Consider the following 137,549-nt stretch of genomic DNA (forward strand, 5'->3'; position numbering starts at 1 on the left):
TGCTGGCTCCGTGCCCCATGCACACGCCCGAGCGGGGAGCAGCCAGGAAGAGGAGTCAGAAAGCAAAAGCAAGAGGGACAAGGCTGGGCGTGCAGCTGTGGAGCGTGCGGAGTCCAGTAGCGGTGCGCATGCTGCAGGGGGTGTAGCTCAGTGGGAGAGCATTTGACTGCAGATCAAGAGGTCCCTGGTTCAACTCCAGCTGCCAGGGCTATGGCTGCAGCTCCTGGTGCCTGGTCCTCAGGCTGGCCTCTGGGATAGGCTGACGCTGGAGGACGGCTTCACTCTCCCTCTGGCATCGCCATGGCGGGAGGGGAGAAAAGGGAGGGAGCAGTGTGAGGCGTCCAGTGGTGGTGGAGCGGAAATGCGTCAGGTCTACAAGAGGAACGAGAAAGCAGAGAAGCCAAGAGCAGGCGCGGAAGGGGAAAGACTGCAAGGAACCCACGGCCCCCCAGGTGTGAGGGTCTGGAGATGACTGGAGCGGTTGGGAGAGGGGAAAACCTGTGTGCAGGGGGCCAGGAGGAGGAGGCAGAGCGAACGGTGCTGAGAAGAGCGTCTCGGAGAAGCAGCAGTTGATTCAGGTGTATCGGATGGACAGCGCTGTTGCCTTGTGTTAAGAGTGGGAGGTGAGGGGGCACTGGCGTTTTCTCAGGGGTCCTGAGAGGAATGTAACGGAGGGATGCAACATGGCTTGGACACCCCCTCTGCCCCCCTAGATGCCCTGGATCTGGCACTTGGGGCCAGCAGTGCTGGGAAAGCTGAGGCCTGTGCAGGATTTATGTGCCAAGCCTACAGCTGGGAGATCAGTGCTTAATGCCTGGTGGAGTGGGGCTCCACACTGGGGTCCTCACTGCTGCTGGGATGCTTCTGGGGAGAGCAGAGGACACCCTTACTGTAAGGTCAGGAGGAAGGGGAAAGAGAGGGAAAACAGCTGTGGTCTAAGCACTGGGGAGGAGGTGGACTTCTAGAAGGAAATGTCTCTTCAGTGGCCTCTGTGTGGAGATGCAGAGAAGCCTGATGCTCCCTGGGGATGCATCAGAAGCAGGTCTGACCCCAAGCACAGTGTTTGTCTGAGCACGAGACCTCCAGTCTGCTTCCACTGCGCCCCGAGGCATCGGCTACCTCCTTTGCGAGAAGCATGACAGGCTTCTGCAAGGGACTCAGCTGCTCTCCTGCAGAGCCCTCTGACTGCACGGTGCCCCACGGCCCTGGAGAAGGGCTGTGCTTGGGCGCTGCCGGGGAGACGGAGAAAGCCCCTGGCTCGGCCAGGACCACGTGGCTCAGTCCTGCTAGTGGCTGAGCGGCAAGAAGAGGTGTCCGGGAGGTCCCATGGTGTAATGGTGAGCACTCTGGACTCTGAATCCAGCGATCTGAGTTCAAGTCTCAGTGGGACCTCGATCTCAGGCTCCTGCCTCACTGAGGGCTTTCCTCAGCTGTTTGCACGTTTTACACCCTTGCATTGCCTACCTTGCGTAGATTGCTTTACGCACTCCGGCCTTCCTTCCTTCCCCACCCTCCCGCTCTGCTCTTTCGCCATTTCCTGACCACGGGAGCCCACCCTGCACTGGCACTGACACTGGTACTGGTACTGGCAGCGGTGTCCCTTCTCCTGCCCTTTCCCCATCACTCCTCTGTAGCTGTTCTGGGCACTGGCTCCTGGCACTGTCTCTCCTCTCTTGTCCCTGACAGCTGGTTCTGGCAGAGGGACCCGGCAGGGGGGGTCACAGGATCACAGAACAGCTGAGGTGGGAAGGAACCTCTGGAGATCGCCTAGCCCAACCCCCTGCTCAAAGCAGGGTCAAGAAGAGGCCTCTGTTCAGGGCCTTGTGCAGTCGAGTTTTGAAAATCTCCACAGCTGGAGACTCCACAACCTCTCTGGGCTTGCTGTTCACATGTTTGACACCTTCCCCTCACGCCCACACAGTCAGGAAAACAGTTTTCTCTTCCTTCCTTCCCTCCTTCCTTCCCTCCTTCTTTCCTTCTTTTTCTTTCCTGTGTGTTTAAGTGGAATGTCACAGACTTCAGCTTGTGCCCGTTGCCTCTTGCCCTGTCACTGGGCACCACTGAGAAGCGTCTGGCTCTCTCTTCTTTACTCCCTCTTCCCCCACTTCCTCCACCGCCTCAGGTATTTATACGCATTGATAAGATCCCCCCCTTAGCCTTCTCCTCCCCAGGCTAAACAATCCGAGCTCTGTTAGCCTCTCCTGGTATGACAGATGGTGCACGCCCTTAACCGTCTCTGTGGTCTTTCGCTGTGCTCACTCCAGCGTGGCCATGTCTCTCTTGTACCGGGAAGCCCGAAATGGGACACAGCACGCCAAGTGTGGTCTCACCAGTGCTGAGTAGGGGGGAAGGGTCACACCCCCCTCAGCCTGCTGGCAACGCTCTTCCTAACGCAGCCCAGGATGCTGCCGGCCTTCTTTGCTGCAAGGGCACGTTGCTGCCTCAGGTACTGAAGGCCTTCCGGGACACAGCATCTCTCCTCTGAAACAAATGCCCATGAGCTACCAAGCTCCTGGGGAGCCGACAGAGCCCCTAACTGCTGCAACCAGAAACACAATGCCACGTGACGGTACCGTTGGAGTCCTTGTGAGGGCACCTGACATGCAGATTCGCAGGGCTCCTGCAGAGGAAGGAAGGACACTTTGAAGAGCACTTTTCACTTGCTGCCGGGGGCAGCCTGGACCAAGAGAGAAGGCACAAACACAAATGCTCTTGACCCCTCCTCACATGGCATGTGCTGCAGCCCCGTCCTCTGCCACTAGCTCTCTCCGGGTTGTTGCCATCGCACTTGCCCTGAGGGAACAGAACGGGGCATAGCATTGCAGACATGGCCCCAGCAGTGCCAAATGAGGGGAAACAATCTTTTCCGTCGGCTTGCATCAAACAGTTTGGGTTGCAAGTGACCTCTGGAGGTGACCCGTTCCAAGCCCTTTGTTGAACTGCAGGCGGTTCCTGTCAGCGCCTTTCCCCAGCCTGTTGAGATTCCCCCGAGTACCCGCCCTTCCCTCCAGTCTATCAGCTGCTCCCCACAGTCTGGCCTCCTGTACAAACATGCTGAAAGCCCCCTCTGTCCCACTGTCCAGGTCGCCCATAAAGAGAGCAAAGATTTTTGGCACCCGGAGCTTTACCTTTCCTACCACCATTGTGGTATGCCTGGGCAATGAGGCTCTGTTTGTGCTTTCTCGCCTGTCCCTGGTTTCACCTCCCGTGCCCTTCCTGTCCGCTGTGGAGCTCCCTCCGGAGCTCCCTGCTGAGCCAAGCCTGTCGCGTGGACCACCTGCTCATTTCCCTGAGTAGCGGGATGGACTGTGCTCCTGCCTGGGGGAGGTGGTCCTTAAAGACCCACCAGCTCTCTCCAGCTCCTTGGCCTGACAGAGCTGCATCCCATGAGATCCCGCCTAGCAGCTCCCTGAATGCACTGACGTCTGCTCGCCTGCAGCCCAAGCTCTGTGCTCTCTTACTTGCCTTCCTCCCTCCCCTCTGGCTCTTGAGTTTCACAATTTCATGGTCACGCCAGGCAAAACTGCCACTGGTAATCCCACTGTCCCCGGGCAAGCCTTCCTTGTTCATGAGGACCAGGCGCAGCCTCAGCTCTCTTTGGCCCATGCAGGGGGCATGCTAAGAAGTTATCCCTGACTCCCTCCGCAAGCCCCCGGGATTACTCGAGTCCCAACGTGTCACCCTCGCCGCAGAGGCTGGGGAGCTGGAAGTCCCCACGAGGAAAGAGAGTCTGTGACCTGGAAACCACCTTGGGCTGCTGCAGAAGAAGTTGTCCGCTTCTCATCACGAGTGGGTTGTCTGTACCAAAGTCCCACCACAGGGTCCCTTCCCGCTGCACTGAGGGGCAGGGGGACAAGGGCTCGCAGGGCAGAAATGCAGGAGGCTCAGAGGCCTGGAGCCGGCGATGGCAGGAAGAACAGGGCCCAGCCTGCATCAGCCACAGGGGCCCCCAGTGCCGGGCGGGAACACGGCAAAGCTGCAGCAAAGCCAGGAACTGCGGAGCCTGTGGGTGGACTGTGGGACGGGGCCTGGCTGCGAAGGGCCCTGCCCCTGCCTGGTCTGCGCTCGCCCGTGGCTGCCGGCAGCGAAGCCGTGGCTTCCGTGCAGGCTGAGGCAGGTGGTAGGGCCTGTTGCTGAGGGCGAGGGAAGAGGGGGCCGGCGTGCGGGCTGTCGGTTTGTGTCTGTGGCTGCTGGCTCCGTGCCCCATGCACACGCCCGAGCGGGGAGCAGCCAGGAAGAGGAGTCAGAAAGCAAAAGCAAGAGGGACAAGGCTGGGCGTGCAGCTGTGGAGCGTGCGGAGTCCAGTAGCGGTGCGCATGCTGCAGGGGGTGTAGCTCAGTGGGAGAGCATTTGACTGCAGATCAAGAGGTCCCTGGTTCAACTCCAGGTGCCCCCTCCAGTGCTGCTTTTCTTCCTGGAGCTTCTCCTTTGCCTTGGTCTGCCTCCCCATCCCTCAGGGGGAGGGCTGCGGGGGCCAGCCCAGCATGGGCCTGTCGCAGCCTCGCTGTCTCTGGGCTCGCTTCTCTCCTCATGACCCGCCTGGGGTTTCCCCTTTCCTTAAGACACCGCACCTCCCAGTGAGGCCCGGAGCAGCCCTTCTTCCTTCCCAGGGGCTGTGCTGCCACTGCTCTGTTGGGAGCTGCAGGGCACCAGCTGAGAGAAACCCACCGGGAGACCTCCCGCCCTTGTCTAGCACACAGGCCAGGGTCTGTGACACCGTGTCCTGCTTCCACCTCCTCCCCTAAAGAGGAGCAGACTGGCTAAACCCACCCTTTGTCTTCTCATCCTTAAGCACCTGGGAAAGGTGTGTTGTGCCTGCAAGGACTGCGGGAAGTTGCGGGGCAAAGCCAGCAGAGCCCTAGAGGGAGGGTGGGTGTTTTGCTGTGTGACTGGGCTTGACAAGTGCAGCCGTGCAGCCGGAGGGTCCGTACCGTACCGGCAGGGCTGGGCTGGAGCGTGGTCTTTCCGGGCAGCCCAAAAGCAGATGGTGCCCCGTAGTTGGCAGGATTCGAACCTGCGCGGGGAAACCCCAATGGATTTCTAGTCCATCGCCTTCACCACTCGGCCACAACTACCTGCCCCAAAGGGCTCTGCAGCAGTGAGCAGGTGCCCTGTGCTGCGACGTCTGGCTCGCCGGGAGTCTGAGGGCCAGGCTGCGCTGGCGGATGTCCTTTCCACTCTTTGGACACGGCGCGGTTGGGCACCAGAGGCACCTGCAGCCAGGGTCTGAGTGTTATGGAAGTTAGGCCTGTCGGCCACCATAACAGGGCTCGACCCTAGGTTCCCGCAGAGAAGTTCAGAGTGAAATCAAAACAAATCAGATAATTTTAATCACGCGCGTGCTGTAATTACAGCTCGAGCTGGGTGCCTCCGAAGAGGGACCCTAACATAAACAAATCCTGGGTAATTATAGTCTTTTCGACTTCCATTTCCCACCCCTCACGCCATAGACCAATAGTAATTTTTTGGTCTGGGGTCTCCTGCTCCTCATTGGGTCTCATCGTCTTTCTGAGGCAAGCTGTTTTTCTCCTTATTCTTCTTTTTTGCAGTCTCTGATGACGGTTGTACTTCTGTTTTTGTTGGGTCTGGCGGTTGCCTCCCAAGGTCTTATTTTTCCCCATTGTTTTGGCGTCTTCCCTCTTGGAGTCGGTGACACAGGTGCGCAGACTGCGTGTGGCTCCATTATCTTCCCAGCCTGAACGAGCTCTGAGGCACTATTTTTTGTTAAACTAAGTAAAGATTTGTTACTTTTCCCATGCTTGGACTAAGGCTTCAGCAAATCTAGCCACTCATGCTAAGCAAGTTTTATAGAAGTTGTGCTAAGCAGCCATTTCTAGACAGTTTCAATTCACTATTCTTTAACACTGAGAGGCCTTGAGGGGCCTGCTGCCAGGGCTATGGCTGCAGCTCCTGGTGCCTGGTCCTCAGGCTGGCCTCTGGGATAGGCTGACGCTGGAGGACGGCTTCACTCTCCCTCTGGCATCGCCATGGCGGGAGGGGAGAAAAGGGAGGGAGCAGTGTGAGGCGTCCAGTGGTGGTGGAGCGGAAATGCGTCAGGTCTACAAGAGGAACGAGAAAGCAGAGAAGCCAAGAGCAGGCGCGGAAGGGGAAAGACTGCAAGGAACCCACGGCCCCCCAGGTGTGAGGGTCTGGAGATGACTGGAGCGGTTGGGAGAGGGGAAAACCTGTGTGCAGGGGGCCGGGAGGAGGAGGCAGAGCGAACGGTGCTGAGAAGAGCGTCTCGGAGAAGCAGCAGTTGATTCAGGTGTATCGGATGGACAGCGCTGTTGCCTTGTGTTAAGAGTGGGAGGTGAGGGGGCACTGGCGTTTTCTCAGGGGTCCTGAGAGGAATGTAACGGAGGGATGCAACATGGCTTGGACACCCCCTCTGCCCCCCTAGATGCCCTGGATCTGGCACTTGGGGCCAGCAGTGCTGGGAAAGCTGAGGCCTGTGCAGGATTTATGTGCCAAGCCTACAGCTGGGAGATCAGTGCTTAATGCCTGGTGGAGTGGGGCTCCACACTGGGGTCCTCACTGCTGCTGGGATGCTTCTGGGGAGAGCAGAGGACACCCTTACTGTAAGGTCAGGAGGAAGGGGAAAGAGAGGGAAAACAGCTGTGGTCTAAGCACTGGGGAGGAGGTGGACTTCTAGAAGGAAATGTCTCTTCAGTGGCCTCTGTGTGGAGATGCAGAGAAGCCTGATGCTCCCTGGGGATGCATCAGAAGCAGGTCTGACCCCAAGCACAGTGTTTGTCTGAGCACGAGACCTCCAGTCTGCTTCCACTGCGCCCCGAGGCATCGGCTACCTCCTTTGCGAGAAGCATGACAGGCTTCTGCAAGGGACTCAGCTGCTCTCCTGCAGAGCCCTCTGACTGCACGGTGCCCCACGGCCCTGGAGAAGGGCTGTGCTTGGGCGCTGCCGGGGAGACGGAGAAAGCCCCTGGCTCGGCCAGGACCACGTGGCTCAGTCCTGCTAGTGGCTGAGCGGCAAGAAGAGGTGTCCAGGAGGTCCCATGGTGTAATGGTGAGCACTCTGGACTCTGAATCCAGCGATCTGAGTTCAAGTCTCAGTGGGACCTCGATCTCAGGCTCCTGCCTCACTGAGGGCTTTCCTCAGCTGTTTGCACGTTTTACACCCTTGCATTGCCTACCTTGCGTAGATTGCTTTACGCACTCCGGCCTTCCTTCCTTCCCCACCCTCCCGGCCTTCCTTCCTTCCCCACCCTCCCGCTCTGCTCTTTCGCCATTTCCTGACCACGGGAGCCCACCCTGCACTGGCACTGACACTGGTACTGGTACTGGCAGCGGTGTCCCTTCTCCTGCCCTTTCCCCATCACTCCTCTGTAGCTGTTCTGGGCACTGGCTCCTGGCACTGTCTCTCCTCTCTTGTCCCTGACAGCTGGTTCTGGCAGAGGGACCCGGCAGGGGGGGTCACAGGATCACAGAACAGCTGAGGTGGGAAGGAACCTCTGGAGATCGCCTAGCCCAACCCCCTGCTCAAAGCAGGGTCAAGAAGAGGCCTCTGTTCAGGGCCTTGTGCAGTCGAGTTTTGAAAATCTCCACAGCTGGAGACTCCACAACCTCTCTGGGCTTGCTGTTCACATGTTTGACACCTTCCCCTCACGCCCACACAGTCAGGAAAACAGTTTTCTCTTCCTTCCTTCCCTCCTTCCTTCCCTCCTTCTTTCCTTCTTTTTCTTTCCTGTGTGTTTAAGTGGAATGTCACAGACTTCAGCTTGTGCCCGTTGCCTCTTGCCCTGTCACTGGGCACCACTGAGAAGCGTCTGGCTCTCTCTTCTTTACTCCCTCTTCCCCCACTTCCTCCACCGCCTCAGGTATTTATACGCATTGATAAGATCCCCCCCTTAGCCTTCTCCTCCCCAGGCTAAACAATCCGAGCTCTGTTAGCCTCTCCTGGTATGACAGATGGTGCACGCCCTTAACCGTCTCTGTGGTCTTTCGCTGTGCTCACTCCAGCGTGGCCATGTCTCTCTTGTACCGGGAAGCCCGAAATGGGACACAGCACGCCAAGTGTGGTCTCACCAGTGCTGAGTAGGGGGGAAGGGTCACACCTCCCTCAGCCTGCTGGCAACGCTCTTCCTAACGCAGCCCAGGATGCTGCCGGCCTTCTTTGCTGCAAGGGCACGTTGCTGCCTCAGGTACTGAAGGCCTTCCGGGACACAGCATCTCTCCTCTGAAACAAATGCCCATGAGCTACCAAGCTCCTGGGGAGCCGACAGAGCCCCTAACTGCTGCAACCAGAAACACAATGCCACGTGACGGTACCGTTGGAGTCCTTGTGAGGGCACCTGACATGCAGATTCGCAGGGCTCCTGCAGAGGAAGGAAGGACACTTTGAAGAGCACTTTTCACTTGCTGCCGGGGGCAGCCTGGACCAAGAGAGAAGGCACAAACACAAATGCTCTTGACCCCTCCTCACATGGCATGTGCTGCAGCCCCGTCCTCTGCCACTAGCTCTCTCCGGGTTGTTGCCATCGCACTTGCCCTGAGGGAACAGAACGGGGCATAGCATTGCAGACATGGCCCCAGCAGTGCCAAATGAGGGGAAACAATCTTTTCCGTCGGCTTGCATCAAACAGTTTGGGTTGCAAGTGACCTCTGGAGGTGACCCGTTCCAAGCCCTTTGTTGAACTGCAGGCGGTTCCTGTCAGCGCCTTTCCCCAGCCTGTTGAGATTCCCCCGAGTACCCGCCCTTCCCTCCAGTCTATCAGCTGCTCCCCACAGTCTGGCCTCCTGTACAAACATGCTGAAAGCCCCCTCTGTCCCACTGTCCAGGTCGCCCATAAAGAGAGCAAAGATTTTTGGCACCCGGAGCTTTACCTTTCCTACCACCATTGTGGTATGCCTGGGCAATGAGGCTCTGTTTGTGCTTTCTCGCCTGTCCCTGGTTTCACCTCCCGTGCCCTTCCTGTCCGCTGTGGAGCTCCCTCCGGAGCTCCCTGCTGAGCCAAGCCTGTCGCGTGGACCACCTGCTCATTTCCCTGAGTAGCGGGATGGACTGTGCTCCTGCCTGGGGGAGGTGGTCCTTAAAGACCCACCAGCTCTCTCCAGCTCCTTGGCCTGACAGAGCTGCATCCCATGAGATCCCGCCTAGCAGCTCCCTGAATGCACTGACGTCTGCTCGCCTGCAGCCCAAGCTCTGTGCTCTCTTACTTGCCTTCCTCCCTCCCCTCTGGCTCTTGAGTTTCACAATTTCATGGTCACGCCAGGCAAAACTGCCACTGGTAATCCCACTGTCCCCGGGCAAGCCTTCCTTGTTCATGAGGACCAGGCGCAGCCTCAGCTCTCTTTGGCCCATGCAGGGGGCATGCTAAGAAGTTATCCCTGACTCCCTCCGCAAGCCCCCGGGATTACTCGAGTCCCAACGTGTCACCCTCGCCGCAGAGGCTGGGGAGCTGGAAGTCCCCACGAGGAAAGAGAGTCTGTGACCTGGAAACCACCTTGGGCTGCTGCAGAAGAAGTTGTCCGCTTCTCATCACGAGTGGGTTGTCTGTACCAAAGTCCCACCACAGGGTCCCTTCCCGCTGCACTGAGGGGCAGGGGGACAAGGGCTCGCAGGGCAGAAATGCAGGAGGCTCAGAGGCCTGGAGCCGGCGATGGCAGGAAGAACAGGGCCCAGCCTGCATCAGCCACAGGGGCCCCCAGTGCCGGGCGGGAACACGGCAAAGCTGCAGCAAAGCCAGGAACTGCGGAGCCTGTGGGTGGACTGTGGGACGGGGCCTGGCTGCGAAGGGCCCTGCCCCTGCCTGGTCTGCGCTCACCCGTGGCTGCCGGCAGCGAAGCCGTGGCTTCCGTGCAGGCTGAGGCAGGTGGTAGGGCCTGTTGCTGAGGGCGAGGGAAGAGGGGGCCGGTGTGCGGGCTGTCGGTTTGTGTCTGTGGCTGCTGGCTCCGTGCCCCATGCACACGCCCGAGCGGGGAGCAGCCAGGAAGAGGAGTCAGAAAGCAAAAGCAAGAGGGACAAGGCTGGGCGTGCAGCTGTGGAGCGTGCGGAGTCCAGTAGCGGTGCGCATGCTGCAGGGGGTGTAGCTCAGTGGGAGAGCATTTGACTGCAGATCAAGAGGTCCCTGGTTCAACTCCAGGTGCCCCCTCCAGTGCTGCTTTTCTTCCTGGAGCTTCTCCTTTGCCTTGGTCTGCCTCCCCATCCCTCAGGGGGAGGGCTGCGGGGGCCAGCCCAGCATGGGCCTGTCGCAGCCTCGCTGTCTCTGGGCTCGCTTCTCTCCTCATGACCCGCCTGGGGTTTCCCCTTTCCTTAAGACACCGCACCTCCCAGTGAGGCCCGGAGCAGCCCTTCTTCCTTCCCAGGGGCTGTGCTGCCACTGCTCTGTTGGGAGCTGCAGGGCACCAGCTGAGAGAAACCCACCGGGAGACCTCCCGCCCTTGTCTAGCACACAGGCCAGGGTCTGTGACACCGTGTCCTGCTTCCACCTCCTCCCCTAAAGAGGAGCAGACTGGCTAAACCCACCCTTTGTCTTCTCATCCTTAAGCACCTGGGAAAGGTGTGTTGTGCCTGCAAGGACTGCGGGAAGTTGCGGGGCAAAGCCAGCAGAGCCCTAGAGGGAGGGTGGGTGTTTTGCTGTGTGACTGGGCTTGACAAGTGCAGCCGTGCAGCCGGAGGGTCCGTACCGTACCGGCAGGGCTGGGCTGGAGCGTGGTCTTTCCGGGCAGCCCAAAAGCAGATGGTGCCCCGTAGTTGGCAGGATTCGAACCTGCGCGGGGAAACCCCAATGGATTTCTAGTCCATCGCCTTCACCACTCGGCCACAACTACCTGCCCCAAAGGGCTCTGCAGCAGTGAGCAGGTGCCCTGTGCTGCGACGTCTGGCTCGCCGGGAGTCTGAGGGCCAGGCTGCGCTGGCGGATGTCCTTTCCACTCTTTGGACACGGCGCGGTTGGGCACCAGAGGCACCTGCAGCCAGGGTCTGAGTGTTATGGAAGTTAGGCCTGTCGGCCACCATAACAGGGCTCGACCCTAGGTTCCCGCAGAGAAGTTCAGAGTGAAATCAAAACAAATCAGATAATTTTAATCACGCGCGTGCTGTAATTACAGCTCGAGCTGGGTGCCTCCGAAGAGGGACCCTAACATAAACAAATCCTGGGTAATTATAGTCTTTTCGACTTCCATTTCCCACCCCTCACGCCATAGACCAATAGTAATTTTTTGGTCTGGGGTCTCCTGCTCCTCATTGGGTCTCATCGTCTTTCTGAGGCAAGCTGTTTTTCTCCTTATTCTTCTTTTTTGCAGTCTCTGATGACGGTTGTACTTCTGTTTTTGTTGGGTCTGGCGGTTGCCTCCCAAGGTCTTATTTTTCCCCATTGTTTTGGCGTCTTCCCTCTTGGAGTCGGTGACACAGGTGCGCAGACTGCGTGTGGCTCCATTATCTTCCCAGCCTGAACAAGCTCTGAGGCACTATTTTTTGTTAAACTAAGTAAAGATTTGTTACTTTTCCCATGCTTGGACTAAGGCTTCAGCAAATCTAGCCACTCATGCTAAGCAAGTTTTATAGAAGTTGTGCTAAGCAGCCATTTCTAGACAGTTTCAATTCACTATTCTTTAACACTGAGAGGCCTTGAGGGGCCTGCTGCCAGGGCTATGGCTGCAGCTCCTGGTGCCTGGTCCTCAGGCTGGCCTCTGGGATAGGCTGACGCTGGAGGACGGCTTCACTCTCCCTCTGGCATCGCCATGGCGGGAGGGGAGAAAAGGGAGGGAGCAGTGTGAGGCGTCCAGTGGTGGTGGAGCGGAAATGCGTCAGGTCTACAAGAGGAACGAGAAAGCAGAGAAGCCAAGAGCAGGCGCGGAAGGGGAAAGACTGCAAGGAACCCACGGCCCCCCAGGTGTGAGGGTCTGGAGATGACTGGAGCGGTTGGGAGAGGGGAAAACCTGTGTGCAGGGGGCCGGGAGGAGGAGGCAGAGCGAACGGTGCTGAGAAGAGCGTCTCGGAGAAGCAGCAGTTGATTCAGGTGTATCGGATGGACAGCGCTGTTGCCTTGTGTTAAGAGTGGGAGGTGAGGGGGCACTGGCGTTTTCTCAGGGGTCCTGAGAGGAATGTAACGGAGGGATGCAACATGGCTTGGACACCCCCTCTGCCCCCCTAGATGCCCTGGATCTGGCACTTGGGGCCAGCAGTGCTGGGAAAGCTGAGGCCTGTGCAGGATTTATGTGCCAAGCCTACAGCTGGGAGATCAGTGCTTAATGCCTGGTGGAGTGGGGCTCCACACTGGGGTCCTCACTGCTGCTGGGATGCTTCTGGGGAGAGCAGAGGACACCCTTACTGTAAGGTCAGGAGGAAGGGGAAAGAGAGGGAAAACAGCTGTGGTCTAAGCACTGGGGAGGAGGTGGACTTCTAGAAGGAAATGTCTCTTCAGTGGCCTCTGTGTGGAGATGCAGAGAAGCCTGATGCTCCCTGGGGATGCATCAGAAGCAGGTCTGACCCCAAGCACAGTGTTTGTCTGAGCACGAGACCTCCAGTCTGCTTCCACTGCGCCCCGAGGCATCGGCTACCTCCTTTGCGAGAAGCATGACAGGCTTCTGCAAGGGACTCAGCTGCTCTCCTGCAGAGCCCTCTGACTGCACGGTGCCCCACGGCCCTGGAGAAGGGCTGTGCTTGGGCGCTGCCGGGGAGACGGAGAAAGCCCCTGGCTCGGCCAGGACCACGTGGCTCAGTCCTGCTAGTGGCTGAGCGGCAAGAAGAGGTGTCCGGGAGGTCCCATGGTGTAATGGTGAGCACTCTGGACTCTGAATCCAGCGATCTGAGTTCAAGTCTCAGTGGGACCTCGATCTCAGGCTCCTGCCTCACTGAGGGCTTTCCTCAGCTGTTTGCACGTTTTACACCCTTGCATTGCCTACCTTGCGTAGATTGCTTTACGCACTCCGGCCTTCCTTCCTTCCCCACCCTCCCGGCCTTCCTTCCTTCCCCACCCTCCCGCTCTGCTCTTTCGCCATTTCCTGACCACGGGAGCCCACCCTGCACTGGCACTGACACTGGTACTGGTACTGGCAGCGGTGTCCCTTCTCCTGCCCTTTCCCCATCACTCCTCTGTAGCTGTTCTGGGCACTGGCTCCTGGCACTGTCTCTCCTCTCTTGTCCCTGACAGCTGGTTCTGGCAGAGGGACCCGGCAGGGGGGGTCACAGGATCACAGAACAGCTGAGGTGGGAAGGAACCTCTGGAGATCGCCTAGCCCAACCCCCTGCTCAAAGCAGGGTCAAGAAGAGGCCTCTGTTCAGGGCCTTGTGCAGTCGAGTTTTGAAAATCTCCACAGCTGGAGACTCCACAACCTCTCTGGGCTTGCTGTTCACATGTTTGACACCTTCCCCTCACGCCCACACAGTCAGGAAAACAGTTTTCTCTTCCTTCCTTCCCTCCTTCCTTCCCTCCTTCTTTCCTTCTTTTTCTTTCCTGTGTGTTTAAGTGGAATGTCACAGACTTCAGCTTGTGCCCGTTGCCTCTTGCCCTGTCACTGGGCACCACTGAGAAGCGTCTGGCTCTCTCTTCTTTACTCCCTCTTCCCCCACTTCCTCCACCGCCTCAGGTATTTATACGCATTGATAAGATCCCCCCCTTAGCCTTCTCCTCCCCAGGCTAAACAATCCGAGCTCTGTTAGCCTCTCCTGGTATGACAGATGGTGCACGCCCTTAACCGTCTCTGTGGTCTTTCGCTGTGCTCACTCCAGCGTGGCCATGTCTCTCTTGTACCGGGAAGCCCGAAATGGGACACAGCACGCCAAGTGTGGTCTCACCAGTGCTGAGTAGGGGGGAAGGGTCACACCTCCCTCAGCCTGCTGGCAACGCTCTTCCTAACGCAGCCCAGGATGCTGCCGGCCTTCTTTGCTGCAAGGGCACGTTGCTGCCTCAGGTACTGAAGGCCTTCCGGGACACAGCATCTCTCCTCTGAAACAAATGCCCATGAGCTACCAAGCTCCTGGGGAGCCGACAGAGCCCCTAACTGCTGCAACCAGAAACACAATGCCACGTGACGGTACCGTTGGAGTCCTTGTGAGGGCACCTGACATGCAGATGCGCAGGGCTCCTGCAGAGGAAGGAAGGACACTTTGAAGAGCACTTTTCACTTGCTGCCGGGGGCAGCCTGGACCAAGAGAGAAGGCACAAACACAAATGCTCTTGACCCCTCCTCACATGGCATGTGCTGCAGCCCCGTCCTCTGCCACTAGCTCTCTCCGGGTTGTTGCCATCGCACTTGCCCTGAGGGAACAGAACGGGGCATAGCATTGCAGACATGGCCCCAGCAGTGCCAAATGAGGGGAAACAATCTTTTCCGTCGGCTTGCATCAAACAGTTTGGGTTGCAAGTGACCTCTGGAGGTGACCCGTTCCAAGCCCTTTGTTGAACTGCAGGCGGTTCCTGTCAGCGCCTTTCCCCAGCCTGTTGAGATTCCCCCGAGTACCCGCCCTTCCCTCCAGTCTATCAGCTGCTCCCCACAGTCTGGCCTCCTGTACAAACATGCTGAAAGCCCCCTCTGTCCCACTGTCCAGGTCGCCCATAAAGAGAGCAAAGATTTTTGGCACCCGGAGCTTTACCTTTCCTACCACCATTGTGGTATGCCTGGGCAATGAGGCTCTGTTTGTGCTTTCTCGCCTGTCCCTGGTTTCACCTCCCGTGCCCTTCCTGTCCGCTGTGGAGCTCCCTCCGGAGCTCCCTGCTGAGCCAAGCCTGTCGCGTGGACCACCTGCTCATTTCCCTGAGTAGCGGGATGGACTGTGCTCCTGCCTGGGGGAGGTGGTCCTTAAAGACCCACCAGCTCTCTCCAGCTCCTTGGCCTGACAGAGCTGCATCCCATGAGATCCCGCCTAGCAGCTCCCTGAATGCACTGACGTCTGCTCGCCTGCAGCCCAAGCTCTGTGCTCTCTTACTTGCCTTCCTCCCTCCCCTCTGGCTCTTGAGTTTCACAATTTCATGGTCACGCCAGGCAAAACTGCCACTGGTAATCCCACTGTCCCCGGGCAAGCCTTCCTTGTTCATGAGGACCAGGCGCAGCCTCAGCTCTCTTTGGCCCATGCAGGGGGCATGCTAAGAAGTTATCCCTGACTCCCTCCGCAAGCCCCCGGGATTACTCGAGTCCCAACGTGTCACCCTCGCCGCAGAGGCTGGGGAGCTGGAAGTCCCCACGAGGAAAGAGAGTCTGTGACCTGGAAACCACCTTGGGCTGCTGCAGAAGAAGTTGTCCGCTTCTCATCACGAGTGGGTTGTCTGTACCAAAGTCCCACCACAGGGTCCCTTCCCGCTGCACTGAGGGGCAGGGGGACAAGGGCTCGCAGGGCAGAAATGCAGGAGGCTCAGAGGCCTGGAGCCGGCGATGGCAGGAAGAACAGGGCCCAGCCTGCATCAGCCACAGGGGCCCCCAGTGCCGGGCGGGAACACGGCAAAGCTGCAGCAAAGCCAGGAACTGCGGAGCCTGTGGGTGGACTGTGGGACGGGGCCTGGCTGCGAAGGGCCCTGCCCCTGCCTGGTCTGCGCTCGCCCGTGGCTGCCGGCAGCGAAGCCGTGGCTTCCGTGCAGGCTGAGGCAGGTGGTAGGGCCTGTTGCTGAGGGCGAGGGAAGAGGGGGCCGGCGTGCGGGCTGTCGGTTTGTGTCTGTGGCTGCTGGCTCCGTGCCCCATGCACACGCCCGAGCGGGGAGCAGCCAGGAAGAGGAGTCAGAAAGCAAAAGCAAGAGGGACAAGGCTGGGCGTGCAGCTGTGGAGCGTGCGGAGTCCAGTAGCGGTGCGCATGCTGCAGGGGGTGTAGCTCAGTGGGAGAGCATTTGACTGCAGATCAAGAGGTCCCTGGTTCAACTCCAGGTGCCCCCTCCAGTGCTGCTTTTCTTCCTGGAGCTTCTCCTTTGCCTTGGTCTGCCTCCCCATCCCTCAGGGGGAGGGCTGCGGGGGCCAGCCCAGCATGGGCCTGTCGCAGCCTCGCTGTCTCTGGGCTCGCTTCTCTCCTCATGACCCGCCTGGGGTTTCCCCTTTCCTTAAGACACCGCACCTCCCAGTGAGGCCCGGAGCAGCCCTTCTTCCTTCCCAGGGGCTGTGCTGCCACTGCTCTGTTGGGAGCTGCAGGGCACCAGCTGAGAGAAACCCACCGGGAGACCTCCCGCCCTTGTCTAGCACACAGGCCAGGGTCTGTGACACCGTGTCCTGCTTCCACCTCCTCCCCTAAAGAGGAGCAGACTGGCTAAACCCACCCTTTGTCTTCTCATCCTTAAGCACCTGGGAAAGGTGTGTTGTGCCTGCAAGGACTGCGGGAAGTTGCGGGGCAAAGCCAGCAGAGCCCTAGAGGGAGGGTGGGTGTTTTGCTGTGTGACTGGGCTTGACAAGTGCAGCCGTGCAGCCGGAGGGTCCGTACCGTACCGGCAGGGCTGGGCTGGAGCGTGGTCTTTCCAGGCAGCCCAAAAGCAGATGGTGCCCCGTAGTTGGCAGGATTCGAACCTGCGCGGGGAAACCCCAATGGATTTCTAGTCCATCGCCTTCACCACTCGGCCACAACTACCTGCCCCAAAGGGCTCTGCAGCAGTGAGCAGGTGCCCTGTGCTGCGACGTCTGGCTCGCCGGGAGTCTGAGGGCCAGGCTGCGCTGGCGGATGTCCTTTCCACTCTTTGGACACGGCGCGGTTGGGCACCAGAGGCACCTGCAGCCAGGGTCTGAGTGTTATGGAAGTTAGGCCTGTCGGCCACCATAACAGGGCTCGACCCTAGGTTCCCGCAGAGAAGTTCAGAGTGAAATCAAAACAAATCAGATAATTTTAATCACGCGCGTGCTGTAATTACAGCTCGAGCTGGGTGCCTCCGAAGAGGGACCCTAACATAAACAAATCCTGGGTAATTATAGTCTTTTCGACTTCCATTTCCCACCCCTCACGCCATAGACCAATAGTAATTTTTTGGTCTGGGGTCTCCTGCTCCTCATTGGGTCTCATCGTCTTTCTGAGGCAAGCTGTTTTTCTCCTTATTCTTCTTTTTTGCAGTCTCTGATGACGGTTGTACTTCTGTTTTTGTTGGGTCTGGCGGTTGCCTCCCAAGGTCTTATTTTTCCCCATTGTTTTGGCGTCTTCCCTCTTGGAGTCGGTGACACAGGTGCGCAGACTGCGTGTGGCTCCATTATCTTCCCAGCCTGAACGAGCTCTGAGGCACTATTTTTTGTTAAACTAAGTAAAGATTTGTTACTTTTCCCATGCTTGGACTAAGGCTTCAGCAAATCTAGCCACTCATGCTAAGCAAGTTTTATAGAAGTTGTGCTAAGCAGCCATTTCTAGACAGTTTCAATTCACTATTCTTTAACACTGAGAGGCCTTGAGGGGCCTGCTGCCAGGGCTATGGCTGCAGCTCCTGGTGCCTGGTCCTCAGGCTGGCCTCTGGGATAGGCTGACGCTGGAGGACGGCTTCACTCTCCCTCTGGCATCGCCATGGCGGGAGGGGAGAAAAGGGAGGGAGCAGTGTGAGGCGTCCAGTGGTGGTGGAGCGGAAATGCGTCAGGTCTACAAGAGGAACGAGAAAGCAGAGAAGCCAAGAGCAGGCGCGGAAGGGGAAAGACTGCAAGGAACCCACGGCCCCCCAGGTGTGAGGGTCTGGAGATGACTGGAGCGGTTGGGAGAGGGGAAAACCTGTGTGCAGGGGGCCGGGAGGAGGAGGCAGAGCGAACGGTGCTGAGAAGAGCGTCTCGGAGAAGCAGCAGTTGATTCAGGTGTATCGGATGGACAGCGCTGTTGCCTTGTGTTAAGAGTGGGAGGTGAGGGGGCACTGGCGTTTTCTCAGGGGTCCTGAGAGGAATGTAACGGAGGGATGCAACATGGCTTGGACACCCCCTCTGCCCCCCTAGATGCCCTGGATCTGGCACTTGGGGCCAGCAGTGCTGGGAAAGCTGAGGCCTGTGCAGGATTTATGTGCCAAGCCTACAGCTGGGAGATCAGTGCTTAATGCCTGGTGGAGTGGGGCTCCACACTGGGGTCCTCACTGCTGCTGGGATGCTTCTGGGGAGAGCAGAGGACACCCTTACTGTAAGGTCAGGAGGAAGGGGAAAGAGAGGGAAAACAGCTGTGGTCTAAGCACTGGGGAGGAGGTGGACTTCTAGAAGGAAATGTCTCTTCAGTGGCCTCTGTGTGGAGACGCAGAGAAGCCTGATGCTCCCTGGGGATGCATCAGAAGCAGGTCTGACCCCAAGCACAGTGTTTGTCTGAGCACGAGACCTCCAGTCTGCTTCCACTGCGCCCCGAGGCATCGGCTACCTCCTTTGCGAGAAGCATGACAGGCTTCTGCAAGGGACTCAGCTGCTCTCCTGCAGAGCCCTCTGACTGCACGGTGCCCCACGGCCCTGGAGAAGGGCTGTGCTTGGGCGCTGCCGGGGAGACGGAGAAAGCCCCTGGCTCGGCCAGGACCACGTGGCTCAGTCCTGCTAGTGGCTGAGCGGCAAGAAGAGGTGTCCGGGAGGTCCCATGGTGTAATGGTGAGCACTCTGGACTCTGAATCCAGCGATCTGAGTTCAAGTCTCAGTGGGACCTCGATCTCAGGCTCCTGCCTCACTGAGGGCTTTCCTCAGCTGTTTGCACGTTTTACACCCTTGCATTGCCTACCTTGCGTAGATTGCTTTACGCACTCCGGCCTTCCTTCCTTCCCCACCCTCCCGCTCTGCTCTTTCGCCATTTCCTGACCACGGGAGCCCACCCTGCACTGGCACTGACACTGGTACTGGTACTGGCAGCGGTGTCCCTTCTCCTGCCCTTTCCCCATCACTCCTCTGTAGCTGTTCTGGGCACTGGCTCCTGGCACTGTCTCTCCTCTCTTGTCCCTGACAGCTGGTTCTGGCAGAGGGACCCGGCAGGGGGGGTCACAGGATCACAGAACAGCTGAGGTGGGAAGGAACCTCTGGAGATCGCCTAGCCCAACCCCCTGCTCAAAGCAGGGTCAAGAAGAGGCCTCTGTTCAGGGCCTTGTGCAGTCGAGTTTTGAAAATCTCCACAGCTGGAGACTCCACAACCTCTCTGGGCTTGCTGTTCACATGTTTGACACCTTCCCCTCACGCCCACACAGTCAGGAAAGCAGTTTTCTCTTCCTTCCTTCCCTCCTTCCTTCCCTCCTTCTTTCCTTCTTTTTCTTTCCTGTGTGTTTAAGTGGAATGTCACAGACTTCAGCTTGTGCCCGTTGCCTCTTGCCCTGTCACTGGGCACCACTGAGAAGCGTCTGGCTCTCTCTTCTTTACTCCCTCTTCCCCCACTTCCTCCACCGCCTCAGGTATTTATACGCATTGATAAGATCCCCCCCTTAGCCTTCTCCTCCCCAGGCTAAACAATCCGAGCTCTGTTAGCCTCTCCTGGTATGACAGATGGTGCACGCCCTTAACCGTCTCTGTGGTCTTTCGCTGTGCTCACTCCAGCGTGGCCATGTCTCTCTTGTACCGGGAAGCCCGAAATGGGACACAGCACGCCAAGTGTGGTCTCACCAGTGCTGAGTAGGGGGGAAGGGTCACACCTCCCTCAGCCTGCTGGCAACGCTCTTCCTAACGCAGCCCAGGATGCTGCCGGCCTTCTTTGCTGCAAGGGCACGTTGCTGCCTCAGGTACTGAAGGCCTTCCGGGACACAGCATCTCTCCTCTGAAACAAATGCCCATGAGCTACCAAGCTCCTGGGGAGCCGACAGAGCCCCTAACTGCTGCAACCAGAAACACAATGCCACGTGATGGCACCAGTGGAGTCCTTGTGAGGGCACCTGGCATGCAGATGCGCAGGGCTCCTGCAGAGGAAGGAAGGACACTTTGAAGAGCACTTTTCACTTGCTGCCGGGGGCAGCCTGGACCAAGAGAGAAGGCACAAACACAAATGCTCTTGACCCCTCCTCACATGGCATGTGCTGCAGCCCCGTTGCTCTGCCTGGTCCTCTGCCACTAGCTCTCTCCGGGTTGTTGCCATCGCACTTGCCCTGAGGGAACAGAACGGGGCATAGCATTGCAGACATGGCCCCAGCAGTGCCAAATGAGGGGAAACAATCTTTTCCGTCGGCTTGCATCAAACAGTTTGGGTTGCAAGTGACCTCTGGAGGTGACCCGTTCCAAGCCCTTTGTTGAACTGCAGGCGGTTCCTGTCAGCGCCTTTCCCCAGCCTGTTGAGATTCCCCCGAGTACCCGCCCTTCCCTCCAGTCTATCAGCTGCTCCCCACAGTCTGGCCTCCTGTACAAACATGCTGAAAGCCCCCTCTGTCCCACTGTCCAGGTCGCCCATAAAGAGAGCAAAGATTTTTGGCACCCGGAGCTTTACCTTTCCTACCACCATTGTGGTATGCCTGGGCAATGAGGCTCTGTTTGTGCTTTCTCGCCTGTCCCTGGTTTCACCTCCCGTGCCCTTCCTGTCCGCTGTGGAGCTCCCTCCGGAGCTCCCTGCTGAGCCAAGCCTGTCGCGTGGACCACCTGCTCATTTCCCTGAGTAGCGGGATGGACTGTGCTCCTGCCTGGGGGAGGTGGTCCTTAAAGACCCACCAGCTCTCTCCAGCTCCTTGGCCTGACAGAGCTGCATCCCATGAGATCCCGCCTAGCAGCTCCCTGAATGCACTGACGTCTGCTCGCCTGCAGCCCAAGCTCTGTGCTCTCTTACTTGCCTTCCTCCCTCCCCTCTGGCTCTTGAGTTTCACAATTTCATGGTCACGCCAGGCAAAACTGCCACTGGTAATCCCACTGTCCCCGGGCAAGCCTTCCTTGTTCATGAGGACCAGGCGCAGCCTCAGCTCTCTTTGGCCCATGCAGGGGGCATGCTAAGAAGTTATCCCTGACTCCCTCCGCAAGCCCCCGGGATTACTCGAGTCCCAACGTGTCACCCTCGCCGCAGAGGCTGGGGAGCTGGAAGTCCCCACGAGGAAAGAGAGTCTGTGACCTGGAAACCACCTTGGGCTGCTGCAGAAGAAGTTGTCCGCTTCTCATCACGAGTGGGTTGTCTGTACCAAAGTCCCACCACAGGGTCCCTTCCCGCTGCACTGAGGGGCAGGGGGACAAGGGCTCGCAGGGCAGAAATGCAGGAGGCTCAGAGGCCTGGAGCCGGCGATGGCAGGAAGAACAGGGCCCAGCCTGCATCAGCCACAGGGGCCCCCAGTGCCGGGCGGGAACACGGCAAAGCTGCAGCAAAGCCAGGAACTGCGGAGCCTGTGGGTGGACTGTGGGACGGGGCCTGGCTGCGAAGGGCCCTGCCCCTGCCTGGTCTGCGCTCGCCCGTGGCTGCCGGCAGCGAAGCCGTGGCTTCCGTGCAGGCTGAGGCAGGTGGTAGGGCCTGTTGCTGAGGGCGAGGGAAGAGGGGGCCGGCGTGCGGGCTGTCGGTTTGTGTCTGTGGCTGCTGGCTCCGTGCCCCATGCACACGCCCGAGCGGGGAGCAGCCAGGAAGAGGAGTCAGAAAGCAAAAGCAAGAGGGACAAGGCTGGGCGTGCAGCTGTGGAGCGTGCGGAGTCCAGTAGCGGTGCGCATGCTGCAGGGGGTGTAGCTCAGTGGGAGAGCATTTGACTGCAGATCAAGAGGTCCCTGGTTCAACTCCAGGTGCCCCCTCCAGTGCTGCTTTTCTTCCTGGAGCTTCTCCTTTGCCTTGGTCTGCCTCCCCATCCCTCAGGGGGAGGGCTGCGGGGGCCAGCCCAGCATGGGCCTGTCGCAGCCTCGCTGTCTCTGGGCTCGCTTCTCTCCTCATGACCCGCCTGGGGTTTCCCCTTTCCTTAAGACACCGCACCTCCCAGTGAGGCCCGGAGCAGCCCTTCTTCCTTCCCAGGGGCTGTGCTGCCACTGCTCTGTTGGGAGCTGCAGGGCACCAGCTGAGAGAAACCCACCGGGAGACCTCCCGCCCTTGTCTAGCACACAGGCCAGGGTCTGTGACACCGTGTCCTGCTTCCACCTCCTCCCCTAAAGAGGAGCAGACTGGCTAAACCCACCCTTTGTCTTCTCATCCTTAAGCACCTGGGAAAGGTGTGTTGTGCCTGCAAGGACTGCGGGAAGTTGCGGGGCAAAGCCAGCAGAGCCCTAGAGGGAGGGTGGGTGTTTTGCTGTGTGACTGGGCTTGACAAGTGCAGCCGTGCAGCCGGAGGGTCCGTACCGTACCGGCAGGGCTGGGCTGGAGCGTGGTCTTTCCAGGCAGCCCAAAAGCAGATGGTGCCCCGTAGTTGGCAGGATTCGAACCTGCGCGGGGAAACCCCAATGGATTTCTAGTCCATCGCCTTCACCACTCGGCCACAACTACCTGCCCCAAAGGGCTCTGCAGCAGTGAGCAGGTGCCCTGTGCTGCGACGTCTGGCTCGCCGGGAGTCTGAGGGCCAGGCTGCGCTGGCGGATGTCCTTTCCACTCTTTGGACACGGCGCGGTTGGGCACCAGAGGCACCTGCAGCCAGGGTCTGAGTGTTATGGAAGTTAGGCCTGTCGGCCACCATAACAGGGCTCGACCCTAGGTTCCCGCAGAGAAGTTCAGAGTGAAATCAAAACAAATCAGATAATTTTAATCACGCGCGTGCTGTAATTACAGCTCGAGCTGGGTGCCTCCGAAGAGGGACCCTAACATAAACAAATCCTGGGTAATTATAGTCTTTTCGACTTCCATTTCCCACCCCTCACGCCATAGACCAATAGTAATTTTTTGGTCTGGGGTCTCCTGCTCCTCATTGGGTCTCATCGTCTTTCTGAGGCAAGCTGTTTTTCTCCTTATTCTTCTTTTTTGCAGTCTCTGATGACGGTTGTACTTCTGTTTTTGTTGGGTCTGGCGGTTGCCTCCCAAGGTCTTATTTTTCCCCATTGTTTTGGCGTCTTCCCTCTTGGAGTCGGTGACACAGGTGCGCAGACTGCGTGTGGCTCCATTATCTTCCCAGCCTGAACAAGCTCTGAGGCACTATTTTTTGTTAAACTAAGTAAAGATTTGTTACTTTTCCCATGCTTGGACTAAGGCTTCAGCAAATCTAGCCACTCATGCTAAGCAAGTTTTATAGAAGTTGTGCTAAGCAGCCATTTCTAGACAGTTTCAATTCACTATTCTTTAACACTGAGAGGCCTTGAGGGGCCTGCTGCCAGGGCTATGGCTGCAGCTCCTGGTGCCTGGTCCTCAGGCTGGCCTCTGGGATAGGCTGACGCTGGAGGACGGCTTCACTCTCCCTCTGGCATCGCCATGGCGGGAGGGGAGAAAAGGGAGGGAGCAGTGTGAGGCGTCCAGTGGTGGTGGAGCGGAAATGCGTCAGGTCTACAAGAGGAACGAGAAAGCAGAGAAGCCAAGAGCAGGCGCGGAAGGGGAAAGACTGCAAGGAACCCACGGCCCCCCAGGTGTGAGGGTCTGGAGATGACTGGAGCGGTTGGGAGAGGGGAAAACCTGTGTGCAGGGGGCCGGGAGGAGGAGGCAGAGCGAACGGTGCTGAGAAGAGCGTCTCGGAGAAGCAGCAGTTGATTCAGGTGTATCGGATGGACAGCGCTGTTGCCTTGTGTTAAGAGTGGGAGGTGAGGGGGCACTGGCGTTTTCTCAGGGGTCCTGAGAGGAATGTAACGGAGGGATGCAACATGGCTTGGACACCCCCTCTGCCCCCCTAGATGCCCTGGATCTGGCACTTGGGGCCAGCAGTGCTGGGAAAGCTGAGGCCTGTGCAGGATTTATGTGCCAAGCCTACAGCTGGGAGATCAGTGCTTAATGCCTGGTGGAGTGGGGCTCCACACTGGGGTCCTCACTGCTGCTGGGATGCTTCTGGGGAGAGCAGAGGACACCCTTACTGTAAGGTCAGGAGGAAGGGGAAAGAGAGGGAAAACAGCTGTGGTCTAAGCACTGGGGAGGAGGTGGACTTCTAGAAGGAAATGTCTCTTCAGTGGCCTCTGTGTGGAGACGCAGAGAAGCCTGATGCTCCCTGGGGATGCATCAGAAGCAGGTCTGACCCCAAGCACAGTGTTTGTCTGAGCACGAGACCTCCAGTCTGCTTCCACTGCGCCCCGAGGCATCGGCTACCTCCTTTGCGAGAAGCATGACAGGCTTCTGCAAGGGACTCAGCTGCTCTCCTGCAGAGCCCTCTGACTGCACGGTGCCCCACGGCCCTGGAGAAGGGCTGTGCTTGGGCGCTGCCGGGGAGACGGAGAAAGCCCCTGGCTCGGCCAGGACCACGTGGCTCAGTCCTGCTAGTGGCTGAGCGGCAAGAAGAGGTGTCCGGGAGGTCCCATGGTGTAATGGTGAGCACTCTGGACTCTGAATCCAGCGATCTGAGTTCAAGTCTCAGTGGGACCTCGATCTCAGGCTCCTGCCTCACTGAGGGCTTTCCTCAGCTGTTTGCACGTTTTACACCCTTGCATTGCCTACCTTGCGTAGATTGCTTTACGCACTCCGGCCTTCCTTCCTTCCCCACCCTCCCGCTCTGCTCTTTCGCCATTTCCTGACCACGGGAGCCCACCCTGCACTGGCACTGACACTGGTACTGGTACTGGCAGCGGTGTCCCTTCTCCTGCCCTTTCCCCATCACTCCTCTGTAGCTGTTCTGGGCACTGGCTCCTGGCACTGTCTCTCCTCTCTTGTCCCTGACAGCTGGTTCTGGCAGAGGGACCCGGCAGGGGGGGTCACAGGATCACAGAACAGCTGAGGTGGGAAGGAACCTCTGGAGATCGCCTAGCCCAACCCCCTGCTCAAAGCAGGGTCAAGAAGAGGCCTCTGTTCAGGGCCTTGTGCAGTCGAGTTTTGAAAATCTCCACAGCTGGAGACTCCACAACCTCTCTGGGCTTGCTGTTCACATGTTTGACACCTTCCCCTCACGCCCACACAGTCAGGAAAGCAGTTTTCTCTTCCTTCCTTCCCTCCTTCCTTCCCTCCTTCTTTCCTTCTTTTTCTTTCCTGTGTGTTTAAGTGGAATGTCACAGACTTCAGCTTGTGCCCGTTGCCTCTTGCCCTGTCACTGGGCACCACTGAGAAGCGTCTGGCTCTCTCTTCTTTACTCCCTCTTCCCCCACTTCCTCCACCGCCTCAGGTATTTATACGCATTGATAAGATCCCCCCCTTAGCCTTCTCCTCCCCAGGCTAAACAATCCGAGCTCTGTTAGCCTCTCCTGGTATGACAGATGGTGCACGCCCTTAACCGTCTCTGTGGTCTTTCGCTGTGCTCACTCCAGCGTGGCCATGTCTCTCTTGTACCGGGAAGCCCGAAATGGGACACAGCACGCCAAGTGTGGTCTCACCAGTGCTGAGTAGGGGGGAAGGGTCACACCTCCCTCAGCCTGCTGGCAACGCTCTTCCTAACGCAGCCCAGGATGCTGCCGGCCTTCTTTGCTGCAAGGGCACGTTGCTGCCTCAGGTACTGAAGGCCTTCCGGGACACAGCATCTCTCCTCTGAAACAAATGCCCATGAGCTACCAAGCTCCTGGGGAGCCGACAGAGCCCCTAACTGCTGCAACCAGAAACACAATGCCACGTGATGGCACCAGTGGAGTCCTTGTGAGGGCACCTGGCATGCAGATGCGCAGGGCTCCTGCAGAGGAAGGAAGGACACTTTGAAGAGCACTTTTCACTTGCTGCCGGGGGCAGCCTGGACCAAGAGAGAAGGCACAAACACAAATGCTCTTGACCCCTCCTCACATGGCATGTGCTGCAGCCCCGTTGCTCTGCCTGGTCCTCTGCCACTAGCTCTCTCCGGGTTGTTGCCATCGCACTTGCCCTGAGGGAACAGAACGGGGCATAGCATTGCAGACATGGCCCCAGCAGTGCCAAATGAGGGGAAACAATCTTTTCCGTCGGCTTGCATCAAACAGTTTGGGTTGCAAGTGACCTCTGGAGGTGACCCGTTCCAAGCCCTTTGTTGAACTGCAGGCGGTTCCTGTCAGCGCCTTTCCCCAGCCTGTTGAGATTCCCCCGAGTACCCGCCCTTCCCTCCAGTCTATCAGCTGCTCCCCACAGTCTGGCCTCCTGTACAAACATGCTGAAAGCCCCCTCTGTCCCACTGTCCAGGTCGCCCATAAAGAGAGCAAAGATTTTTGGCACCCGGAGCTTTACCTTTCCTACCACCATTGTGGTATGCCTGGGCAATGAGGCTCTGTTTGTGCTTTCTCGCCTGTCCCTGGTTTCACCTCCCGTGCCCTTCCTGTCCGCTGTGGAGCTCCCTCCGGAGCTCCCTGCTGAGCCAAGCCTGTCGCGTGGACCACCTGCTCATTTCCCTGAGTAGCGGGATGGACTGTGCTCCTGCCTGGGGGAGGTGGTCCTTAAAGACCCACCAGCTCTCTCCAGCTCCTTGGCCTGACAGAGCTGCATCCCATGAGATCCCGCCTAGCAGCTCCCTGAATGCACTGACGTCTGCTCGCCTGCAGCCCAAGCTCTGTGCTCTCTTACTTGCCTTCCTCCCTCCCCTCTGGCTCTTGAGTTTCACAATTTCATGGTCACGCCAGGCAAAACTGCCACTGGTAATCCCACTGTCCCCGGGCAAGCCTTCCTTGTTCATGAGGACCAGGCGCAGCCTCAGCTCTCTTTGGCCCATGCAGGGGGCATGCTAAGAAGTTATCCCTGACTCCCTCCGCAAGCCCCCGGGATTACTCGAGTCCCAACGTGTCACCCTCGCCGCAGAGGCTGGGGAGCTGGAAGTCCCCACGAGGAAAGAGAGTCTGTGACCTGGAAACCACCTTGGGCTGCTGCAGAAGAAGTTGTCCGCTTCTCATCACGAGTGGGTTGTCTGTACCAAAGTCCCACCACAGGGTCCCTTCCCGCTGCACTGAGGGGCAGGGGGACAAGGGCTCGCAGGGCAGAAATGCAGGAGGCTCAGAGGCCTGGAGCCGGCGATGGCAGGAAGAACAGGGCCCAGCCTGCATCAGCCACAGGGGCCCCCAGTGCCGGGCGGGAACACGGCAAAGCTGCAGCAAAGCCAGGAACTGCGGAGCCTGTGGGTGGACTGTGGGACGGGGCCTGGCTGCGAAGGGCCCTGCCCCTGCCTGGTCTGCGCTCGCCCGTGGCTGCCGGCAGCGAAGCCGTGGCTTCCGTGCAGGCTGAGGCAGGTGGTAGGGCCTGTTGCTGAGGGCGAGGGAAGAGGGGGCCGGCGTGCGGGCTGTCGGTTTGTGTCTGTGGCTGCTGGCTCCGTGCCCCATGCACACGCCCGAGCGGGGAGCAGCCAGGAAGAGGAGTCAGAAAGCAAAAGCAAGAGGGACAAGGCTGGGCGTGCAGCTGTGGAGCGTGCGGAGTCCAGTAGCGGTGCGCATGCTGCAGGGGGTGTAGCTCAGTGGGAGAGCATTTGACTGCAGATCAAGAGGTCCCTGGTTCAACTCCAGGTGCCCCCTCCAGTGCTGCTTTTCTTCCTGGAGCTTCTCCTTTGCCTTGGTCTGCCTCCCCATCCCTCAGGGGGAGGGCTGCGGGGGCCAGCCCAGCATGGGCCTGTCGCAGCCTCGCTGTCTCTGGGCTCGCTTCTCTCCTCATGACCCGCCTGGGGTTTCCCCTTTCCTTAAGACACCGCACCTCCCAGTGAGGCCCGGAGCAGCCCTTCTTCCTTCCCAGGGGCTGTGCTGCCACTGCTCTGTTGGGAGCTGCAGGGCACCAGCTGAGAGAAACCCACCGGGAGACCTCCCGCCCTTGTCTAGCACACAGGCCAGGGTCTGTGACACCGTGTCCTGCTTCCACCTCCTCCCCTAAAGAGGAGCAGACTGGCTAAACCCACCCTTTGTCTTCTCATCCTTAAGCACCTGGGAAAGGTGTGTTGTGCCTGCAAGGACTGCGGGAAGTTGCGGGGCAAAGCCAGCAGAGCCCTAGAGGGAGGGTGGGTGTTTTGCTGTGTGACTGGGCTTGACAAGTGCAGCCGTGCAGCCGGAGGGTCCGTACCGTACCGGCAGGGCTGGGCTGGAGCGTGGTCTTTCCAGGCAGCCCAAAAGCAGATGGTGCCCCGTAGTTGGCAGGATTCGAACCTGCGCGGGGAAACCCCAATGGATTTCTAGTCCATCGCCTTCACCACTCGGCCACAACTACCTGCCCCAAAGGGCTCTGCAGCAGTGAGCAGGTGCCCTGTGCTGCGACGTCTGGCTCGCCGGGAGTCTGAGGGCCAGGCTGCGCTGGCGGATGTCCTTTCCACTCTTTGGACACGGCGCGGTTGGGCACCAGAGGCACCTGCAGCCAGGGTCTGAGTGTTATGGAAGTTAGGCCTGTCGGCCACCATAACAGGGCTCGACCCTAGGTTCCCGCAGAGAAGTTCAGAGTGAAATCAAAACAAATCAGATAATTTTAATCACGCGCGTGCTGTAATTACAGCTCGAGCTGGGTGCCTCCGAAGAGGGACCCTAACATAAACAAATCCTGGGTAATTATAGTCTTTTCGACTTCCATTTCCCACCCCTCACGCCATAGACCAATAGTAATTTTTTGGTCTGGGGTCTCCTGCTCCTCATTGGGTCTCATCGTCTTTCTGAGGCAAGCTGTTTTTCTCCTTATTCTTCTTTTTTGCAGTCTCTGATGACGGTTGTACTTCTGTTTTTGTTGGGTCTGGCGGTTGCCTCCCAAGGTCTTATTTTTCCCCATTGTTTTGGCGTCTTCCCTCTTGGAGTCGGTGACACAGGTGCGCAGACTGCGTGTGGCTCCATTATCTTCCCAGCCTGAACAAGCTCTGAGGCACTATTTTTTGTTAAACTAAGTAAAGATTTGTTACTTTTCCCATGCTTGGACTAAGGCTTCAGCAAATCTAGCCACTCATGCTAAGCAAGTTTTATAGAAGTTGTGCTAAGCAGCCATTTCTAGACAGTTTCAATTCACTATTCTTTAACACTGAGAGGCCTTGAGGGGCCTGCTGCCAGGGCTATGGCTGCAGCTCCTGGTGCCTGGTCCTCAGGCTGGCCTCTGGGATAGGCTGACGCTGGAGGACGGCTTCACTCTCCCTCTGGCATCGCCATGGCGGGAGGGGAGAAAAGGGAGGGAGCAGTGTGAGGCGTCCAGTGGTGGTGGAGCGGAAATGCGTCAGGTCTACAAGAGGAACGAGAAAGCAGAGAAGCCAAGAGCAGGCGCGGAAGGGGAAAGACTGCAAGGAACCCACGGCCCCCCAGGTGTGAGGGTCTGGAGATGACTGGAGCGGTTGGGAGAGGGGAAAACCTGTGTGCAGGGGGCCGGGAGGAGGAGGCAGAGCGAACGGTGCTGAGAAGAGCGTCTCGGAGAAGCAGCAGTTGATTCAGGTGTATCGGATGGACAGCGCTGTTGCCTTGTGTTAAGAGTGGGAGGTGAGGGGGCACTGGCGTTTTCTCAGGGGTCCTGAGAGGAATGTAACGGAGGGATGCAACATGGCTTGGACACCCCCTCTGCCCCCCTAGATGCCCTGGATCTGGCACTTGGGGCCAGCAGTGCTGGGAAAGCTGAGGCCTGTGCAGGATTTATGTGCCAAGCCTACAGCTGGGAGATCAGTGCTTAATGCCTGGTGGAGTGGGGCTCCACACTGGGGTCCTCACTGCTGCTGGGATGCTTCTGGGGAGAGCAGAGGACACCCTTACTGTAAGGTCAGGAGGAAGGGGAAAGAGAGGGAAAACAGCTGTGGTCTAAGCACTGGGGAGGAGGTGGACTTCTAGAAGGAAATGTCTCTTCAGTGGCCTCTGTGTGGAGACGCAGAGAAGCCTGATGCTCCCTGGGGATGCATCAGAAGCAGGTCTGACCCCAAGCACAGTGTTTGTCTGAGCACGAGACCTCCAGTCTGCTTCCACTGCGCCCCGAGGCATCGGCTACCTCCTTTGCGAGAAGCATGACAGGCTTCTGCAAGGGACTCAGCTGCTCTCCTGCAGAGCCCTCTGACTGCACGGTGCCCCACGGCCCTGGAGAAGGGCTGTGCTTGGGCGCTGCCGGGGAGACGGAGAAAGCCCCTGGCTCGGCCAGGACCACGTGGCTCAGTCCTGCTAGTGGCTGAGCGGCAAGAAGAGGTGTCCGGGAGGTCCCATGGTGTAATGGTGAGCACTCTGGACTCTGAATCCAGCGATCTGAGTTCAAGTCTCAGTGGGACCTCGATCTCAGGCTCCTGCCTCACTGAGGGCTTTCCTCAGCTGTTTGCACGTTTTACACCCTTGCATTGCCTACCTTGCGTAGATTGCTTTACGCACTCCGGCCTTCCTTCCTTCCCCACCCTCCCGCTCTGCTCTTTCGCCATTTCCTGACCACGGGAGCCCACCCTGCACTGGCACTGACACTGGTACTGGTACTGGCAGCGGTGTCCCTTCTCCTGCCCTTTCCCCATCACTCCTCTGTAGCTGTTCTGGGCACTGGCTCCTGGCACTGTCTCTCCTCTCTTGTCCCTGACAGCTGGTTCTGGCAGAGGGACCCGGCAGGGGGGGTCACAGGATCACAGAACAGCTGAGGTGGGAAGGAACCTCTGGAGATCGCCTAGCCCAACCCCCTGCTCAAAGCAGGGTCAAGAAGAGGCCTCTGTTCAGGGCCTTGTGCAGTCGAGTTTTGAAAATCTCCACAGCTGGAGACTCCACAACCTCTCTGGGCTTGCTGTTCACATGTTTGACACCTTCCCCTCACGCCCACACAGTCAGGAAAGCAGTTTTCTCTTCCTTCCTTCCCTCCTTCCTTCCCTCCTTCTTTCCTTCTTTTTCTTTCCTGTGTGTTTAAGTGGAATGTCACAGACTTCAGCTTGTGCCCGTTGCCTCTTGCCCTGTCACTGGGCACCACTGAGAAGCGTCTGGCTCTCTCTTCTTTACTCCCTCTTCCCCCACTTCCTCCACCGCCTCAGGTATTTATACGCATTGATAAGATCCCCCCCTTAGCCTTCTCCTCCCCAGGCTAAACAATCCGAGCTCTGTTAGCCTCTCCTGGTATGACAGATGGTGCACGCCCTTAACCGTCTCTGTGGTCTTTCGCTGTGCTCACTCCAGCGTGGCCATGTCTCTCTTGTACCGGGAAGCCCGAAATGGGACACAGCATGCCAAGTGTGGTCTCACCAGTGCTGAGTAGGGGGGAAGGGTCACACCTCCCTCAGCCTGCTGGCAACGCTCTTCCTAACGCAGCCCAGGATGCTGCCGGCCTTCTTTGCTGCAAGGGCACGTTGCTGCCTCAGGTACTGAAGGCCTTCCGGGACACAGCATCTCTCCTCTGAAACAAATGCCCATGAGCTACCAAGCTCCTGGGGAGCCGACAGAGCCCCTAACTGCTGCAACCAGAAACACAATGCCACGTGATGGCACCAGTGGAGTCCTTGTGAGGGCACCTGGCATGCAGATGCGCAGGGCTCCTGCAGAGGAAGGAAGGACACTTTGAAGAGCACTTTTCACTTGCTGCCGGGGGCAGCCTGGACCAAGAGAGAAGGCACAAACACAAATGCTCTTGACCCCTCCTCACATGGCATGTGCTGCAGCCCCGTTGCTCTGCCTGGTCCTCTGCCACTAGCTCTCTCCGGGTTGTTGCCATCGCACTTGCCCTGAGGGAACAGAACGGGGCATAGCATTGCAGACATGGCCCCAGCAGTGCCAAATGAGGGGAAACAATCTTTTCCGTCGGCTTGCATCAAACAGTTTGGGTTGCAAGTGACCTCTGGAGGTGACCCGTTCCAAGCCCTTTGTTGAACTGCAGGCGGTTCCTGTCAGCACCTTTCCCCAGCCTGTTGAGATTCCCCCGAGTACCCGCCCTTCCCTCCAGTCTATCAGCTGCTCCCCACAGTCTGGCCTCCTGTACAAACATGCTGAAAGCCCCCTCTGTCCCACTGTCCAGGTCGCCCATAAAGAGAGCAAAGATTTTTGGCACCCGGAGCTTTACCTTTCCTACCACCATTGTGGTATGCCTGGGCAATGAGGCTCTGTTTGTGCTTTCTCGCCTGTCCCTGGTTTCACCTCCCGTGCCCTTCCTGTCCGCTGTGGAGCTCCCTCCGGAGCTCCCTGCTGAGCCAAGCCTGTCGCGTGGACCACCTGCTCATTTCCCTGAGTAGCGGGATGGACTGTGCTCCTGCCTGGGGGAGGTGGTCCTTAAAGACCCACCAGCTCTCTCCAGCTCCTTGGCCTGACAGAGCTGCATCCCATGAGATCCCGCCTAGCAGCTCCCTGAATGCACTGACGTCTGCTCGCCTGCAGCCCAAGCTCTGTGCTCTCTTACTTGCCTTCCTCCCTCCCCTCTGGCTCTTGAGTTTCACAATTTCATGGTCACGCCAGGCAAAACTGCCACTGGTAATCCCACTGTCCCCGGGCAAGCCTTCCTTGTTCATGAGGACCAGGCGCAGCCTCAGCTCTCTTTGGCCCATGCAGGGGGCATGCTAAGAAGTTATCCCTGACTCCCTCCGCAAGCCCCCGGGATTACTCGAGTCCCAACGTGTCACCCTCGCCGCAGAGGCTGGGGAGCTGGAAGTCCCCACGAGGAAAGAGAGTCTGTGACCTGGAAACCACCTTGGGCTGCTGCAGAAGAAGTTGTCCGCTTCTCATCACGAGTGGGTTGTCTGTACCAAAGTCCCACCACAGGGTCCCTTCCCGCTGCACTGAGGGGCAGGGGGACAAGGGCTCGCAGGGCAGAAATGCAGGAGGCTCAGAGGCCTGGAGCCGGCGATGGCAGGAAGAACAGGGCCCAGCCTGCATCAGCCACAGGGGCCCCCAGTGCCGGGCGGGAACACGGCAAAGCTGCAGCAAAGCCAGGAACTGCGGAGCCTGTGGGTGGACTGTGGGACGGGGCCTGGCTGCGAAGGGCCCTGCCCCTGCCTGGTCTGCGCTCGCCCGTGGCTGCCGGCAGCGAAGCCGTGGCTTCCGTGCAGGCTGAGGCAGGTGGTAGGGCCTGTTGCTGAGGGCGAGGGAAGAGGGGGCCGGCGTGCGGGCTGTCGGTTTGTGTCTGTGGCTGCTGGCTCCGTGCCCCATGCACACGCCCGAGCGGGGAGCAGCCAGGAAGAGGAGTCAGAAAGCAAAAGCAAGAGGGACAAGGCTGGGCGTGCAGCTGTGGAGCGTGCGGAGTCCAGTAGCGGTGCGCATGCTGCAGGGGGTGTAGCTCAGTGGGAGAGCATTTGACTGCAGATCAAGAGGTCCCTGGTTCAACTCCAGGTGCCCCCTCCAGTGCTGCTTTTCTTCCTGGAGCTTCTCCTTTGCCTTGGTCTGCCTCCCCATCCCTCAGGGGGAGGGCTGCGGGGGCCAGCCCAGCATGGGCCTGTCGCAGCCTCGCTGTCTCTGGGCTCGCTTCTCTCCTCATGACCCGCCTGGGGTTTCCCCTTTCCTTAAGACACCGCACCTCCCAGTGAGGCCCGGAGCAGCCCTTCTTCCTTCCCAGGGGCTGTGCTGCCACTGCTCTGTTGGGAGCTGCAGGGCACCAGCTGAGAGAAACCCACCGGGAGACCTCCCGCCCTTGTCTAGCACACAGGCCAGGGTCTGTGACACCGTGTCCTGCTTCCACCTCCTCCCCTAAAGAGGAGCAGACTGGCTAAACCCACCCTTTGTCTTCTCATCCTTAAGCACCTGGGAAAGGTGTGTTGTGCCTGCAAGGACTGCGGGAAGTTGCGGGGCAAAGCCAGCAGAGCCCTAGAGGGAGGGTGGGTGTTTTGCTGTGTGACTGGGCTTGACAAGTGCAGCCGTGCAGCCGGAGGGTCCGTACCGTACCGGCAGGGCTGGGCTGGAGCGTGGTCTTTCCGGGCAGCCCAAAAGCAGATGGTGCCCCGTAGTTGGCAGGATTCGAACCTGCGCGGGGAAACCCCAATGGATTTCTAGTCCATCGCCTTCACCACTCGGCCACAACTACCTGCCCCAAAGGGCTCTGCAGCAGTGAGCAGGTGCCCTGTGCTGCGACGTCTGGCTCGCCGGGAGTCTGAGGGCCAGGCTGCGCTGGCGGATGTCCTTTCCACTCTTTGGACACGGCGCGGTTGGGCACCAGAGGCACCTGCAGCCAGGGTCTGAGTGTTATGGAAGTTAGGCCTGTCGGCCACCATAACAGGGCTCGACCCTAGGTTCCCGCAGAGAAGTTCAGAGTGAAATCAAAACAAATCAGATAATTTTAATCACGCGCGTGCTGTAATTACAGCTCGAGCTGGGTGCCTCCGAAGAGGGACCCTAACATAAACAAATCCTGGGTAATTATAGTCTTTTCGACTTCCATTTCCCACCCCTCACGCCATAGACCAATAGTAATTTTTTGGTCTGGGGTCTCCTGCTCCTCATTGGGTCTCATCGTCTTTCTGAGGCAAGCTGTTTTTCTCCTTATTCTTCTTTTTTGCAGTCTCTGATGACGGTTGTACTTCTGTTTTTGTTGGGTCTGGCGGTTGCCTCCCAAGGTCTTATTTTTCCCCATTGTTTTGGCGTCTTCCCTCTTGGAGTCGGTGACACAGGTGCGCAGACTGCGTGTGGCTCCATTATCTTCCCAGCCTGAACAAGCTCTGAGGCACTATTTTTTGTTAAACTAAGTAAAGATTTGTTACTTTTCCCATGCTTGGACTAAGGCTTCAGCAAATCTAGCCACTCATGCTAAGCAAGTTTTATAGAAGTTGTGCTAAGCAGCCATTTCTAGACAGTTTCAATTCACTATTCTTTAACACTGAGAGGCCTTGAGGGGCCTGCTGCCAGGGCTATGGCTGCAGCTCCTGGTGCCTGGTCCTCAGGCTGGCCTCTGGGATAGGCTGACGCTGGAGGACGGCTTCACTCTCCCTCTGGCATCGCCATGGCGGGAGGGGAGAAAAGGGAGGGAGCAGTGTGAGGCGTCCAGTGGTGGTGGAGCGGAAATGCGTCAGGTCTACAAGAGGAACGAGAAAGCAGAGAAGCCAAGAGCAGGCGCGGAAGGGGAAAGACTGCAAGGAACCCACGGCCCCCCAGGTGTGAGGGTCTGGAGATGACTGGAGCGGTTGGGAGAGGGGAAAACCTGTGTGCAGGGGGCCGGGAGGAGGAGGCAGAGCGAACGGTGCTGAGAAGAGCGTCTCGGAGAAGCAGCAGTTGATTCAGGTGTATCGGATGGACAGCGCTGTTGCCTTGTGTTAAGAGTGGGAGGTGAGGGGGCACTGGCGTTTTCTCAGGGGTCCTGAGAGGAATGTAACGGAGGGATGCAACATGGCTTGGACACCCCCTCTGCCCCCCTAGATGCCCTGGATCTGGCACTTGGGGCCAGCAGTGCTGGGAAAGCTGAGGCCTGTGCAGGATTTATGTGCCAAGCCTACAGCTGGGAGATCAGTGCTTAATGCCTGGTGGAGTGGGGCTCCACACTGGGGTCCTCACTGCTGCTGGGATGCTTCTGGGGAGAGCAGAGGACACCCTTACTGTAAGGTCAGGAGGAAGGGGAAAGAGAGGGAAAACAGCTGTGGTCTAAGCACTGGGGAGGAGGTGGACTTCTAGAAGGAAATGTCTCTTCAGTGGCCTCTGTGTGGAGATGCAGAGAAGCCTGATGCTCCCTGGGGATGCATCAGAAGCAGGTCTGACCCCAAGCACAGTGTTTGTCTGAGCACGAGACCTCCAGTCTGCTTCCACTGCGCCCCGAGGCATCGGCTACCTCCTTTGCGAGAAGCATGACAGGCTTCTGCAAGGGACTCAGCTGCTCTCCTGCAGAGCCCTCTGACTGCACGGTGCCCCACGGCCCTGGAGAAGGGCTGTGCTTGGGCGCTGCCGGGGAGACGGAGAAAGCCCCTGGCTCGGCCAGGACCACGTGGCTCAGTCCTGCTAGTGGCTGAGCGGCAAGAAGAGGTGTCCGGGAGGTCCCATGGTGTAATGGTGAGCACTCTGGACTCTGAATCCAGCGATCTGAGTTCAAGTCTCAGTGGGACCTCGATCTCAGGCTCCTGCCTCACTGAGGGCTTTCCTCAGCTGTTTGCACGTTTTACACCCTTGCATTGCCTACCTTGCGTAGATTGCTTTACGCACTCCGGCCTTCCTTCCTTCCCCACCCTCCCGCTCTGCTCTTTCGCCATTTCCTGACCACGGGAGCCCACCCTGCACTGGCACTGACACTGGTACTGGTACTGGCAGCGGTGTCCCTTCTCCTGCCCTTTCCCCATCACTCCTCTGTAGCTGTTCTGGGCACTGGCTCCTGGCACTGTCTCTCCTCTCTTGTCCCTGACAGCTGGTTCTGGCAGAGGGACCCGGCAGGGGGGGTCACAGGATCACAGAACAGCTGAGGTGGGAAGGAACCTCTGGAGATCGCCTAGCCCAACCCCCTGCTCAAAGCAGGGTCAAGAAGAGGCCTCTGTTCAGGGCCTTGTGCAGTCGAGTTTTGAAAATCTCCACAGCTGGAGACTCCACAACCTCTCTGGGCTTGCTGTTCACATGTTTGACACCTTCCCCTCACGCCCACACAGTCAGGAAAACAGTTTTCTCTTCCTTCCTTCCCTCCTTCCTTCCCTCCTTCTTTCCTTCTTTTTCTTTCCTGTGTGTTTAAGTGGAATGTCACAGACTTCAGCTTGTGCCCGTTGCCTCTTGCCCTGTCACTGGGCACCACTGAGAAGCGTCTGGCTCTCTCTTCTTTACTCCCTCTTCCCCCACTTCCTCCACCGCCTCAGGTATTTATACGCATTGATAAGATCCCCCCCTTAGCCTTCTCCTCCCCAGGCTAAACAATCCGAGCTCTGTTAGCCTCTCCTGGTATGACAGATGGTGCACGCCCTTAACCGTCTCTGTGGTCTTTCGCTGTGCTCACTCCAGCGTGGCCATGTCTCTCTTGTACCGGGAAGCCCGAAATGGGACACAGCACGCCAAGTGTGGTCTCACCAGTGCTGAGTAGGGGGGAAGGGTCACACCTCCCTCAGCCTGCTGGCAACGCTCTTCCTAACGCAGCCCAGGATGCTGCCGGCCTTCTTTGCTGCAAGGGCACGTTGCTGCCTCAGGTACTGAAGGCCTTCCGGGACACAGCATCTCTCCTCTGAAACAAATGCCCATGAGCTACCAAGCTCCTGGGGAGCCGACAGAGCCCCTAACTGCTGCAACCAGAAACACAATGCCACGTGATGGCACCAGTGGAGTCCTTGTGAGGGCACCTGGCATGCAGATGCGCAGGGCTCCTGCAGAGGAAGGAAGGACACTTTGAAGAGCACTTTTCACTTGCTGCCGGGGGCAGCCTGGACCAAGAGAGAAGGCACAAACACAAATGCTCTTGACCCCTCCTCACATGGCATGTGCTGCAGCCCCGTTGCTCTGCCTGGTCCTCTGCCACTAGCTCTCTCCGGGTTGTTGCCATCGCACTTGCCCTGAGGGAACAGAACGGGGCATAGCATTGCAGACATGGCCCCAGCAGTGCCAAATGAGGGGAAACAATCTTTTCCGTCGGCTTGCATCAAACAGTTTGGGTTGCAAGTGACCTCTGGAGGTGACCCGTTCCAAGCCCTTTGTTGAACTGCAGGCGGTTCCTGTCAGCGCCTTTCCCCAGCCTGTTGAGATTCCCCCGAGTACCCGCCCTTCCCTCCAGTCTATCAGCTGCTCCCCACAGTCTGGCCTCCTGTACAAACATGCTGAAAGCCCCCTCTGTCCCACTGTCCAGGTCGCCCATAAAGAGAGCAAAGATTTTTGGCACCCGGAGCTTTACCTTTCCTACCACCATTGTGGTATGCCTGGGCAATGAGGCTCTGTTTGTGCTTTCTCGCCTGTCCCTGGTTTCACCTCCCGTGCCCTTCCTGTCCGCTGTGGAGCTCCCTCCGGAGCTCCCTGCTGAGCCAAGCCTGTCGCGTGGACCACCTGCTCATTTCCCTGAGTAGCGGGATGGACTGTGCTCCTGCCTGGGGGAGGTGGTCCTTAAAGACCCACCAGCTCTCTCCAGCTCCTTGGCCTGACAGAGCTGCATCCCATGAGATCCCGCCTAGCAGCTCCCTGAATGCACTGACGTCTGCTCGCCTGCAGCCCAAGCTCTGTGCTCTCTTACTTGCCTTCCTCCCTCCCCTCTGGCTCTTGAGTTTCACAATTTCATGGTCACGCCAGGCAAAACTGCCACTGGTAATCCCACTGTCCCCGGGCAAGCCTTCCTTGTTCATGAGGACCAGGCGCAGCCTCAGCTCTCTTTGGCCCATGCAGGGGGCATGCTAAGAAGTTATCCCTGACTCCCTCCGCAAGCCCCCGGGATTACTCGAGTCCCAACGTGTCACCCTCGCCGCAGAGGCTGGGGAGCTGGAAGTCCCCACGAGGAAAGAGAGTCTGTGACCTGGAAACCACCTTGGGCTGCTGCAGAAGAAGTTGTCCGCTTCTCATCACGAGTGGGTTGTCTGTACCAAAGTCCCACCACAGGGTCCCTTCCCGCTGCACTGAGGGGCAGGGGGACAAGGGCTCGCAGGGCAGAAATGCAGGAGGCTCAGAGGCCTGGAGCCGGCGATGGCAGGAAGAACAGGGCCCAGCCTGCATCAGCCACAGGGGCCCCCAGTGCCGGGCGGGAACACGGCAAAGCTGCAGCAAAGCCAGGAACTGCGGAGCCTGTGGGTGGACTGTGGGACGGGGCCTGGCTGCGAAGGGCCCTGCCCCTGCCTGGTCTGCGCTCGCCCGTGGCTGCCGGCAGCGAAGCCGTGGCTTCCGTGCAGGCTGAGGCAGGTGGTAGGGCCTGTTGCTGAGGGCGAGGGAAGAGGGGGCCGGCGTGCGGGCTGTCGGTTTGTGTCTGTGGCTGCTGGCTCCGTGCCCCATGCACACGCCCGAGCGGGGAGCAGCCAGGAAGAGGAGTCAGAAAGCAAAAGCAAGAGGGACAAGGCTGGGCGTGCAGCTGTGGAGCGTGCGGAGTCCAGTAGCGGTGCGCATGCTGCAGGGGGTGTAGCTCAGTGGGAGAGCATTTGACTGCAGATCAAGAGGTCCCTGGTTCAACTCCAGGTGCCCCCTCCAGTGCTGCTTTTCTTCCTGGAGCTTCTCCTTTGCCTTGGTCTGCCTCCCCATCCCTCAGGGGGAGGGCTGCGGGGGCCAGCCCAGCATGGGCCTGTCGCAGCCTCGCTGTCTCTGGGCTCGCTTCTCTCCTCATGACCCGCCTGGGGTTTCCCCTTTCCTTAAGACACCGCACCTCCCAGTGAGGCCCGGAGCAGCCCTTCTTCCTTCCCAGGGGCTGTGCTGCCACTGCTCTGTTGGGAGCTGCAGGGCACCAGCTGAGAGAAACCCACCGGGAGACCTCCCGCCCTTGTCTAGCACACAGGCCAGGGTCTGTGACACCGTGTCCTGCTTCCACCTCCTCCCCTAAAGAGGAGCAGACTGGCTAAACCCACCCTTTGTCTTCTCATCCTTAAGCACCTGGGAAAGGTGTGTTGTGCCTGCAAGGACTGCGGGAAGTTGCGGGGCAAAGCCAGCAGAGCCCTAGAGGGAGGGTGGGTGTTTTGCTGTGTGACTGGGCTTGACAAGTGCAGCCGTGCAGCCGGAGGGTCCGTACCGTACCGGCAGGGCTGGGCTGGAGCGTGGTCTTTCCGGGCAGCCCAAAAGCAGATGGTGCCCCGTAGTTGGCAGGATTCGAACCTGCGCGGGGAAACCCCAATGGATTTCTAGTCCATCGCCTTCACCACTCGGCCACAACTACCTGCCCCAAAGGGCTCTGCAGCAGTGAGCAGGTGCCCTGTGCTGCGACGTCTGGCTCGCCGGGAGTCTGAGGGCCAGGCTGCGCTGGCGGATGTCCTTTCCACTCTTTGGACACGGCGCGGTTGGGCACCAGAGGCACCTGCAGCCAGGGTCTGAGTGTTATGGAAGTTAGGCCTGTCGGCCACCATAACAGGGCTCGACCCTAGGTTCCCGCAGAGAAGTTCAGAGTGAAATCAAAACAAATCAGATAATTTTAATCACGCGCGTGCTGTAATTACAGCTCGAGCTGGGTGCCTCCGAAGAGGGACCCTAACATAAACAAATCCTGGGTAATTATAGTCTTTTCGACTTCCATTTCCCACCCCTCACGCCATAGACCAATAGTAATTTTTTGGTCTGGGGTCTCCTGCTCCTCATTGGGTCTCATCGTCTTTCTGAGGCAAGCTGTTTTTCTCCTTATTCTTCTTTTTTGCAGTCTCTGATGACGGTTGTACTTCTGTTTTTGTTGGGTCTGGCGGTTGCCTCCCAAGGTCTTATTTTTCCCCATTGTTTTGGCGTCTTCCCTCTTGGAGTCGGTGACACAGGTGCGCAGACTGCGTGTGGCTCCATTATCTTCCCAGCCTGAACGAGCTCTGAGGCACTATTTTTTGTTAAACTAAGTAAAGATTTGTTACTTTTCCCATGCTTGGACTAAGGCTTCAGCAAATCTAGCCACTCATGCTAAGCAAGTTTTATAGAAGTTGTGCTAAGCAGCCATTTCTAGACAGTTTCAATTCACTATTCTTTAACACTGAGAGGCCTTGAGGGGCCTGCTGCCAGGGCTATGGCTGCAGCTCCTGGTGCCTGGTCCTCAGGCTGGCCTCTGGGATAGGCTGACGCTGGAGGACGGCTTCACTCTCCCTCTGGCATCGCCATGGCGGGAGGGGAGAAAAGGGAGGGAGCAGTGTGAGGCGTCCAGTGGTGGTGGAGCGGAAATGCGTCAGGTCTACAAGAGGAACGAGAAAGCAGAGAAGCCAAGAGCAGGCGCGGAAGGGGAAAGACTGCAAGGAACCCACGGCCCCCCAGGTGTGAGGGTCTGGAGATGACTGGAGCGGTTGGGAGAGGGGAAAACCTGTGTGCAGGGGGCCGGGAGGAGGAGGCAGAGCGAACGGTGCTGAGAAGAGCGTCTCGGAGAAGCAGCAGTTGATTCAGGTGTATCGGATGGACAGCGCTGTTGCCTTGTGTTAAGAGTGGGAGGTGAGGGGGCACTGGCGTTTTCTCAGGGGTCCTGAGAGGAATGTAACGGAGGGATGCAACATGGCTTGGACACCCCCTCTGCCCCCCTAGATGCCCTGGATCTGGCACTTGGGGCCAGCAGTGCTGGGAAAGCTGAGGCCTGTGCAGGATTTATGTGCCAAGCCTACAGCTGGGAGATCAGTGCTTAATGCCTGGTGGAGTGGGGCTCCACACTGGGGTCCTCACTGCTGCTGGGATGCTTCTGGGGAGAGCAGAGGACACCCTTACTGTAAGGTCAGGAGGAAGGGGAAAGAGAGGGAAAACAGCTGTGGTCTAAGCACTGGGGAGGAGGTGGACTTCTAGAAGGAAATGTCTCTTCAGTGGCCTCTGTGTGGAGACGCAGAGAAGCCTGATGCTCCCTGGGGATGCATCAGAAGCAGGTCTGACCCCAAGCACAGTGTTTGTCTGAGCACGAGACCTCCAGTCTGCTTCCACTGCGCCCCGAGGCATCGGCTACCTCCTTTGCGAGAAGCATGACAGGCTTCTGCAAGGGACTCAGCTGCTCTCCTGCAGAGCCCTCTGACTGCACGGTGCCCCACGGCCCTGGAGAAGGGCTGTGCTTGGGCGCTGCCGGGGAGACGGAGAAAGCCCCTGGCTCGGCCAGGACCACGTGGCTCAGTCCTGCTAGTGGCTGAGCGGCAAGAAGAGGTGTCCGGGAGGTCCCATGGTGTAATGGTGAGCACTCTGGACTCTGAATCCAGCGATCTGAGTTCAAGTCTCAGTGGGACCTCGATCTCAGGCTCCTGCCTCACTGAGGGCTTTCCTCAGCTGTTTGCACGTTTTACACCCTTGCATTGCCTACCTTGCGTAGATTGCTTTACGCACTCCGGCCTTCCTTCCTTCCCCACCCTCCCGCTCTGCTCTTTCGCCATTTCCTGACCACGGGAGCCCACCCTGCACTGGCACTGACACTGGTACTGGTACTGGCAGCGGTGTCCCTTCTCCTGCCCTTTCCCCATCACTCCTCTGTAGCTGTTCTGGGCACTGGCTCCTGGCACTGTCTCTCCTCTCTTGTCCCTGACAGCTGGTTCTGGCAGAGGGACCCGGCAGGGGGGGTCACAGGATCACAGAACAGCTGAGGTGGGAAGGAACCTCTGGAGATCGCCTAGCCCAACCCCCTGCTCAAAGCAGGGTCAAGAAGAGGCCTCTGTTCAGGGCCTTGTGCAGTCGAGTTTTGAAAATCTCCACAGCTGGAGACTCCACAACCTCTCTGGGCTTGCTGTTCACATGTTTGACACCTTCCCCTCACGCCCACACAGTCAGGAAAACAGTTTTCTCTTCCTTCCTTCCCTCCTTCCTTCCCTCCTTCTTTCCTTCTTTTTCTTTCCTGTGTGTTTAAGTGGAATGTCACAGACTTCAGCTTGTGCCCGTTGCCTCTTGCCCTGTCACTGGGCACCACTGAGAAGCGTCTGGCTCTCTCTTCTTTACTCCCTCTTCCCCCACTTCCTCCACCGCCTCAGGTATTTATACGCATTGATAAGATCCCCCCCTTAGCCTTCTCCTCCCCAGGCTAAACAATCCGAGCTCTGTTAGCCTCTCCTGGTATGACAGATGGTGCACGCCCTTAACCGTCTCTGTGGTCTTTCGCTGTGCTCACTCCAGCGTGGCCATGTCTCTCTTGTACCGGGAAGCCCGAAATGGGACACAGCACGCCAAGTGTGGTCTCACCAGTGCTGAGTAGGGGGGAAGGGTCACACCTCCCTCAGCCTGCTGGCAACGCTCTTCCTAACGCAGCCCAGGATGCTGCCGGCCTTCTTTGCTGCAAGGGCACGTTGCTGCCTCAGGTACTGAAGGCCTTCCGGGACACAGCATCTCTCCTCTGAAACAAATGCCCATGAGCTACCAAGCTCCTGGGGAGCCGACAGAGCCCCTAACTGCTGCAACCAGAAACACAATGCCACGTGACGGTACCGTTGGAGTCCTTGTGAGGGCACCTGACATGCAGATGCGCAGGGCTCCTGCAGAGGAAGGAAGGACACTTTGAAGAGCACTTTTCACTTGCTGCCGGGGGCAGCCTGGACCAAGAGAGAAGGCACAAACACAAATGCTCTTGACCCCTCCTCACATGGCATGTGCTGCAGCCCCGTCCTCTGCCACTAGCTCTCTCCGGGTTGTTGCCATCGCACTTGCCCTGAGGGAACAGAACGGGGCATAGCATTGCAGACATGGCCCCAGCAGTGCCAAATGAGGGGAAACAATCTTTTCCGTCGGCTTGCATCAAACAGTTTGGGTTGCAAGTGACCTCTGGAGGTGACCCGTTCCAAGCCCTTTGTTGAACTGCAGGCGGTTCCTGTCAGCGCCTTTCCCCAGCCTGTTGAGATTCCCCCGAGTACCCGCCCTTCCCTCCAGTCTATCAGCTGCTCCCCACAGTCTGGCCTCCTGTACAAACATGCTGAAAGCCCCCTCTGTCCCACTGTCCAGGTCGCCCATAAAGAGAGCAAAGATTTTTGGCACCCGGAGCTTTACCTTTCCTACCACCATTGTGGTATGCCTGGGCAATGAGGCTCTGTTTGTGCTTTCTCGCCTGTCCCTGGTTTCACCTCCCGTGCCCTTCCTGTCCGCTGTGGAGCTCCCTCCGGAGCTCCCTGCTGAGCCAAGCCTGTCGCGTGGACCACCTGCTCATTTCCCTGAGTAGCGGGATGGACTGTGCTCCTGCCTGGGGGAGGTGGTCCTTAAAGACCCACCAGCTCTCTCCAGCTCCTTGGCCTGACAGAGCTGCATCCCATGAGATCCCGCCTAGCAGCTCCCTGAATGCACTGACGTCTGCTCGCCTGCAGCCCAAGCTCTGTGCTCTCTTACTTGCCTTCCTCCCTCCCCTCTGGCTCTTGAGTTTCACAATTTCATGGTCACGCCAGGCAAAACTGCCACTGGTAATCCCACTGTCCCCGGGCAAGCCTTCCTTGTTCATGAGGACCAGGCGCAGCCTCAGCTCTCTTTGGCCCATGCAGGGGGCATGCTAAGAAGTTATCCCTGACTCCCTCCGCAAGCCCCCGGGATTACTCGAGTCCCAACGTGTCACCCTCGCCGCAGAGGCTGGGGAGCTGGAAGTCCCCACGAGGAAAGAGAGTCTGTGACCTGGAAACCACCTTGGGCTGCTGCAGAAGAAGTTGTCCGCTTCTCATCACGAGTGGGTTGTCTGTACCAAAGTCCCACCACAGGGTCCCTTCCCGCTGCACTGAGGGGCAGGGGGACAAGGGCTCGCAGGGCAGAAATGCAGGAGGCTCAGAGGCCTGGAGCCGGCGATGGCAGGAAGAACAGGGCCCAGCCTGCATCAGCCACAGGGGCCCCCAGTGCCGGGCGGGAACACGGCAAAGCTGCAGCAAAGCCAGGAACTGCGGAGCCTGTGGGTGGACTGTGGGACGGGGCCTGGCTGCGAAGGGCCCTGCCCCTGCCTGGTCTGCGCTCGCCCGTGGCTGCCGGCAGCGAAGCCGTGGCTTCCGTGCAGGCTGAGGCAGGTGGTAGGGCCTGTTGCTGAGGGCGAGGGAAGAGGGGGCCGGCGTGCGGGCTGTCGGTTTGTGTCTGTGGCTGCTGGCTCCGTGCCCCATGCACACGCCCGAGCGGGGAGCAGCCAGGAAGAGGAGTCAGAAAGCAAAAGCAAGAGGGACAAGGCTGGGCGTGCAGCTGTGGAGCGTGCGGAGTCCAGTAGCGGTGCGCATGCTGCAGGGGGTGTAGCTCAGTGGGAGAGCATTTGACTGCAGATCAAGAGGTCCCTGGTTCAACTCCAGGTGCCCCCTCCAGTGCTGCTTTTCTTCCTGGAGCTTCTCCTTTGCCTTGGTCTGCCTCCCCATCCCTCAGGGGGAGGGCTGCGGGGGCCAGCCCAGCATGGGCCTGTCGCAGCCTCGCTGTCTCTGGGCTCGCTTCTCTCCTCATGACCCGCCTGGGGTTTCCCCTTTCCTTAAGACACCGCACCTCCCAGTGAGGCCCGGAGCAGCCCTTCTTCCTTCCCAGGGACTGTGCTGCCACTGCTCTGTTGGGAGCTGCAGGGCACCAGCTGAGAGAAACCCACCGGGAGACCTCCCGCCCTTGTCTAGCACACAGGCCAGGGTCTGTGACACCGTGTCCTGCTTCCACCTCCTCCCCTAAAGAGGAGCAGACTGGCTAAACCCACCCTTTGTCTTCTCATCCTTAAGCACCTGGGAAAGGTGTGTTGTGCCTGCAAGGACTGCGGGAAGTTGCGGGGCAAAGCCAGCAGAGCCCTAGAGGGAGGGTGGGTGTTTTGCTGTGTGACTGGGCTTGACAAGTGCAGCCGTGCAGCCGGAGGGTCCGTACCGTACCGGCAGGGCTGGGCTGGAGCGTGGTCTTTCCAGGCAGCCCAAAAGCAGATGGTGCCCCGTAGTTGGCAGGATTCGAACCTGCGCGGGGAAACCCCAATGGATTTCTAGTCCATCGCCTTCACCACTCGGCCACAACTACCTGCCCCAAAGGGCTCTGCAGCAGTGAGCAGGTGCCCTGTGCTGCGACGTCTGGCTCGCCGGGAGTCTGAGGGCCAGGCTGCGCTGGCGGATGTCCTTTCCACTCTTTGGACACGGCGCGGTTGGGCACCAGAGGCACCTGCAGCCAGGGTCTGAGTGTTATGGAAGTTAGGCCTGTCGGCCACCATAACAGGGCTCGACCCTAGGTTCCCGCAGAGAAGTTCAGAGTGAAATCAAAACAAATCAGATAATTTTAATCACGCGCGTGCTGTAATTACAGCTCGAGCTGGGTGCCTCCGAAGAGGGACCCTAACATAAACAAATCCTGGGTAATTATAGTCTTTTCGACTTCCATTTCCCACCCCTCACGCCATAGACCAATAGTAATTTTTTGGTCTGGGGTCTCCTGCTCCTCATTGGGTCTCATCGTCTTTCTGAGGCAAGCTGTTTTTCTCCTTATTCTTCTTTTTTGCAGTCTCTGATGACGGTTGTACTTCTGTTTTTGTTGGGTCTGGCGGTTGCCTCCCAAGGTCTTATTTTTCCCCATTGTTTTGGCGTCTTCCCTCTTGGAGTCGGTGACACAGGTGCGCAGACTGCGTGTGGCTCCATTATCTTCCCAGCCTGAACGAGCTCTGAGGCACTATTTTTTGTTAAACTAAGTAAAGATTTGTTACTTTTCCCATGCTTGGACTAAGGCTTCAGCAAATCTAGCCACTCATGCTAAGCAAGTTTTATAGAAGTTGTGCTAAGCAGCCATTTCTAGACAGTTTCAATTCACTATTCTTTAACACTGAGAGGCCTTGAGGGGCCTGCTGCCAGGGCTATGGCTGCAGCTCCTGGTGCCTGGTCCTCAGGCTGGCCTCTGGGATAGGCTGACGCTGGAGGACGGCTTCACTCTCCCTCTGGCATCGCCATGGCGGGAGGGGAGAAAAGGGAGGGAGCAGTGTGAGGCGTCCAGTGGTGGTGGAGCGGAAATGCGTCAGGTCTACAAGAGGAACGAGAAAGCAGAGAAGCCAAGAGCAGGCGCGGAAGGGGAAAGACTGCAAGGAACCCACGGCCCCCCAGGTGTGAGGGTCTGGAGATGACTGGAGCGGTTGGGAGAGGGGAAAACCTGTGTGCAGGGGGCCGGGAGGAGGAGGCAGAGCGAACGGTGCTGAGAAGAGCGTCTCGGAGAAGCAGCAGTTGATTCAGGTGTATCGGATGGACAGCGCTGTTGCCTTGTGTTAAGAGTGGGAGGTGAGGGGGCACTGGCGTTTTCTCAGGGGTCCTGAGAGGAATGTAACGGAGGGATGCAACATGGCTTGGACACCCCCTCTGCCCCCCTAGATGCCCTGGATCTGGCACTTGGGGCCAGCAGTGCTGGGAAAGCTGAGGCCTGTGCAGGATTTATGTGCCAAGCCTACAGCTGGGAGATCAGTGCTTAATGCCTGGTGGAGTGGGGCTCCACACTGGGGTCCTCACTGCTGCTGGGATGCTTCTGGGGAGAGCAGAGGACACCCTTACTGTAAGGTCAGGAGGAAGGGGAAAGAGAAGGAAAACAGCTGTGGTCTAAGCACTGGGGAGGAGGTGGACTTCTAGAAGGAAATGTCTCTTCAGTGGCCTCTGTGTGGAGATGCAGAGAAGCCTGATGCTCCCTGGGGATGCATCAGAAGCAGGTCTGACCCCAAGCACAGTGTTTGTCTGAGCACGAGACCTCCAGTCTGCTTCCACTGCGCCCCGAGGCATCGGCTACCTCCTTTGCGAGAAGCATGACAGGCTTCTGCAAGGGACTCAGCTGCTCTCCTGCAGAGCCCTCTGACTGCACGGTGCCCCACGGCCCTGGAGAAGGGCTGTGCTTGGGCGCTGCCGGGGAGACGGAGAAAGCCCCTGGCTCGGCCAGGACCACATGGCTCAGTCCTGCTAGTGGCTGAGCGGCAAGAAGAGGTGTCCGGGAGGTCCCATGGTGTAATGGTGAGCACTCTGGACTCTGAATCCAGCGATCTGAGTTCAAGTCTCAGTGGGACCTCGATCTCAGGCTCCTGCCTCACTGAGGGCTTTCCTCAGCTGTTTGCACGTTTTACACCCTTGCATTGCCTACCTTGCGTAGATTGCTTTACGCACTCCGGCCTTCCTTCCTTCCCCACCCTCCCGCTCTGCTCTTTCGCCATTTCCTGACCACGGGAGCCCACCCTGCACTGGCACTGACACTGGTACTGGTACTGGCAGCGGTGTCCCTTCTCCTGCCCTTTCCCCATCACTCCTCTGTAGCTGTTCTGGGCACTGGCTCCTGGCACTGTCTCTCCTCTCTTGTCCCTGACAGCTGGTTCTGGCAGAGGGACCCGGCAGGGGGGGTCACAGGATCACAGAACAGCTGAGGTGGGAAGGAACCTCTGGAGATCGCCTAGCCCAACCCCCTGCTCAAAGCAGGGTCAAGAAGAGGCCTCTGTTCAGGGCCTTGTGCAGTCGAGTTTTGAAAATCTCCACAGCTGGAGACTCCACAACCTCTCTGGGCTTGCTGTTCACATGTTTGACACCTTCCCCTCACGCCCACACAGTCAGGAAAACAGTTTTCTCTTCCTTCCTTCCCTCCTTCCTTCCCTCCTTCTTTCCTTCTTTTTCTTTCCTGTGTGTTTAAGTGGAATGTCACAGACTTCAGCTTGTGCCCGTTGCCTCTTGCCCTGTCACTGGGCACCACTGAGAAGCGTCTGGCTCTCTCTTCTTTACTCCCTCTTCCCCCACTTCCTCCACCGCCTCAGGTATTTATACGCATTGATAAGATCCCCCCCTTAGCCTTCTCCTCCCCAGGCTAAACAATCCGAGCTCTGTTAGCCTCTCCTGGTATGACAGATGGTGCACGCCCTTAACCGTCTCTGTGGTCTTTCGCTGTGCTCACTCCAGCGTGGCCATGTCTCTCTTGTACCGGGAAGCCCGAAATGGGACACAGCATGCCAAGTGTGGTCTCACCAGTGCTGAGTAGGGGGGAAGGGTCACACCTCCCTCAGCCTGCTGGCAACGCTCTTCCTAACGCAGCCCAGGATGCTGCCGGCCTTCTTTGCTGCAAGGGCACGTTGCTGCCTCAGGTACTGAAGGCCTTCCGGGACACAGCATCTCTCCTCTGAAACAAATGCCCATGAGCTACCAAGCTCCTGGGGAGCCGACAGAGCCCCTAACTGCTGCAACCAGAAACACAATGCCACGTGATGGCACCAGTGGAGTCCTTGTGAGGGCACCTGGCATGCAGATGCGCAGGGCTCCTGCAGAGGAAGGAAGGACACTTTGAAGAGCACTTTTCACTTGCTGCCGGGGGCAGCCTGGACCAAGAGAGAAGGCACAAACACAAATGCTCTTGACCCCTCCTCACATGGCATGTGCTGCAGCCCCGTTGCTCTGCCTGGTCCTCTGCCACTAGCTCTCTCCGGGTTGTTGCCATCGCACTTGCCCTGAGGGAACAGAACGGGGCATAGCATTGCAGACATGGCCCCAGCAGTGCCAAATGAGGGGAAACAATCTTTTCCGTCGGCTTGCATCAAACAGTTTGGGTTGCAAGTGACCTCTGGAGGTGACCCGTTCCAAGCCCTTTGTTGAACTGCAGGCGGTTCCTGTCAGCGCCTTTCCCCAGCCTGTTGAGATTCCCCCGAGTACCCGCCCTTCCCTCCAGTCTATCAGCTGCTCCCCACAGTCTGGCCTCCTGTACAAACATGCTGAAAGCCCCCTCTGTCCCACTGTCCAGGTCGCCCATAAAGAGAGCAAAGATTTTTGGCACCCGGAGCTTTACCTTTCCTACCACCATTGTGGTATGCCTGGGCAATGAGGCTCTGTTTGTGCTTTCTCGCCTGTCCCTGGTTTCACCTCCCGTGCCCTTCCTGTCCGCTGTGGAGCTCCCTCCGGAGCTCCCTGCTGAGCCAAGCCTGTCGCGTGGACCACCTGCTCATTTCCCTGAGTAGCGGGATGGACTGTGCTCCTGCCTGGGGGAGGTGGTCCTTAAAGACCCACCAGCTCTCTCCAGCTCCTTGGCCTGACAGAGCTGCATCCCATGAGATCCCGCCTAGCAGCTCCCTGAATGCACTGACGTCTGCTCGCCTGCAGCCCAAGCTCTGTGCTCTCTTACTTGCCTTCCTCCCTCCCCTCTGGCTCTTGAGTTTCACAATTTCATGGTCACGCCAGGCAAAACTGCCACTGGTAATCCCACTGTCCCCGGGCAAGCCTTCCTTGTTCATGAGGACCAGGCGCAGCCTCAGCTCTCTTTGGCCCATGCAGGGGGCATGCTAAGAAGTTATCCCTGACTCCCTCCGCAAGCCCCCGGGATTACTCGAGTCCCAACGTGTCACCCTCGCCGCAGAGGCTGGGGAGCTGGAAGTCCCCACGAGGAAAGAGAGTCTGTGACCTGGAAACCACCTTGGGCTGCTGCAGAAGAAGTTGTCCGCTTCTCATCACGAGTGGGTTGTCTGTACCAAAGTCCCACCACAGGGTCCCTTCCCGCTGCACTGAGGGGCAGGGGGACAAGGGCTCGCAGGGCAGAAATGCAGGAGGCTCAGAGGCCTGGAGCCGGCGATGGCAGGAAGAACAGGGCCCAGCCTGCATCAGCCACAGGGGCCCCCAGTGCCGGGCGGGAACACGGCAAAGCTGCAGCAAAGCCAGGAACTGCGGAGCCTGTGGGTGGACTGTGGGACGGGGCCTGGCTGCGAAGGGCCCTGCCCCTGCCTGGTCTGCGCTCGCCCGTGGCTGCCGGCAGCGAAGCCGTGGCTTCCGTGCAGGCTGAGGCAGGTGGTAGGGCCTGTTGCTGAGGGCGAGGGAAGAGGGGGCCGGCGTGCGGGCTGTCGGTTTGTGTCTGTGGCTGCTGGCTCCGTGCCCCATGCACACGCCCGAGCGGGGAGCAGCCAGGAAGAGGAGTCAGAAAGCAAAAGCAAGAGGGACAAGGCTGGGCGTGCAGCTGTGGAGCGTGCGGAGTCCAGTAGCGGTGCGCATGCTGCAGGGGGTGTAGCTCAGTGGGAGAGCATTTGACTGCAGATCAAGAGGTCCCTGGTTCAACTCCAGGTGCCCCCTCCAGTGCTGCTTTTCTTCCTGGAGCTTCTCCTTTGCCTTGGTCTGCCTCCCCATCCCTCAGGGGGAGGGCTGCGGGGGCCAGCCCAGCATGGGCCTGTCGCAGCCTCGCTGTCTCTGGGCTCGCTTCTCTCCTCATGACCCGCCTGGGGTTTCCCCTTTCCTTAAGACACCGCACCTCCCAGTGAGGCCCGGAGCAGCCCTTCTTCCTTCCCAGGGGCTGTGCTGCCACTGCTCTGTTGGGAGCTGCAGGGCACCAGCTGAGAGAAACCCACCGGGAGACCTCCCGCCCTTGTCTAGCACACAGGCCAGGGTCTGTGACACCGTGTCCTGCTTCCACCTCCTCCCCTAAAGAGGAGCAGACTGGCTAAACCCACCCTTTGTCTTCTCATCCTTAAGCACCTGGGAAAGGTGTGTTGTGCCTGCAAGGACTGCGGGAAGTTGCGGGGCAAAGCCAGCAGAGCCCTAGAGGGAGGGTGGGTGTTTTGCTGTGTGACTGGGCTTGACAAGTGCAGCCGTGCAGCCGGAGGGTCCGTACCGTACCGGCAGGGCTGGGCTGGAGCGTGGTCTTTCCAGGCAGCCCAAAAGCAGATGGTGCCCCGTAGTTGGCAGGATTCGAACCTGCGCGGGGAAACCCCAATGGATTTCTAGTCCATCGCCTTCACCACTCGGCCACAACTACCTGCCCCAAAGGGCTCTGCAGCAGTGAGCAGGTGCCCTGTGCTGCGACGTCTGGCTCGCCGGGAGTCTGAGGGCCAGGCTGCGCTGGCGGATGTCCTTTCCACTCTTTGGACACGGCGCGGTTGGGCACCAGAGGCACCTGCAGCCAGGGTCTGAGTGTTATGGAAGTTAGGCCTGTCGGCCACCATAACAGGGCTCGACCCTAGGTTCCCGCAGAGAAGTTCAGAGTGAAATCAAAACAAATCAGATAATTTTAATCACGCGCGTGCTGTAATTACAGCTCGAGCTGGGTGCCTCCGAAGAGGGACCCTAACATAAACAAATCCTGGGTAATTATAGTCTTTTCGACTTCCATTTCCCACCCCTCACGCCATAGACCAATAGTAATTTTTTGGTCTGGGGTCTCCTGCTCCTCATTGGGTCTCATCGTCTTTCTGAGGCAAGCTGTTTTTCTCCTTATTCTTCTTTTTTGCAGTCTCTGATGACGGTTGTACTTCTGTTTTTGTTGGGTCTGGCGGTTGCCTCCCAAGGTCTTATTTTTCCCCATTGTTTTGGCGTCTTCCCTCTTGGAGTCGGTGACACAGGTGCGCAGACTGCGTGTGGCTCCATTATCTTCCCAGCCTGAACGAGCTCTGAGGCACTATTTTTTGTTAAACTAAGTAAAGATTTGTTACTTTTCCCATGCTTGGACTAAGGCTTCAGCAAATCTAGCCACTCATGCTAAGCAAGTTTTATAGAAGTTGTGCTAAGCAGCCATTTCTAGACAGTTTCAATTCACTATTCTTTAACACTGAGAGGCCTTGAGGGGCCTGCTGCCAGGGCTATGGCTGCAGCTCCTGGTGCCTGGTCCTCAGGCTGGCCTCTGGGATAGGCTGACGCTGGAGGACGGCTTCACTCTCCCTCTGGCATCGCCATGGCGGGAGGGGAGAAAAGGGAGGGAGCAGTGTGAGGCGTCCAGTGGTGGTGGAGCGGAAATGCGTCAGGTCTACAAGAGGAACGAGAAAGCAGAGAAGCCAAGAGCAGGCGCGGAAGGGGAAAGACTGCAAGGAACCCACGGCCCCCCAGGTGTGAGGGTCTGGAGATGACTGGAGCGGTTGGGAGAGGGGAAAACCTGTGTGCAGGGGGCCAGGAGGAGGAGGCAGAGCGAACGGTGCTGAGAAGAGCGTCTCGGAGAAGCAGCAGTTGATTCAGGTGTATCGGATGGACAGCGCTGTTGCCTTGTGTTAAGAGTGGGAGGTGAGGGGGCACTGGCGTTTTCTCAGGGGTCCTGAGAGGAATGTAACGGAGGGATGCAACATGGCTTGGACACCCCCTCTGCCCCCCTAGATGCCCTGGATCTGGCACTTGGGGCCAGCAGTGCTGGGAAAGCTGAGGCCTGTGCAGGATTTATGTGCCAAGCCTACAGCTGGGAGATCAGTGCTTAATGCCTGGTGGAGTGGGGCTCCACACTGGGGTCCTCACTGCTGCTGGGATGCTTCTGGGGAGAGCAGAGGACACCCTTACTGTAAGGTCAGGAGGAAGGGGAAAGAGAGGGAAAACAGCTGTGGTCTAAGCACTGGGGAGGAGGTGGACTTCTAGAAGGAAATGTCTCTTCAGTGGCCTCTGTGTGGAGATGCAGAGAAGCCTGATGCTCCCTGGGGATGCATCAGAAGCAGGTCTGACCCCAAGCACAGTGTTTGTCTGAGCACGAGACCTCCAGTCTGCTTCCACTGCGCCCCGAGGCATCGGCTACCTCCTTTGCGAGAAGCATGACAGGCTTCTGCAAGGGACTCAGCTGCTCTCCTGCAGAGCCCTCTGACTGCACGGTGCCCCACGGCCCTGGAGAAGGGCTGTGCTTGGGCGCTGCCGGGGAGACGGAGAAAGCCCCTGGCTCGGCCAGGACCACGTGGCTCAGTCCTGCTAGTGGCTGAGCGGCAAGAAGAGGTGTCCGGGAGGTCCCATGGTGTAATGGTGAGCACTCTGGACTCTGAATCCAGCGATCTGAGTTCAAGTCTCAGTGGGACCTCGATCTCAGGCTCCTGCCTCACTGAGGGCTTTCCTCAGCTGTTTGCACGTTTTACACCCTTGCATTGCCTACCTTGCGTAGATTGCTTTACGCACTCCGGCCTTCCTTCCTTCCCCACCCTCCCGGCCTTCCTTCCTTCCCCACCCTCCCGCTCTGCTCTTTCGCCATTTCCTGACCACGGGAGCCCACCCTGCACTGGCACTGACACTGGTACTGGTACTGGCAGCGGTGTCCCTTCTCCTGCCCTTTCCCCATCACTCCTCTGTAGCTGTTCTGGGCACTGGCTCCTGGCACTGTCTCTCCTCTCTTGTCCCTGACAGCTGGTTCTGGCAGAGGGACCCGGCAGGGGGGGGTCACAGGATCACAGAACAGCTGAGGTGGGAAGGAACCTCTGGAGATCGCCTAGCCCAACCCCCTGCTCAAAGCAGGGTCAAGAAGAGGCCTCTGTTCAGGGCCTTGTGCAGTCGAGTTTTGAAAATCTCCACAGCTGGAGACTCCACAACCTCTCTGGGCTTGCTGTTCACATGTTTGACACCTTCCCCTCACGCCCACACAGTCAGGAAAACAGTTTTCTCTTCCTTCCTTCCCTCCTTCCTTCCCTCCTTCTTTCCTTCTTTTTCTTTCCTGTGTGTTTAAGTGGAATGTCACAGACTTCAGCTTGTGCCCGTTGCCTCTTGCCCTGTCACTGGGCACCACTGAGAAGCGTCTGGCTCTCTCTTCTTTACTCCCTCTTCCCCCACTTCCTCCACCGCCTCAGGTATTTATACGCATTGATAAGATCCCCCCCTTAGCCTTCTCCTCCCCAGGCTAAACAATCCGAGCTCTGTTAGCCTCTCCTGGTATGACAGATGGTGCACGCCCTTAACCGTCTCTGTGGTCTTTCGCTGTGCTCACTCCAGCGTGGCCATGTCTCTCTTGTACCGGGAAGCCCGAAATGGGACATAGCAGGCATCACCATGGCGGGAGGGGAGAAAAGGGAGGGAGCAGTGTGAGGCGTCCAGTGGTGGTGGAGCGGAATTGCGTCATGTCTACAAGAGGAATGAGAAAGCAGAGAAGCCAAAAGCAGGCGCGGAAGGGGAAAGACTGCAAGGAATCCATGGCCTCCCAGGTGTGAGGGTTGGAGATGACAAGGAAGAAGCTGGAGCGCTTGGGAGAGCGGAAAACCTGTGTGCAGGGGGCCAGATTGAGGATGCTGGGTTCAGTCTCCCCATGGACATTTCTGTGGCTTGCAGGAAGGAAGCGGGAGGGAGCTTTGAGGAGACAGCCAGTGATGACAGTGGTGGCCCTGCCTGCCCCTCTGAGTTATCTTCCCTTTACCCCTGCTAATGCTGCAGGAAGACGGCTGGGCCTCTGACTCGGACTTTGCCTGAAGGTCAGCTGGCTGAACAGCACATGGTAAACTGCTGGACACGATATGGTACATTGCTGGCCACAATGGATGCCTTTGTGAGAAGTGAGGAAAGCTACAGATTGCACCGCAAGCGATGGCTGGGGTTCACAGGTGGTTATGTTAAGTGAGAAGCAGCCAAATTTCACAGATAAATAGAGGGTTAATGATGGGCATTTTGGGGGATGGTGAGGAATCAAAGTCATGCAAGGCTGGCCGTTCTAGGGTAACCTAGCTTCTCCCACAGAGGCTCTTTTGGGTTTGTGAAAATGTGTCTATCACAGTTCCTGCAGCAAGTCCAGTGAATGGCTGCTAAGATGATTAAGATGTCTCCTGGAGTATCTCTTCTGTGAGGAAAGGCTGAGATGGCTGGGATTGTTCAGCCTGGAGAAGGGACGACTGAGAGGGGGTCTTATCAATATGTATAAATATCTGAAGGGAGGGTGTAAAGAAGATGAAGCCAGACTCTTTTCAGTGGTGCCCGGTGACAGGAGAAGAGGCAATGGGCCCAAACTGAAACACAGGAAGTTCCCTCAGAACTTAAGGAAAAACAATGTTACTGTGAGAGTGGCTGAGCACTGGAAGAGGTTGTCCAGAGAGGTGGTTGAATCTCCATCTTTGGAGATCTTCAAAAGCTGTCCAGACAGGGTCCTGGCCAGCCTGCTCTAGGTGATCCTGCTTGAGCAGGGGGAGGGTTAGACTACATGATCTCTAAAGGACTTTTCCAACTCAAACATTCTGTGATTCTGTGAGGACCTGGAATTCAGTGCTTTCAACAGCGAAAGGATGGAAAGCCAATTTATGTGACAAAATTGGATGTAAATCTCAGTTTAACTCCCTTTGCTGCTTGATCACCCATCTCTCAGGAGGGGTCTCTGTGAAGCTCATGTGTTGACCATGTGCCTCTTCTATGATTTCAAATTAGAGAGTACCTGCAATGCAACAAGGACCAGGTCTCTTGGGTTGGTAAAGAAATATCAAATATTTCAGTTCCTCCCTGAATCTGTAGACAGAGCACAGAGAGAAGAAGACTGCCAAGGTAGGTAAGAAATTTCTTGTCTTGACTATATTTTTTTGCCATTTTGACTGAATTATCCCTAAAAATCTGAGTTCAACTGAGTCTGATCAGTTTCTTCTGTTTCTTGAACTTGAATATCACCACCTTTAAATTTACAGCTTAGCACAGTAATTTATAATTCAGCATCAGTGACTATGAACCAAAGCTAATGTCAAAGTTCCCTTCAGAAAGCATTATTAAAGTCTGTTTAATCACAATTCAATATAATAAATTTCAGCGGTGTCTGAGAACTTGTGATATGTATCAGAGCAGTGAAGTCCCTTAATGAGAAGCCTTTCTGTGTGTGAGTTAATATCAGATAGGAGGATGCACAGATATATGGGCTGCTGGACAGATTGGGTGGGTTTTATCTCCATTGTTTATCGAGACATCTCAGATATCAGCACTTGAAACAGACATCTCAATAATGACTGAGGTGCCTAAGCACAGCTGTATAGTACCAATTAGATACCACGGACTATCCAGCATATCCATGCAAGGCTCACACATATGACACAGGACCTATAGGAATCATTTGTCCTCCTTGCATGGCAGCTAGAGGCCAGGGTGTGTACTGTCAGTCATCTAAAATGCGGTAGATGCCTTGCTTTAGGCTCCAGAACTGGCTGTCCAAAGTGTGTGTAGGTGACTGTTACCCACAGATAGCTATTTTTGACTTAAGAAATGCACCATACTGTTCCATTGTAGCCGTAACTGTTTCTTTATTGTTCCAAGATGAAATCCTCTGAAGAAGCAACGGCCAGAAATAAAACTTCTGTGATCGTGTTTGTTATCCTGGGTTTTTCTCATCGCCCAGATGTGAAAGCCTTTTTTTTCATCCTGTTTCTATGTATTTACATCATCACAGTGCTGGGAAACCTAATCATTCTCCTTGTCATTAACATGGATCCTGCCCTCCACACCCCCATGTACTTCTTCCTCAGGAACCTGTCATTTCTGGAGATCTGCTACACCTCTGTCACCCTGCCCAGGGTGCTGGTCAACCTTCTCTCCAGTGATACGTCCATCTCTTTCGCAGGTTGTGCTTTGCAGATGTATTTCTTTCTGTTCTTTGGGGCAACTGAGTGCTGCCTCTTAGCTGCTATGGCATATGATCGCTACAGAGCTATATGTAACCCTCTGCATTACATGGATATCATGAATAAGAAGGTATGCACGCAGCTGGCTGCTTCCTCATGGATATGTGGCAACCTTGTGGCCCTTGGGCACACTATCTTTATCTTCTCTTTGCCCTTCTGTGGCTCCAATGTGATCAACCATTTCTTCTGTGAGATCCAGCCAGTGCTGATGCTGGTGTGTGGGGACACTTACTGGAATGAGCTCCAGATAATTCTGGCTGCTGCCTTTGTCATCCTGATGCCCTTCCTGCTCATCTTGGTGTCTTACAGCCTCATCATTTCCTCCATCCTCAAAATCAGGTCTGCCAAAGGGAGGTACAAAGCATTCTCCACTTGCTCGTCACATCTCATTGTAGTGACAATATTCTATGGGACAGCTGTATTCATCTATATACGTCCCAAATCCAGCTATTATCTGGATGTAGACAAGGTGCTCTCTCTGTTCTATTCTGTGGTGACTCCCATATTGAACCCTATTATCTACAGCCTTAGGAACAGGGAGGTGAAAGGGGCACTCTCTAAAATGAGAATGAAGCTACTGCACCCCAACTTTTAGGTCAGTTCCTTTCAGCTGAACAACCATCCGCAAATATCTGACTTCAAAAGAGGCACTGGCACATTGCCAGAGGGATATAGGAAAGATCAGTGATCAAGATTTAGGATAAGATAGGATCCATCTCACCTGCATTCAAAAAAAGCAAGCCTCTAAGGAAAGGCATATGGTAGCATTTGACATACCTGGCCTCTAGCTTCCATTTCAAAATATGTGAATCTCAGTTTGGTCCTAAGTTACAGCTGCCAGTCCCATGTGAACATCTTGAATAGAATGGGATGTCTCATGTGATACCAGGCATGTACCTTTAGGCATGTGAATTACTCCCTTAATGTCTATAAGATGAGTTAATATGACTGGCTCGATTCTGTTGACAGTACCTAAGAAGCTGTTGCTACCTAAAATCCCCTGGGATATTTCAGCCATCAGCATGGACTTGGAGATATGATACAGGACATACAAAAGACCTGCTCCCTTCTGCAGCAATGGCTGGGGAGTGGGCAGGGTGCCAGGGGACAGCTCCAATAGCATGGACACCTACTATTAGGTACATGGGATGGGCCAGAGTCAGTGGAGACTATGGAATGATACATGTGATCCAATGCATGCCTTTATAAGGGGATGAATCACTCTCTGGACTCCAGTGACTCACTGTTGAGCTGCTCTCAGATAGACACCCAGTGTCATTTGAAATGTCCTAGGGTACTGGAACTGAACTTCTGGTTATAATTTAGAAGGTCATGGAAATCCCATAGTGTCATTTATGGGATATCATAGATGTCCATGTCGTCTCTGGCAGATCAATGAGGAAGTCCTGGACATCCTTGGGAATCTCAAATGGCACTAAACACACATGTTCAAGTGAAGGAATAAAGCCCTAAATCTCTGCTGACTGTAATGGGAGTTTAGACATCTAACTTACCTGGGGACGCCTAGATAAATGTGTTTGAAAAAGGAATCCAAGTCCACCTGTGCATCATAGAGACTCGTATCCAGATGAAATGAACGTCACCCAAATGTCAGGGAGATTAAACCCACCTTCAGTCCATCCTCTGATGTAGCAAGACAAGATTTCATACCAACATATTACACCTGAGAAATCTTACTTTTGAGTGATAGCTCCTCTATCAACATAGCTTTTTTTTTTCAAAATCAGTGTGTGACATAACCAGAGAGCGCATTGACCTTCACTGAAAAATGCTCCTAACTTTGTAGTGAGATAGTCACCATGCCTTGTGTTGGCATTGCATTTTAAGACTACTCTAAGTGACAAAGAGGTGGAAAGAGCAAAGAAAACATTTTCTCTCTGTTTTATACAGTTGTGGACAAGATTTTGTGACTATTGAGTCAATATAAGCCTGATTCACCCTGTATGGAAAAATGCAGAAGAATGTCGAGGAGATAGGTGATGGAAGCTAGCCTGTTCCATGGAGGCTAGACTGTTCCATGGGAAAAGGAGCATCAACAGGGCATGTTGACCCATAGTCACATGGTTGAAACTGTGCCAGTGTGTTGGGGACCAAGATTGAATGATGCTGTGTAAGACAGCAGAGAATCTCTAAGGCAGAAAGTAATGATCTGGTAACTATGATTTGTGGCCAGAATGTGTGCATGTGAGTTGCCAGTGATCATGTGCCTTCCTGCCTACGTGTCAGCAGTTGCGGTGGGCCTGTCCTGCTGGACTGTCCTGCCCGCCTGCTAGGCATCAGAAGACATCTTCTACCTATCACAAGATGCCACAACGCCAAGGAGATACTTGGAGGAGTGGCTGAGCTTGATGGCTATATAACCAGCCATTGTGTTTTCAATAAGGGCTTTTTTGCACTATCCTTCTTGAGGTCCATGTCGTCGTATGCCACACCAGTGTGGCGCTGCACCTGGGCTTTAAATCGAGAACAATGATGAGCTCAATATGGTTACTGCACGTGTATAGTACATAAAAGCTTCAGCTAGTGCCCCCCTGGCGTTCCTTGCCCTGGACTGATGCTCAGCAGTGCCAGTGATTCTCCCAATTCATTATTGCCTCAATCGGAATAACACTGGGGAACCCCTGCTCAGATGCAGAGGTAATAAATGCTCCATATCAACCATAGTGTGCCTTGTGTTTGTGTATCTCTCCCTGCCGGGAGTCTAGGCAGTGTCCCCACCTCACCCTTACAATTGGTGTAGTCAGCAGGAAACACAAATGACAATGCCATGGCCAAGGAGAGTGAATGGGGAAGGCAAGAGCCAAGGAAGGACTGCTTACCTGCATCTACCAGGATGGCCCCAGACTGAGTGGTGGGGGCCAGTAGCTGCATTGCTTGCCACTCTGGCAGTCCCTGAGGACTGGCCAGAGTTGGCACAGGGAGAAAATGTTACCCTGAAGGCAGTTGGATCCCCTTTACAGGTTATGCCCTTCTGCTCTGCTTCAGAAGCAGCTCGGAGGCTAGCTGGATGATTAGGGCGGGTACTCTTGACAGGCATTCAAGCCTTAGATAATGAGGTATCATCTTCGCAGCAATGAGTAAAAGATCTGGAGAAGGAGACTGGAGATTTGCATGATGTGAAGGCAGTAGCATAGGAGTTGATTACAACCCAAACTGAAGAGAGTCAGGAATTAACCCATAGAGTAGAGCAATTAGCTTTACGAATGGCTAATAAACACTGTATAAACGCTATGGTAAAGCCCCAGCTACAGTTGTACAGGTGAGAGCAGTAATACACAGACCTTCCTGGGACCCAGAGGAGGGGGATGGTAATATCTGGAGTACTTCATCTGACCCGGAGGTTGAATTTGGATTAGAAGGAGAACCGGTTACTCCCCAGGTCTGACCTTTTGTGCAGTTGAAGGGGGAGAGGCAAGCAGATGGGAATACAGTGGAGCAATCTAGGATGCATACCTCAAAGGAATTGCATGAATTTTTAACTACTTTCCAGCAGCAGCCCGGGGAGTCTTTGTTAGCCTGGTTAGTGAGAGCATGGGATGCAGGCGCCGGATCGCTTACTCTCATAAGAGAGGAGCTGAGTTTAATGAGGCCCTTATCAACTGATATTCAAATACAGTATTATCTTACCCAATTAACTTCTGCACAGGATGGGGCAGGAAATGTTGTTGTAGCTCCAACATTATATCAATGGTTGTGCGCCTCTGTGGTAGGTGCTTACCCGTCCACCGGTGAGTTAGCCACTGCAGTGGGAGTGTGGCGTACTTTTGAGGAAGGGAGCAATTTGTTGCAGCAGTTAGGGGTAGCAATTGGATTAGCAGATGGAGATGGACCAGATGGTGTGGAAACAATGCAGCAGATGAAAATCCAATTATTAAAGGGGTGGGCTGTAAACCCTGAGAAGGTATAGGGGCCGGACATCAGTGTGCAATTCTTAGGGATATTCTGGAGCGGGCAGATGAAAGCTGTCTCTGAGAAAGTGTACAATACTACTCAACAGTACCCTGCTCCCACTGCTGTAAAACAACTACAAGCTTTTGGGGGCTTTTTGGGGTTCTGGTGGACCTTTGTACCCCACTTAGCATATTTAATGCAGCCACTACAGCGTTTGACCAAAAAAAGTAGCTGGTGGCGATGGACTAAAGAACAGCAACAAGCCTTTGACCTAGGCAAGGAGGCGGTGGTCCAACATTCTGAACTAGTGATTCCATATGAGGGACAACCTTTCAAGCTGAAGGTAACAGTTATGGGGGATACGATGTCTTGGGGGTTGTGGCAGCAATGTGCCCACACAAGATGGGAACCTATAGGTTTCTGGTCCTGTTCCCTGCAAAGGGCCACAGCAAATTATACACCTGGAAAAACAGCTTTTGGCTATGGTGTGGGCTTTTCAGGATACCGAACGAGTTACAGGATGTGACCCAGTGACTGTACACACCCCGATCCCCTTTCAGGCATGGGTGATGGATGATACAGTCAGGGCCTATGTGGGAGTGGCCCAAGCTGCAACTCAGTGGAAATGGGAACACTATCTACAAGCCCAGTTTAAGGAGGGGAGAAAGAACATGAGTACCCTGCATGCAACCTTGTTAGGGGAAGTATGTTTTGAGCACATGCCTCTATTATCTGAGCCAGAGGGGCTGCCCCCCTTGCTCCCCCAATAGAGCCATTGCCTGTCCAAGAGGCCCCTCCTTTTGAGACCTTCTCTCCTGAGCGAGTACAAGCCAAACCAACCATAGCAATCCCTGATCCAATATCTGTAATGGAAGAGGGGATTGTCCCCTGCATACTTGCCTCTGAGAAGGTAGAATTCTATACATCTGAGCAACTTACAATTACTGAATGAAGAGTTGTAAGCTTACATTTAAGACTTGACTGCCCTTCACGGTGTGTATGTCTGTTTACACCTTTAATACCTGTTCAAATAGTCCTATTCTTATTGACTTCTTCCCAAGATTTATCTTACCAGGTATCAGTATCCACGCCAGTGAATGTCTCACAGGGAGCACCAATACTGCAAGGAATTCTGATCCACAGTGCCAGAGTGCCTCAAGTTCAGCAAACACCCTCAATACACTCTTTAGCCAGTATGTGGATACTAACTCCTCAACAGGATAAATGGCCTGGCACTGTTTTAGCAGATGGTCCAGAAGCCACTGCTCTAGTTCTTCCTGATGGTGATATCATGCCTTTCTGTCTTCCTATCAAAAGGTTATCACACTAGCATCTGTAAGCTGCTGTTGGAATGTTGCCTCTTGCTGACCACAACAGATGCCATTGATCTACAAGACCATCCAGCTTCCCGTGTAAATACATGGATTTGGCTCACACAAAGATCAGCTAACCTCTCTGATTTCTGTATTGCAGGAGGATGATCAGTGGATGATGTCTTAACTATGTGATACATACGTGTACCAGCTCCACGCGCGTTATTGCAGAGTTACACTTTCCTAAAAAGATTTGACATTTCTGTTACTCCCATGAATTTATACAATTTGGGTATTGTTTGCCAAAAGCTGACACCTTGGGCTTACTCTTTTAATATAGCTAACATATCTAAAGCAGATACTTGCTTTCGCTTTGTAACTAGCGCCTCTGTTCTGCAGAATGTAACCGATGCACAGTTAATTTGTAATGACACTATGACTATTACCTATGCATCTGCTCACCTTATGCTACCGTTAGGATAGTTCCTCCTGCATGGTTCTACAGCATATACATATATGCTGGCCAGTGCCACAGGTGGCCCATACACTGTAGGTATTGTTACTTTAAGTACCCCTTCCTTTATGACAGAGTGGTGAAGGACCCTGTGGCATATCCTAGATACCACTTGTAACCCCCATATAAGTTTATTTTCCCATGCAGAAGCCTTAGGCCTATTGTTGAGCCCAGCTGGGATCCTGGGGGTGGTGGCGCATAACTGTAAACAATTAGAGCCTGTTGCCTGTGCGTTAGCTCAAAGCTTAAATTGGACATCTAGAGCCATTGCCTCTTTAAATAAAGAGTTGGGAGCAGTATAGCAAGGAACACTGCAAAACCATCTAGGGATTGACTGTCTCCTACTGTGATATAACCACGGACATCATGACTTTGCCAGGATGTGCTGTTTTAACATCACTGATGAATTGGCATCTATTGAGAATGATATCAGCTGCTTACAAGACATTATCTAACATATCCGGCAGAACAACGGAGATGCCTGGCTGGCTAATTGGTTTGGCTCCCTAACAGGATGGCTGGGCCACCTCATACAAGGATAACTCTTGTTTATCTTTTGCTTTGTAGTATGTTATGTTTTGATTTCATTACTTTGTAAACTCCCTGTTGAGGAGATAGGTGATGGAAGCTAGCCAGATGGTTCCATGGGAAAAGGAGCATCAAGAGGGCATGTTGACCCACAGTCACGTGGTTAAGCCTGTGCTAGCATGGTACTGCACTTGGGCTTTCAATAAAGAATAACGATGAGTTCAATATGCTTACTGCGCATGTGTATAGTACATAAAAATTTCATCTAGTGTCCCCCCGCGTTCCTCACCCTGGACCGACACTCAGCAGTGCCAGGGATTCTCCCACTTCATTATTGCCTCTATTGGGATAATGCTGGGGAACCCCTGCTCACTCTGTATTGACTATAGTGTGCCTTGTGTTTGTGTTTCTGTTCCTGCTGGGAGTCTAGGCAGTGCCCCCGCCTCACCCTTAGAACCCTTTGCAGATTAAATCACAGTAGTAACTAATATTATCCTCGAATATTTTTCCAGCTATGAATGACAGATTCTTTCTCCAAATGTGAAATCTTGCAAGGTCATGTGATAATCTGAAGACCAGGTTTCACCACAGCTGTCTGTCTGCTTTACACCGTATTACACAAACACATTCAGTGTTTTAACTCTGAAGGCAAAATTTGTCTCTCCTGCTGGCAATATTTACAAAATGGATGTCTAATGCTAAGTCACTGAGGGCTTCTTCTTTAATTAGGCGTACACATCTAAGGTGTGATTCAACTCATGCTAACATAGCCATCAGGTGAATCACACTCGTGAAGTTTCTCTTTCTCACTTTTGACTACTGAAGGGCAATCTTAGATGTAGAAGTCTATGTTGTAGATGCCTAAAGCTAGGACATAAGAGTAGCAGTCTTAAACTCTAGTACTTTAACACTAATAATATCTGTTGTTTACTGTGGAAAGCAGTCTACAAATCTGCATCAAATGCAGCAGTTTAGGTTAGCACAGCTGCAACATTCACATCAGAATCCAGTCTCATGGAATTACTTTGCGTTTCATTTATTTTCAGAACCTGAGACAGTTATGTACAAAGTGGAGCGTAGAATTTCATATGTGTACACACACACACACACATATGCATGCCATCATTCCTTGCAATGAAGATGGGCTTCTTCTCAGACATCTTTGGGCCTGTAGTAGTTGGACTCAAAGTCTAACTTAATTTTCAAACTCATTTTCTGGTCAATCGAGAGAGAGGTGGGAACCTCTGAGTGAAGTTTTATCCCAGTCTTTTAAGCATCTTGAAATGAGATAACTGGCAATAATCTGGACACATCCATTTCCCTCTATTTTGAGCACAAAGGCTGAATCTTGGACTAAAAAATGATGGATGGCCACATTATTGATGTCACAGACATAGCCTTTTGGCCTACATAAAATAATGCACTGTTGTCAGTTCTTACCTTGAATCAGTCTATGTTAGGCAATTTATGGTGTTTTGCGTTTTAAGTGTCTTTCAGTGACATGAAGATAAATATTTCAAAGAACAGCCCAAGACAGTCGAGCTTACAGAATGCACGTTAAGTAATGGTTCCACTGAAATCATGGTATGGCCAGCAAAAATGAAAGAATGAGCAACAAAAGTACCTAAGTGTTAAACAATGCTTTCCTTTCATTTCACTTGGATTTTGCCTTTACCTCTGAAAGGAGCTGTCTCTAGAAAACACACTGTTTCACTGAGAGAAATACGTGGGCTCTCCTGAGTGGCCAGTGAGATCTGGTCCCTTATGATCAATTACTAGAATCAGTAACCTGTTGAGATAAACAGCACACTTTGATAATTCTTGTGCATAGCAGTTCTCTCTAAAGTTGCCCAGCTGGAGAACAAGGGTGCAGGACAGTAGCAAAGAGCAGAAAATGAGGATCAGACACTTAGCTCTGTAGAATTTATAAAGGTAACCTCATTACAAACTCCTTGTTTTTCTCCTTTTGCCAAGAGAGGCACAATCCAGTCTTCATAAAACCCATCAAAAACTCAGAATAGAAGTGTTATGGATAATTTTATACTGCTCTGTCATCTCATAGTTCAGGCAGGCATCCCAGCCCAAATATGAAGATTGTCAACTTTGACTATGTATTTGCATTTTCTCTTGCCCTCAGCTAGACTAAACCAGCTTGTTGTCCAGGAATGAAAGCTTAGGCTTGATCTGGGATTCACTCACACTCGAGCTCTCTTACAATAGCCAGGGTGGACACACCTGCCCCAAGGCAGTCTGATCTCAGGACTGAAGCACAGGCTCAGACATGGACAAAAACAATTGATGCAGACAGTTTTCTGCTCTGTCAGTGAAAGTGGCCTTCATCTGGTTTAAAGTAGACACGTCCAGTGCAGCTGAACTCATTGCACTAGGCTCGCTGGATAGGCAACAGAGACCAAGCCAAACACCGAGTCATGGAATCATGGAATAACTTTTGCATTTTATGCCTTTGCATTGCTGTTCGGTAGATTATTTTATGTGCTTAAAGTGACCTTCCTACACTGCCCTCCCTCTCTGTTCTTTTGCCATTACTGATCACAGGAGCGCATCCAGACTGGGACTGACATCAGTATCCCTTCCCCTGCCCTCTCCCCATCACCCTCCCCGCCCCCCCCCCCCCCCCCAAGCTTTTAATAGCACTGGTTCCCTGCACCTTCCCTCCTTCCTTGGCCATTATGGTTGGCTCAGGGCTGAAGAAACCAGTGGTGGGTTACAGAACATGGGACACCAAGTGGTCTGGAACTGATCTACATGCCCTGCTGCTGGATTTTCCTTCCGTGACAACTCATGGAGCATCTCTGCAGTCCCACTCAGCCCTGCTCTGCAGAAGGGCATCCTGGCAGCCATAGCACCAGTGGAGCCTCAGGTCTCTCCTACTGTCTGAAATCCTATCCCACGGACATGCAAACCCAGGCCCCACAGGTTTCCATATACTCTGGACAGTTCAGCACCAGTCTTTCTTGGTGTCTCAGCACAAGCCAGGCTCACAGCTGAGTCAACACTGCTGCAGCAGCAAGCCTAGCACAGCTCTGGTATATAGCCTCTCCAGAAAGGTGTTGTGCACATGAAACAAACTCTTCTGCCACTCTAGCACCTCCATCTAGCCCTACTTTCTTGTATTCCTCTCTCCTTCCCTTCCCCCCAGTGTCTTCTGGAAAAGAACTTCAGAGTTTCCCCTTCAGTCTGTTTCTTTTCCTTGTCTGGAGAGGGGAGCAGGAGCCGTCTGTGCTTTGAGGCCTCAGCCACCAGGTTAATGCCAGGAAAGCCTCCAGTCTGTCCCTTAGCCCTATCCCCTGACATGGCTCCTAGCTCTGACTGGGGTTATTCACTTTTGGGACCTATAGTCCATTGAGAGAGTCTTAAAGCAAAGGCTAACAATCCCTCACCACTGCTAGGTCTGCAGGAAGACAGATGGGCTGCTGGCTAGGACCTGACCTGATGTTAAGCTAAGTGAACAGGACATAGAAAACCTCCAGACCTGATACAAGATATTGATGGACACAACAGATACCAGTGTGAGAAGTGACAAAATTTACAGACAGCAGAGTGAGAAATGACTAGGGTCTAAAGGTGGTTAAGGGGAGTTATCTCACAGGTAACTGAAGAAGAGTATTTGGGACCTTTTGGGGAATAGAGTCTTTCAAGGCCAGCAGGGCCTAGGTAACCATATCAACAATTCCATATATTGCCAAGATTACCTAGAGAATAGTATGAGAAATAGTTAAGCTGGAAAAAACTAAGCCTAACCTCATACCAATGGGGAAAAAGTAATTGAGATGGATTGTTTATTTAGGAGGATTCTGGGATGGAGAAAGGGAGGGTCAAAGACAGAGAAAAGAACGATCAAGAAATGGCTGTAAAGCTGCTTCTTTGACAAGGATGAGTGGTGAAAAGGGTGGCAGGTATGGTGCTTTCCCAGACTAAGAGGGGAACACTGTGATGGGGCAAATCAGCCATCCTGATATGACTGTGTTGGTGTTTGTTCTAGGCCTGATGGCAATGACATATTCCCTTGACTTCCTAACAGCCATGAGGACAGAGGTTTAATTTGTGCACCTGTAAAATGAAGTTACAAAAGAACACTGAGATCTTTAGCAGAGATCATGGAAACCAGATCCCCTTTCAGACTCCGTGGGAGCAGGAGCCAGGAGGTAGGAATGGTAGGTTCCCATTCTGACAGCACCTTCCCTGGCTGAAGGAGGGTTGTTAGACACATGCACACTCTAAGGGGACAGCTATGGATGGGACAGTGGGGAAGAGGCCAGCCACAGGGGCTCTCCAGCACACTGTACGTTCTCGGGCCACCTGTTGCTTTCTGCACAGAAACATCTCATTGGACCCTTCTTTGTCCCACAGCTGGAACAGGCAGAGCCCCCTCCTTTGTCTCTTGTCCTGAATCTATGCATTTTATTTTGCAGTGTCTGACTCTATACAAAGTGCAAATGATCATCCTTCTTCTCAGAGTGTGTGTGTGGGATCATAGCACAGTCTCTCCCATCCCTGGGACCATGTCTCCTTTGGATACAGGAGAGGAAGAAGTCCCACCAACCCCAGAGCCAGTTCAGGAAGCCGATCTGACCTCAGGCTGGAGGCCTAAGAATACACACTCCCTTTGCCCCTTCTCCACAAGCTGTAACATGCAGGAAACTGTGAACTTTTCAGTGGGGCCAGGAGGCTCTGGGGACAGGCTGTAAAGCACAGCGCCCAGCTTCAGAAGGATTTCCAGGAGAGGAGACCAAGCTTTAGGGTCTTCACCTCCACTCAGAGCAAGAAAAGTCAGAGGGAAATTTGTCAGGAGTGGAATTTGCATGATTTCAGTGCAGAAAAATCATTGAGGAGGATAGAGAAATAGGATCTTGATGCTTCTGAGGAGATCCTGAAGTCACTTCCTGACATGTCCTGGTACCAGTGTCCAGCTGCCAAGGCCTCTAGTCTACCGTAATTCCCTCTGCCAGGCAGGTGGCAAGTTGGGTTCAACAAGATAGGAAAGGAAGTATTATCTCCTCAGCCCCACTGCCAGCAGCATGGTGTCCTGGATATGCTCAGATCACCAGTCTTTGGGGGGGCAGCAAAATGCCCTCCCCACTGGTACCACAGAGGTGCCCACACGGGGCCTCTCAAGATATAGAACTCCAAAAGGCATCCATTCCAGAGGCGTTAATGACAGATGAATACCCATCCTTCATGGAAGGGTATATTTTACATTTAAATTAAAAAGGCTTTAGCTTTCAGTCATTGTTTCCTAGTCTGCTTTTCTTTTGCTGAGGGTGCACTCTGTCCCACCATCCAGGTCATTGACGGATGAGGTGAACAGGACTGGACCCAGTATTGAACCCTGGGATACACCACTAGCTACAGGCCTCCAACTAGACTTTGCACTATTGAGCACAACTCTCTGAGCTCTGCCATATTCAGACAGTTCTCAACCCACCTCACTGTCTGCTCATCTAGCCCGTACTTCCTCAGCTTGACTATGAGGATGTTACGGGAGACAGTGTTGAAAGCCTTGCTGAAGTCAAGGCAGACAACATCCACTGCTCTCCCCTCATCTACCCAGCCATTCATGTCACCATAGCAGTTTATCAGGTTGGCTAAGCATGATTTCCCCTTGGTGAATTCATGCTGACTACTCCTGATCATCTTCTTGTTCTTTCTGTGCCTGGAAATGGTATCCAGGATGAGCTGTTCCATCACCTTCCCAGGGACTGAGGTAAGGCTGACTGGCCTGTAGTTTCCTGGGTTCTCCCTCTTGATCTTTTTCAAGACTGAGGTGATATGTGCTTTCTTCCAGTCCTCTGGAAAGGACATTCATGTATTTGCTCCTCCAGGTTCTTCTGTATAGTTCATCTGGAAAGTTTTCAAAGAGACAGACATTAAGAATGAAAGTGATTAGTTCAAGAAAGAAAGTTTCAGAATGCATAGAAATACCCACACTGACTACTCCAGGCTTCTCAGACTATAACTAGTAATCCAACCTCCCAAATTACTGCCACTTCAGAAGGATGAAGTAAGGGCAGTTAAATGCCACTCTTGTGGCAGAAGTTACAGACAGTTAAATTACATGGTAAGAATGTTGCTACAAGTGTATAAAGTTAATTAAGTGAAAGTCCAAATTCAACCCATCTCATTTCAAATATCTAACCTTTGAGAGATCAAAGAAGTGAAGAAAGGGAGGGTGGCTAGAACTTTGATTTTGACATAACTCTGCTTTGACTGAATTTTTTTATGCAACCGATGTGCAGAAAAATACTGTGGCGGACAGATGAATGAATTTTTTTGCCTTAAACATTTCTTGGTGCATGGGGTACAGGCAAGCCACATCCCCAAACAAGCCATCTGTCCCTGGCGGAAACAGGACTGGGCTGCTGCGATCCCTGAGATGGTCTCCCTGCGACCACCCAGGACACACCGAGCCTGCACTGAACGAGACCACAATCAAGCAGAAACTTTGGGATCTGGACTGTAAATTATTGTCCGTTTTTAGCACAGCTTCTATAAAACTTGCTTGGCATGAGTGGCTAAATTTGCTGAAGCCTTAGGCCGCACTCCCTAGTTCAGTGAGAAAGGGCCCCAGAGCTGGTGCAGGTGGGAAAGACAAGGGGGTTACCAGCAGTTTGCATTCCTGTGCACTGCTGAAATAGTGCTAATTGCTGGAGTTACCATCTCTTTGTCAGGACCTTGAGAGCTAATGGCTGGACCCAAGAACGGAGACACACCTGTCAGCAGACACGGCAACAGTAAACGGCCTACCTAGGGACAGTGATGAGACCCAATAAGGAGCAGGAGACTCCAGACCCAAATATTACTATTGGTCTGAACTACCACGTGAGGGGTGGGAAACTTGATTTGAAAAAGCTATAATTGCCGAGGGATTTCTTTGTTTGGGGCCCTCGCCCCTCGTCCCTCGTCCCAGGCACCAGCTTGAGCTGTGGTTCAAACGGAGTCAGTGGAACATCATTGGCCTTGGAGTGGTGGTAGCTAGCTTCCTCTCTCCTTTTCCAACTTCCTCTATCTTTTCCCCTTACCCTTGTTCTGTTCCCCTCTTCCCTTCGCCTCCCCTTCGTCTCCCCCCCACACCTTTTCTCCCCACTTCGTGGAAAATAAAGTTAAAAGGTTGTACGATATTTGACCGGTTTTAGCGTCTTAATCTCATCCTTGGGATCGTAACGAAACCCTCCTGATATTGGATCAGGACAAATACACTGTCCCAAATTAATTTCAAAGAAAAATCTCAAAAGTAGGATGGCCAGCCTTCAAACATCAAGAACAGTAAATGGAAAGTGATTATCATCAGCAGTATGATTTAATCACTATCTTCAGCATCATTTAATCTTCACAGAGGCATCTAGAATATTTTTATCTCATTATTTTCTTATGTGTTAATTTGCATGGATAAAGATAAGCAGGATTATGATTTTTTATTTTATCTATTTTACTTCAATATAAAATATGAAAATAGGTTATCTGCCTTAATATTTCCTCTAAGCAGCATATTTTCCAAAAGCTTTCTCTGTGGTTTCCATTACCTCTTTATTTCTCAGAGCATAAATGAGGGGATTGATGAGAAGATCTAAGACAGTGTAGATGGAGAATACTTTCTTAGATCCTTCAGATTTTTAGTTGTGGGGACATACGTACAACAGTTATGGACCCATGTGTCCAAGTGTCACCATTGTAGGGAACGGCGATCGGAAGATCTCGCGATGGCATGGAAAGAGGAAGGAAGAGGAAGGATATGACGCAGAGATAGCAGTATGCTTGTAGGTATATAAGCGAATGCATACGTACAATAAACGCCATTTGTAGCATCCTCATATTGGTGTCAGTGCTCATTGGCCCGGAGGCAGGAGGAGCCTCTGTGCCGTCTCAGATGGACGGGAGATTGTCGCATTTAAAGGCGACAAGTGGTGACCCCGACGTGATAGCTGAGACGGCGGACCGCAGGCGGTCGAGAGGATCCGGATCATGGACGCGGTAGTTAAGGTTGTACGCGTGGGTGCCCGGGAATGGGTGCTCTCTATGAGAGCGGATGCAGTTGCGAACTGCGTCGGGCGGCTCCTGAAAGATGGAGCGATAGTTAGACCAGGGGACATTTTTTCCCCTTCTAACTGGGAGAAATGCACTCGAGCGCTCGCTCAGAGAGCTATGGCCACTAAGAAGGCTGCAGAGCTTAAGACATGGGGAGACATAACGATCATTTTACAAAGGACTAGGGAGGAGCTTGAGACCTGGCAGGCTGCCCGCGCGGCGCTGCACATGTCCGCGGAAATGGCGACACAGACAGCAGCGAACGCAGAGGAGCGAACGGAGGTGATAGAGGGAGAGACGATAGTAGGGGATGAAGTGAGAACGGAGAGTGTGGAAACAGACATAAAGGAGGAGGCGGTTTATCAAGAACCAGAGCGGGGAGAGGGGGAGGCAGAAACTCCAGAGGCTTACCCAATAATGCCCTCTTCTCCGCCACCGCCGCGGTACCCGTGGAAAGAGATGAGGGCGATGGAAGGGGGAGAATCAGGAGACCTTTGTGGAGACCGAGATATGAGAAAGCCAGTGGCGGGTAGAGGAAAAGAAAACAAGGTGAATGTGAAAGAGGCAGAAGAAAAGGAAAGACCGCTTATAGTGGATGATCCCCGAGACTGGCTGCCGGGAGCTATGATTCGGGTGCAGTGGGAAGATGAAAGAAAGGGAAAAAGCAGGGGAGAGACCGAGGGTGCCGCGCCCGGGGAAAGATGGCGCTGGCCGAGAGAGGAGTGGGCGTCGACCAGCATTGCGGAAGGAGGAGACTGAAGACTCAGGCACAGACTCTGACTCCTTAGAAGGAATAACGACGAAGATGCAGCAACTAGGGCGGAGTTCCCCCGCCGCAGTCAGAGGCGGAAAAAAAAAAAAAAAAAAAAAGGGGAGGAAAGTCACAAGAGATATGGAGCAGATGTTTATGCTGTTTACAGCTCTGGAAGAGGAAGTAGCTAAACAAAGAGGGCTATTAGAGGCAGCAGCTAAACAAAGAGGGCCATCAGAGACAGCAGGTTCCGCCCAAGCGGGAGGGGGAAAAGAAATTACCTAAGCCCGTAAGTTTCTCACTGAACATCTGGGAGTTGTTTTTCTCGTTCCAAGGACAGCTTCTCACCACATTGCATGCCCTCTAGTAACCTTACCCATAGGCCGCAAAACCTACTTTCACACTCTTGCTGTTAGCATTAGGGCTGGATTGCTCACGTCCGTTTTCCTCTAGAAGATCCTCCACAAATATGACAGGACATTCTTTTAAAACATAGAAATAAGCGTTGTCCCCAAAAATACACATCAGTATCTCATAATCTTATTCAAACCAAGAATGCTAGTCAAAGACAGGATGCCACTGTTTTAGGCATTAGATATATACGGTATTAGACAGTCATGCTATAAAAAAGCAGCCCTTACCACATAGGTCCTAACAGTGGGGAATTAAGCTAGTGCACGGTATTGCCTATAATAGCACAGGTCAGGCCATTGTCGAGCGAGCAAACTGCACTTTAAAGCAAAGGATCGAGATTCTTGGGGAGGGGGAAGGATATACACAAAGAATCCCCGCGCACAAACAATCAGAAATAATTATGCGGGCCTTATTCGGTCTGAACCAGTTCACCGGGGGGAGGAGAACAAGACGCCAGTGGAAAAGCATTGGGCGGTCCGAGCGATGCACGAGGGACCAGACGTAAAGGTCTGAATCCCGGAAAAAGGGGAATGGGAAGAGGGGTGGCAGCTGGTAACCCAAGGACGAGGGTATGCAGCGGTCAGGCAGGGAGAAGTGGTAAGATGGGTCCCTGCAAAGTGGGTGCGCCCAGACCTCAGGGCAAGGACAAGACAGGAAGCAGAGAGTCAGGTGAATTAATGAATGTCTGAGCTTTATTGCAGGGGAGGACCACCCTGAATGGCCGATGATCCCTCCTAGCAGCAAAGACAGCAGACAGGAGAAGAAGAACAGATGAGAAAAGGCGCGTGAAACCACAAGAAGAACGCGTAACCAGAAAACCCGAGAAGATGGCAGGGGGAGCAACCCAAGTAGCTCTCCTCGTAGTGATGCTGGGACTGGGACTCCAAGGGGTGAAAGGCGAACCAACGTTAGCGAAATGGGGTAGTAACAATCTATGGCTTACCTGGGCAAACCGGACAGGAAATAAGCAATTTGCCTGATGCTGGCGGGTGCGGGGCAGCCTTTTAAGACATGCTTAATAGGGGTCCCATTGAATTTGACCGTAGACCTACCAAAGCTGAGAGAGCATTGCACAAACACAAGCAATATTAGTAACTGCTTGAACACGCTGAATGCATCATTGCCCTGGGACCCGCAAGAGCTTGACCTTCTGGGTTTGGTAGTGGTAATTGGCTTGGGCTAGGACCATGGGCCAGGCAATTACTAATAGAAGGGTTGCGCCTGCTGCTGATGCTCGTGCTAGGCATATTAGCATGTAGGCTAGTGTTTAGATGCTTGGTAAGACAACTGCTAGAAAAGGGGTGGTCCCGCCCACACCCACATTATGAACGCTTAACCCGCGACACGGCAATTTAAAGCAAATAGCATAGCCAAAGCATGGGGAGGGGGAGATGTAGGGAACGGCGATCGGAAGATCTCGCGATGGCATGGAAAGAGGAAGGAAGAGGAAGGATATGACGCAGAGATAGCAGTATGCTTGTAGGTATATAAGCGAATGCATACATACAATAAACGCCATTTGTAGCATCCTCATATTGGTGTCAGTGCTCATTGGCCCGGAGGCAGGAGGAGCCTCCGTGCCGTCTCAGACGGACGGGAGATTGTCGCATTTAAAGGCGACACACCATGATGGGGTGAGAAAGAGAATGAGAGAGATGAAAAAGGGGAGAAGCATAGAAAGAATGTATCACATATCAGTAGCAATTGTTTTCCACGAGAAACCTGAAATAACAGACATAATGTCTTGGAGTGCATAGGTGCAAGGCCGTGTGAACAAAATCAAAAGAACAGCAGTATAAGGAGTACCAGGGTAGAGGCTGACCCCTGCAGCCTTTGTGTGTGGGGGGGTGTAGGTGGACCGTAACATAGTTTCTAGTGAAAGGCAGACTGCAGTGCTATGAGTGAAAGGAGTCAGAAGGCAAACAGAGCTCTCAGCATTACAGAAATTAAGGAAGGCTTCAGTAAAAGCCATTTACTCTGGACCCTCCTGCTAGACGGAGAAAAGTTCTGCTGTTCATAAGCACTGAATAGCACAGAGGCTTGCATATTGCTAGATATGGTCATATGAGCATATGATGCCACTGCCAGGGGAGAGCATGCTTTAGATACTAGCCAAACAAAAAAGTGATATACACCCACCAAAAGAAACAATTTTGTCACCAGCATCAAGGTAGGTGGTGTTCTTGGCAGGATGTTATGTGGGTGCCTATAAAGGCTTTGTTCTCCTGTCTTTGCTGATCTGCTTCCATGTACTTTGTGTGTGCATGTGCGTGTGTGTGCGTGCACGTGTGTGCAGGTATGGCTGTACTCAGGCTTGCCACTGGACTTGGGAACAGGAAAAAGCTTCAGCCTTACATCTAGTGGACTGGAAGAGGATTAATCCCTTGGTTCTTGTAGTCTACCAGCCTCTGTATCTAGGTAGCTCAGCCAGCTAGATATAGATTGATTATTCCTGTACCTCCAAAAGGATATTGAGGATTTAAAGTAATCACGTGCAATTGTAATAAGGTTTAAGTTATAAAAAGGTGTCAGGAATATGAGTGCATTGATAGGCCTTAACTGTACTGCCCAGGCTCACCTGGGACCCCCACTCATGCACCCTCAGCCATTTGGTCCAGGACCTCCATTTAAGCTTGGACTTGGACACTCAGTCCTTACCTGAGCTGTATTGTAGGTGCACCTTTTCTTTGGCCTTGTTTCTGGTCTTGTGTACTGGCTGGCCCTTGACTTACACTGCAGGTAGTTTGCTTCTGGCTCTGTCTCCCAGATGCACCTTAGACTGATTTTACAACCCTGTCTCCAATCCTGTCTCTGACCTTGTGTCTTGCTGCTCCTGAATGGACTCCCTCAATAGACCACAGATCTGATTTGTTACATCACTTTGGGACAGTCAGTGGGTCCTGTTATCAGCAGCCAGCTCTGCCCACCCTGCTCAAGTGCTGTGGGACTGTGCCCTTGTTGGTGAGGGCACTGCTTCTGTTCATGCTGTGGTTGCTCTCTGTTCCCTGCTCGTTCTCCCTGGTGGAACAGCACTACTCTTGCTGCTCCCTGACATAAGAAAACTCAAAGTACTATTAAGTCACATTAACTTTAAGGCCACTCCTTTAGAAAAACATGAGCTGAGAGTTTGGGACTGATTTCTGGCCATGCTACTACCTGGCTGGGTGACCCTGACTTTTTCTGTGCCTCATGTTTATCCCTCCCACTCTCTCTGCTTTCCTTATTTTGATGGTAGCACTCTGGTGCAGGGATTACTGCTGATCCTGTCCCATGCAGACCCTCACGCAGTGGTTCCTCTATCTGATAGATAGATAGATGGATAGATGGATGGATGCATGCATGCATGCATGCATTGATAGAGAAAAGGCACTTTTTCTCAGCTAGCTAAGAAGGAGATGGAGAAAATTAGAAAAAATTGCTCCCTGTCAACACAGGACAACACAGATCCCTGAAGTATCAGGGGGCATCTAAATGGCCAGAAATGCTAGTAGAAACTAAGGTTTGCGGGGAGGCCCTCATGGCAGTTAATTAAAGAACCCTCCCCCAAAACCACATCTCCATTCTCTTGTCCCTGGATCTTGGTTTGCCCTACCTAAGAAACCCAAATGTGCCTCTCTCACCACAGGGTGGTGGATAACTCATGGGCCCACCCAGTCATGGACCTGCCTTCCCCATCCTGCTAGGCCTGAGCAGACTCTGTTAAGTCCTAGTGGTATAGCCTGGATCTGGGACAGGTTGTGGAGGGCAGCAAGAGTTCTGGGAAAACCACAATTAGACAGGGAGGACAAGACAGGAGAGGGGAAGGGAAAGGAGAGGCGAGGCGAGGCGAGGCAAGGCGGGGAGAGGAGAGGAGAGGGAGAATGTAAGAAACTAAACAATAACCCATTATCTTGTCTCCTGGAAAATGCTCATTATTTCCTAGTCCAAAACACTGACTCTTTCATACACAAGAGACACATATCCCAGTGGTAGCCAGAAAATATTTAGGCTCCAAAATTAAGAAAAAGAATTTAGAGTTAAGAATATGAAAAGAGATGAGCAGCAAGGGAAGAACTATATAATTGACTCTTCTTCAGTTGATCACCAGCAACAAAGAGCAGCACTCTTTTTTTTTTTTTCCCTCAGGTCAACTCTACTGCATGTTTTTTACATGTAATATTTGACTTAAAGATGAAGAAACTGAAAGGAAGTATGAAGAAGAATAGAGATGCAGATTATAGAAGAGAGAGAGAACCTTAAGAATTTTTAATGCTATATCTTTGGAAATATTGTCTTATATTTTCTGTCTAACAATTCTATTAATACAAGCAATAATCAAGAAGAAAGATCTCTATCGTTGTAACAAATACCATGAACCTATCTCCCTTGTTATCCGTCTGCGTACCTACCAGTGCATCTATCTATCTATTGGTTTTAACTTGTTCCTGATTTTTATGTTAGAGGTAGGTCAGTCCACTGTTATTTTGCTCTTCTCTATGGGTTTTTGAGTATATGTGTATACACATTAGTTTATCATTATGACATTGTCTACTAACTCACTCATTCAGCACATTTTAGTGCATATTTCTGGGGGCAGCATACAAGAATTTCAAACAGATAATGACATCTTAAGAAAAGAAGCAACGTTTTTTCCTTTGGTGAGTGCATAATTTCCAAGCCAAACAACCTACTGGATGTATGTTTTGCACACATCATGAATTAGTAAGGATTTTCAGGCAGTACAGAATCATGCCTGTGAATGTATACAGAAAAAGCTAGTGTAAGCCAGCTTTTGCCCTGTACACTTAACCAAACCTTTTTCTATTTAGCTCTGTAGAAGTTTCAAATGAAGATGCACAGCCTTGCTTGTGTTCCAGAGCATCTCAGCAGCACACAACTGCTACTGCTACCAGTGAAAAATGAATTAATAAAAAACATGGATTATTTTCATTTTTGTGATACTTTCATTTGTTGAAGTTGCCCTGGATAGTTTCTTTCAATTTAATAGACTGATGTTGCTTCTCTTTTGTACAAAATACCAAAATCAAGCCCTTAAAATTGTAGTTAAAAGAGAACCTTCATGAACTTGTGCTAAAATTCAAAAATATGTGTGGAATCAATTACATCTAATGTTAGTTTTCTATTCATCAGCTGTTCACATTCATCACAGAGGCTGTTTGTATAGCCAAAGGAAACAGCTTGGCCATTCCAGGAGCGACTCAGAATACGCATCTGAGACAGGTAGAAAGAATCTGCTATTCATGGTGCTAGTCTCAGCTGATTATCTTATCTGCTTTCTGCTACAGCTAAGCTCTGGGTTCCTTTCGTGGATAAAAATAAAAACTGCAATGGTACTGTGATTCTGGTTCATGTTAGATTACTATATAAACATGAGAAGAATATAAATGTAAGAAAAACACTATAAAATTCACTATAACCCTAGTGAATAACACTATAAAATTTCTTACTTTTAGGCTTAAAAGTACATTCTGCGGTGACTAGTGTCATCAATACTGTAAAAGACTAAATGGGTAAGAGACTTTCCACCCTTAATGTTTTGCAAGATTAATTGCACTCCACCCACACATGCATCAAAACTAGAATGGATGAGCAAAATATAGTTTTAATTTGACATTTGCACATATTTAAAGTAACCTCTAGAATAGCTGCTGTTTTTTTTCCCCTCCACAAAACTAGTTTACATTGATTTAAATGAGTAGTACAGTTTATGGAAGTGGTGATAAAATCTTCTCCACTGCAACTTTCTTTTACACATCAGAAATTCTCTTTACTGTCAAAGGAGAAGGGGAAAAAAAATTACCGGAAGACTACTCATTGCTAATAGCTTAAATGTCATCTTCTAGAGATTTCTGTTTTCCTTTTTCTTAATTAAATATCAGGAGAATCTAGGCAACCAGCCTGGATTTCTGTGACTTTTAGATAAATCAAATAGGGAAAAAGTGACCCAACTGTTGATGTCTAAGAACCTGTAGATAACAAAAATTTTCTGAAAAGTCATGAGTTTCCTATTTGCAAACTCAGTTGGAAGAACTGAAGATGTAGGTAATGATTTAAACAAACAAACAAAATTCATTGCTGTGCTTTAGGATATTGTGTCACGGTATGGAGGTCTTTGAACTTTTCATAGTGTCATAATAGCTCTGGGATCAAGTTGAAATTCACTTCTAATCTCTGGGAGTGTCCATGCACATGGTTTGACTCTGCCCAAACTCAGGAGTGAGCCAGATTCCTCTTGAGAGAGGAAACTCATGCCATGGGTGGGTGTGTAAGAAACGGAAACTGGTTCATACTGCAGATCTGCTTCTTGAGATGTTGAAGTTTCAACTGTATGGAGACACTTGGTTCCGAGAACTAGAATACAAACTCTAGCAAAGCTACCAGAGGGAAGGTGAACATGGTCTCTCATTCCTCGGCCAAGATCACTTGCTAGACTGCATTCTGAGCTGCCAACATTTACATAGGTGAGATGCGTCATATCTCTGTGCATCTTCTGAGATCTTTGCTCTGTTTTGCAACTAACAACCACGCAGATGGGGAGAGTTTTATATTTTGCATTACTAGTTTTCCTACTCAATCCCCTCTGATGTATTGGAGAGTGTAATAGGGAACTTAGCTTAGAAAAGAATATTTTTATAGCAAATATTCACTGGAAGTTCTCTGCTTTACAATATAGTCCTCTATGATTTGGTCAACCCCCTTGGCAGAACACATCAGAGTTTCCTTCTCCAAAATTCCACTTACTATGGTTTGGAGTCAAGGCCTCAAACAAGTCCGTGTCCACCTGCCTGGGACACTGAGCCTGTGGGGCTATTCTTCAGTGAGGAAACCCTAGTTTCTGGCCCAGAGTCAAACTAGAAACACATACGTCAGACTTCCTGAGAACTGGAGGAAATTTGTGCTGAATGTATAGCTTGGGATTAAAGTCCTGGAGAAGGAAGCACAGATTGGTCCAACTGAAATTGCTGTCATCCTCCTGTGTTTGCTGATGGGCACTTCTGAGATTTAAGCCTTGTTGTCAGGAGGAGGATGTATCTTAGAGAAGTCAGAGGATTTTAAAGATTTCTTCTCAGGCTTGGCTCTTAGGGCCTCTCCCTTGTGCAGAATTTGTAAGGCACAGGTAAGACAACCTGAAGAACAGGAGTAGAAAGTGCTTGTGGAGCTCCATGGTAAGGAAATGCCACGACAAACATGTTTGGAATCTATTGGAATCCCTGCTTCTCAGCCAACACTGAAATCAACTGCCCCCACCTCCCCATCATTGAATATGACACAAAATTGACATTTTGCCTTTCTCTGTTACCTGGGAGTCATCTAGTGCAATTTTAATGCAGTCCTGATTCCACTTGCTAACATGAAGATTTTATTCTCCTCTCACAGGTCACATACTGTGAATGGAAAACCAAACGACTGCAAGTGAGTTTGTTCTCTTGGGACTTACACGTGACCCACACCTTCAAAGGTTCCTGTTCCTTGGGTTTTTAGTTATTTACTTCATTACTCTGTTTGGAAATATGGTGATCATGATTGTGATAAGTACTGATTCCCACCTTCACTCCCCTATGTACTTCTTTCTCTTTCACTTAGCCCTCATTGACATCTGTTATGCCACCACCATTGTCCCTAAGATGCTGGTGAATTTTCTAGTGAAGCATAAAACCATTGGTTTCAGTGGCTGTATTACCCAGATGTCCTTCATCCTTCTCTCAGCTGGTAGTGAAATTTTCATGCTCTCAGCAATGGCATATGACCGATACGTTGCCATCTGTAAGCCACTGCACTACCAAGCAGCTATGAGTAAAGTCTTCTGTAGCCAGCTGGTGGGGGGCGCATGGGTGATGGGGATCTTACACTCCATTATAAACACAGTGCCTATGTTAAATGTGCAGTTCTGCAAGTACACAGAAATCAAGCATTTCAGTTGTGAGCTGCCACCTCTCTTAACTGCTGCCTGCAGTGAGACCTTCCTCAATAAACTGGTTCTTCTGTCTTCTGCTGTGATCTTCGGGTCAAGCTCCTTCCTGCTCACACTCATCTCCTACATCTATATCATCTCTACTATCTTGAAGATACAGTCCTCAAAGGGGAAGCAGAAAGCTTTCTCCACTTGCAGTTCACACCTCATGGTAGTGGCTTTGCTGTACACAACTGCTCTGTTTCAGTACACAAAACCCAGCTCAGTCTCGTCCGTCATTCTAGATCAAATGTTCTCCTTCCAGTACAGTATTTTAACCCCCATGTTAAATCCCATTATCTACAGCCTGAAAAATAAAGATGTGAAAACAGCTTTGGGCAGAATATCAGGGAAAATTCAAGTTTCACAATTAGTGTAACCACCTCTAAGGTATATATTTGAAACAAATGCAATTTGAAATATGGAACTATTAAAAAAAGAAACCAGTCCTATAAACAGTGATTGTGCAATTCAGCAAGTAAATTTTGTGCAACTCTTGTTTTATCGCTTCATGCTTTTATTCTCCTGTTGTCCTTAGTGCATTACTACTGTTTTGCTATTGGGATCTTTCTGGAGTAAAGCCAGATGAAACCTGTGCTTAGATTAGTCCAGAAGCTGCTACATTAGGTTTGTTCTGGGTTTCACACTCTGGGTCCCCCAGAAGGTGTCCATATCCAGGCGCCTTTTATCTTCATGTGGCTTTATGCTACACCTTTTTCTGTACAATGTTGTCCCTTAAAATTGCAAGATGAAAGCAGAAATGTGGAGGGCTGCTAGTGAGGCCGCAGGTAAGTATTTTATGTGTCTTGTGCAGAATGCTGGAGAGTCCTGCAGGGAAGTAGGTACAAAGTGCAATGGTCCTTCAAATCATGGTGCAGTGTTGATGTAGCCAGCCAAGAACAGCGTGAATGTGAGCTATGGTGTGACAAATTCTCTAGGGAACAGGAATCACTCCTTGGAGTCGATTACAAAAACAAAATGTTGCATGAAATAAAGTGATATTATGTCTTAGTGTGGTATTTCCTCCTCTCAAGCAACATTCTTGAGAACCTTTGTATTCCAGGCACCCAGTTGAAGAGAGGGAGGTAGAACTCTGGACTTTGCACAGGATCCCATATATAGAGTAAGGGGCTTGACCTGTTTGCTGTGATCATAGATATTTCTTCTAGGATGCAATAAACTTAATGAAAGATGCTTTTAATTTAATGAAAATAAGATGATTAATTTAAGAGACCTGGAACAGGTTGTTTGAAGAGGTTTTGAAATCTTCTTTGGAAATCAAAACTCTACAAGACAAGGTTCTGACAAACTTGAACTAACTTGGAAACTGGTCCTGCTTTGAATCAGGTGCTGTCAAGGGGTTGGATCACATGGCCTCCAGATGTCCTTTTCCAGCCTAAGTGATTCTATGGTTCTATAATCCTGTAGGAAAACACTTTCAAAGTGTTGCTCAGGCTCCTGTTCGGTACCTGTTGTTCTTTATTAGTTATGAATAATGCTTGCCAGTGAACGTATTTTGACTGTTAATTAGTTTGGGAAATAAAACACCTTGTCCTAGTTTAGTGTATGACTCTCATGCACACTTTGACTGGAGTGTTTGTTGTTTGATGAGAAGTATTTTACTCTTCCAAGGTAATAAGAGTTACATCCCTAGCTTTATGTATTGTTCATGTACTGAAAACATTTAAAACAAATCATAACTTTTCTTACCTCTCTTTTCCTTTTCCTCCATCTCATAAATAACTTCAGAAAGAACTGGAAAATTATGCAAATGACTCATTGAATACAACTTATTTGACCAAAATGTGTTAGCTTCCTTTACAGTTAGGTAGGATCAAATCAAAGTAGATAAGGGCACAATCTGCCTTATTCTAAAGTAGCTATTTAATAAAATCTTCATACGTTCCTCTCACAAAAGGGAGCATAAAATCCATTTCAGTGAAAACTGATTGCAACAGGAACAGGTAAAATTAAAATCTGAAATTCATTTCTACTCTTCTATGATGACAGAAAAGCAGAGGTGAACAAGTTCATCTTTCCCATCTTGAACAGTCTTCACTGACAACTACAAGTCTTCTTCACGCTCTTCATGCCACTATACTTATCCAGCCTGCTGGGCAATGCAGTCATCCTGTTTGTGAGGATACACAAACCCCAGGTTCACATGCCTGGGAACTTTCTCCTCTCTAGCTTTTCCTACCTGGATATATTCTGCTCCACAGTTACTGCATCTGAGATGCTTGGGGCTTCCTCTCAAAGTATCAGAATTTCTTTTATGCTGCCTGCCTGGTCCAGCTTGACTTCTTCCACTTCCTGGGAAGTACTGCAATCATTACATGGCCAGAAAAGCAGAGGTGAACAAGTTCATCTTTCCCATCTTGAACAGTCTTCACTGACAACTACAAGTCTTCTTCACGCTCTTCATGCCACTATACTTATCCAGCCTGCTGGGCAATGCAGTCATCCTGTTTGTGAGGATACACAAACCCCAGGTTCACATGCCTGGGAACTTTCTCCTCTCTAGCTTTTCCTACCTGGATATATTCTGCTCCACAGTTACTGCATCTGAGATGCTTGGGGCTTCCTCTCAAAGTATCAGAATTTCTTTTATGCTGCCTGCCTGGTCCAGCTTGACTTCTTCCACTTCCTGGGAAGTACTGCAATCATTACATGGCCATTTGTACTTATTTGCTCTGTATTTTAGTAAGCAGCCCATATGGCTTTCCACAGCTGGCAGCTAGTCAGTTGAGCCGTTGGCTTCATGCATGTTCTGAAGCTCACAGTAATGACCTTCTGGCTGCACCTCTGTGGCCCCAGCCACATCCACCACTTTTACAACATCAAGGCCTCATTGAGACTACCCTGAAAAAGCAATAGATGAGTCTGAACCTCCTCAATAGCATCACTGGGTCCTTTCATCTTCACACTTACTCCTACACCTACACATAGTGTCATCATATTTGCCCTGACCCTTCTCCTGCCAGTCACACCCTGAAAAACAATGAGATAAAATCTGCCATGAAGAAACTCATTGGCAGGAAAATGCGCCTTCAAAGAGCTTGAATAAAGCTAAAGTAATCTCCTTTTCCATTGCAAAGAAAAACTAATGCCATGCCTTACAGGGAATGGGAACTTTGCCCAGTAGTTCCTGGAGGAAGGGGATATGTGTCTACAATGTAGATGTCTGAATATGAGTTAGTCATATTTCTTCCCATGCTGTTTCAGTCCCAAATCCCTGAAGTAATGTGAGGATTGTGTCAGACCATATCAGTCACTGTACCCAAGATATGGTCTGGCTTAATTTCCAGACAGCAGGACATCTCCTGCATTGGCTGCTTGGTCCATCTCCACTTATTCTGCTTCCTGGGTAGCACAGAGGCCATGCTGTTAGCTGCCATGGCCTATAATTGATACCTGACCATTTGCAGCCATCTGCATTTTATGCAGAGGTATGGACCTCATGGCTGTATTTCTGTGGCACCACTTCTTCTGTGACATCAAACCCCTGCTGAGTCTGGCCTGCAGCAGCACCCACCTTTAAGCATCCTTAACCTTGCCGCTGGAAACATTGCATTGGTGAACATCATAATCACATTCCTTTCTTACTTGTACAGCATCATCTTCCTTCTTAAGAAAGTCTGATCAAGCAGAAGCAGAAGCAAAGCCCTTACCACTTGCAACTTCCACATCACTGTGGTATCTTTTGTCTCCATGCCAGTCCTTGGTAACCACAGGCCTGGCTCCTCTGTAATATCTCTTCAAAAAGACATGATTCCCACACTCATGTACAGTGTAGTCACTCTTGTCATAAATCCTTTGAACCCTGAGAATAAGGAGCTGAAATGTACCTGAAAAAAAGAATTAGTAGAAAACTCCTCCATTTAAGATGATGAAGAAAATCATCTCTCAACCACCCAATTATGATTCCATTATTTAAATCTTGCTAGACTAATACAGTTGTTTTATGCGCCTAGGAGCCTCTCCCATCCTCCTTATTTCCTACCCTGAATGCTCAGATGTGACAATTATATGTGTCTTGCTACAGTGCTTGGATTTAGTTCAGCTTTCAGTTTTCTGTGGGATAATTGCACCAACTTCTGTAGGTATTTAAAGTCAAGCTACTGGTTTATATGTAGAACAATAACACCATTTTTATATTCCTTGATGGATTATATTTTAGTTTTAATTCTAATGCAGCGTTCAGGAATGGTAGAAGGCCATTATTAACCCAGTTAAACAAATAAATCTACACAACTGAAGCATACATAGAGTATTTAACTGACATTTAAATACTGTGGAAATATATGAATTTTCCAATGGATGTGAGCAGGGACAGACTTGCTAGAAATTTTAATTATGCTTTTCCATGCCAACCCCCCAAATCTGTATACATCTGGAGGAGGTCAGCAAACCTGAAGAGAAGTGAAAGCAGAAAGGGTAGCGTGGGAGTCTCTGGGAGGCAGCATAATGGGGGAAGCTCTTACATTTTCCCTGTGAAAACTTGGAGCTCATCTTAGAAGCCTGTTCACAAATGCAGATAGCATGGGAAACAAACAGGTAGAAAGAGAAGTCTGTGCACAGCTGCAGAGTTATGATCTCATTGGGATTACCGATGAGTTATAGGAGAGCTTGTATGACTCAGTGCTGCAATGGAAGCATATAAGCTCTTCAGGAAAGATGGGCAAGGAAGACAAGAAGGACTGCGCTCTGTGCAGAGGAGTGTCTTGAGTGCAGAGAGCTTTGACTTGGAATAGATGGTGAGCCAACCAAGAGCTTATGGAAAGGACAAACCAACATGGTTGACCTTGTGGTACAACAAATCATATGATCAAGGAGAGGAAGTAGATGAAGTCTTCTTTACAGAGCTGGAGGAAGACTCATAGTTGTAGGCCCTGACATACTCATGGGGGATTTTAACCACCCTGATATCTGCTGGAAGAGCAATAGGGATGGGCATAAGCAATGCAAGAGATTTCTGGAGTTCATTGAAGATAATTTCCTGACGCAGCTGATTGATGAGCCGACCGGAGAATATGCTCTGCTAGACCCTTCTCACAAACAAGGAAGAACTTGTTGGGAATGTGAAGGTAGGTGGTAGCTTTTCATGCAGTGACCTTGGAGGGTGTTAAAATTCTGAGAGGAGTAAATAAGATAAACAGTAGAATCGTAACCCTAGACTGCAAGAGAATAGATTTCTGCATGTTCAGGGATATTCTTGGCTGTCAGAGAGCTGCTATCTTATGGGAGACTGCTTTGAAGGGCTAATGGGCCCAGGACAGCTGGTTGAACTTCAAAGACAACCTTCTCAGAGCACAAGGAAGGTATATCTGAGATGCAGATAGTCAAGCAGGTGTAGCAGGAGCCCAACATGTTTGAATAGGGAAGCTGGGCCTATTGCTCAATGGGGAGGAGGACCTAGTGACAAGGAACAAGGAAAAGGCTGAGGTATTCAAATGCCTTTTTTGCCTCAATTTTCACTGCTCAGGTTTGCCACAGCTGTCTCTAGTCCCTGAGCCCAGTAACAGAATCTGTGGAAGTGAAGCAATATCCACAATGGAGGAAGATATAGTTAGGGCACTGTCAAGCCAATTGTATGTACACAAGTAAGTCCATGGGACCAGATGGGAAGCATCGGAGGATGTTGAGGGAGCTGGCCAATGTCATTGCAAGACTGTCATCTTTGAAAGGTCATGACAACTGTAGGAGGTTCCCAATGACTTGAAAAGGGAAAACATCACATCCATTTTCAATAAAGAGAACCCTGGTAACTACAGGCCAGCCAGGATAACCTCAGTCCCTGGGAAGGTTACAGAGCATATTCTTCTGGAAGGCATGTCTAGGACAGAAGGCATGGGAAGGACAGAAGATGACCGGAGACAGCCAGCATGGATTTGACAAAGGCAAACTGTGCCTGACAAACTTGATTGTTGCCTATGATGAGACCACCATTTCTGTGGACAACGGAACCTTGATTATCCAAACTTAAGCAATGTCTCTGCCTTGTCTCTGATGGCATCCCTATAGCCAAATTGGTGAGATATGGAATGGATAGTTGGATGACAAACTGAGTGAAATAGTTTGGACCTGTAGTGAGAACACCTGTGGAAGATCTGGTGAGGAGTCAGGGGACGGCAGAATACGTGATAGCAGCCTCAGAGTGTGCTCTCTACACACTGACTGAAACCCGTCAAGGCCAGACATGCATATTCTGTTTTGTCAACAATGTCTAGCTGCTTTGCATCCAGTAGCTACCCAAGGTTAGCACAGCTGGGATAAGGAAATAGTTCTAGTAGATAGAAGGAGCCCTTAGGATACAACAGAGTGAATCCTGCCTGGGCATCCGACTCATGCGCCTAGCAGCCTCCCATCAGTGATCCCTCTGTGCAGTTCCCAGGGCTCCCTGCACAGCCTGGAGTGTAAGTCCTTTATTAAATCTACCCTGTTTAACCCCCCATGAACCTTGAGTGTCTCTCTACGCCAGTATCCAACCCTCCCCTTTCCTGCCTTGTGGTCACAGGATCATTGGGCGCAAAGAGTGCTGATTTGTGGTACAAAGTCCAACTAGTGTTAGAAAGGGCCCTATGTGTTGGTGGACAACAGGTCATCACTTGTGAGACCACATCTGGAGTACTGTGCCCCACTTTGGGCTGCCCAGTACAAGGGGCACTTTGATGTGGGAGCAAATCCAGCAGAAACCTCCCAGGTGGTTGGGGTCTGACACATATGCTATAGGAGGACAGGCTGAGAAAGCTTTATTTCTTCAGCTTGGAGAAGTGATGACAAAACATCTAGTTGCTGTCTTCATCTAACTAATAAAAGGGTTTTTAAAGAAGATGAAGCCAGGCTTTTTTGAAATTGTACAGTGAAAGAACAAAAGGCAGAAAGTTGGAACACGGGAAATTCTTGTAAGAGCCCTGAGAGCATGCCCTCACCACCCCAGGCTCCTCCCCCACTGGACATTTAGCTGCCTGGGCCCAGGGGCAACTTAGCAAAAGTACAGCTGAGGTCTGCCCCCTTCTATCTGGTGACCTTAGAGCTCTTCCAGACAACTCTGCAGGCAGAGCTCAGCAAGAGTTGACCACCCTCCGCATGGCAGCTGCTTAAGCTGAGTCTCTAGTGGTTGGCCTCCATCTCAGCTACAGCACCCACTGCCTGGCAGCCATGCCTGCACCTGGCCATGGGCCCCACTGACCCAGCCTGGGACCCTGACCTACAGACTGACTTCCTGATCTGATCTTGGACTTGCATCATCACCATGGACTTGTCTGGTGATCTGAACTCTTGGTTGAACCTGGCTGCCCTCCCTGGGCCTGCACTGCTCACTCACTCAGATACAGTGGGTCAGGGCCCTGGCTGGCTAGGTCCCTGCCCTGCCAGCTGTGTTATTGCACTTAGTTTCTGGCTCCCCCATCTGTTATGGAGCACCTGGCCCTCAGTGCTCCCTGACAGTTCCAATATAAAGTATGGTTTGGGGTTTTTCTTTGCACCCTGCAGGTGGTTAAACATGGAAATAAGGGTCAGGAGAGATTGTGGGCTATCTGACTGTGCATACAAGGCTGAGCATAGGCTTCTGTGGGAGCTCCCACTGCTGCTGTCAGTGCAGACCCCTCCGTAGCACAGGCATTGTTAAAAAGCATGTGTGTGTGGTGTTTTCCAAGCTGCTTAACTCTACGTACAAATGAAAAAGAAAGATGGTTTGCTGCCTTGTCCCAGCTGGAGCAACCAGTCTGTGTCTTGCAATGGATTTCCCTCCAGGAAAGAGGAAGAGCTGCTCAACCCCGTGAGCTATTCGACAGGCATTTGTATGGCCACTGTGGCAAACATAGCTTTGTCTGGATCACCTCTCCTTTCAGCTAGGATGCTCAGGAGCAAGAAGTGCAAGCCAGGTCCTGGACAGGGGAATTGGGATCTCTGGGTGCTATAGGGCCCTCCCTCAGGGACCCCCACCAAGGTAAGTATTGCCACAAGGCCAACACTGAACAGCCCAGGGACTGGCTGAAGCCCAGAGGGGAGAAATAACATTCTCCAGATTTGGCTGCCAGCAGTGTGCTGGAGCTGGGAGAGAACCAGGTGTTCAGGCTTCCAGTCAGCCCCTCCCCCACTCTATCCCACAGACTCCTGCCCTTCCCCTTCCCACTCAAACCTGAAAGGAAGGAGAGAGTCTTTGTGCACCAGCCCCTACACTACCCTGCTGCTCAGCCCCACTGACCCAGGGCTGTGGGCACAGCAGGTGCAGATGTGGGCTGGGCACTGTGCTTTGTGGGGAATATGGGAGTGTATGCTGTGCTGTATTTGGGCACGTGTGTGGAGCAGGGGTGTGTGCAGTGTCAATGGTGTGAACAGGTCTCTTATTCCCATTTGTACTCACAGCTATTAAGGGGGATCTTTGGCCACACCATCCTGCATACTTCTGCAATATGCACATTTAATGGTAAGTTCTCTTGTTTCAAACCAGCTGCAGGAGGTTTCTTGCAGACTAAGCCACTTGCATCAGCTCTGTGAGTTCTGAGTTGATTCAATCACATCCACATGTCTGAAGATGAGCACTCAAAGGGTGAAACAAGACAAGGGAAGAGAAGATGAAAAAAGAAGAATCAGAGATTGTAAACGCAACAGCTCATGAAATTACTGTCAGTCTGTCTCATTCACTGACATAAATAAGTGCAATGTCTAACGAACATGAGCAGCATTATTGTGTTAAGGGTAGACTACATAAACTGGGGCTGCTGGCTATACGGCAGAGGAAAATACAAGTTACCCTTTTACCCACCCTGAGATCTGCCCTGTGGTAAGTTTTCATCACTTCTGCAGCACCTTTGCTAAGGCAGGCTGAAAGAATACAAAAAGACAGATGCCCATACCCTCTATTAGAACTGCTCTGGCTTTCAGGATCAAGGTGCTCTGAAAGACAGGAAATAAACTCTGCTGCTTCATCTGGCTTTTCACAGCCAATGGACAAGCTGCATCAATCTCCTAGCAAACATCAGCAAGTTGTACAGTCTGTTGCAGCAAGTGTTTCCCATAAATGCCTGGCCTGTTGCTTTCTTGGCTCTATTGATAGCAGATCTGCCCTTCTCAAGCAACACCGTCCACAGCACAAGACAGGAGCACAGCTCCCCTCACCTTGCTCAGTGTGCTTTCAATAGGACCAGCAAGAGAAGGACCAGAGTAACATTTTGCCTCTGGTCTCCTGTGGGATCTTGCCAAATCCTTTCTTTCCTTCCACAAGTGGCATTAAACTCACCCACAGACAGTCTTGCTTGTCAGGCCTCTTTCAAGAGGACACTGAAAACCTGCAGAGCAGCTGCCAACAGAAAGTACCCACGACAACCCCCATAAAAGCTGCATTTCATTTACCAAGGGAAGGTGTTAATCACCAGGACTTTCACACAGCATCTGCTCTAAAACTGACTGATGGCACTCTAATTTCTGAGGTCTGACAAGGCTTCCTCATCATAACTTGAGGAAAATTCCCCCCAAAAGGCAATACAGTACCTGCTGTCATTCTTCCCACTGAGATCAGACTCTTGCTGTGCTGAGAAGCACATTCATTCTTCAGAGATGCCAACACACAGTGCTCCCAAACGTCCACATATGACTCTGCAGTGACTGACCAAACATGTCGCAGGTTGTTTACACATGGCAGAGAGAGAGCACAGGTGGCAAAATATAAGCAACTAAACCTTGTGTTCAGTAACTGTAGAGGGTCAACTTCAGCTACAGGAATCTGGTGCCACTAACAGACTAGAGAACACCATAAGCACAGGCTGCTGCAAGAAGAGCCTCTTGAAAGGGATCTTAAACTCATGACTGCAATTTCTCTACCACTTTCTCTGAAGCTGTATGTTTGGTATTTGTTGTCATGGCCTACAGTAAATTTCTCTTAGAAAAGCCCTATCTGTTCTGGTTGGAAGTGTTCCAAAAAAGGTCAGATCGTTTTTTTTTTACTGAAAGAGTATAAGTTTGAAGAAATTCTTATGTAAATGTTATCTAATATCAGCTGCCTTCTTATGCTAAGTATCTGCCTTCTTATGTGAGCTGTCCCTAACTTTTGGGGCGTTTCCTGTGTGGGCTGCTGGCAGCAAGACATAACACCACAATGCCCAGCTGATGCAACATCGATTCAGAAAATTTACTTACCTATTTACTTTATTTTGCCTATTTACTGCATGCTGTTGCCAATTATTCTATGCCCACATCCTCCACACACATGTTATCACAGGGGAGCCATCCAGCCCATTCACTAGGTCCCCCCCACCATTGGGGGCAAGGGGCAGTGGTGCTGGCAGTGGGGCTGCTTTCCTTCAAGGAGCTCCAAAAGGTTCTAATAGGGCTGTGACCACGGGACAAAGTGATATGTAAAAGAGGGGGAAACTGAACTGCAAGCCAGACTTCCCAGACTGCACCAGACTAGTTTAGTCTGGCTGACTTAGTGGGGTTTCTTTGGATGCAGGAAACTTTTTCAAGCAGTGTGTCTAAGATCCATTTTAATGTGTTTCTCTGGACTGCTGCTCCCACTGCAGCCCCCCAGATGCTGCTCAGAGCTGTGTTTTAGAACTCCTAGGAAAATTTTGGCCAGATTGCTTGTGTCCTTGCAAGGCATCCTTCCCAATGTTCTCTTCAGTTCTGAAAACTGTCTTTAAGAGTGGCTTTGAGAGAGACTGTCACCATATATCACACAGTGCCCTTTTTTTGCTCCATGACACTTGCTTTTGCCTGAGACCTGTGACCCTGTAAGAAGCCTGAAGGATGTTTCCAGAGCAACTCTGTAAGTTTGAGCTATTTTGCTTTTCAAGTGCCTTGAAAGCTGACCACTTGCCATTGTTATTTTCATACTCGTAGATCAGGATGAAGAGTTGCTAAATTCCATCTCTGCTGGTTTCACCAACTGAGCTGCCTTTGCCTGAGTCCTTCCATGTGTCTAAAATTGTCAGTCCATAAAATAAAAGAATTCTTGTTCTTCTTGATGGTTAGAGGATTAGCTAGGTTGTTCCGCATTTGGGAAAGAAGTAGAATTCTAAGTTGAGGGAATGCTTCTCACTGTGATTCAGACATAAGGCCCTTCTGTCTTCAGTTACATAATCTCTCCTCCCACACAATCCTCCCATTAGAAAATGGTGCTAATAATTACTTGCAGGACTTTCTCCAGTTCCTAAGTTTCATTGGTTAAGTGTAGGTAATGCCTAGGCAGAAGCTAACCTTCTTTTGGGGTAGTAAAAAGTACCTAATGTGTGTTTAGCTGCACTGTGAGCATTGTGAAGATAGGGCTGGTGTGAGCAGTGCCATCAGTAATCTCTGAGCTCCTGGGTCTGTGTGCTGTAGAAATGCCCTCCTGTCGAAACAGCAGAGATGTTGTGAGATTTTCCTGCAACGTATGACCTAGATCTCCATCTTTCATGTGTCACATTTAGGACTGTAACACATCAGAGGTCTTTGATTTTGCTGTCCAAGTATACTTTCATTGGAGAATGGATGCAAAGGTTCTTTGAAGGGAAAAAAGGAAATATTGCCCCCCCCCCCCCCAAAAAAATGGTATGAGGTACATGTACAGAAATGTGTCCTTTTCAGAGAAGATGAGGCAGAACAGAGAGGCAAGAGATGGCCTGATCAGCCTTTGTGAGGCCACTTCATCTCTGCTTCCTCGAGGCTGGAACTGAACTGGGATAGGGCTGTGAATGGATGTTCCAAGTCCAAGTCCATGTTCCAAGACCTTGGAGGAATAGATCTGAATTCAAGGATGGACAACTGGCATTTCTGTGTTCTTGGGCCCTTGGGGGTCTGCCGGCTGCTGCTATGTCTGGTCCTGTGCCCTCTGTGTTCCTGATTCACAGCTGCATGTTGTCTGGCAATCCTGTGCGAGGTGCAGGGTCATGCCTTCAGTTTCTGAAGCTCTTGATGCTTCCCTGAGTCTTTGAGATTGTACTGACTCTTTTTAGGAAGTCATCTTCTCACTCCTTAATGGCTTTCTGTTGAACCTCAGCCTTCATGGCATCTTCTCATCCCAAGCAGTAATTGATTCCAATCCCTCAAAGAGATGGATAGTTAATCAAAGCAGTCAGAGCCATTTCTCCACTTTGTGCCTGTCTGGAGCCTTACAGACAGCTGAGACACCACGTCACAAGACATTTGGTCTCTTGGGGTGATGAGTGGTTCTGAGACACCTGTCCTTGGTCAGCTGTGGAGGTGGAGGCTCCAAAGATGCTGGTCCCTTGCGAATATAATCTCAGAATAACAGATCTATTGAGCTGCAATGTGGAGGGACAACACCCTTCTCAATGCAGGGCCCAGTAGATGCAGTTGCTCCAGGCTTTGTCCAGCCAAGTTTTGAACATCCCCAAAGATGGAGAGCCTAGAACTTCTCCACACCTTGGTGCCACAGTTTGGCCACCCTCATGGTGAAAAAGGTTTGTTCTTACCATCTTATTATAATTTCCCATGCTCCAAGGTGCCCCTGTTTCCTCTCATGTTACCTTACACCTCCAAGAAGAGTCTGTCTCTGTCTTCTCTATGCCCTCCATAAGGTAGCTGTGCATGGTGGGAAGATCCCCCTTGGCCCTCTCTTGTCTAGACTGAACAAACCCAGCTCTCCCAGCCTCTCCTTATATGTCACATGCTCCAGTCCTCTACCATCTTGGTGGCCTGCATGTCAGTGCCTTTCTGGAACCGGGGAGCCAAGACAGGACCTAGTATCCTGATGTGGTCTCACTTGTGCCAGAAAGAGTGGCAGAATGTCTCTGGTGGCTCAGTTGTCTGTGCTCTTGTGAATAGATAGATTATAGAGGGCAGGCATTTGACCCTGGCTGTCACGACTATCTAAGGCCAGCAGAACTGATAATAACCCACAAGTTCTTTTCTTACAGATTTCTCCACTCAGGTAGGTTCCCAGTCTGGTCCTGGAGACCCTGTGGATGGAAGGAAGATGACAAAGTGTGTCCCTGTAGCTGTCAATACCTTTGTCAACATTGTGACCCCTCTGTGACAGCAGTTGCAAGTGAATGAGATGAAGTTACATATGGATGCAAAGACTTCGATAAATGCACCTGGCTTCCAGGGGTGACTTGGGGTGTGAGTTTTCCTCATGGTACCTCTGCCCTCCTTCACATTCCTTGTCCCACAAATGCTGTTACTGCTGGCCCACTCAGCTAATGCTGTTGTGCCCCTTCCTTTCTTAGAGGATAGCAGTGCCCTGTAAGAGGAGTTAAAGACCCTTATAATAAACTACATCATCTCTTAAATGCCTTTGTCTAAGTTTCCCAAAGCCTCCTTATTTTGAATTAAAGAAGTCTTACAGCACTTGGGCTTCTCACTTTGTGAGGGATAAAGATGTTGCCCTTAGCACCCAGACATCAGTCAATGTATCACAAGTCCAGGTATGGAATCCAGGCTCCCTGCTCCAGAGCCTATACTACCAGAAGAGCTGGCATTTCACCAGACTTCCAGTCTGGGGCTGTCTCATTGCCTGGGACTCATTTCAAAACCTCAGCACCATTTTTCCCTTCATGGATCATGGATCCTTTTTTTCCAACTAAGGAAAGAAAAGAGACAGAGGTTACTTTGGGCTCAGGATTCTTGCAGGACTCTCAAATGTTTCTAAGTTGTGTCTATAACTTTTGCATTAATTAAAAAAAATCCCCTAACCCCCATCCCTACCTAGATGTTCATGGAGGGGGGGAGGGGGGAGGTAGGCAGCAGCCTACTCTGCCCACAGGGTGCAGCATCCTGTCCCTCTAAAAGCATCAGCATCACCTAAGGATCGAGCTCTGACCCTGGTCTTGTGCTGAGCATTTCCACACGCCTTTGGAGCCCAGGCTAACTTGGCCAACTTCTGGTGTTACCACAAGAGCTTCTCTGTGTGTCTGGGATGAGGAACCAAGGAAAGGCCATGAGCAGAGCACTGCCTGGGGAGCGTGCAGATATTGAGCGTCCTATGTCCATCTCTGCTTTCTGGCACTTGGTTGTATCTAGCAGAATGGCCAACTCTGTGGGGCAAAGAAGGTGTGTTTGTACACTGTCTGGCACAGCAGAGGTCTGGCATCAGGTCAATGCCCATTGCAGTGCTGAGTTGAGGCGACAATATCAGAAAACCTTTCCAGTGAAGCTTCTCTATCTGACTGAGAGACTATCAGGAAAAACTGAAAGAGCAAGGAAAGCATCTTAAGGGGCAGTTAGAAAAACACTGAATCCCTACTAACACTAGTGTTCCCTTATACCCTTTGCTCCCCAAAGAATCACTACAGAAAGAGGAAGATACTGGTGGAGGATATTCAGAATTCCTTTGCCCTCCCCCTGTAATATGGGAGCTGCTACATTGCCATTGTAACGCAAAGCCTGGGTGCCAGGGGCAGGCTGTGGCCAAAGCAAATTAAGAATGTTATTCTGATGGAGCAAAAGCAGGAAAAGAATAAGTGTTTGATGGTCTTTTACAAGAGAAACAAAAAGGAAAAGGTTGCATTTTCCAGTAGCAACAGCTAGGGCTGCTGTGAGGACAGACTGCTTTAGTATGTGCTGCTGCTGCCTCACAGCTCCAGCTACCGTGGGTGTCTGGTTAGCTACAAGGAGACTGGACAGGGATACCAAACACTCTTCAGGCAGAGCTATCAATCAGAGGTAGTTTTGGGAAACGAGCAGAAGGTTTTAAGAAATGATAAAACACTGGAGTTAGTCCAGGCTGTAATATTTACTAACTGCAACAGGCCATAAGCAGCCTGGGCTATAGTATCTGCTAGTAATGATGTGTAGCAGTGGGACTGACAAAGCATGATAGGGATGAAGCACTGTGTTAGAGGGGTACTAGGAGTCCTAGGCCTGGTGTAAACCTTGCAGATGGAGAATCAGGGAGTAAAGAGGGTAGCATCTTTTTTCTGGCTTCTTTAACATGCTTTCCAGGCAAGTTTAGAAGTAAAGAAAAGAGCCACGCGCAAAAGTATATCTGTCTTTTATCAGAGGTAAAGCAGCTAGATCAAAAAGTTCAAGCAGCACCAAGCTCAAAACATATTAACATAAAAGAAGCAGTTTACATTTAGTGTTAGTATTGTTAAATTTAGTACTGTGTTCTCAAGTAATTATATGGTAATATATGCATGAAAGAAATAAAGAAAAAAAGGATTGGAACAGAGGAATGCTAACCAAGTGCTGTCAATACCTGAAAAGCTGAAAAAAACTGGATTAAGAAAGTGTATATGAAAGTTTGAGGAGGGCATAATAAATGATAAAATATTCCAATTGACTTGGGATGGAGTTCATTTTGAAAGGCAACAGTTACACAGTAATGTGTGATTCTAATTGGTGTGCTAACACCAACATTCTGAACACCAGTATTTCACAAAAGGTAAAATGAGAGAGAGAGAGAGAGAGAGAGAGAGAGAGAGAGAGAGAGAGAGAGAGATTATAGTAAAGCTTATGCATTATTGTAATGAGTGCTCATTTAAATTAAATTAAGAAGTTCATCTGTTACAGAGAAAAGATAGAACCAATGAATAATAAACATGGACAGGGTATCAGTGACCAGTCGTTTAAGAATATTAGCTAACGAATTGGATAAAATGTGGTAGCAATTTATTAGATCTTTAACATCACAAGAAAGCTCTGCAAATATAAGTGTTCTGTATTGAGTGCGATCATTTTCTGTCTTATCAGACTTCAGCTAAGCCACACTTGCTTCTGAGAAATTTTTCATCACTTCCCTTTCCACTGTGGGTCGTTATTAAAGATGCCCATGGGGAAATGGGGCTTGTATGTCAGTATTATCCTGATGTGGTGCTTCCAAAAACAAAAGTATCACTTGATCAAAGCCTCTTAGCCTGTCTTCCTTCCTATTTTGTACTAAAAATAAGTCACGAGGCTGTCTGCTTATAGCATAGCAACAACTTCTGCAGTAGCAAACTGAAATATTGTAAATATAAGGTTGTGGCTTCACTGTGAGATTAGAGAGGTGCTCGGGTGCTGGGATGGAGAAAGTTGGCTATAGGACATCTTGATACACTGATAGTAAAGGAAACATGGACAATTAATGCCTGGGTAAACTTAAGTATGGTGGAAGAAAGCTTTTTCAATGTAGTTGAGAGCTAGCTAAGAATTAGAGTTGTACCAAAAGACTTCAATGCTGTGCAGAAAGGTGTCAAGGTTCTCAGGCTTCCTTTGCTCCTCATGTAGTATATAGAACCAGGTAAAGTAGATTGGAAGGAAAAGTAGCTTTTAATTGAATTGAGAATGAAAAATTAATATAATATAATGCTCCTTTATATTAAAAGTTGCTGCCAATTTATTCATTTTTAATGCATTAGCCAGGGTGTTAAATTCAGGTGCTTCAGTAATGAAGAAGGGAAGGGAGGTAACATTGCTTTTAAAAACTTTTCAGTGGTGAATAAGAGAATATGCTGTGACTGTTCCCTTGAGGTAGGAGAGCTGTAAGTAGGCTTTTTGTCAGTCTGAGGATCGGGGATTTTGGCCATTCTTGACAGAATGCCAACTGTAATTGTTCTACACATCTTTTGTACAAAAATGGTTGGTGTTTTTTCACCTGAAGCAGGAGCAGACTTCTTACTCCTAGAGTAACCCTCTGCTGATCTTACAGCAGGTCACAGCTGGAGCTGTCTGAATTTATCTGCAAATCAAGGGCAATGCTACTGAACAAGCAGTTTCCTTAGTGGGATTAGGAGGGAGGAAGTGGAGCCCTAAGCCTTGTGGTGCCAAACTGCCAATATTGTAGAACTGTGATCTAAGGATTATGCTGTTCTGCTTCATATTGTGTTTAATACGCTGACACACTATGGAAGAGTGTGCAACTATCCTGTTTTTCTCCCATGTGGAGTTCAGGTGTGTTCATACTTTTTCACTTTAGGTGTTGTGACAGAGTTCAGAAGATGAGGGCTACATTTCAGGAACTGACAGCAATTTACAAGGAAATCCAACAGACAAGGTCTAGAATTGAGCAGTTGAATGAGAGTGCTGAAAAAGAAACACATACTTTAACAACAATTCATGTTAAATTGTAGATCTTTACCCAGTGCAAAGTTTCTCAGCTATTATATTCTAGATGTGGTAGGTCACTATTCTGTGAAACAAAATGTAATGTTTTTTTGGAGTAAGTGAATGCACTTTTCAGCTCAGTAACATGTCATGCCCTCTAACAGTTTCCAGTGTAGAGACCATGAAAGTCTAGCTGCTAATGTAGCTGGTCTTTCCAAAAGAGAAAGAAGCTAGGTACATGGAAGGCACAGAAGCATTCTTCATGGATTTCATATACTTAACCACATACGGAATAATCAGAGATATCCCAGCTATTGTGCCTTGAAGGTGGAACAATCTCTCTTTCCCTGCTGTGTGGTGAAGTGTTATGTTCTCTATATACAGGTGTGGAGATAGTGTGGAAACAGCGTCTCTAAGTGTCAGGCTGGTCTTTGTGTTTTGGCTTAGCTTCTCTTTTTTTGCTCCACTCCCTAGCTGTAAGAATGGGCTGGTTCTCATTGGCAGTACTTGCTAATGAACTTGAGGATGCCTTTATAAAACTGTGATCAGTTGATTGTAAATCTGTACATGCCTAAACTCTGAGGCCATTATTTTGGGAGTTTTGGTGATGCCATAGGAATTGCCAATAAACTTGCATGAGTTGGCTTTCTCTGAATAAAGTAGCAGTGTCTGTTTTCTTGTAAAGAACTGGTTGGGGGTAGTGCTCAACTGCTCTAATAGCCTAGAAGTTAGAGCAGCTCTCAGGAAAAGTTCCAGAAAGGTTCTCATACATATTGCAAGGGATTGCTCCAGCTACCTAGTTATTTTGGTGGGCAGTTGTTACCTCCCTTAAGTCCAACTCCTCCCCCTTTAGATTGGAGTCTTCAAGATCTAGCTGGTCAAGAGGGGAATACTGCTTATTGATTAAACAACACACTTTTTAAAAAAACTAATAATATAGTAATTGGCTAATAAACACATCACTATTATTAGTAACATTATTACACAATTACATCACTGCAAGTAGAAGGGAGTTACAATTCTGTTGCTTGTTATTAGTATTGATACACAGCTATACTACGATAAAAACTTGTAAGTGTTATTAATTTGCAATTCCGTTACCTTTCCTCATGCACTTAGTATTAAGGTACAGGTCTGGATGCCATCTCCATGCATGTGAAGGGTAAGAAGGTGATCAGGAGTGGTCAGCATGGATTCACCAAGGGGAAATCATGCTTAAGCAGTCTGATAGCCTTCTGTGATGGAATGACTACCTATGGAGATGAGGGGATATCAAGGGATATTGTCTACTGTAACTTCAGTAAGGCTTTTGACACTGTCTCCCATAACATTCTCATAGGCAAGCTGAGGAAGTATGGGCTAGATGAGCAGACAGTGAGGTGGCTTGAGAACTGGCTGAATGGCAGAGCTCAGAGGGTTGTGATCAGCAGTGCAGAATATGGTTGGAGGCCTGTAGCTAGCGGTGTCCCCCAGGGGTCTGAGTGACCTCCTCCAAGGGTATACAGACCACTCTGGATATTCATGAACTCTATCCCTCCCAGCTAGAATTCATCACAATCTCCAAGATATCAGAGTGCATAAGATGTCCATTTGGGCATGTAGACCTATTCTCTTTTTCCATATTAAGCAAACGTACAAAAGGATAAAGAATAGCACTAATTGCATTCCTATTAACACAACAATAAGTTGTAGCATTAATGTCATGCAGCAGTAGCTCTTGGTGACCATCCCATGAATATGTCATACCAGTGATGTAGAGTTAATTGTTCACTCTCCGGCCCTAATTTCAAAAGGTTTGTATTTTTCTAAAATATCATCAGTCTTGCAGTTTGTTGTCAGCTCTCCAGCTTTTCAATTTCTTTATGAGTGTTGTCATGCTGCTGGAATACATCATCCCATCAAGTCCAGTCAATTTCCAGACTGATGTCATTATTCCATTTAACCTTAAAAGGATTCTGTTTTAGTGAAAGCATAGTCTGTGGGGCAATTGAGTATACAACATTACCCATGGTTACAAGCATGATGCTACATCTCTATTCTTCTAGTGGAGACACAGAAGTTGTGTTATGCTCCCATATTGCTTCTGCTGGTGAGACAACAACATATACCTCACACTGTTATCAAATGCCATTGGAGTTTCCATGCTGGCTTGTTTCCACTAACGTGTGGTTATACCTTCTTGTGGTCCGCAAGGTTCTATAGATGGCACAGAGCTAGTACATGTAGGGGTGTGTGGAATGTGAGAGCACCTGCTTCGTTAAGGATATCTGATCAAGGACCTTTTCAGTGCAAAAAGGGATAATAAGTAAAGGGCAAAGCCATAAATGAAACACATAGAGACACAAACCTGACAGACAAGGGGTAACGGAGACAATGACAAAGACCAAAAGTCTCCACTCACAAATTCATGGGCCGTTAAGAAACTAAAAGCATAGTTTTGGAGAGGGCCAACCTGGACTTTCTAACTGGTAAGAAGGGAGAAATAAGAAATGAGGATATTGGATATCCAAGGAATGACTTTGGGACTATGCAAAGCTTACTAAGGAATGTTTGGGGAAGGAGGTCAGGGAGGAGCAAAGAAAGAAATAGAGAGGAGGGGATAAAAAGGGGCTGGTCACATGTAAGCAGTTGCCAGTCAGTACACTTGTTTGACAGCCTTGTGCCAGATCACTGCAGTCTATCCTATCTTCTTATTAAAACTTTTCTTATCTTTTCATGTGATCTCAATCTCTGTCTCATGTGTAGTAGGGTCTAGGTGCCAACAACTGGGGAGAAAAGAGTAAGTGAATTTGGACGAGCAACTTGAGTCAGACCTCGGACAATGGTAAAACCCATGCCTGTGGTTCCAGCAACTGAGGTGAGTGAGGGGGTCCTAGCATCAGTAGCTGGCAGGACCATGGGGTTATGGGACTGTGTGTCAGGAGTGCTAGCTACTGGGGGGACAGACGTGAGTGAATTTGAGGCCCGTAACTGGAGTCAGACCTTGGGTGATGGTGGCCCCCATGTCTGTGGTGCCAGCACAGGAGCAAGTGATGGTCCTAGCATCAGCTACTGGAAGAGGACTGCAATCAGGCCTCATGTGTCCTATGTGACAGCTTTTGTTCTGGGCAGTGCATGAAAGTGAATGGAGGGTCTCAGCATCAGCATCTGGAGCTGGAAACACAGGTCATAGTGCCCATTTGCCTGGACAACAGCTGCTGGGAGAGGATGGGCGGGGGCAGAATATTTGCATTTTGCCCTAAGTCAGCATGAGTGGGTATGTGTATATTTAATTTGCTAGAAAACTTCAAGCTGGGCTAGCCCATGAGTAGGAGGTCTGTATAGCAGGTAAGGGGGACCAGGGTGTGGGCAGGGATATCACACAGAGGGAGGGCCCAGACTGATACGTGAGGGATCTGCAAGTGTAGGGATGCTTGTGAGATGAGTGTTTGAGTGCATGCATCTTTTCACTACCTAGCAGCAAGTTGGACTAGCCAGAAAGTAAGAAGCTCACATAGCAGGCAAGAGGGCTCCATGCTGATACTTGAGGGATCTCCAAATGTACATGTGCTTGTGAACTACAGAGTGAGGGCATGTGTGCTTTCACAAGTGAACTTCAGTCCTTTTTAACTGGAAAGGAGGAACTTCACTGTCTTTACTTATGTTTTTATGTGATTTCTGATGGTGTTTTATGTGGGTTTTGTTAAAGACAGCGCTGTGCCAGCAGCAATCTATGTAGCCTCCGTGGGTGTGTGCATGTGTGTGTCTCTGGGATACACACTCAGCCTTACTATTGGCGGAACTTGTAAATGGGAGAGCAGCAGCTGTGTTGTGTCCACTGTCCTGAGACGGAGAGACCTCTGGGTCCTCAGGCTCACTGGGCTGGGCTCCAGTAGGAGGGCAGGGAGAATCCCCGGTTCCCGGAGCCTACCAGAGGTGGCAGCCCTCATAACATGCTTTAACAGTACACAAGTACTGTTTAGTTGTCCATTCCTGACAATGGTTGGTTAGACTTCAGGTCTTGTTATATGCACATATTCTCCTTGTAATCCAGGTTCCCACAATCCTATACCCAAAACTAAGTTTTATATCCAATTGTTCATGATCTTCTTTTAATACATCTCCAAACCACCAACCTGTCATTGCACTTCCATCCACTTCCCACGATGAAAATTGCTACCATCCATCTGTTAGTCCTAGCAATATAGAATCTCTCTGTTGTATTCCTCATGAAAATGGAATTAATCTATTATAAAAAGCATCTAACCACTGATTTAGTTTCAGTTGCTAACAGTTGAGCTTGAGGACAGTAAATAGCCAGAGATGCTGTTTGATTTAGTCCCTTAAACTTATTTTTATTAATTTGGCAGTTTTTTCACCACATACCATATTTTATTATCTCAGATGGTTATCATTTCCACTGTATCAGGTAATAATCAAAGGTTTGTAAATGATTTATTTTGTACACGATTCAAAATTCACGCTAGATTACTTAGTTTAGTTGTGTGTGTGTGTAGTTCAGTTGTGTATTCAGTATCAAATGAATTGAAGATTGCAGTTCCTGTACCTACTGCACATTCTACAATTGTGCTGCCAATTTTTGAGCATATCTGTATGCCTTTGCACAAGTGTTTCCCAGTGCAGAGATTTTAGTGAAGCAGGGAAAGTAAAGACTTAATGTCCTATACAGGTTTTGGCAGCATATGGGGACAGACCTTGTGGGTTTGCCTTAAATTATCTGATGGTAAGTATGTAAACATTTCTCAGGTGAGCAAGGAAATCTCTCTGCTCCTTCCCCAGGCTAGGCTATCTCCATGCCTGTGGCCTAATAAAAGACCAGCCAGCCCCAGCCCTCCCTTCCTGAGTGTCTGAGGGAGACCTGTCACAGCCCTCTCCTTTATTCCTTCTTCCTTTAACACTCCCTTCAGGGGACATGATGGTGCAGTTCCCCACTGCCAGCACTTGTAGCCCAGTGTCCCCATCTGGAAACATGGCAGAGGGCAGGGAACTCACAGTGCAGGGGGTGAGCCCCAACTTGGGGAGCCCTCTCGGGGCTCTTCTGCACCATGGCCTCCCTGGGGAGGGTAGGGACATGGCACACAGCTCCCTTGGGGCAGGGCAGGGACCCAGCACATGCCCCCCCACCCCGGGCACAGCAGGTCAGGGCCCCAACACACAGCTTCCCCAGGGCAGGGCAGGAACCCTGACACAGTGCTCCCCCAGAGCACAGACCTAGCATACTGCTCCCCAGGGACAGGGACTCAGCACAGAGACCAGCTCCCCTGGTGCATGAACCCAGTATGTGGCTTCTCTGGGGTGAGGACTGAGCACACAGCTCCTGTAGGGCAGGGCAGGGCAAGGACCCCTAGCGCATGGCTCCCCCATCTCTTGGGTCCCCTGTGAGGCTGAGCCTCCCCTCCCACCCAACAGACCCTCCTTCCACAGTAAGAGATGAGAAATTATAATTATAAGTTGTAACAAAAACAAAACCAAGTTCCCTTCTGCCCCATCTAAGTAAATATTTGGGGGAAGGACCCAAGTTTCCAAGTTAACCCCTTCCCCCCAACACAAGAGGAGCAATTACAGGAATTTTGGTCCCCAGGGATGGACTTGTGTCAAACTCCCTCAGGGTGAAGCCAGGTTTCTGGGCTCCCGCAGTGGACCCTGATGGCCCAATCTGCGGGATGCCAGGTGATCACTTGGTCGGGGAGGCTTTTAGGGATTCCGGAGCCGTTGCCAGGTGGCCCTGGGAGAAAGAAAGAGGAGTCAAGAAAGAGGAGGAGGAGGAGGAAGACCCCTGTCTCCTCATCCATGCGAGGGGGGGAGAAGGATACCCTGGGGTCTCCAGGCAGCCAGAAGGAAACTAGGGGGTCCAGAGGCAACTGGTAGGGTCCCAAAAGGGGCTTGAGGGGCAACTGGATGATCTATGGGGCAACTGGGAGGTCCTGGAGAGTAGTATGGTGTCTGGGGGTTCTTGGGACAACTGGGTAAACTGGGAGCAACCAGAAGGTCCCAAAGAGTGTCCAAGGGGCAATGAGAGGATTCTGGGGGCACTAAGGAAATTTGGTGGGTCTGAGGGGGCTATTGAGTGGTTCAGCGGGAGGAGAGACGATTTGTGGTGGTCCTGGGTGCAAGTGTGTGTGTGGGGGTGTCTCAAAATGAGCTGGGGGAGCATGGGAGTCCCGGGGTGTTGGGAGGTCCCAGGTGTTTATGTCCTCCCTGGACCCCTGGATCTCCTTGGGGGTTTGTAGGAAATCCAGGTGGGTCTGTGGAGGCCCCCAGATGCCTGGGTTCTGGGGGCTTGTAGTTCCTGAGGATTTGGGTGTCCCAGGCCAAGGAGACTTACACCAGCAGCAGGATGAGCCCCATCAAGCCGAGTGCCAGCCCCAGCCTCAGCAGCATTCTGGGGTGCGGGGGTGTCCTGCTGTGAGGCCAGCGCAGCACAGCCCTGAACTGGGCCTGAAGTCGCCGCTCTGCCTCCACGGTGCCTATCGACACTGCAAGGGTCCAGGTGCCTGGGGGCATACCCTACCTCCCCCCAGGGACCCAGGTGTCCAAAGGCTCCTCTTCCACTCCACCAACCTCATTGCTTCCACAAGGCCCCAGGTGTCCCGGTACCTCTGCTCCATCCTATACACCCCACCGCTGCACAGGGAGCCAGGCATGAGGGAGCCCTTGCTCCACTCCACCTCCCCACCATGGACTCAAGTGTCCTGGCAACCTGCTTGCACCCCCGCCACGTACCTTCCTGGACCTCCGCATCCAAGGGCTCAGCTCCACCCTGCACCCTCCCCCCCCCCATTGCCCCCAGCAGACCCAGGAGTCTGGGCACACCATTGAGGAAGAAGTACTTGCGGGCCAGGGTCTCAGCGTGGGCCCCCAGGCTACAGGCGATGGTTCCCAGAGGGGGGTCCTGGAGGATAAGGGTGGGGGGTCCCCCCATCCCTCCCTGCAGTTCTTCAAACAGCGCCAGGTCCTGTGTGCGCAGCTGGGCCATGGGGGGACATGTTGGCATGTCTGGTCCAGGCATGTGATTGCATACTCACATCCTCTGCTCACACATGTACACGCAAAAACAGTTGTGCCCTGCACACCTTGTGCCCTCTGCACACAAATGTGCATGTACGCCCATGTCCCACATGTGTGCACTCAGGTCAAATCTGCACACACACATGCATGACCTGCCTCTTGCTTGCATGTACCCTTCATGTGGGTATGCCTTTGCTCAAGCCCTGTGCATGCTCGCACTCATGCTACTTATAGCATAGACAGTCCTCATGCCAAGCACACAAACGTGCACAAACACATGCAGACCTTGCTGCCCAGTCCTGTCGTGCACACCCATGCATGCCCAGACACTCTTTGCATGTACATGTGCAACTCACATCCTTGGCGAACATCCAGGTGATGGGCAGGTCTGGGGGGGTGGCAAAGGGCACAACACAGTGCAGCATGACAGCTTCACCCTCGCGGGCCCACACGTCCTGTACTAGGGACACAGGCAGATGCATGCTCACACATGCTTGTGCACTCACAGGCAGCTGTGTATATGCACATGCACTCCTGGTAGGCATGGGCAGGCATATGTACTCTTACATGCTCATGCACTCAGGCTAGGGCAGACAGGCATGCCCACATGCAAGGAGGGTTGTGCCCAGCACCTTCGCTGTGCCCAGCTTTGGAGTGACACTTGGCCCAGCCTTGCCTGGATGCCTGGGTCACCTGTAGCCCCCTTACCTGGGCAGTCCAGGGGGAACTGGCAGTCCACAAGGCGGCAGGTTGCACACTGGAAGATGCGGGCGGCCAGCTGGTACCCTGGAAGGGAGAGGTTTGGAAGTCCTGGGAATGCAGGAGGCATGCTGCGGGACAGGGGGACAGGTGATCGAGGGATGGGCACTCACCACAGGGTGGGACACAGGCTGGAGCTGGTGCGGGAGGAGAGAACCAACATTAGATTGGGGGTCACTGGGGTTTCACATTTTTGTGATGCACTGTCAGGGCTCAGCCCTTGTCCATCCTGGGGATGGAGGGCGGTCTATGGAGTGAGGAACTTCAGGGTGGGGCATCCCAGGTGGGCATCCCCACTAGCCCTGTACCTTCCTCCAGCTGTCTCAGCTTCTTCCAAATTCCATCAACAGCCTCCTGCAGAGACACCTCGAAGAGCTCTGAGAGGGTCCAAAGTATAAAGGTGAAAGCGTGCCCCCCCCACCCATAAATTCTCATACACCCCTCAGACCCTATAGACCCCCCCTATACAAATCATCTGGACCCCATGTACCCACTCTGGAGTACCATCTATCCCCAAATACTCCTTCAGATCCCCCAGACCCCATAAAACCCCAGAGGCATAACCCTCCAGGAGCTCCCAAATACCCTCTTGTAGCCCCCAGACCCTGATGGGCTCCCCCTAGACGTCCATTCAAGGCCTCCATGTCCCATTCCATGTCTGTCCTACGTCCCATGTCCCATCCCTCACCCCCCCCATGCATGTTGCACCTCCCCATGTGACACATGTCCCCTGCTCACCTGTGCCCCTCTGAACCTCCAACAAGCGTAGGGCATCCATGACAATCTCCCGAAGAGCCTCACGCTGCCCTGACCCTGGGACCAGCACAAGGGCACTTGGATTAGTATAGTGTCAAGTTTAGGGGGTTCCAGTAAGGGCTGGGGCATCCCTGGGGTCCCAATCAGGGTTTAGAGGTCCTGGGGAGGGTTGGGGATCCCTGGGGGGTCCCTCAGGTCACAGTCAGGGCTGGGGGGTCCCTGGAGGCCCTCAGAGTCCCCAGTCAGGGTTGGAGGGTCCCCAGAGTCCCAGTCAGATTTGGGGTCCCTGGGGATCCCTGGGGTCCAGATCAAGGTTGGGGAGGAGGTCCCAGGAAGGGTTGAAGGACCCCTGGTGAGATCCCTGGGGATCCAGGTTAGGACAAGGGGACCTGGGCATGGCAGTGGATTCTTGGGGTCCTGGTCTGTGTGGAGTCCCCAGGATCCTCACTCAGGAGAGAGGTCCCTAGATGCCCAGAGTTTTGGGCAGTGTCAGGGGGTGCCTGGTCAGGGTGGGGGTCCCTGGTTGGGTAGGGACCCTGGTTGGGACCCTCTATAGCCCTCTAGGGAGTCCTGCTCAGAGCAAGGGTCCCGTTCAAGGTCATGGGTACCCAGTTGGGGTGGGGGTCCTGGACAGGATGGGGGTCCATGGGCAAGGCAGGGTTCACCATCAAGACCAGGTCCCACTACTTACCCACAGTGACAGCGGCAAGGGGTGCAGCAGCCTGGACGAGGGCTTTGAGGCAGCGCTGGTGTTGGGAGGCCCCAGGGAGGGCCCCAGTTACATCACGGCAGAGCCGGGCCCACTGCAGGGGAGGGCCAAAGCAGAGCAGGCAGGGGGGCACCCCAGGGAGCCAGGGGGCCAAGACTACCCACCGCCACCACCCAGGCCCCTCCACCCAGATACCTAAGTCTCTGGGGAACCAGAGGGCCAGCATCAGTATAAGGGACACCCATTGCCACCCCATGGCCCCACTCCACAGCACCTGGACACCTGGGTCACAGGGACCAGTGGGGTTCCAAGGCGGGGCTCGGATGCCTGGATCCCTGAGAAACAATGGGGTTCTGGGTCCACTGTGGGGGGGGATCAGGGGCACCTGGACACCTCAGTACCCTGGGGTGTGTGGAGTGGAGACAGGGCTCCAGATCCCACAGTCCCCTCATCTAGTCTCCCCAGCCCTCTGCTTTCAGCCCCTGCCAATCACATTACTTAGCGTCCCCAAATCCCCTTTATTTGAATCCCTTGTCCCCTTCCTTGCACTCCCTCACAATCCTGTCCATTCAACACTCCCAATCCAGTCCCTTGCAGGGACTCCCATGCACCTCAGTGTTTTCCCTGCAGGATCAAGCAGGGGCTCTGGGTGCCATATAGGCCCCCATGGTCACTCTATGGATAGGATGGGAATTCTGGATGCTGTACAGGTATCTTAGGGTCACCCTATGGACTAGTCAAGGGTCATTTGGTCAGGAGCCATAAAGACTGCCAGGGTCACACTGGAATGTGAGAGCATCTATTTCATTGCAGTTATCAGATCAAGGAACTTCTCAGTGCAAAGGGAGTCATAACTAACAGGAAAAGCACTAAATAAAACAGAGAGGCAAAAAACTAATAGACAAGCAATAAGAGAGACAACAGAACAGGAATCTCCAGTACCTAATTGATGGGCAACTAAGAAACTACAGGCATGGCTTTGGAACTACGAGGCCAGCCTGGACTTTGTAACTGATAAGAAAGGGAGAAACAAGACTTGAGGATTTTGGATATCCAAGGGGTGCCTTTAGGACTATGCACAGTTTACCAAGAAATGTTTAGGGAAGGGGGTTAGGGAGGAACAAAGAGAGGAATAGAGAGGAGACAGTATAAAAATGGCTGGTCACATCTAAGTAGCTGCCAGGCAGTGTGCTTGAATGACTCAGCCCTGTGCCAGATCACCAGAGTCTATCCTATCCTCCTATTGAATTCTTTTCCAATTATCTTTCTGGGTAGTCTCACTCTCAACCTCTTGTGCAAGTGCAGTAAGGTCAAGGTGCCAGCAATTGGGGAGACAAGAATGAGATGAATTTGGACCAGATCAAGCGAGACCTTGGCATTGGTGGCCCCCATGTCTGGTGCCAGTAACTGGGGTGAGTGAGAGTCCCAGCATCAGCCACTGGTGTGGAACCAGTCATAGGCCCGTGAGCCCTACATGACAGCTACTGGTGAGGCTGGGGTGAGAGGAGCAAGGGTGCTGCCACCAACAGTTGGAGCTGGGAAGCAAGGGTTATAGAGCCTGTGTGCCTGGGTAACAGCTGCTCGTGGAACCAGAGTATTGGCATTTTCCTCTAAACTGCTGTGCATTGGTACACATATGTGTAATTTGCTAGAAAACCTCAAGCTGGAGCAGCCAATAAGAAAGAAGCTCACATAGTAGGCAAGGGAGCTCAGGATCCAGGCACGGTTATCAGATGGATGGAGGAGCCATGCTGATACTCAGGAGAACTAGAGAGTGCGGGCATGTGTGCTTTCACGAGTGAACTTCAATCCTTATTAACTGGCCAGGAGGAAGGAGACTTGGCTATCTTTACTTATGTTTTATGTGACTTCTGATGGTGTTTTATGGGGGGGGGTTGTTAAAGATAGTGCCTTACCTGCAGCAGTCTGTGTAGCTGGCCGTGTTAGGGTCCTCTGTGTGTGTGCATGTACATGCATGTGTATCTCTGAGATAAATGCTCAGCCTCTCTACTGGTTAAACCTGCAAACAGGAGAGCAAGAGCAGATCTCCCGCATCCTGGGATGGAAAGAACTCTGGATCTTCAGGCTCACTGGGCTGGACTCCAGCATCAGGGCAGGGGGAAACCCCACATTCGTGAGCCTGCCAGATATGATGGACCTCATAGTGCCCCTTAACAGTGCAGATCTTTGTGAAATCATTTCTCTCTCTGCAGCTGATAGGCCAGAATGGGTTCACGACTCTGGTGTTCGTTGTGAGGCAAGCATCAGGCACAGGGCCAGCGAAATGTCTGTGAAGTCATTTCTATCTGAGCAGATGACAGACCAGCTGCAGGAACATGGCTGTGATATTAATTGTGAGGTCACTCCTATTTCTGAAGATGATAGGCCAGAAAAAGGCTTATGGCTTCAATGTTGACTGCGTGGTTGCTCCTGTCTCAACACCAGTTAGGCCAGCACGAGGCACAAGGCCTCAATCCTGATTGATAGATCACTTCTGCTAGAGAGCCTTATAGGACAGGAGCAGGCACTTGGCTGCAGTTTGTGCTTCTGTAGTCATGTATCTCTGAAGGCATGAAAGGACAGCAGTAGGCACATGGCTGCAGTAAGTGTTTGTAAGGCTGCAGCTGTCAAAATACCTGATAGGACAGCAGAGGGCATATGGACAAAGTTCTCATGGGCCCCTGCACTGGACCTGGCATGCCTCTTCCACCCCCACATATAATCTACCTCTGCACTTCTTCTCTCTTCAGAAACTGATAAGTGCCCACTGGCAGATTTGCAGCCCAAAAGTAATTTGGGCAGAACAGCCCGAACAATAAGTGCTTGATGACAAGTTTTGTTTGGCCCCTACACAGGCCCTGAAGTGCCTAGTCCAGCCCCACAACGACTGCAACTTTGTGCTTTCTGTCTCTTCCCAAACTGACACTTTGTCTTCTGCCAGATTAAGAGCACAAATGTGCTTCTGTCAACAACACTCAGCCAACAATATAGGCTTGCAGAGAAGTTCTCTTGGACCTCCACACTGCAAAGTAAATTTGACTTAGGTCCTTACCGTGGCCCTGGCATGCCTAGTCCAGCCCTGCTACTGGAATGCTCTGCTTCCTCTCTCTTCCCAAACGGACATCATGCCTGCTGGCAGATTGGCAACACAAATGCAATACTGGCATACACACTTACCCACCAACAAAGAGCTTGCAGTCAGGTTCGTGGCAGCCCCTATCCTGGCCCTGCTATGCCTATCCCAGTCCCACAACAACTGCCCCTCTTTGCTTTCTCTCGCTCCTCAAATTGACGCTTTGACTAGGGCAAGATTCATACCCCAAACACGTCCCACTTAGGAACACTCACCCACTGACAAAAGCATTGCAGTCAAGTTCCCTTCCAACCCCACCATGGCAATGGCATGCCCATTCCAGGCCCACTGCAACTGCACCACTGTGCTTCCACTTTCTTCACACACTGACACCATGCCTCCTGGTAGTGAGGAAGCCCAAATGCATTGCTGGAAAATCGGCTCGCACGCCAACAAGTGCCCACTGGCAAATTCTCTTGGGTCCCTACACTGGCCGCAGCATGCCTATTTCAGTCCCAGAACAATTCCACCGCATCTCTTCCTTTCCCTTCCCAAAACTGATACTGAGCCTATGGAGAGATTCCCAACCCAAATGTGATGCTGGCATACACACTTGACCACTTACAAAGGCCTTGCAGCCAAGTTTTCTTGGGTTCCTACCCCAGCTGTGGCAGGCATATCCAGCCACAAAGCAAATGAACCTCGGGGCTTCCTCTCTCTTCCTAGACTGAAACAAAGCCTCCTGGTAAGTTGCCAGCCTAAATGTAATTCTGCCCCAAAACCTCACCCACCAACAAAAACTCACAGGCAAGTTCTGTTCTAGCCCCACAGCAACTGCAATCCTGTGCTTCCTGTGACCTCCCAGGTTGAAACCTTGCCTTCTGGAGGCCAGGAAGAAAAAGCAGGCTCCTGGCAGAAACACTCGCCCAACTACAAAGACTCACAGACAAGTTCCCTTGAGGCTCTACCCTGCCCTTGGCATACTGACTGCTGTCCAACAACTGCACCTCTGTGCTTCCTCCCTCTTCCCAAACTTTTACTATGCTGATGGTATAATCTTGGAACACAGCGCTACTTACTGGCCTCCAACTAGACATTGCAGCACTGACCACAACCCTCTGAGCTCTGCCATTCATCCATTTTCCAATCCATCTCACCACCTCCTTATCTAGCCCATACTTCATCAAATTGCATGTGAGGATGTTATGAGGGACACTATCAAAAGCCTTACTGACGTCAAAGGAGGCAACATCCACTGCTTTCCCCTTATCTGCCCAGACAGTCATTCCCTCAGAGAAGGCTGTCAGATTGGTTGAGCCTTATTTCCCCTTGGTGAATCCATGCTGACAACTCCTGATCACCTTGTCCCTCATGTGCCCAGGATTAGCTGCTCCATCACTTTCCCAGGAATCGAGGTTTGGCTGACTGGCACCGCTGGCAGCTGGTCACACAGAGGATGCCAGCCAGTCAGCTGGAGAGAAGGTGTCGATCAGCCAGTGCTGCTGAGGAACAAATTTCACCCCACATCTCTTTTCAGTGAGATGAACCAGCTGCAGCAGAAGCCGATGCTCTTGACATGGAGTTATAAGCAGACAGGACATTTAGTCATCAGGTAAAAGAGGAAGAAGAGCCTATCCAAAGGAAGAGCTGCTAACATATAGTGTTCTCTGGCCATGCTTAAGGCTAGCCTAAGCAAGTCTGGTTTTAAAGCATGTTTCAAATGCTGAATTTTCTGTTTTCACAGGGTAAGATTCAACAGAGGTTAGCAGCAAAGTGGAATACTGTGAAATTTGATGTCCTTGGACACAATACATGCAAGCTGATGTCCTTTACATTTGAGAAGCAATGCAATCCCATACCCTGTGCTAGGAAGTTGTTAGAAAGACACTGAGTGCATCCTCATCATCTCTGTAAATGCTTTGACCTTCTTCATATCAAACCAAGTATTGCCTTATTTTACCTGTTTTGAAGGGGAATGACTGTTGCACTTTGATAATCCCAATCCAGTTTCTCTCCTCTCACATTAGGCTGTTGTTCCCAGAGCTCTTCAAGTTTTCAGATAATATGTGTCCCTGGGAATGCCAGCAGGGACACAGTCCACTTCCTCTACCTTGCCTCCATAGCACTGGTGGAGTTTAAGCCATGCTCTGGGTTCTGCCTCAGTTTTCTTTCTAATGCTCCGCTACTGCTGATTCCCTCTGTGGGAAAAGTACCAGGTGTGCCTGGCAAAATGCACCCACATAACCACATGTACCTGGTTATACTCAAGCCAATTCTCCAAAGGGAGCACCACCACTTGAGAGAGTACCTCTGAGCACTCTGTCTTGACAAGACTGTTTCCTTTTTAACTGTGCCATAGGAAAAAGTCCCAGTCTTGTCAAAATTGCTCTCTGTGGGCTCCTCCTGGATGTCAGTCACTTGATGTCTCATTTAAGGGTCCAAGGCAGAGCACAGTGCGTGGGTGGCAGCAAAGAGCCCCAAGGCAGCAAGCCCCTAGGCAGAAAGAGCTCAGCCCATCTCTGTACTTCACTGGCTTGGAGGTGGAGGTTAATTGAGTGGTTAATTAAGAGCTTGTATTACAAACAAAGAATTTCTAGATTACTGTCACAGTAGAAGAAAAGTGTGTCTACACCATTTATGCATACTGGTAGTATCCCCCAAATAGTCTTTGCTAACAGGAGAGAGAGGCAACTACTATGCCTCTAATCTAATAAAACTTGCTATTGAACAGATCTCAGAAGTGTTATCTTCAATAATCTCCTGCAAGGAACCCTTTCTGAAAGATGATCTATTACAATCCAAATAATCTAAGCTGCATATTTGTATGTATTTACCATTATATCTGGGATATCTTGCATCTTTGATTAAACATCAATTCATGAGACAAGAAAGCCCAAATGAAGTAAGGTATGGAAAAAAAGGAGAATCATTCAGTAGGCATTCAGATTTATTTCACTACTCTTTCTATTTCCCTGCACTGTCAGTTATATATGTCTCATATATTTCGTTTCCTAGTAAGAGCAGAGGAAGTTATTCCAGTCTTCTTGGCCAGAGTAAGTTTATTATAGACAAGGTAAGTCTGTTAACTGACATGTTAAGATGCAATGAAAGCTTTTAAGCTAGAGGTGACAAACTAGAGTTCAGTCAATCACAGCATCCCCTTGGCACTACCTTGACATGCACTTCAGTTGCTTCTGAGTGTCCCTAGCAGGGGGATGTGCAGCTGGAATCTAAATCAGTAGCCCCAGTTGGCTACTGGAGGGGTGGAGAGGGATTGAAGTAGCAGTTTTTCCCAGCAAGAAGCAACTAGGAGAAGATAATGTGCATTTAAGTGGAGAAATAGCAAGAAGGGTAACTCCAGGCATTTTTCCTCTACCACTACTAGGGCTCACAGTCCCTGCTTCCCCAGGAAAGGATAAGCATGCAGCTCTGCACATGAGGTCTGTGCCCACCAGCTCCATCAGCCCCAAAGCCCAACCACCACCTGGTCCAGGGAACCACTTCCTAGACTGATAGTCACTGCTGATGGGTCCATGGCAAACTTGCAGCTGCACAAGTCACACCCTTTGGCCAGATCTGGTGCTTGTGCCATGGCTGGGCCAGCCAAAAGAGCTCCCAGCAGCATCACAAAAAACAGGACACTGTCAGTAACCACCCCCTCTCCCCGAGGGAGCTGCAGGGCACGTGAAGGCGCCTGCTCTCACTAGGTGGTGTTTGCCTCCAACTGGCAGAGCACCTCATGCCTGTTGCAGTCCCAGCTGGGGAGGCCTCCAAAGCCCAGGCTGCCAGAGTGCAACAAGATCATGAGGAGAGCAAGCGCCAGGGACAGACAGCAGCTGAGCATGGTCCTGGTCCCTCCCAAGGACAAATGTCTGCAAGCGCTGGCTGTTACCCTCCACTGAGCTTGGCCAGTGACTTCCAGGACCAAGGGGCAGCCTTGAGCATCTGCACAGTGGGTGGTGGATGATGTCATCAGCTTCAAGTCACTGTCATCAAAGGCCCTGTGATGTCTCCAGGCTTTTCCCCGGGCACCCAGCAGGCAGGGAAGGCAGAGGCAGCACGAGGGAGGGCTGGAGGAACTGGATTTCGAGCCCTGCTGCTTCCACTGCTGTCCCCGTGGGGGCTCCATCTCCCCACCAGCAAAGCAGGCCTGAGCCCCACATGTGTTGGGCCCTGCTCCAAATCTTCAGCGAGCAGGAGCTGGGCCAGCGCGGGGCATTGCTCAACAGCCTGCAGTGCTGTGCCCATGGGCAGTGGGGCAGCCACAGCATTCCCAGCAGCACAGCAGAGTAGTTTGATACTATGCAGGGAGGACTGGGAGTTGGACTCCCAGCCCAGCCGGAGTCAAAGGTGGTGCCAGATGGCTACTGGAGGGGCAGACAAGAAGCAAAACGCCACTTATCCCACAGCAGCAAGGGCCTCAGAGAACAACAGGCATATTTCACTGCAGGAATAAAACCTCCAGGCACCTTCCCTCTAGAAACAGTAGGGTAAAACCCTGTTTTCCCAAAAAAGCACAGGGCATTGACAGCAAAACTGCCATCTCCTGTCTCTAGCGGAGGCTGTAGGGCAAGCACAAGTGCCTGCTCTCATTCGAGCCTATCGCTTCCTTTTGCCTTCTGGCTGCTGCCATGCATTTCACTTTCAAGAGGTGCTGTGATTCCTGTCTCCTGATTGTTAGAGAGCCAGTTCCCTTCCAGCATTTTTTTAGGTTAGACTTTGAAAGGCAGGCACTAGTGAGAACTGTGCTGGTCTCACTCCAGTTCTTCTCTCATTTACCTATGAGGCAATTTTCTATTCGAGCAGAGCTATACCATCGCAACAACGCATCCTCTTTTGAAAAGTAGGAAGTTTTGCAAAAACATCTTAGGTGGGATGGACTAGATGAGATTTCCCTAAGGCTGCCCCTTGTTGGAGCTCATTTTAACTGTGCTGCTGCTTCTTTGAGTCTGGTGCCCTTTCCCATGGGAAGACCATGCTCGAGCTGCTGCATCTGCAGTGCAGTGCTAGTGTATTGCGCCCCCCCGCCCCAAACCCCAGTGACCACCTCAGTCATGGAACCTTGCAGATGCTCTTGGGATCACCATGCCTCTGGCAGGCAGCAATGGTTCTCTGTGGGACCCTCCTGTGTGGACATGTGAGGCACATTGGACCCCACCCCACCCCCAGGAACTGAGTCCTCAGGGCCCCAAAGCCACCTTGGGGTTTTTCTTTCAACACTCACTGCTTTGGGGCACTTCCCTGACATCTCCTCTTGTGCCCACATCCTCCCTCGTTCCCTGTGTCTGTGGAGCTGGGTCCTTGCAACGTCCTTCTGATGCTTCATTGCAACCATACAGCATCATCTGTGCTGAGAGAGCAGGACTGGAGCAAGACCAACATGGCCATTGCTGGTTCCCCTGGTCAGACTCCTGCTCTTCAAACTTCAACCTAAAAAAGTACTGGTCAGGAACTGTATCTTTGCCATGGAGGGGTCAGGGCCTCCAGCAGGCCCTGAGCTTGCCCCTGAGGAGCCGTGCCTCAAGGCACCACCATCTCCTCAAGCATATGGGAAGTCTCCACAGCCAGCTCCAGTGCAGAGTCCGGCATTGCCAATCGTGCAGCTGGGCAAGAGGGATCCCCACTGCCCCACACACTCTCCTGCAACCCTGTGGTGGTAGGCAGGGCACAGGCTCTCCTGTGGCCCTGCCAACACGTGCCTCGGCCCCTTGTTCCTGCACATTCCTCCTTCCTCCACTCTGTTGGAGGGCTCTTCTCATTGCCACCAGCTCCCTTCTCCTTTCAGATATCCTCATCCTGCTCAGAGGTGACCAAGAAGATGTCTATGACAATGCCAGAGAAGTCTCTGACCCCAAGGAGGATCTTGTTCCCAGGCAATAAGACTGGGAAGCACCCAAGGAAGCAGAGGAGGGAGATGGGCCCAGGGAGGCCCAGTGAGGTGAGGGGGGAATGCAGTGCTGCCAGCTCCTGGGGTGCCATCCCCAGTGCCAGGAGAGTTGCAGTGTATGCAGAGGGAACCTGCCCCAGCAGTTTTCCTGGTGGGGAAACTGGGGTGGGATAACGGGCTGAAGGTCTCAGGGGCAGTGAGAGGACGGGGAAGAAGGGAATTTACAGCCCAGGAGGGGCATGCACACAGGGTAAGCTGCAATGCACCAGCCTTGCTGCTTCCAGGGAGGGGCCTGCACTGCTGGGGAAGTGACAGGGCCCCCAGGGCCGAGAGAGTCACCCTGTCCCTGTCCCCTGTGGACATGAGGTATGATAATGATGAAGCATCATCCATGCACATCCCCATGAAGACACCAAGGTTGTGAGACACCTTGGTGCCAAATGGTCCCTAAGGCCATGGCCAAGATAGCCCACCTCTGCCATGTGGTTGGGTGCAGCTGGGATGGAAGAGAGGTCTGTGCAGCTGGGAGAGCCATGAATGGCAGAGACCGGTCTCCCTTCCTCCACCAGTAGCAGGAATAGCTGGGCTTTTCCTTTGTTTTTATTCCTCTCTTTTATGCCATCCATTGCTATTTGTTCTTATAAAAATCCTTTGGAGGTTTGATCCAGGGCTGGTGCTTCACTCCCCAGGCATCAGAGTGCCCTGAGGCTGATCAGGGAGAGCAAAGCACCAAGAAACAGCAATGGGGAAGGGGCACATCTCAGGACACCTGCAGGTGCCTGTGGTCCCTGGAGCATGGGAATAGTGAGCAGCCCAGCTGGAGTATATTCCTGCTGGCAGAGACATTTCCATCCTTCAAACCACACAGTTTCCAGCCAAAATGGATCTCTGTAGGGTCCTGTTATGCCTCTCTGGGGAGGGAGGGCCAGTCTCCTTACTCCAGGAGTGCCCCTACTTACTCTTTTCCTAGGGGTTCTGCCAAATCACACTGGTCCCAAGGCACAGAGGTCACCACAGAGCTGCAGTGACAGAGTTAGCTGGACTGTGGCCCCACAGAAGTGAGCCCGGAGGTGACAGCAGGGCTCTGAACACCGTCGCCTGGGGATCACCTCCCCACAGCAGCTCAGATGCAGCTCTGCTTCCCACTGCCCCAGCACATGGTGCAGAGTAGCTTGTTCAGGTGCCTGGAGCTGGGATTTCCCCTGCTCTGGCTCCACAGGAACTCTTATTTCCAGGGGCTGCTCCTGGCTTTCATGACCCACACATTTCTGCTGTGAAAGGAGAGACCTCACAATCAAACCTACCAATGTCACCTTCACCTGTCCCTCCCTCTCACCTTCTCCCAAGCTCTCCTTGCTGATGTGCAGCCTCTGTGATGCCACTGATGGCAACATAATGCCTGCCCGCCCACTGCTGGCTAATTGGGTAAGCATAATAGAAGTGACCTCACAACCAACAAACCAGCACTTGTGCTTTCACCTGCTTCCTCTCCCGCTCCCACCTCCCCAGCTGCTGAATCCAATTGAACTTCCAGTTCCCACATGACACCTGTCAGAGGGCAAGCCTACCAAGCAATGTGTCCACTTCCCAGCCCTCACCCCTGTGGGGGGTGGATGGAGATTCAGGACAAAAGCAACCCTGGAGATGCTGGGTATGGAACCCAGGACCTCCTGCATGCAAAGTAGGCACTCCTCCACTGAGCTACATTCCCATACAACCTGCTGAGGGGTGGGACATACTCTGATCCCATGATGTGCCCCTGACAAACAGATGTACCCCTTACAAGCACAGCCCTGTTGTTCCTGGTGTCATTAAATCCTCTTCAGAAAGCAGCATTCAAACCCTCCTGCTGGGCTGCAGGCTGGGGTGGGGGAAGTTGGGATTGCCTCTCAGCTGGGACTGGTCCTGGACCAGGGCTGCACCACGGAGCACTGTCTCTTCAACATCCCTGCTGTCAAAGGGGGCAGGAGGAGACTCTCACTGCAGGCACTGCTCTCACACTCCAGCCCTCCCAGGGAGGTTTGATGGAGACGAGTAAATCACTTCCCGGAGCCACCTCTGCCACCCCGTGCAGCACTCCTCTGTGTGTGTCACATCTGTCCCCAACAGCAACAAGAGGAACAAATGGGGTGAGGGAAATGCCCTCCTTGGGGTGAGGTGCCCACAGCTCCAACTGCCCCCCAGGGGTGTGAGGTGGAGGGGCTAGGAGAGCAGGCAGAGCTGATCCTGAGCAGGGAGCTGCCCACAGACCCTCATCCAGGCACCAGGCCTCCCCCTGCACTGCTCTGCCCACCAGCACCTGGTGGTGGGTAATGGGCAGCATCCCCTTCCTGGGTGCTGGGGACATGGCTGGTCTCAAGGGACATTCCCATTCCCTCAGCACCAGGGACTGTCCTGATGCCAGACCTGCCCTGGTACAGTCCCAGGGGACATCTCTGTGGCACAGGAGGTAGCTCATTTGGCTGTTATCTGAAAGGTTGGTGGTTCAAGCCCACCCAGGGATGGCATCCCCTTGGTGGGGTGCCTGGGGGATTGTGCTGCCCGACACAGTCCCAGTGAACTATGCTATCCCAATGCTCCCAGTCCCCATGAACTAGTGGAGAAAAACCTGCAGAAACCCTGCAGCTTCTCTCACAATGTCTGTCCTTCCACAGTGACACCCAGGAGACAGCATTAGGGTGATCCCAATAGTGACTCAGCCAGGGCAATTGTACAAGGAAGGACCTGTCTCCTGAACTGGGGCTGCTGTGACAAAAGAGGGGTCATTGCTGAGGAGGCTGGTGCCACTGGCCTTCCCATTGACACCTGTGTGTGTGCAGAGATGGGTCTTGCTGAGGGGTGTTAAATTGGGAGGGAACAAGGAGGGAGATCAACAGGGCAAGGAGCACCACCAAGCACAAGGCACGCACTCTACCAAAGCTGAAATATAAATCAGGGTTTAGTGAATGCTGTCCATTCTGCCCTGTGTCATCCTCCAAAGAAGAGAAGAAAGGGAAACATGAACAGATACAATTGAATCCCAAGTGCTTTCCCAAAGCATCTCATGGCCATGTCTTCACCAGCCCCTTGATAAGCTGGGAACCTCCTTGTACCTCTCCTGCTCATGGGGAATGCTCTTTTCTGCTCCCAGGAACTGACCTTGGAAACCCAGAGGGAAAAGGTAAAATTCCCCTCCCCACACCAGACACAAGGAGTATGCAGGGCTGTTCAGTTCAGCGCTGCCTACAAGAACACAGGACATGCCATTCAGACTTCTTCCTGCTGGTCAGCCCTGATGTTCAAAAACAAAAGCAGAAGTCCACAAGCTGGATTTATTTTATGCAAAGTTGAAAAAAACAAACTGACAACAACAGCATGGAGAAGAGGGGCCAAAAGGTTACAGCGACACATTGCTAATTGATTTGCATTGTGCACATGGGCTCAAACCCCATCCCCATCGAAGACACTCCTGTTTCTGGCTCAAGACCAACCTGGAAGGAGTCTTTCAGGGCAGCGTCAGTCCTGCAGTCACTGTCCCTGTTAAAGAATAGCAAACTGAAACTCTCTAGAGGTAACTGCTTAACACAACTTATGTAAAAGTCACTTAGCATGAGTAGCTAAGTTTGCTGAAGCCTTAGGCCACACCTAGATAAAATAATGAACTTTTACTTAGTCCAGTAAGAAAAGGGCCTCAGAGCTGGTTCAAGCTAGGAAGATAAGGAAGTTACAAGCAGTCTGCATTCCTGTGTCTCATACTGCGAAAGGGAGGGTGTCTGCAGGAATGCATCTCACACTCTGAAAAGGAGGATGTCAAGGCTTTGAAATAAGACCAGTGCAGGGCATTAGGACCTTGAGGGACAAAGCCTCAGCTCACTGCTGGGGCAGTGTTAATTCTTATGATTTAGAATCACCTCCTCCTCCTCTTCCTCAGGACCTTGAGATATAACAGTAAGATCCAACAAGAAATGAACGTACAACTGTCAGCAGAAACCGCAGGAGTAAAGATAAGGGAGAAAAAACAGCCTGCCTAGGAACAATGATGAGACCCAATGCGGAGCAGGAGACCCCAGACCTAAAAATTACTATTGGTCTGAACTACTGCATGAGGGGTGGGAAACTTAATTTGAAAAAGCTATAATTGCCCAGGGATTTCTTTGTTCGGGGTCCCTCTTCAGAGGCACCCAGCTCGAGCTGTAATTACTGCACACACATTATTAAAATTTAATTATTTAATTTTCTTTGATTCTTCTCTGAACTTTTCTGTGGGAACCTAGGGTTAGGCCCTGTTATGGTGGCCAACAAGCCTAATTTCCATAACAGTCCCAACAGACAAGCATTTTCAAGCTCATGCTCAGAGCTGGCAAGACAATCACCTTGCTTGGATAGATAGCCCCTTCCTCTTCCCTCCCCTCTCACTTAAGCTTGGTAACAACAAAAGCTAAACTCCTCTGGAGGTGCATATCTGGGAGTCAGCTCTGGGACAGCACATCTGCTGGTGGCTGGGACATGCATGTTGCTGTGGGACATCCCTTCTGGACCATGCGCGATGGCCAGAGAAGCTGGAAAGGAGCAGAGAGGATGCATGTTTGTCCAGCTGAGCCTGAGCTGAGATGGCTGTGCCATCCCCATCCTTGATGGGAAGGACAGAAGAGGGAACTGTGTGTGTCCATGCTGAGTGGTCATGTCTATACATCTCATTACCGAATGGGGAGAAGGGAGGGTGCAGTGCCATAGAGCAGTGAAAGAGGGCAGCTGAGTCCCCACTCCAGAGACTGTGTGGAGACTTGGGAGCAATTCAGACATCTGCCTAATGTGCAGCCAGCTCTGCCAGAGTCCCCTGTGGCAGGATCAGTCCTTCATCCATCCCAGGCACAATCCCGGGGGAGAAGACAGTGCTCTCAGAGCAGTCTGTGCTTGATCCTTGGCCTAGCTTGTTGGCTGGAGAGAGGCTGTGACTGGAGACAGAGCAGGATGTCCACGGTCACAGTTGCAGCTAAGCTGCTGAGGGAGAGCAGGGTTCAACAGCAGCAAGAGCTGGCAAGAGAGCCAAAGCAGCTTGTGGTGTTTCAGGAGCAGCGTTTCTCCCACTGTGCAGGAATGGAGGGCTGCAAGGTGTTGCAGCTGAGCTGGACAGGACAGTCTTGTGAGTGAGTAGGTTTGGGTAAGGAAAGTGGGGAGGACTGAGGCATTTGTGTGGTGGACTAGCTGGTACAGAGAGAAGAGGAAACACAAAAGCAAAATCTGTGTGCAATGTTCAGGAAATGCTCAGCACAATGTTCAGCATGAACCTGAAACACAGGAAGTTCCATCTGAACAGGAGGAAAAACTTCTTTACTGTGAGGGTGACTGAGCACTGGAACAGGTTGCCCAAGGAGGTTGTGTAGTCTCCATCCTTGGAGATATTCAAAAGCCGTCTGATTAAGGTCCTGGGCAATGCATTTTTGGTGACACTGCTTGAGCAGGCAGGTTGGACTAGATGATCTCCAGAGGTACCTTCCAGCATCAACTGTTCTGTGATTCTGTGAAATGCAAAAGAAGGTAAATTTGGAGAGCAAAAACTGCCAGTCGCTCATCTGGGGCTCTTGTGAAGTCATAGTTTTACAGTCAGCTCTTAGCCTCCTCCCTGGTAGACCTGAGGGAATCACTGCATTTCTACTCTGTTTTGTGCCCTTTCAGCAAGGAGGAGCTGATGCAGAAGGGTGCTTATTGGGTACCCCAGAGGGATCTGTCTGTGCTATTTTTCTCCCTCCTGATGTCCACAGAGCATGCTGGCATGTCATCACGGTTGACACTGCCTAGGTCTGGGAGTACGTCAGGACCTTCCACTGCCTGTGAGCTGCTGAAATGCCAGCTGTCCTGGCTGCATAGGCTCTGCAGCAGCAGTCAGGGCTCCACAGCTGCATTCACAGAGCACTGAGGGCTGGATGCCACAGGCAACCTGGCCCTGGCCACATCTTCACCCCTCACAGAGCCAGGAGCCCAAGAGCTGTGAGACTTCCTCAGTTCGAGCTACAGAGGCTTTGGGGCCTCAGACAAAGGCATGCAACAAATGCTGACATCTAGTATAAGGGTCTTGGACTCATCCTGTAGGGTACCACAACCTTCTAGGAAAAAGAGGGGCACAATAGCATTTGCTGAGTGAGCCTGCAGTAACAGCATTTGTGGGATGCAGAATTTGCAGCACAGCAGAAGTACTAGGAGGTGAACCCACACCCCAAGTCACCCATGGAAACCTGGCCCATTTATGGAAGCCTTCGCATCCATACATAGCCTCATCTTCATTTGCAGCTGCTTTCACAGAGGGCTCAAGATGTTGGCAAAGGTGTTGACAGGTACAGGGACACACCCTGGCATCCTGCCTCCATCCTCAGGGGCACCAGGACTGCACTGGGAAAATACAGGAGTGGAGCAACCTAGGAAGAAAGCAAGCAAGCAAGCAAGCAAGCAAGAAATTGGACTGTTATTGTCTGTTCTCCTGGCCTCACAGAGTTGCAACACTCAGTGGCAAATGTCTCCCCTCTATGCTGAGCTGTAGTTGTGAGAGCACAGCCACCAGTGCCACTGAGATATTCTACCCCTCTTTCTCGCACAGGGAAGACTATGTCTTATACCAGCTCCCGTTTGAGCTCTCCAGTTCTGTGGAGGTACTAACACACAGGAGGTAGTCCAGCACAGGGATGCCAAGATGGGCAGGGGCTGGACCGTGGGGCATATAAGGAGAGGCTGGCAAAGCTGCATTTCTTCAGCCTAGACAAGAGAAGGCCAAGGGGGATCTTCATGCTGTGCACAGCTACCTTGCGGAGGGCACAGAGGAGACGGAGCTGGGTTTTCTTGGAGGTGCACACTAATAGCAGGAGAGGCAACAGGGACAGATTGGACAAGGGAAATTCTTAGATGTTAAGAAGAAACCTCTCTCTCCATGAGAGTGGCCAGACTGTGGCACAGGGATCCAGTGGGCTTCTCAGATCTCCAGCCTTGGAGATAATCAAACCTTTCCTGGAAAAGGCCCCAAGATACCTCCTCTCCTGCAACCTGCCTTGAGTAGGGCATTGGATCCCTGCCTCCAGATGTCTCCCCCATTGCAGGCTCAAGGAATCTGCTCTTCTGAGACTCTTTCCAAAGAGACCAGCAGCTTTGCAGATGCCACCTCCACCATTGACCAAGGACAGGTGTCTCAGAGCCACCCATTGCCCTAAGAGGCCTGACTCGTTGTGAGGTGGCATCTCCCCTCTCTGCAAGGGTGCCTCTGGGGAGGCACAACGTGGAGAAATGCCTCTGACTGCTTTGATTAAAACTACCCATCTCTCGGATGGATCTGAATGGATTAGGGCCTGAGATGGGAAGATGCAACAGGAAGCCCTGAAGGAGTGAGAGGATAACTTTCTCCAGGGGCATCAGTAAAATCCCAAGGACTCACAGAAGCAGCAAGACCTTCAGAAACTGCAAGCCAGAATCTCAGCTGACAGAAACCACCAAACTGCGAGCATCCCTGGCTCGCACCAGGGTACTCCAAGGAGGGAACACAGTCACCAACAGTCCTCACTCAGGGCTCCCAGAAGGACACCCTGATGGCAGGCTGCGCTCTGGGACCAGAGCACGGCTCTCTTCAGCCACCTTCTCCCATGCCCAGCAGCAAAACACTGGGGACACCACCCGGCCCCACCACAGGGCACCCTGCACTGTGGCACGCTGCTACCCCTGCACCTCACACAGGGTTGACAGCCAACACATGCCTCTGCATCCGTGACACACAGGGCACAGCACCACACATGGCAGCAGACAGGGCACCCCCAAGCACCCCAAAACACAGAAAGCCCAACTCCCCATCCCTTCAATTCCCTTGTAGTCCTCCAAGGCCTTGCAATAGGCACTTTCTCTGAACATCCACTCACAGCACGTGGTCTGCTCACTTCCCACCTCCAGGAAGCAGAGAAGAAGTGCTCTCACAGCAGCTGATCAGGCCAGCTCTTGCCTCCCACTTCTGCCTCCACTTCTCTGAAAAAGTAATCTCTTTGAAAATGTGGCCCGTACCTTTTTGGGGGGTGACATTCCTTCTGTCTCCTCCAACAGTCTTTACACCTATTCTCCAATGACTGCATACTTGGTCAGAAAATCAGAGACCTCTAGCATGTCACAGTTTGAAATGTGTCATAAAAGCAGCTGGACACCTCAAAGACAGAGACATCATTCAGACCTGGCAGGAAAATCCCACGAGCTCCCTGCTGTTTAGACAGGCAGAATTTCTAAAGCACACAGACCCTGTGAATCAGAGATTACTAACTCCCCTGCTTACACCAGCACTAGAATAATTGAGCAGCCTAAAAAGTCTAGCTGGACTCCCTAGCTGACTGGTAGTAGGCTGCAAGCTTCTACTTAGCAACAAGTGGAAAGTCAAACTCCATGTCCATGTTCACCAGAGAACATCATCCACATATTGAACCTAGCAGTACTAGCTCATGGTGCCTAGAAGCCTCTAAGACAGAAATTACCTCACTACAAGTTCCTCAGCCATGAGCCACATCCTGTCTTACCAGCTGCTCAAGCAGAAATGATCTCAAAAACACATACCCCAGCTGTGGACCTGCTGTTGCCCTATCAACCACGCAAGTAGAAGTGACCTCACAATCACCTTTCCAGTCACATGGATCCTGCTCTGCAGTCAGTTCATCAGTCAGAAGTGACCTCACAATCAACAGCCAAGCCTTGTTCCTCCAGCTGGCCCATCAGGTACTCAGGCAGAAATGACCTCAAAATGAACAGCTGAGCCATGTGCCTCCTCCAGGCCTATCAGCTACTTCCAAAGAATTCATTTGACCCTGGTGATTTTCTGGCATAGCTCTCATAGGCAGTGGTGACCTCACTACCCACACCCTGACCATGTGCCTGTTGCCTCCTGCAGCTCCCCCTGCCCTCCCCCAAGGCTGAGCCAGCTCCTGAACGGCCTCCCTCATTCACCTCGTAGCTTCACAATGCTTGTAGTGCAGCAAAACACCCATTATGTACCAGTTACTACCCCCAAAAACGATTTGCTTTTGCCTAGATAGTCTCTTACACGTAGCCTATGAAATGCACGTGTAGCCCATGAAACTAAGGAATAATTCTTACTCTCCCAGGCAGAGTGAGAAGCCTTCCCACCACCCAGAAGTCTCGTTTCTTCCCCAATGCTGAACAAACCCAGCAAATCCTCTATATGTCAAGGACAACAAGCATTCTCCTATTTTATGCCCTGACACTTTGAGACATGGTGAAGGACTCAGGCCAGGGCATCTCCGCTGGTGAAACCAGCAGAGCCAGAATTCAGCAACTCTTCACCCTGACCTAGGAGTATGGAAATAACAACAGCAAGTGGGAGGACTGGCCGTTCATCATTTTTCAAGGCCCTTGAAAAGCCAAACAGCTCACACTTACAGAGCTGTTCTGGAAATACCCTGCAGGCTGCTTCCAGGGTCACAGGTCTCAAGGCAAAGCAAGAGGCAGGGAGCAAAAACAATGGCTAGGGCCCGGCGTGACATGCGGGGACAGCCTCTCTCAGAGCCACTCTGAAATGCCGTTTTCAGAACAAAAGAGACCATTTGGAAAGGCACCTCATGAGAACCCCAGTAGCCTGCTCAGACTTTGCCCAGGAGCTCCCAAACGCAGCTCTGAGCAGCACCTGGGGGCTGCGGTGACAGCAGCAGTTCTGGGAAACGCTCGAACATGGATCTCAGACCCACCGGAGGGGCAAAGTTTTCTGCACCCAAAATCCCATCCAGCCACCTTGGCTGAGCTGGTTGGGGGTAGGTCGGCACGTCCTACTTGCAGGTCAGGTCCCCCCACTGTCACAGGGCTCTTTGTCCTGTGGTCACAGCCCCAGCAGCCCCTGCTGCAGCTCCTGGCGGGAGACAGCCCCATTGCCAGCACCGCTGCCCTTGCCCCAGCGGGAGGGCACCCACCAGCATTGGAATGCACCCACAGCCCTCACTACACCCACCCGCATCCACTCTCCCTCCCACTCCCTTCTCGCCTGCTTTGCTCCTGCTCCTCTTTCACTTCTTTCACATCTTTTTCCCTTCCACATGGTGGACTCCAATTGGCTGGCAGAGCCATCAGTCCAATCCATCCCCGCCCTCCTCCTCATGCCAGCCAATAGGAAGGCTGCACTGGGGCGGTGCCGTGGCAACACTGTGCCTCTCTGCCCTGGCGGGCAGCTCCACCCCCTCCCACCGAGGGACAGTGCCATCTTGTGGGCGACAGCACGGGGCGTGGTGCATGGTGGGGCCTCGGGGCAGCTGGGCCCCATGTGCCCCGGCAGTGCAGGGCCCCAGGACATGGTGGCTGCCCCACAGGGGCCGGGCTCTGTCACAGGGGCCCTGTGGGGCTCCTGGCTGCCCTGCACCCTGGGGGCCGTGCGGGGTGTGGGGGGGCAGCCCTGGGGCCTGTGCTGGTGCTGGCCCTGGCGCCGGTGTGGGGGCCCTGGGGATGGCCAGGGTGCGGGAGCCTGTGGGCAGTGTCCTGCTGCCCCAGGGCAGGGCAGTGTCCTCTCTCCCCTTCTGCCCCTCAGGACCCTCAGGCAGGACTCTTGCAGCAGCCCCCAGCCCTGTCCAGTCACCCCCACAGTCTGGGATCCCCAGCAGTTTTTGCAGCTAACAGTCTCCATGCGACACCTTGGGAAGGAGCTCCTGAAGCCCTTACTGTCTGTGGAGAGCTGCAGGAGGGTTGGGAACAGGAACTGCAGTCCGGGCTGATGTTATGGGTCTAGCAGTCCTCCATCCTGCTGGCCCCCTGGTCCTCAGCTCACCTCTCCAGCCGAGGAGGATGGGCGCTCTTCCTGTCTTGTCTCTCAAAACTCCTCTCCAATGTGTCCCTGCTTCTCTGTCTGTTGGCCAGGGGCCCCAGCATGGCCCTGCTGCCTCCTGTCCCCTCTCCTTGCCGTGGAGCAGCTAGAAACAGCAGTAGTGGCGATGGCATGAGCAGTGCCCAGAAGCATCTGAGCCTCATGGGGAAGTGAGCCCCCTCCCCCCCGCCATGATACCAGGGCGACCTACCTGTGATGCAGCACATCCCAATGTGACCTCAGCTTGTGTCATCTGGGGCTCAGTAGGTCACTGCCATGGAGGTGGCAGAGCCAGGGAGAGAGCAGAGAGATATCCCCCCATGACCTAGAAAACCATTGCCTCCCTTCACTGCAGTTATTTTCCAAAATTTTCTGATAAATCCTTCAGGAATATCTACAGATGGTGTCAAAGGCAGTGAAATGTCTGAAATGAGGCACTGGATAAATCACTTCTGCACCCCTGCACTGACAGGTTGCTGCGCTGGGAAGATCTGTGTAGGAATCTGGGGTCGGTGGGTTGGTTTGGGGTTTGGCATTTTTACAGGATCAAAGTCATGTGGGATGAAACAGCACAAAGCCTGGCCACGGGCTGAGATGCTTAGGGGAGCCTCCAAACTGGTTTCTCCTGTGGGTCACTCTTTTTGTGGAAGCAGGATGTAGGACAGTATGGGACAGGACATAGCCTTCCTCCTTTAGGCACAAAAGCAGGCTCTTTGTTTTTAAAAGTCCTCAGCAAGGTTTCTCAGTCTGCGGTGCTGAAGATAGAGATGATATGCCAGAAAAGAGCAAATGTGCCCTGAAGACAACATCATCCAGAGGCCCTTATCCAGGACCCTGGTCCCTGCCAGGCTCCAAAGCCATGGGGCAGGCCAGATAGCAAATCTGGGGAAGTTTTCCCATTTCCCAGAAATTCTACCCAGCTTTCCTTCTGGCTGAGCCTGGGGAAAACCGTGTCTCATCCCTAGGCCTCATTTGGTCCTTGGGCTTTTCTGTGTCACCTGGGGGCTCTGCTTCTCCCCTAGGTGCGCTTCTCAGCCCCCTGCCCTCCCCCACCACTGGCATCCTGGCTCTCTCGGGGACCTATGCAGACCTGGCACCCTGGGTCCCCCCTGGCACCCTGGCTCTCCCCAGAGTCTGTACAGCCCTGGCATCCTGGATCTCTCACATTGTATGACTCTGGGCTTCTCAGAGCATGCCCACATGCTGCAGTGCTGCTCTCCAGGCTCCTGTGCAGAGCCTGGAAGGCAGTGCAATGCCTCAGGACCTGCATTTTGACTCATTCAGAAGTCTGTGAGATGACCAGCTGCCAGCTCTGCAGCTGCTGAAGCTTGAGAGCATCCCTACAACCAGCCTTCCTGCTCTTCCTAGTCTCTGCACAGTCCTGGGGCAAATCTTGCAGAAGGGAGTCTCCATCCGCCTTGAATGCTGTCAGAGATGTGGCTTTCCAAGTCATTGCAGAAGGAGTTGGTTTGCTTCTTCAGCCTGTGGCACCCCATCTATGACACTGTAAGCCCAGCTCTGCACCCTGGCATCTTTGCCCTTTCTCCCCCTTGTCTCCTGTGTGTTTGCCCAGAGTCTTCTCTACACACCAGTGGCATGGGAAGTGTTGCTGGAGAGAGCTCACTTGAAGCTGTGACACATTGTGGAGCTGAAGGGCTGATGGAGGTAAGTCTACAACGTGGCTATGCCCCCTCCTGCTACCAGCCTGAGGGTCAAGGAAGGTCTCTGGGAAGAGCAGTGGGTTTAGTATGGGTGGGATGGGTTTCCCTCAACATCCCTGGGTCCTGCATGGGTCGCGCTGAGTGCCCAGGAAAATCCCTCTTCTCTAGGAGCTTGCATCCAAGCTTTTCCAGACTTTTGTAGAGAAACATAGCCTAGTCCAAGATCCCCAAGGGCAGCACAGCCCCTGGCACAGCCCAGGACCCACAGGAACTGTACATCTCTCTCTCTCCTATTTCCACATGTCCTGATTAAATTGACAATGTCTAACATCACCTTTACAGCACACTATCTGCCCACTGCAATATTGTGACTCCTCCACTTACTCATTCCCATGCCGAGCTGCTGAATTTGCACTCCAGGGAATTTAAAGCTTGCTCCATCTTTCAGTAGCCTCTCCCTTTAGCCAACTCCTTAATTCTCTTTGTATCTAGCCTTTCCTGTCTCTCAAAAAGATTTCTAGTAAGGATGTCCCTTGTGGAAAGAGGCCCTCATTGGAGGCAGCTTGGACTTAGCATACAGTTGAAAAGTGTAATTATTTTTTTATGAAACTATATCATGCTTTATTTCTTCTTTGCAGTTAAGAAAAATCTTCTGTGTCTATTTGCAGCTAGTTGTCTAAGGAAAGCATGTGGGAATTGGGGCATATGAGCTGTAACATGCAGTTGCAGACTTCAGTGGAATAAAGTTAGCTTTTAACAGAAGTGATGTTAAGTCCCTGGTGACTGATGAGAGAAAGGGCAGGCTTGGGTAGATGGGGAGGAAGACTTTCCACACAGCAGCTGACCTCTGGGACACCACTTTTCCTGCAGGTCCTCAGTTCATTAGGAGACCCTCTGGATCAATATCAGTTGGAGAATGTTGCCTTCACTTCTTCTGAAAGCTGAATAATAAGAATCATAGGAAAAAGAAATCCCTTAGAAGTATTTGTTCTAAAGAGGGATGGACCACTTTAAAACAAGGAAAAGACCTGGTTGATCAGGGCTTTTTGCATTTCAGTGAGCCCCATGGTGGATTTGGTGCTGAGTCCATGAACCTCAGCTCCTGAGAGGAGATTGAACAAAATGTTCAAGAAGTCAAAGTCAGAAGCAAACCCCAAAGATTTGCAGAGCATGAAAGAGTCTTACTGAGGGCCATTAGCAACAAAGACTTACCAGGGGCTGATTAGAGCGGCAGACTGTAATCACTGATTCCAGGTAGGCAAAGGAAATATGCAGGTGCCTCCAGTGTCATGTAAACCCTTCATGTGTTTTATCAAGCAAAAAAAAAAAAAAAAAAAAAAAAAAAAACGTGAACAGCAAGCCCTTGGGAAGGGAGATCTTTTCCCTCACGCATTGGTGTCAGTGTGTGGGTGGGGGTGTGCAATGGTGAGTACAGGACAATGGTAGGACACCTTTCAGCATCCCCTGGTGGGGTGGGCAAGGGGGCAATGAAGCCCTTGTGTCTCCTCATACGCCTTGGTGGCAGAGACAACAGCCATAGCCAAGAGGACAAAGACCTCAGTTCTGTCAGGGCCCTTCAGCCTTGGCAGTGCCCTCAGCCATCTCCACTCCCCCCCTTCCCCCCAAATATTATATCCATCTTCAAGAAGGATGGGAAAGATGATCTGGGGAATGACAGGCTGGTCAGCATTGCCTCAGTCCCTGGGAAGCAAATCTTCCTGGAAGCTAGTGCGAGCCACAGGAAGGCACTCGGAACAGCCAGCATGAACTGATCAAGGGCAAGTTTTGCCTGACCAACCTGACTGCCTTCTGTGATGGGAAGACTCCAGAAATTGGAACATAATGGGACTGAAGGGAAATCTCTCTGCTCTTTCTCTGGCTCTGCTATCTCCATGGCAGTGATCTACTGAGCCCTCAGATGACACGAGCTGAGGTCACAGTAGGATGTGCCACATCACAGGGAGGTCTCCCTGCTGCTGCGGTGAAGCCCTCACTTCCCACCATTGCCCTTTGGGGCTGCTCCATGGCAAGCAGTGGGGACAGGAGGCAGCAGGGCCAAGCTGGGGCCCCTTGCTGACACACAGAGGAGCAGGATCATGTCAGAGAGCAGTTTTGGGTGACAAGACGGGAAGAGCATCCTTTTTCCCCAGCTCCTGAGACAAGATTGAACAAAATGTTCAAGAAGTCAAAGTCAGAAGCAAACCCCAAAGATTTGTAGAGCATTAATGGGTCCTACTGAGGGCCATTAGCAACAAAGACTCACCAGGGGCTGGTAAGAGCAGAGAATTGTAATCACTGATTCCAGGTAGGCAAAGGAAATGTGGAAGTTGTTGGCTTGTTTAGGAGAACCTCTGATCCTTCCGCCTGGATGCTCTTGTGTCTCCAGCTTGGCAGAGCATGTGTTGGGCTCAGAGATGCCATCCCTTGTCCTCCTGCGAACTGGGGTCAAATCTCTGCATCCCAGCGACAGCATGTTTGGGAGAGCAGTTTGTGAACAGCTGGGAGCCACCATCCAAACCAAGCAAGTGCTGGCTGAGCCCAAGGATTTTTCTCTGAGCTGTGGTGGACAGTGCTGGGGTGAGTCCAACACAGCCATCTATCCCAGCCCCCTCGCGACCCCACAGCACTACTCCCCAGCACTGGCAGGCCCAGAGCTGGTCTCCCCATCGCTGCCCCATGTCCCCTTGGGGCTTCCCCAGCCCTCTGGAGCAGCCTGCCTATTGGCTGGCAGGACGAGGAGGGTGGGGCTGGATTGGACCGAGGGCTCTGCCAGCCAATTGGAGTCCAGTATGTGGAAGGGAAAAAGATGTGAAAGAGGGAAGTGAAAGAGGAGTGGGAGCAAAGCGAGTGAGAGAGAGAGAGCGCACATTCCTTTGCTACATGTTGTTAGGCCACTTGTGCATCTGTAAATCACAGCTAGAAAGGAGACACATTATTACTGTTTGTGCTTTTGAGGTCACTTGTGCCTCAGTGCCTAATGGGCTAGTGCTGCTTATGTGGTTGCCATTGTGGTTGTGAGGTCATTGTGCTTCTGTACCTGATAGGCCAGCAGCAACCACATGGTTTCCATGGCTTTTGAGGTCCCTTCTGCCTCAACGCCTGATAGGCCAGTAGTAGGCTCAAGGCTTTGAAGCTGCCTTGGAAATCACTGTTTCTCAGTGCCTGATATGCAGGCTGCAGGAACGTTGTGGGTATTGTGCTTCTGAGCTCACTTCTGCCTCAGTGCATAATAGGCCAAGAGTAGGAACATGGCTTTGGGGCATATTGTGAGGTCACTTCTTCCTGAGTACTTTAGAGGCCAGCAGCAGGGACATAGCTGCTCTTTGTGCTTGTGAGGTCACATTTTCCTGAGTATGTTACAGGCAAGCAGCTAGCTGATGACTTCAAGGCTGAGAGTGAGCTTACTTCTGCCTCATTACCAGATAACCGAGCAGACAGCATATTGCAACTGTTTGCACTTGTGAGGTAATTTCAGCCTTAGAAACTTTTAGGTCATTTTCCAGCATATGGCTTTGAAATCGACTGTGAGGTAACTATGGTATCAATACCTAACAGACCAGTGCTGGGCAAATGGTAGCTGTTTGTGGTTGTGTGGGCCCTTGTCCCTGCAGCCATGATAGGCTAGTGGTATGGCCATGGCTGCTGGCTGTGCTTGTGAGGTCACTTCTGCATAGTGCCGTTATAGCTCAGTGCTTCTCATCTGGTTGCTGTTTGTGATTCTGAGGTCACTTGTACCTCAGTGCCTGATAGGGCAGTGCTGGTCTAGCAGCAGCTGTTTGTAATTTTGTGGTGACTTGCGCCTCAGTGCCTGATAGGCCAGTGCTGGTCATGTGATTGCCATTTGTGGTTGTGAGGTCACTTTGGCCTGAGGCCCTTGATAGGCTAGTGCTACGGCCATGGCTGCTGGCTGTGCTTGCGAGGTCACTTCTGCATCTTGCTGTTGTTATAGGCCAGTGTTGGTCATGTGGCTGTTGTCTGTGGTTGTTAGATCACTTGTGCCTCAATGCCTGATAGAGCAGTGCTGATCATACAGTCGCTTCTTGATGTTTTGAGGTCAATTGTGCCTCTGTACCTAATAGGGTAGTGCATGGCTGCTGCTAGTGGTTGTGAGGTCACTTGTACCTCAATGCCTGATAGGGCAGTGTTGGTTTGGTGGCTGCTGTTTGCGTCTATGTGGTGACTTGTGTCTCAGTGCCTGCTAGGCCAGTACTAGGCCAATGGCTGCTGTTTGTGGTTGTGAGGACAGTTGTTCACCAGTGCCTGATAGGCCAGTGCTGGTCATGTGTTTGCTGTTTGTGGAGATGAGGTCCCTTGTGCCTCAGTGCCTTATAGGCCAGTACTAGGCCCACGGCTTCCGTTTGTGCTTGTGAGGTCACTTGTGCACCAGTGCCTAATAGGCCAGTGCTAGGCAAATGGCTGCTTTTTGTGGCTGTGTGGTCACTTCTGCCTGAGGCCCTGATAGGCTAGTGGTATTGCCATGGCTGCTGGCTGTGCTTCTGATGTCACTTCTGCATCATGCCATTGTACTCCTGCACTGGTCATGTGACTGCCGTTTGTGGTTGTGAGGTCACTCCTGCCTGAGGCCCTTATAGCTAGGCACATGGCTGCTGTTTGCGCTTGTGTGGGCCCTTGTGCCTGAAGCCCTGATAGGCCAGTGCTATGGCCATGACTGTTGGCTGTGTTTGTGAGGTCACTTCTGCATAATGCTGTTATAGGCCAGTGCTGGTCATATGATTGCTGTTTGTGGTTGTGAGGTCACTTGTGCCTGAGTGTCTGATAGGACAGTGCTGGTCGTGCGGTCGTTGTTTGATATTTTGAGTTCACTGGTGCCTTAGTGCCTGATAGACCAGTGCTAGGCTGTGGATTGCTGCTTGTGGTTGTGAGGTCACTTGTATCTCAATGCCTGATAGGCCAGTACCAGACACACTGCTGTTTATTGTGGTTGTCAGCTTCTCACAGCATGTTTTGTTGCAGTGTCTTGCCAGTGTTTGTGAAGGCTGCTCAGAAAGTTGTTTGAGAATAACTCCTTCAAACATGGATCAAAGTACAGGTCCCTAATAGTATGGCTTTGGACATTTTCCTATCTTCTGTGAGACCTGTGTGAATCAAATGTGTCCTGAATGTGTTGGCTTCATACGGGGTTGTACGGGCCACTATGGCCTGGTAGGGTTAGTGAAGGCCTCTGCGGGCTCATATGGCCTCGTATGGCTTCTGTGAGCTTGTACGGGCTCCTATGGGCTCGTAGAGGCTGGTGTAGGCCTCTGCAGGCTTGGGAGGGATTGTACAGGGTCATGCCAGCCTCTACAGGCTCCTATGGACTCATATGGGCTTGTACAGGCTTGTACAGGCCTCATGAAGGCCTCTGTGGACTCACAGGCTCGTACAGTGTCGTCCTGGCTTCTATGGGCCCATGCGGCACTCTACAGGTTTGTATGGACCCATAGGGGCTTGTGCAGGCCTCTATGTGCTTGTGCAGGCTCGTGCGGGCCACTGTGGTCTTACACGGGCTTGTGAATGCCTCTGCAGGCTCATGCGGGCTCATGTGGGCCTCTATGGGCCTGTACAGGCTCATATGGATGCTCATGGGTTCAGCAGGCCTCTTTGAGCTTGTACAGGCTCATAATGGACCTCTACAGGCCTCTGTGGTCTCATACGGGCTTGTGTGGGCCACCACAGACTCATATGGGCTCCTATAGGCTCGTAAGGGGTCATGACATCAGATGTGGGCATCTACAGGCATCTGCAGTCTCATACAGGCTTGTGCGGGCCACTACGCACTGATACGGGATCCTACAGGCTTGTGTGAAGGCGTACTGGCTGGTGTGGGCCTCTACGGGCTCTTTTGGGCTCTTACGGGCCTCATGCAGGCCTCTGCAGACTCGCACAGGCTCTTATGAGCTCATGCCAGCCTGTACGGGCTCATACGGGCTTGTTTGGCCTCATACAGGCTCATATAGGCTTGTGCGTGCCTCTACAGATTCGTATGGGTTTCTGAGGGCCTCTGTGGGTTCTTACAGGTTTGTGAGTTCCTCTATGGACTCGTACGGTCTCGTACAGGCTCGTAAAGGCTTATACAGGCCTCTATGGGTTTGTACGGGTTGTACAGGTGTGTACAGGCCTCTACGGTCTCATACAGTCTCATATAGACTGGTGTTGGCCTCTACGGGCTCAGGTGGGCTCATACGGGGTCGTGCTGGCCTCTACAGGCTCCTATGGGCTCGTATGGGCTTGTACAGGCTTGTATAGGCCTCATGCAGGCCACTACAGACCTGTAGAGGCTCGTATAGGCTTCTCCTGGCTGCTATGGGCCCATGTGACCCTCTGAGGGCTTTATGGACTCGTATGGGTTCATGCAAGCCTCTACGAGCTTGTGTGGTCTCGCATGGGCCTGTACGGGCTCGTTCCAGCTCAGCAGACCTCTGCGGGCTTTTATGGGCTCACACGGGCCTCTACAGACCTCTGTGATATCATCTGGGCTCGTGCAGACTGCTACGGGCTCGTAGGGGCTCCTACAGGCTTGTGTGTGGTTGTGCTGGCTGGTGTGGGCTTTTATGGGCTCTGACGCGCTCATACGGGCCTCATGCAGGCCCCTATGAACTCGTACAGTCTCGTATGAGCTCATGCCAGCCTGTACGGGCTCACAGAGGCTTGTTCAGACTCGAATAGGCTCATATAGGCTTGTGAGTGTGTACAGGTTCATACAAGTTTGTGAGTACCTCTATGGACTCGTATGGACTCGTACAGGCTCGTAAAGGCCCATGCAGGCCTTGCAGGCTTGCACAGGTCATACAGGTGTGTACAGGCCTCTACGGTCTTGTACAGTCTTGTAATGGCTGGTGTTGGCCTCTACGGACTCAGGTGGGCTCGTACGTGGTCGTGCTGGCCTCTACAGGCTCCTGTGAGCTCGTATGGCCTTGTACAGGCCTCATGCAGGCCACTACGGACCCGTACAGGCTTGTACAGGCTCGTCCTGGCTGCTTTGGGCCCATGTGGACCTCTATGGGCTTTATGGACTCGTATGGGCATGTGCAAGTCTCTGTGAGCTCTTGCAGTCTTGTGTGGGCCTCTACAGGCCTGTATGGACTCGTTCCAGTTCAGCAGACATCTGCGGGCTTGTATGGGCTCACATGGGCCTCTAAAGACCTCTGTGATATCATCTGGGCTCGTGCAGGCCGCTACGGGCTCGTAGGGGCTCCTACACGATGTGCAGGGTCTACAGGCTCCTATGGGCACATTCAGCCCTCAGGCAGGCCTCTAAAGACTTGTACAATATTGTATGAGTTTGTGCGAGCCTGTATGAGCTCATGCCAGGGGAGCTCTTGCCGGCCCTGAGCCAGTGGCATTCCCATTACCTGAAGCCTCCTGACCTCCCCAACACAGGTGCTGTCTGTTGGCCAAGAGCTCCGTGCCCTTCCTGTGCTCCCACGTCAGCCTCCAGCTTCTGCCTGGTCATCTGAGGGCACACAGAGCACCTCCTCATCAGCACCCGCATGTTATACCCCAAAACCTGCCCCTGCCTCTACAATCCCCCAACCTCTCTGCCCTCCTGGCAGGACCCCGCCCTTCCCTGCAGCACCTCACAATGCCAGCCTGCAGCTCCCCACACAGCAGCTGCCTGCAGCACAAGTGACCTCACAACCAAGAGCCCAGCCCTCACACCTCCACTTGCAGCTCCCCCTTGCCTGCCTCTGCCCTCTGCTCTCAGCTCCATGCACTTGCACTCCAAGACTCAATACCAGCCCTGCCATGCCTCTGCCTCTGCCTCCCAGGCCCCAAATGCCTTGGTGCTAGGCTTACAAGATTCCTGGAGGGTTGGGGCCTTTGCAGGAGCAGCATAGGACTTAGGCTTCAGGCATCAGCGGGGGAGGTTGCTCTTTGCAGTTGGTGGGCTTTGGGAAAGCTTTTGGGTGATGGCTGAGTGCTGGGCTTTGTGTTTCTACTCAAGATTTTGGGAATGGGCTAGGTTTGTGGCCGCGGGGTGTGCGTTTGTGTGGGAGTGAGGGCTAGAGCCTGGCCTGGCACTTGAAGGCAAGTGATGAGGCCTAGGGATTAGCTTCAGACACAGGGTAAGAGTGAGTGTAGGGGGTAAGGATTCAGGCTGCAGCACAGCAGTTTGAGTTTGGCCTTAGTCACTAGAGAAGGGCACGGAGGGAAGGCAGAAGGGTAGGGCTTCAGGATGATGGTTAGACTTCAGGTCTGGCCTGCCAGAGGAGCTCTTGCAGGCCCTGTGCCAGTGGCATCCCCAATACCTCAAGCCTCCTGACCTCCCCAACACAGGTGCTGTCCGTTGGCCAAGAGCTCTGTGCCCTTCACGTGCTCCCACGTCAGCCTCCAGCTTCTGCCTGCTCACCTGAGGGCACACAGAGGACCTCCTCATCAGCACCTGAGTGCTGAATCCCAAATCCACCCCTGCCTCTACAATCCCCCAACCTCTCTACTCTCCTGGCATGATCCCGCCCATCCCTGAACCAGTTCACAATGCCAGCCTGCTGCTCCCCACCAATCACCTTGCTGTGACTGGTCAGCAGCCATGGACATGCCACTAGCCAATCAGGCACTAAGACTGCAGTGATCTCATAAGGAAGAAATTTGCCATTTTACACACCACTGGTCTATCAGGCATGGAGGCAGAACTGCCCTCAGAATGACAGCCAGCAGACATGAGTCTGCCGTGGGCCTATCAAGCAGTGAGGCTGCTGTGACGTCACAAGCACAGCCAGCAGCCAGGAGCCTGCCACTGTTTCAGGGGGCACGGAGCCTGATGTGACCTCACAAGGACAGCCAGCAGCCATGAGCCTGCCACTGGCGTGGGAGGCACTGAGGCTGCTATGACCTCACAAGTACAGGCAACAGCCATGAGTCTTCCGCTGGCCTAGGAGGCAATGAGGCCGATTGGACCTCACAAGCACAGTCAGGATGGGGTGCTGGAAAATAACGTATGAGGCACGGAGGCTGCTGTGACCTCACAAGCATAGCCAGCAGGGCACGCTGGACACCAGGCTATGAGGAATGGGGACTGCTGTGACCTCACAAGTATAGTGAGCTGCCATGGGCCTGCCACTGGCCCAGGAGGCAGTCAGGCGGCTGTGACCTCACAAGCACAGCTAGCAGGGGCTGATGGACACTATCCTATGAGGCACAGAGGATGCTGTGACCTCACAAGCATAGCCAGCAGGGCACACTGGACACCAGGCTATGAGGAATGGGGACTGCTGTGAGCTCAGAAGCACAGCCAGCAGCCATGAGCCTGCCACTGGCTTCGGAGGCTTTCAGGCTGCTGTGACCTCACAAGCACAGCCAGCAGCCATGAGCCTGACAGTGACCTAGGAGGCACGGAGGCTGCTGTGACCTCATATGCAGAGCCAGCAACCATGAGCCTGCCACTGTCCTATGAGGCACTCAGGCCGCTGTGACCTCACAAGCACAGCCAGCAGCCATGAGCCTGCCACTGGGCAAGGAGGCAAGGAGGCTACTGTGACCTCACAAGCACAGCCAGCAGCCATGAGCCTGCCACGGCCCTCAGAGGCACGGAGGCTGCTGTGACCTCAGAAGCACAGCCAGCAGCCAGGAGACTGCCACTGGCCTAGCATGCATTCAGGATGCTGTGACCTCACAAGCACAGCCAGTAGCCATGAGACTGACACTGGCCTAGGAGGCATGGAGGCTGCTGTGACCGCACAAGCACAGCCAGCAGCCAGGATCCTGCCACTGGCCTAGGAGGCTGTCAGGCAGCTGTGACCTCACAAGCACAGCCAGCAGCCAGGATCCTGCCACTGGCCTAGGAGGCATGGAGGCTGCTGTGACCTCACAACCACAGCCAGCAGCCATAAGCCTGCCACTGTCCTTGCAGGCACTGAGGCTGCAGTAACCTCACAAGCTCAGCCAGTAGCGATTAGCCTACCAGTGGCCTAGGAGGCATCGAGGCTGCTGTGACCTCACAAGCACAGCCAGCAGCCAGGAGCCTGCCACTGGCCTAGGAGGCACGGAGGCTGCTGTGACCTCAGAAGCACAGCCAGCAGCCAGGAGCCTGCAACTGTCCTTGGGGGCACTGAGGCTGCAGTAACCTCACAAGCACAGGCAGCAGCCAGGAGCCTGCCCCTGGCCTAGGAAGCACGGAGGCTGCTGTGGCGTTACAAGCACAGACTGGGGCCAGGAGCCTGCCACTGGGGAATGAGGCAAGGAGGCTGCTGTGAATTCACAAGCACAACCAGCTGTCCTGAGCCTGCCACTGGCCTCGCAGACCCTCAGGCTGCTGTGAACTCAATAGCACAGCA

The 137,549-nt window shown here is 52.4% G+C and overlaps 3 protein-coding genes and 28 non-coding genes across 31 annotated transcripts; 21 read left to right on the plus strand and 10 right to left on the minus strand.

Moving 5' to 3' along the window:
- The first annotated feature begins 1,320 nt into the window (after positions 1-1,320).
- Positions 1,321-1,392, plus strand: TRNAQ-CUG (transfer RNA glutamine (anticodon CUG)). The gene has a single exon. It is a non-coding gene; the product is annotated as a tRNA-Gln (tRNA).
- A 2,932-nt stretch (positions 1,393-4,324) lies between these two features.
- Positions 4,325-4,396, plus strand: TRNAC-GCA (transfer RNA cysteine (anticodon GCA)). Its single transcript has one exon. It is a non-coding gene; the product is annotated as a tRNA-Cys (tRNA).
- A 597-nt stretch (positions 4,397-4,993) lies between these two features.
- TRNAS-AGA (transfer RNA serine (anticodon AGA)) lies at positions 4,994-5,075 on the minus strand. Its single transcript has one exon. It is a non-coding gene; the product is annotated as a tRNA-Ser (tRNA).
- Positions 5,076-7,007: 1,932 nt separating this feature from the next.
- On the plus strand, positions 7,008-7,079 carry TRNAQ-CUG (transfer RNA glutamine (anticodon CUG)). Its single transcript has one exon. It is a non-coding gene; the product is annotated as a tRNA-Gln (tRNA).
- A 2,958-nt stretch (positions 7,080-10,037) lies between these two features.
- TRNAC-GCA (transfer RNA cysteine (anticodon GCA)) lies at positions 10,038-10,109 on the plus strand. The gene has a single exon. It is a non-coding gene; the product is annotated as a tRNA-Cys (tRNA).
- A 597-nt stretch (positions 10,110-10,706) lies between these two features.
- TRNAS-AGA (transfer RNA serine (anticodon AGA)) lies at positions 10,707-10,788 on the minus strand. The gene has a single exon. It is a non-coding gene; the product is annotated as a tRNA-Ser (tRNA).
- A 1,932-nt stretch (positions 10,789-12,720) lies between these two features.
- TRNAQ-CUG (transfer RNA glutamine (anticodon CUG)) lies at positions 12,721-12,792 on the plus strand. The gene has a single exon. It is a non-coding gene; the product is annotated as a tRNA-Gln (tRNA).
- A 2,958-nt stretch (positions 12,793-15,750) lies between these two features.
- On the plus strand, positions 15,751-15,822 carry TRNAC-GCA (transfer RNA cysteine (anticodon GCA)). The gene has a single exon. It is a non-coding gene; the product is annotated as a tRNA-Cys (tRNA).
- A 597-nt stretch (positions 15,823-16,419) lies between these two features.
- On the minus strand, positions 16,420-16,501 carry TRNAS-AGA (transfer RNA serine (anticodon AGA)). Its single transcript has one exon. It is a non-coding gene; the product is annotated as a tRNA-Ser (tRNA).
- Positions 16,502-18,433: 1,932 nt separating this feature from the next.
- On the plus strand, positions 18,434-18,505 carry TRNAQ-CUG (transfer RNA glutamine (anticodon CUG)). Its single transcript has one exon. It is a non-coding gene; the product is annotated as a tRNA-Gln (tRNA).
- Positions 18,506-21,450: 2,945 nt separating this feature from the next.
- Positions 21,451-21,522, plus strand: TRNAC-GCA (transfer RNA cysteine (anticodon GCA)). The gene has a single exon. It is a non-coding gene; the product is annotated as a tRNA-Cys (tRNA).
- Positions 21,523-22,119: 597 nt separating this feature from the next.
- Positions 22,120-22,201, minus strand: TRNAS-AGA (transfer RNA serine (anticodon AGA)). Its single transcript has one exon. It is a non-coding gene; the product is annotated as a tRNA-Ser (tRNA).
- Positions 22,202-24,133: 1,932 nt separating this feature from the next.
- Positions 24,134-24,205, plus strand: TRNAQ-CUG (transfer RNA glutamine (anticodon CUG)). The gene has a single exon. It is a non-coding gene; the product is annotated as a tRNA-Gln (tRNA).
- Positions 24,206-27,150: 2,945 nt separating this feature from the next.
- On the plus strand, positions 27,151-27,222 carry TRNAC-GCA (transfer RNA cysteine (anticodon GCA)). Its single transcript has one exon. It is a non-coding gene; the product is annotated as a tRNA-Cys (tRNA).
- A 597-nt stretch (positions 27,223-27,819) lies between these two features.
- On the minus strand, positions 27,820-27,901 carry TRNAS-AGA (transfer RNA serine (anticodon AGA)). Its single transcript has one exon. It is a non-coding gene; the product is annotated as a tRNA-Ser (tRNA).
- A 1,932-nt stretch (positions 27,902-29,833) lies between these two features.
- Positions 29,834-29,905, plus strand: TRNAQ-CUG (transfer RNA glutamine (anticodon CUG)). Its single transcript has one exon. It is a non-coding gene; the product is annotated as a tRNA-Gln (tRNA).
- Positions 29,906-32,850: 2,945 nt separating this feature from the next.
- On the plus strand, positions 32,851-32,922 carry TRNAC-GCA (transfer RNA cysteine (anticodon GCA)). Its single transcript has one exon. It is a non-coding gene; the product is annotated as a tRNA-Cys (tRNA).
- Positions 32,923-33,519: 597 nt separating this feature from the next.
- Positions 33,520-33,601, minus strand: TRNAS-AGA (transfer RNA serine (anticodon AGA)). The gene has a single exon. It is a non-coding gene; the product is annotated as a tRNA-Ser (tRNA).
- Positions 33,602-35,533: 1,932 nt separating this feature from the next.
- Positions 35,534-35,605, plus strand: TRNAQ-CUG (transfer RNA glutamine (anticodon CUG)). The gene has a single exon. It is a non-coding gene; the product is annotated as a tRNA-Gln (tRNA).
- A 2,945-nt stretch (positions 35,606-38,550) lies between these two features.
- On the plus strand, positions 38,551-38,622 carry TRNAC-GCA (transfer RNA cysteine (anticodon GCA)). The gene has a single exon. It is a non-coding gene; the product is annotated as a tRNA-Cys (tRNA).
- Positions 38,623-39,219: 597 nt separating this feature from the next.
- Positions 39,220-39,301, minus strand: TRNAS-AGA (transfer RNA serine (anticodon AGA)). The gene has a single exon. It is a non-coding gene; the product is annotated as a tRNA-Ser (tRNA).
- A 1,932-nt stretch (positions 39,302-41,233) lies between these two features.
- On the plus strand, positions 41,234-41,305 carry TRNAQ-CUG (transfer RNA glutamine (anticodon CUG)). The gene has a single exon. It is a non-coding gene; the product is annotated as a tRNA-Gln (tRNA).
- A 2,932-nt stretch (positions 41,306-44,237) lies between these two features.
- Positions 44,238-44,309, plus strand: TRNAC-GCA (transfer RNA cysteine (anticodon GCA)). The gene has a single exon. It is a non-coding gene; the product is annotated as a tRNA-Cys (tRNA).
- A 597-nt stretch (positions 44,310-44,906) lies between these two features.
- Positions 44,907-44,988, minus strand: TRNAS-AGA (transfer RNA serine (anticodon AGA)). Its single transcript has one exon. It is a non-coding gene; the product is annotated as a tRNA-Ser (tRNA).
- A 1,932-nt stretch (positions 44,989-46,920) lies between these two features.
- Positions 46,921-46,992, plus strand: TRNAQ-CUG (transfer RNA glutamine (anticodon CUG)). Its single transcript has one exon. It is a non-coding gene; the product is annotated as a tRNA-Gln (tRNA).
- Positions 46,993-48,438: 1,446 nt separating this feature from the next.
- LOC112994728 (olfactory receptor 10C1-like) lies at positions 48,439-56,831 on the plus strand. The gene is made up of 2 exons (XM_064517714.1): positions 48,439-48,452; positions 55,901-56,831. The coding sequence occupies exon 2, from the start codon at positions 56,040-56,042 to the stop codon at positions 56,829-56,831; it is 792 nt and encodes a 263-aa protein (XP_064373784.1). The 5' UTR covers positions 48,439-48,452; positions 55,901-56,039.
- TRNAC-GCA (transfer RNA cysteine (anticodon GCA)) lies at positions 49,938-50,009 on the plus strand. Its single transcript has one exon. It is a non-coding gene; the product is annotated as a tRNA-Cys (tRNA).
- On the minus strand, positions 50,607-50,688 carry TRNAS-AGA (transfer RNA serine (anticodon AGA)). Its single transcript has one exon. It is a non-coding gene; the product is annotated as a tRNA-Ser (tRNA).
- Positions 52,621-52,692, plus strand: TRNAQ-CUG (transfer RNA glutamine (anticodon CUG)). Its single transcript has one exon. It is a non-coding gene; the product is annotated as a tRNA-Gln (tRNA).
- Positions 56,832-79,102: 22,271 nt separating the features above from the next.
- On the plus strand, positions 79,103-80,041 carry LOC112994727 (olfactory receptor 5V1-like). Its single transcript, XM_026119255.1, has one exon. The coding sequence runs from the start codon at positions 79,103-79,105 to the stop codon at positions 80,039-80,041; it is 939 nt and encodes a 312-aa protein (XP_025975040.1).
- Positions 80,042-102,224: 22,183 nt separating this feature from the next.
- On the minus strand, positions 102,225-106,118 carry SPACA6 (sperm acrosome associated 6). The gene is made up of 10 exons (XM_064517725.1): positions 105,845-106,118; positions 105,136-105,210; positions 104,706-104,774; positions 104,511-104,534; positions 104,347-104,424; positions 103,995-104,098; positions 103,444-103,597; positions 102,956-103,106; positions 102,444-102,472; positions 102,225-102,355 (listed from the first exon to the last, which is right to left on the minus strand). Exons 1-10 carry the CDS (start codon positions 106,116-106,118, stop codon positions 102,225-102,227), a joined length of 1,089 nt encoding a protein of 362 aa, XP_064373795.1.
- Positions 106,119-137,549: the final 31,431 nt, after the last annotated feature.

Source organism: Dromaius novaehollandiae, chromosome 10 (genome assembly GCF_036370855.1).
Source record: "Dromaius novaehollandiae isolate bDroNov1 chromosome 10, bDroNov1.hap1, whole genome shotgun sequence".
NCBI classification, from domain to species: domain Eukaryota; kingdom Metazoa; phylum Chordata; class Aves; order Casuariiformes; family Dromaiidae; genus Dromaius; species Dromaius novaehollandiae.

Coding starts and splice junctions, on each gene's coding strand:
- LOC112994727 (XM_026119255.1), top strand. CDS start 79,103: ATGGAAAACCAAACGACTGCAAGTGAGTTTGTTCTCTTGGGACTTACA.
- SPACA6 (XM_064517725.1), bottom strand. CDS start 106,118: ATGGGGTGGCAATGGGTGTCCCTTATACTGATGCTGGCCCTCTGGTTC. Junction 102,473..102,955: donor GGGCTCATCCTGCTGCTGGT/GTAAGTCTCCTT, acceptor TGGACCCCCTAG/TTTCCTTCTGGCTGCCTGGA. Junction 102,356..102,443: donor GGCTGCCTGGAGACCCCAGG/GTATCCTTCTCC, acceptor TCTTTCTCCCAG/GGCCACCTGGCAACGGCTCC.
- LOC112994728 (XM_064517714.1), top strand. CDS start 56,040: ATGGATCCTGCCCTCCACACCCCCATGTACTTCTTCCTCAGGAACCTG.